The 144,179-nt window shown below is 43.5% G+C and overlaps 1 protein-coding gene across 2 annotated transcripts; it reads left to right on the top strand.

Moving 5' to 3' along the window:
* The first annotated feature begins 29,735 nt into the window (after nucleotides 1–29,735).
* Nucleotides 29,736–143,158, top strand: LOC140204762 (receptor-type tyrosine-protein phosphatase H-like). Of its 2 annotated transcripts, XM_072271524.1 has the most exons (23): nucleotides 29,738–30,119; nucleotides 53,662–53,689; nucleotides 69,948–70,178; nucleotides 76,237–76,503; nucleotides 78,168–78,446; nucleotides 80,139–80,417; nucleotides 82,110–82,388; nucleotides 84,081–84,359; nucleotides 86,047–86,325; nucleotides 88,013–88,291; nucleotides 89,983–90,261; nucleotides 91,958–92,236; nucleotides 97,299–97,571; nucleotides 99,175–99,268; nucleotides 104,871–104,924; nucleotides 108,335–108,416; nucleotides 109,821–109,911; nucleotides 113,432–113,508; nucleotides 126,496–126,630; nucleotides 127,851–127,973; nucleotides 132,268–132,425; nucleotides 134,644–134,779; nucleotides 140,292–143,158. In XM_072271524.1, exons 1-23 carry the CDS (start codon nucleotides 30,015–30,017, stop codon nucleotides 140,430–140,432), a joined length of 4,227 nt encoding a protein of 1,408 aa, XP_072127625.1. In that variant the 5' UTR covers nucleotides 29,738–30,014; the 3' UTR covers nucleotides 140,433–143,158. The 2 variants fall into 2 exon arrangements, with proteins under 2 accessions (XP_072127626.1, XP_072127625.1); XM_072271525.1 differs by lacking the exon at nucleotides 80,139–80,417 and having other exon boundaries at nucleotides 29,736–30,119.
* The last annotated feature ends 1,021 nt before the right edge of the window (nucleotides 143,159–144,179 follow it).

The raw sequence follows: 144,179 nt of genomic DNA, 5'->3' as shown, positions 1-144,179 counted from the left end.
AATTCTTTGAGGAGATTACAGATAGGATGGATAAAGGGGATGCAGTGGATGTTGTATATTTGGACTTTCAGAAAGCCTTTGACAAGATTCCACATGAGGCTGCTGACTAAATTAAGAGCCCATGGTATTATAGGAAAGTTACCGGGATGGTTAGAGCATGGGCTGATTGGTAGGAGGCAGTGGATGGGAATAAGATGATCCTTTTCTGGTTGGCTGCCAATGACTGAGATGCAAAGGGACCTGGGAGTTCTTGTGCAGACCCCCCTAAAGTTTAACTTGCAGGTAGAGTTGGCGGTGAAGAAGGCAAATGCAATATTAGCATTCATTTCAAGAGGTTTAGAGTACAAGATCAGGGTGTGATGCTGAGGCTTTAAAAAACACTGGTGAGGCCTCACCTTGAGTATTCTGAGCAGTTTTGGGCTCCTTACCCAAAAAAGATGCGTTGGCATTAGAAAAGGTTCACAGGAGATTCACAAGGATGATTCTGGGAGTGGGAGTTATCATATGAGAAACATTTGATAGCTCTGGGTTTGTACTTGCTGGAATTTAGGAGGATGGGGAGGGATCACATTGAAACCTTTCAAAAGTTGAAAGGCCGAGACAGAGTAGATGTGGAATGGATGTTTCCCGTGGTGGGCAGTGTAGGACAAGAGGGCACAGCCTCAGGATAGAGGCTGGGAGATGAGGAGAAATTTCTTTAGTCAGAGGGTGTTGAATTTGTGGAATTTGTTACCACAGGCAGCTGTGGAGGCCAGGTATTAAGGCAGAGCTTAATAGGTTCTTGATTGGACATGGCATCAATGGTTATGGGAGAAGGCCGGGAAGTGAGGCAAAGGAGGGGAAAAAGGGATCAGCCATGATTGTTAGCCAGAGCAGACTTGATGAACCAAATGGCCTAATTCTGCTCCTATGTCTTATGGTCTTATTGTCACCTTCCTGTCAGCTTGAACCAGTCTGGCCATTCTCCTCAGACCTCTCTCATTAACAAAGTATTTTCGCCCACAGAACTGCCACTCACTGGATGTTTTTTGTTTTTCATACCATTCTCTGTAAACTCTAGAGATTGTGGATATCTGCTATGTATGAAAACCCTAGGAGATCAGTAATTTCTGAGATACTCAAACCACCCCATCTGGCACCAACAATCACTCCACAGTCAAAGTCACTTAGATCAGATTTCTTCCCCATTCTGATATTTGGTCTGAACAACAACTGAATCTATTGACCATGTCTATATGCTGTTATGCAGTGAGAAGCTGCCACATAATTGACTAATTAGACATTTGCATTAACGAGCAGGTGAATAGGAGGTAACTGATAAAGTGGCCATTGAATATAGATATCACCCTGCAGCCTAAAACTGCCCTCCACTTCTATCAGCAACTCCACCGTGTCATCTGTGATTATGCCTCTGACATCCACATCCAAATTATTCAGATATCTGACAATCAGGAAATATACCAGCATCAAACTTTTTGGGACACAGGTGTCCAAACACAAAAACAACTCTCTGTCATCGTAAACACGAGGAATTCTGCAGATGCTGGAAATTCAAGCAACACACATCTGTCATCACTCTCTATTGCACTGGTTCTCCCACCACATTTTCTGCAACTTAAAATGCTTTTATCACCTCTCTTTCCCAGTTCTGACAAAAGGTCTTTGACCTAAAGCTTTAACTGTTTCTATTTACACACATAAAAGTTGCTGGTGAACGCAGCAGGCCAGGCAGCATCTGTAGGAAGAGGTGCAGTCGACGTTTCAGGCCGAGACCCTTCGTCAGGACTAACTGAAGGAAGAGTGAGTAAGGGATTTGAAAGTGGGAGGGGGAAGGGGAGATCCAAAATGATAGGAGAAGACAGGAGGGGGAGGGATGGAGCCAAGAGCTGGACAGGTGATTGGCAAAAGGGATATGAGAGGATCATGGAACAGGAAGCCCAGGGAGAAGGAAAAGGGGGAGGGGGGAAAAGCCCAGAGGATGGGCAAGGGGTATAGTCAGAGGGACAGAGGGAGAAAAAGGAGAGAGAGAAAAAGAATGTGTGTATATAAATAAATAAATAACGGATGAGGTGGGCATTAGCGGAAGTTTGAGAAGTCCTGACGAAGGGTCTCGGCCCGAAACATCGACTGTACCTCTTCCTACAGATGCTGCCTGGCCTGCTGCGTTCACCAGCAACTTTGATGTGTGTTGCTTGAATTTCCAGCATCTGCAGAATTCCTCGTGTAACTGTTTCTATTTGCTTCTCACCTCCTCTCATCACCTGCCCACATCTCTTCCCCCTCCCTTTCCCTCTCTCCCATGGTCCACTGTCCTCTCCTATCAGTTCCCTTCTTCTTAACTTTTTACCTCTTCACCCTATCACCTCCCAGCTTCCCCTCACCTAGTCTGTCTGATGGCACTCTTGCAAAGCACCTTGGGGGAATCTTACCACAATTTATCCAAATTTTTGTTGGGGTCCGGGGATTATTCTTTCTTGCCCCATTTCAGCCCATCCTCTTCTTCTATTTCCGGCTGTTTTTCACATCTAGGCATATCACAGCCCTCCACAGGATGTATAATTAATTACAGAACTTCAAGGAACTCAAATTCTCGAATACAACCTAGTCTCACGTATAAACTGAACAATAGACTCTTCAATCTGATGTTGATTCTCTTGATGGCCAGACAAAGATTGAATGGAAAACCAAAATAAATTTAAGCCAGATAGCCTCTTGGACAACATGCTTCTTTCAATTTTGTATCGATTACAGCTCAGCAAAACACAGACTGTCTCTGGACTACCACAGTCACATAATCCAGTAGGATGTTTTCCTATTATCTTTAAATAATAGCTTAGCCACAATGCCCCAACCTAAGTCTCGTAAATTTCTCCAGATCTCTACGATTTGAAAGGTAACAGTCTGAGACCTTTTTAACTAGTGGGTGACTAGAAAAATAATGCCTGCCCCTTAATTCATTTTTCCAATCCTACTGCCACTTCTTCTCTATACCTTTTTTAATCCTACTTCTCAATTCTGCTCTGTTTAGGGGAACTCTAATTTCTACTTGCCTGCTCTGTAAGGAAGACTTTGCAATGCCATCCACAATTTCATTTCCCTCCACCCCAGCATGCCCAGGTATCCATGAAAATCTAACTGCACAACCCACCTTCCCTACTCTAAACAACACTGAGAGAATCTCAATAACTATGTCAGGACGAGCTTTTGACTTACTCCCTTTTATAGACTCTGAGGCAGCAGCAGAATCCGAACAGATGATAACCCTACGTGGTCGAGAGTCTTCTATCCACCATAAGGCCCAGAGGATTGCTAGTAATTCTGTTGCAAAGACAGAAACACCTTCTGAAACCTGGTGACCAATCTTAACTCCAAGTTGAGACACATACATCCCAAATCCTGCCTACTGCTCTCTGGGTGCACTGAGCCATCAGTAAAAATCTTCAGATAAGATCCCCATTTATTATTTAAATATTCATTTGTGACCAACGCTGATGAAAATGCACTGCTTCCTTTAAGCTGAAAAAGGAGGAATAGGTCTACTTCTGGTTCTGGAAAGCGCCAAAAAGGGACGGGTGGCAAGCAAATTTGGTCAACTATGTCTTCCTCAGTCAGTTTCAATTTCACAGCCCAGTTATTAACCAAATCTAAAAATGGACATCTTTTATTTTTACTTTTGCGCTCCGACTTCCCCTGCAAAAGACACTTTGGCAGACAGCTGTGATTGAATCCATTTAGTTTTACCCAATACTGCAGGCCCAACTGAATTTGTCTTAAATGTAGAGGCACTTCTCCCATCTCCACACATAATGCTGGGACTGATGTTGTTCTAAAAGCTCCACAACAGAGTCTAAGTGCTTTGGACTGCACAGTGTCTAGTTTTCTAAGCACTGCCGTAGCAGCGGAACCATAAGCAATACAACCATATTCTATAACTGATCTAATCATAGCTAGATATATTAAGTACATAGTTTCCCACCCTGCTCCCCAGTCACATCCAGCAATACTTCTCATAACATTTAAAACTTTCTCACACTTTCCAATTGTTTTATCTATATGAACCCTCCAAGTAAGTCTTTCATCAAACCAGACACCTAAAAACTTGAATACCTTGACTCTTTCTAGTGGAGAATCATACAGACACAATTCACAATCAGGAATCTTTCTTCTAAAGCCAAAAATCATGTATTTGGACTTAGAAGCAGAAATCCTGAAACCCCATTTATTACTCGGCCAGCCACTCTTTGACCACTTTACACCAACAAATTGTGAACAAGGCCCACTTACTTTCATTTTGACTCCAAGTTGACAGAATCTGGAGCAACATGGAGGAGCTCAGCGGGTCAGATATCTACTTGAAGGGTCTCAAGCCAAACCTTTGACTGTTCCTTCCCCTCTATAGATGCCGCCTCGTGCATTTGAGTTCCTCCAGCATCTTGTTTGATGCGAGTTATTTCCTGCCTTACACGCTCTTGCCTCTAGATGGCGATGTGTGTCTGCCATTCCATTGGTTCTAGAACTAGGCTCAGGTGATTCTGCAGATGCTGGAAATTCACAGCAACACACACAGAATGCTGGAGGAACCCAGCAGGCCAGGAAGTATCTATGGAAAGGAATAAACAGTCGACGTTTCAGGTCAAGATCCCTCACCAAGACTGGTGAGGGGTCTCGGCCTGAAACGTCGGGTGTTTAGGCACTTCCACAGATGCTGCCTGCCTGCTGGGTTCCTCCAGCATTTTGTGCATGATTCTGCAGATGCTGGTAATCTTAAGCAATGCACCCACAACACTGAAGGAACTCATCAAGGATAAGAATTGGGTTTAATATCAACAGAATATGTTGTGAAATTTGTTAACTTTATGGCAGCAGTACAATGCAATACATAATAATAGGAAAAAAATAAATTACATTAAGCCCCTTGGTATGAACATTGAATTCTCCAACTTTTGGTAATTCCTTCCCCCTCCCTTCCCCTATCCCAGTTTCACTCTGCCCCCTCCCCCAGCTGCCTAGCCCCTCCCTCATTGTTCTGCCTCCTTCTACTACCCATTGTGTTTTCCCCTATTCCTTCTTCACCTTTCCTGCCTATCCCCTCCCTGCTTCCCCTCCCCCACCCCTTTATCTTTCCCCTTACTGGTTTTTCTCCTGGAACCTACCAGCCTTCTCCTTCCCACCCTCCCCCCACCTTCTTTATAGGGCCTCTGCCCCTTCCCTCTTCAGTCCTGACGAAGGGTTCCGGCCTGAAACGTTGACTGATCGTTTCCACGGATGCTGCCCAACCTGCTGAGTTCCTCCAGGGTGTTGTGAGTGTAAATTACATTAAGTGTGTGTATATATATATATATATATATATATATATACATAGAAACATAGAAACCCTACAGCACAATACAGGCTCTTCGGTCCATAATGCTGCGCTGAACATGTATTTACTTTATAAATTACCTAGGGTTACCTCTCGGCCCTCTATTTTTCTAAGCTCCTTATATATATTTTTTTACCGTGACCATGGTCTGTTCTTCATCAAATTATGGTATTGCTTGCACTGTTGTAACTATATGTTATTATTAAAGTTGCTGGTGAACGCAGCAGGCCAGGCAGCATCTCTAGGAAGAGGTACAGTCGACGTTTCAGGCCGAGACCCTTTGTCAGGACTAACTGAAGGAAGAGCTAGTAAGAGATTTGAAAGTGGCCTGAAACGTCGACTGTACCTCTTCCTAGAGATGCTGCCTGGCCTGCTGCGTTCACCAGCAACTTTGATGTGTGTTGCTTGAATTTCCAGCATCTGCAGAATTCCTGTTGTTATATGTTATAATTATGTGGTTTTTGTCAGTTTTTCAGTCTTGGTCTGTCCTGTGTTTTGTGATATCACACCGGAGGAACATTGTATCATTTCTTAATGCATGCATTACTAAATGACAATAAAAGAGGACTGCGTGTCCTCATAATCTAATCTAATCTAATCTAATATATATATGTGTATTAAATAGTTAAATTAAATAAGTAATGCAAAAATAGAAATAAAAAAGTAGTGAGGTAGTGTTCATAGACTTAATGTCCATTCAGAAATCGGATGGCAGAGGGGAGGCTGCTCCTGAATCACTGAGTGGGTGTCTTTGGGCTTCTCGCTCAAAGTCACTCTGGGAGGACTTTGCATGTTTTTTCCTGTGACCCCTTGCATTTCCTGCAGGTGCTCGAGTGTCCTCCCACATCTCAAAGACGTACCGGTTGGTGGATTATCTGGTTACTATACACTGCCCACGGTATGTATATATATAGGTGGTCAATAGAATCTGGGGGACAGTGAGAACAAACACGTTCCAAGCTGCAGGTGTACGTGCTGAGAGACTTGGTGGGGAAGGACCACAGTATAGGGTTCTCTGCTACTGGAGAGAGGGGGGCCAGGTTGGGTGAGGAAGCTGCTCAATTACAGTAAGCAAACAAGCAAGTTTATTTGTGTAGCACTTACCAAACATAAGGCAGTTCAAATTGCCTCACATGGAACAAGATATAAAAATCAAACATCAAATTTCAGGCAATATATAAGAGATTAAAATCACACAAAAACAGATATGATAAATAGAAGTTACAGTGTAGGAGATTCTAATTAAAAGCTACAGCAAGAAGAAAAGTTTTAAGTTTCGATTTAAAAGAGCTTAAAGTTGGGGCAGACTTCAGATCCCCTAGAAAGTTATTCCAGATATGTGGGGCATAGTAACTAAACGCTGCTTCACCATGTTTAGTTTTGACCCTGGGGACGGTAAGCAGACCCACCCCCGACAGCCTGAGAGCTCACGATGCAGTCGGAGATCAGAAAAGTACATGTCCCGAGACCATTCAGTGCTCTATGAACCAGTAGTAATATTTAAAAGTCAATCCACTGGACAGGAAGCCAGTGAAGAGAAGTGGACTGATATGGTCTACTTTCTTGGTCTTAGTGAGGACTCCAGCAGCAGTGTTCTGAATGAGCTGCAGTCATCTGAGGGATTTGTTACTGAGTCCTGTGAAACACCTACTAAAAATGAACGCATGGACGAGTTTTTCTAGATCTTGCTGCGACATAAGCCCCTAACTCTTGCTATATTTTTAAGATGGTTGTAGGCTGACTTTGAAATTGTCTTAATGTGGCAGTTAAAACTCAAGTCAGAGTCCATCGCAATGCCAAGATTTCTAGCTTAGTTTGTGATCTGTAATGACGGGGATTCTAAGTGACCACTGACTTATAGCTGTTCTTTTTTTTAACACCAAAAAAACAATTATTTCAGTTTTCTCTTCTGGAAGAGATTTTGACTCATTCAATCAGTGATTTGTTCAATACAGTTTTTTAGTCATTGTATGGAACCACAGTCACTTGATGACACAGTTACATAAATCTGAGTGTCATCCACATAATTAAGGAAAGTTATTTTATTGCTTACCATGATTTGAGCTAGAGGGCGCGTGCACATGACCCTTGAGTCACTCAGCATGTCATTTTCATTTGGTCGGATGCCAATCGATACAAAATAGGCCCTGCCCTGTAAATACGGTTTACACAACTTTAGAACTGCACCGGAAAGTTCCACCCAATTTTCCAGTCTGTCCAGTTGAAATAAGGATCTCACATGAGCAGGAACTGTGCTATTGATATATAGGAATGCAACAGAACAGGACTGAAAGTATTGACTATGAATGTAAAGAATGGAAAAGCATTGCAAGGTTCATTCTTTGTCACGAATGAAGTCTACTTTGATAATAAAAATAATACATTGAGAACATCTCCTCATGGGAGAGTTTGACAGGAAAGTGTAGAGGGAACTTTAATATCTGTCTCATGTTTTATTTTTGAATTCAGACCTAGTTCCTCATTTTGTATTAAAAATAACTTTATTTAGAACATTTAAATTAAAATGCTACCTTCGCTGAGTGGATACACTCTAGTCTGCACTGGATACATTCCAGCGATCTGATGGACTATGTGTCCTCCCTCCCTCTCCAGGAATATTAACGTTTTCCCAGGAGAGTGGCAGGCACTCGGCTTGTATAGACGGTCCAGTGGCCTGTCGACTGGAGTATGACCGGCACCCTGGCCAGGGCCAGGAACAGACTCTCTGATAAGACAGTGTGAGGGGCATTTCACAATCAGAATCAGGCTCAACATCAGCGGCTTATGTCGTGAAACTTGTTAACTGTGTGGCAGCAGTACAATGCAATACATGATACATATAGAAAAAAACTGAATTGCAGTCATTATATATATGTGTAACTTAAGTAGTTAAGTTAAAATAAACAGTGCTGTACCTTATAATAAGGGACTACTTTATGTTTTAGTAACACGTCATTGCATGCGCTATTAGGCGCGTATTGATCTGTGTGTGTGTGCCGAGTTCGGTTTCTGCCAGTAAAGAACCATGAACCTTAGCTCCTGTCTCCAGCGTTTTTATTAATAGCATTGTTGTGTAAGCAGGCCACATACACAACAAATTGGCGACAAGGTTAATGAACCTACATCGTATCGGAACACCGTGTTTTAATTGATAACGACACTCGGAGGAAGAGCACCAGGAACGAGCCAAGGAGCGGGAGAAGGAGGCACAGCGAGGCCGTGAGTCTGAAAGGAAGCGGGAGCACAGCCGGGGTCCGGAATGTCGGGAGACCAGGAGATGCAGTCGGAGCCGCAGCACATCCAGCCGAGACCACAGCCGACACTGAGCCCCAGGGGCTGAGGGTCTGCCTGCCCCAGAAGGAAGATAAAAAGGAGCGATACACACAAAGGACACGTGAGTCAAAAAGGGAAATAAGGGTAGAACAGGGCTTAATTAACATAATTAAAATGGCGATGATTGAAACCATTACAGCATTTGATAGTGGCGTTGAAGACTGGGCAGCTTACACTGAAAGAGTGGAGTTATATTGTGAGGCTAATGGTGATAAGGATGAAAAGAAAGCCAGCGTCTTACTCAGTATTATGGGAGCAAAAACATACGGCCTGCTACAGAGATTGTTAACCCCTGAAAAGCCAGCTGACAAAGCGTTCAAGCAAATAGCAGACACTCTCCAATAGCATTTAAACCCCAAACCACTGGTCATTGCTGAAACATTTAAATTTCACAATCCGAATCAGAGCAAAAATGAAAGCATTTCTGAATATTGAGCTGAATTGCGCAATTTATCAGAACATTGTCAATTTGGAGCTGGTCTATCGGATGCATTGAGGGACAGGTTCTGTGTGGCATGCACTGTGAAACCACACAGAAGAAGCTTCTGTGTGAAAAAGACCTTACGTTCGAGAAAGTGCTAAACATTGCAATATCAACAGAAACAGTGGCACAGGGTGCTTCCGAGATACAACAAAAATCTCTGGAATATGCCACAAATAAAATGTCACCGAACAGGATTGAAGGAAAGAAATGTTATCGTGATGGGAACAGGTCACATGACCCGGATGACTGCTGGTTTAAGGACAAAGAATGCAGAAACTGTGGCAAACAGGGCCACATTGGTAGAGTATGCAAAGCTAGTCAACAGCAGAAAAAGGGCAAAATAGAGAGAAACAAGAATCCCCAGAAAGGAAAATACAACGAGGTACACAAAATGAAAGAAGGAAGTTCTGATGAAAGCAGTTCTGATGAAAACAACTCCGATGAAAGTGAATTGTCTTGTCGGCAACTTCACAGCATGAAAGAGACAGATGATCGAAGAGTAATATCGATCACTCCACAAGTGGCGGGCGTGAGACTGAAAATGGAGTTGGACACAGGCTCAGCTTTAACAGTGATCCCTGTACACAACTACAAACAACTGTTTTCGCACATACCTCTGAAATGAACTAAACTTCTACTAAAGACTTACACAAGACAGAAAGTGCGTCCCAAAGGTAAAATTAAAGTGACAGTGACCTACGGAGATAAAACACAGCAGCTGAACCTCTATGGCACACCATCAAGGCACTAGATACGTCAACAAAGGAGGACAGGTCGGCGGGGAAGATGTCCACAGCTCTCCTGTCACCCATTGTCGACTATTACAATGACAAGGAGGAGCTAGACAGCGTTGACGATGAGGACGACGCTGTATCCGTGACCGCAACTTGGATGAAGATACAGAGGATGCAAGGGAGACAGGTATTGCCAATAAGCAGGATGATGAAGACTACCTGGAGGTAAAAGAGCCGATGTACCAGGAGAAATTGACATCTCTCAAAAGACAGCTACAGCAGTTACAGGAAGGCACTTTGCAGGAGTATCAGAAAAGGATGAAGAAACTAGATCAACAATACAAGGAAAGAATACGAAATGCAGAGCTTTTTCTGCAACTGGAGACAGAACAAGTGGAAAGGAATTATATTAAAGAGAAGAAAGCGGCAGTGAAGGAATTTGAAGATAAAAAGATTGAGTTGGAAGAAAAGAAAAAGATGATTGAGAATGAGAGGCCAACAATGGAACTCACAGGAGATTCTATGGAGGTAAAACCAATAATGACTAGGAAACTAAGGAGGAGACCTAATGACCTTGTTCCAATTACAGACAAAAGACAAAAACCTGCACCTGTGCAGTTAAATTACTTGTAACAGATGAACAGATAATGTAAGATCTGCGAACTCCCAATAAGCTTAGATCTTCGAAAAGACCAGCATCTCCGTCTTCTCCTGAGCATCTTCCCAACACTCCTGCTGAATCACCAGCACAAAGATATGAAGCACGAATAGATGATGAAAAGTTATATTATGATAAGAGATGGTATCATAAAGGTCAGGCTCTCTATTTGGAATCTAAGGAGAATACGAAGATTGGCTGTGTAATTAGCTCAGTTGGAACAAATGAGATATGGGTAAGGAAGACAAGTGATAGTACAAAGATGCATATATACTTAGGACAGCTGCACAGAGGAGTCTTCGTTATACGGAGGCGATCAGCTGCCTAGAAATCTTAGCCAGTTGGAGGCGCACATCTTAACTCCCTATGCTCACAGGTCAACTTTTCATGACTTTTATATGGAAATCTGTATTAAAACAATCAGCAAAAATGATGAAACTATGTACAGGGAGGAGGTCAAACACCTAGAGAGCTGGTGCAGGGATAACAACTTGATGCTTAATGTCACCAAAACCAAGGAGATGATCATCGATTTCAGAGGGTCTCAGCCGGAGCACACACCCCTCAGCATCAGCGGCTCCACAGTGGAGAGAATGGAAAACATCAAGTTCCTTGGGGTGCAGATCTTGGACAATCTCACCTGGTCCAGGAACACCACTGGGATTGTGAAACGGGCCCAGCAGAGATTGCACTTTCTGAGGAAATTTAAACAAGCATCACTCCCCACTAACATCTTAACTACATTCTACAGAGGCGTGGTTGAGAGTGTGCTGACCTTTAGCATCACAACCTGGTACTCCAGCTGCAGTGCTGTCAACAAAAAAGCCTTGCAGGGGGTGGTTAGGGGAGCAGAGAAGGTTATTGGGGTCTTCCTACCTTCTGTCCAAGACCTCTTTCAGAGTCGATGCCTCCAGAAGACACGGTACATCATTAAAGACCCCTCACACCCTCTCCATGAACTGTTTCTTCTTCTGCCATCAGGCAAACGTTACAGGAGCATCAAAACTAAAACCACAAGGCTACTAAACAGCTTCCTCCCACAGGCAGTCAGACTGCTAAATAGCTGCTCCACCTGACTCTGCTTTGGACACTTTTAACTTGCACTGGACACTTATAACTGATTATAATTGACATGTGGCTGTTGTGTTTTACTATTTATTGTTATGTTTATTATTTAGTGTTGCGTTTGTTATGTTATGATTGCACTGCCCCTGAGAAACGCTGTCTCATTCTGCCCTGCAGAGCTGATGTATGGTTACAATGACAACAAAGTTTATTGAATCTTTAGATCTTGAATCTTGAAGTTTATTGACAGACATTACCCGGAGAGGCAGAGAAGACCCCCCCACCCCCGCCAGAGACTTGAGTTATAAATGGGTCTTAGACCAAAAGTAAAAAAAAGACTTGTTATAATTTGATGTTGTTATGTTACTTTGTTATAATTTGATATTATTAAGTTACTAAGTAAACAAATGGTAGGCATTTGTATGTTAAGGGTAAACATATTTGTTTAGTGTAGTGACCCAGTTAAAACAAAATTATACACTATTAAAATACAAGGGGAGGAGTGTACCGTATAGCATACAGTATAATAAGGGACTACTTTATGTTTTATTAACACGTCATTGCATGCGCTATTAAGCGCGTATTGATCTGTACATGTGTGCCGAGTTCAGTTTCTACCAGTAAAGAACCATGAACCTTAGCTCCCGTCTCTAGCTTTTTTATTAAGAGCGTTGTTGTGTAATCAAGCCACATACACAACAAGTGCAAAAACAGAAATAAACAAAATACTGAGGTAGTGTTCATTAAACCACAAAACTTAATTGATATAGCTGTTGAAGAAAGTGTAAAAATGGGTCAATCGATCAATTGCAAAAAGACAGAATGTATGGTGATATCCAAAACGAAGGAGAATCCTATCTGCAGGCTGAGAATAAACAGGGAAGACATAAAACAAGTACAGAACTTTTGCTACCTAGGAAGCTGGGTGACATCAGATGGCAGGTGCAACATGGACATCAAAAGAAGAATAGAGATGGCAAAAAACACCTTCACGAGAATGAAGAGCATACTGACCAACACTAAACTAAGTATGACAAACCGCCTCAGAGCATTGAAATGTTACGTTTATCCAGTTATGTTATATGGCTCAGAATGTTGGACAATATCTAGTAACATGAAGAAACAAATTGAAGCAGCAGAGATGTGGTTTTTGCGGACAATGCAAAGAATATCATGGACGAAACGAATATCTAACGAGGATGTCATGAACAGACCAAACACAAAAAGAGAAATAATGTATGAGATCATGAAAAGGCAATGTGTCTTCATTGGACATGTGATTAGGAAAGAGGAGTTAGAATGCACAGTAACTATGGGAAAGATTGAAGGGAAGAAAGCAAGAGGAAGACAAAGACAAATGATGATGGAGACAGCAGCCAGAGAATTGGAAATGAATACCAATGTATTGATCCACTTGACCCGAAACAGGAGTGTGTGGGCCATGGCAGTTAACGCTCAAACTGGGCAGGGCACCTGATGATGATGATGATGAGTGTTTATGGGTTCAATGCCCATTCAGAAATCGGATGGCAGAGGGGAAAAATCTGTTCCTGAATCACTGAATGTGTATCTTCAGGGTACTGTACCTCCCTCTCAATGGTAACAATGAGAAGAGAACACATCCTGTGTGGTGGGGGTCCTTAATGATGGACGCTGCTCCTTGAAAGAGGTCTTGGATACTACAGAGGTTGGATGGAGCTGACTAATTTTATAACTCTCTGCAGCTTACTTTGATCCTGTGGAGAAGCACTGCTCCCCATTCCAGACGGTGATGCAGCCAGTCAGAATGCTCCCCATAGTACATTTGTAGAAGTTTCCGACTGTTTTAGGTGACAAATTAAATCTCCTCAAACTCCTAATGAAATATAGTCACTGTTTTGCCTTCTTTATAGCCACATCGACATGTTGGGACCAGGGTAGGTCCTCGGAGATGCTGACACCCAGGAACTTGAAGTTGCTCATTCTCCCCTCTTCTGATCCCTCCAGGAGTACGAATGGTACTAATGCATGGATTCCCTGTCCTGGAGGTGATTTGATGTGTTGGTGCACAAAGAGCTTTATTGTGAGTCTCACCCATTATAAGGCTTACCCGAGAAAATTTGAATGGGCCCTACAGAAGCTGCTTCATAATGAATTTAAGATGCAGTTTTCCTACTCTGGGGATTGCAAGTGAGTGAGCTTTCCGGTAAACATAATCAATGGTGGTCACGTCTGTCCCGGGACACTTAATCCTCTTAACTCTCCCCTGGTTCCTCCCTTTCTTATCGAACAGCTCACTGGCAATTCATAAAGCAAGAAATACCAACAAAATACTTTATGAATAACACTTTTTCTGTAAAAATATATGGTAAGCTTTAGACCTATCTCCTTTAAATTTCCACAACCACCAGCCTTACTAAATAAATAAATAGTGCAAGAAAGATGGGTAATGAGGTTGTGTTCATGAGTTCATGGACCATACAGAAATCTGATGCTGTTTCTGAATCATTGAGTGTGAGTCTTCAGGCTCCTGGACCTTCTCCCTGATGGTAGTGATGAGACGATGGCATGTCCTGGATGGTGATGGATGCCATCTTCTGAAGATGTCCTCAGTGGTGGAGAGGGTTGTGCCTGCTGATAGAACCGCCTGAGCCTCCGACTCTCCACCGACTCCTGCAGTCCCGTGCATTGGCGACTCCATACCAGGCTGTGATACAACCAGTCAGAGTGCTCCCTGCCATACATCTATAGAAATCTGCAAGAGTTTTTTGGTGACATACAAATCTCCTCAAGTTCCTGATGAAGTAGAGCTTCAGCTGGCACAGTAACACAGCAGTTGGCACAACGTTATCACAGTACCAGCCGAAAGGTCAGGGTTCAATACCAGCCACTTCTGACAGATGTTTTTATGACAGCCCAATCAAATTGGGAGCGGGAGAGGAAGCAACCCCTAGGTTTGTGAGTGGGATTTAAAAAAGAAGAATTTGCGGTCTTTTGGCATTTTCCAGCATTCCAATCAAATAGTGATTTGCAAAGGCAAATAAGGATAAGGTTGGGACAAACAGAGCAGCCATTGTTGGAGTGGACCAGTATTAGAGTAGGGACGCTTTGGCTCAACAGACTTGGGCAAGAAAAGGCTAGGTGGGGTACATATCTGGTAAGTTTCCTCTTCTTCATTCTTCATTGTCTTCTGTTCATACATAGTTAGAGCAGTGAGGATGGCTCCAGAGTCTGTGTTGCGTTCTTCACGTGAGATGTGGAAATCCTGGCCGACCTCCAGCCTCCTAGATAGCCATATCTGAACCAGGCGCACCGAATGACCTTCGATTCATATGGGAAACTGAGGAGATGATAGATAGGAGCTACAGGGAGGTAGTCACCCCTACGTTGCAGGAGGCAGGTACCTGAGTGAGTGTCAGGAGAGGGAAGGGAAATGGGCAGCAAGTTCAGAGTACCCCTGAGGCGGTTCCCCTCAATAATAAGTAAAACACTTTGGCAACTGTTGGGGGGTGCAGGGGGCAACCTACCTCTTGGCAAAGACTGGGTCTAAACTCTGAGTCTAGCACTGTGGCTCAGAAGGGAAGTGGAGAGAAGAGGACTACAGTAGTGATAGGGGATTCTATAGTTAGAGGAGTACATATGAGATTCTTGGATGCAGTAGAGACACCCGGATGGTGTGTTGCCTCCCGGGTACCAGGGTCAGGGACATCTCAGATTTTGTTCACACAACATTCTAAAGGAGAAGGTGAGCAGCCAAAAGTCCTGGTACATATTGGCACCAATAACATAGGTAGAAAAAGACAGGAGATCCTGAAGGGAGAATTTAGGGAGCTAGATAGAAAGCAGAAAAGCAGGACTTCCAGTCTGGTAATCTCTGGATTGCTGCCTGTGCCATATGCCAGTGAGGGTATGAATAAGGTGACTTGGCTGATGATTGTATGGCTGAGCAACTAGTGGAGGGGACAGAGTTTCGGATTTCTGGAACGTTGGGATCTCAGGTAGGACCTGAACAAAAGGGACAGGTTATACCTGAACCTGAGGAGAACCAATATCCTTGCAGGCAGGTTTGCTAGATGTGTTGAGTGTTTAAACTAAATTGGTAGGGGAATGGGAACCAGTATGACAGGACTGGGCATGGAGCAGTTGGTATGCAAGCAGAGGCAGTGTGTAGTGAGACTGTCGGGAAGGGCAAAATTGCAGTCAGTGGGATGAGTTGAAGTGTAACAGGGGGACAAAGTTGGAAGGGGTGATGAATACAGTGCTGAAGGTGTTATATTTGAATGCACACAGTAAACAGAATAAGGTAGATGATCTTGTGGCACAGTTAGAGATTGGCAGATATGATATTGTGGGCATCACTGAGTCACGGCTGAAAGAAGATTATGTTTGAGAGATTCACATCCAAAGGTACACACTGTATCAAAAGGACAGTCAATTAGGCAGAGGAGGTGGTGTGAATCTGTTGGTAAAAAATGAAATAAAATCCTTGGAAATAGGTGACATCGGATCAGATGATGTAGAATCCTTGTGGGAAGCGTTAAGGAACTGTAAGGGTAAAAAGATCCTGATGGGAGTTATATGCAAGCTTCTCAACAGTAGCCAGGATGTGGGCTACAAATTACAACAGGAGATAGAAAATACATGCCAAACAGGCAATGTTATGACAGTGATTCAGGATTTCAATATGCAGATAGATTGGGAAAATCAGGTTGGTGCTGATTTTGGATCCCAAGAGAGAGAATTTGTGGAATCCTTATGGGATAGCTTTTTAGAGCAGCTTGTGGTTGAGCCTACATAGGGGATCAGCTGTTCTGGATTGGGTGTTGTGTAATGAATCAGATTTAATTAGTGAGCTTAAGGTAAAGGAACCCTTAAGAGATAGGGACTATAATATGATAGACTTCACCCTGAAACATGAGAGGGAGAAGCTAAAGTCAAATGTATCAGTATTACAATGGAGGAAAGGCAATGACAGAGGCATGACAGGGGAGCTGGTCAAAGTTGATTGCAATGGGACACTAGCAGAACAGCAATGGTTGGACTTTTTGGGAGCAATTCTGAAGGCACAGGATAGATACATACCTGTGTACATACATTTTTGATGCTTCTGGACACGTCTTCAGTGATGTTCCTGGAATCATCGGGTGTTTCGGATCTTTCAAGGTCATACAATCTCCTCCAGGTGACCCAGCTGGGGCTGATCAGACCCCAGCTTGTGTCCAGATGGCTAGCTACTTATGACTCCATGGCTCCCCTCCTTTGAGCCACAGCCATCTTGAGGCCCTCTCTGCTGCATCGGTGGTACTACGGATGGCTCTCCTCTTCCTCTCTCCCTCTCTCCCTCAATGCCCAAAATGCTGAAGGCTGTAGCTAAGGAACGGGCTGCGAATCCCCTACAACCAACCTCCACTGGGAGACACCTCGCTCTCCATCCAGCCTGCTGACAGTTGCTGACCAGTCCTGCGTACTTGGAGAGCTTCCTTTCAAACGCCTCTTCCAAGCTATCTTCCCATAGGACTGTCAGCTCCAGCAGCACCACTTGCTTAGTCAACTCAGACACTAGGACAATGTCTGGTCGCAGGGTGGTGGCTGTGATATAGTTGGGGAACTTCAGCTGCCCTTCGAGGCCCACCAACAACTGCCAGTCCCTTGCAGAGGTCAGAATGCCTGCAGATGTTCTTTTGGCAGGTATTGGCTGTTCCCCAGCTCTGACAAAGGCAATGGTCTGCTTGGAGGGTCGGGACCACTTCGCCCACTCAACTCCTGCGCTGACAGCTTCAGCGATGGTCTCCAGGACCTGATCATGCCTCCACCTGTACCGTCCCTCACCAAGTGCCCTTGCGCAGCCGCTGAGGATGTGCTCCAGTGTTCCTCGCTTGGAGCACAGTGGGCACGCAGATGACTCTGCCTTGCCACATGTGTGCAGGTTTGATGGGCTTGGAAGCACATCATACACTGCCTGGATGAGAAATTGGATGCGGTGTGGTTCGGCTTTCCAAAGATCAGTACCAAAAAACATGAAGTATTCTAAAGACTAGTTGATACAACCATGGCAGACAATGGAAGTCAACGCCAATGTAAAAGCAAAAGAGGGGGCATATAACAGAGCAATAATTAGTGGGAAGCTTTTAAAAACTAATTGAAGGCAACTAAAAAAGTCATAAGGAGGAAAAAGATGAAATATGAAGGTAAGCTAGCCAATAATATCAAAGAGGATACCGGATGCTTTTCAGATATCTAAAAAGTAAAATAGAGACGAGAGTATCTATTGAACCACTGGAAAATTATGCTGGAGGGTTAGTAATGGGGGACAAGGAAATAGTGGATGAAATGGATAAATATTTTGCATCACTCGTCAGCGAAGAAGACACTAACATTATGTCAGGAGTTCAAGTTTGTATCTTCTCCCTGTGATCACGTGGGTTTCCATAAGACCATAAGATATAGGAGCAGAATTAGGCCATTTGGCCCATCGAGTCTGCTCCACCATTTCATCATGGCTGATCTATTATTTTTCTCAGCAGCAATCTCTTGCTTTCTCCCCGTATCCCTTTGTACCCTAACCAATCAAGGATTAACCTCTGCCTTAAATATACATAAAAACTTGACGTCCACAGCTGCCTGTACCAAAGAATTCCACCGATTCACCACTCTCTGGCTAAAGAAATTCCTCCTCATCTCTGTTCTAAAAGGATGGCCCTCTATTCTGAGGCTGTATCCTCTGGTCTTAGACTCTCCCATCATAGGATACATCCTCTCCACGTTCACTCTATCTAGGCCTTTCACCATTCAATAAGTTTCAATGAGGTCACCCCTCATTCTTCTGAATTCTAGTGAAAACAGGCCCAGAGCCATCAGATGGTCTTCATATGACAAGGCTGTTCAATCCTGGAATCATTTTCGTGAACCTCCTTTGAACCCTTTCCAGTTTCCTCCGGGTGCTCCAGTTTCCTCCCATATTCCAAAGACATACAGGTTAGTGTTAATGAGTTGTGGGAGTGCTATATTGGCACTGGAAGTGTGGCAACACTTGTGTGTTGCCAAGCACAGTCCGCGCTGATTTAACTTGATGTAACTGATGCATTTCACAGTATGCTTTGATATACCGATGTCAAAACTAATCTCTTGCCTTATTGCACGTGCATCTAGACAGGTCTGCTTCTTAACTGGGCACCTAAATCCTCATATTAACTATATAAAATTTTGTTTGCCCTGCCTACGTTATGACGAAATCAGGCAGGAAGTGGTCAGCCCGTGTAGCAGTTGATGAATCAGAGTCTAGATTGAAGCACAAGGAGACGGTTGGGGCTATCCAGCTAGGCCGACAGGAACTTGGATGGACAACCCACAAGTGGTAGTCATCTTCTACAGGTAAGGAGCGCCGTGAGCTTGTAACACAAGAAATACGAGAGGTAGAAGAGGAGAAGAGGTTAGCTAAAACAGCTGGCCTGGCCAAACAAGGGGCTTGGACCTGGTGGGAAAGTGTTGAACGACGACATCTATCTTGGAATGTTCTGTGGCAGATGGAACCGCTCCGCATTTCTTTTCTATGCAGAGCAGCGTACGATCTGCTCCCAACACCTGCCAACCTCAGCACCTGGTATGAAGATAAGACAGACAGGTGTGCTGCTTGTGGCGAGAAGGGAACACTTCAACATATTTTGAGTGTATGCAGAGTCAATCTTTCCAGCGGCATGTACACTTGGAGACATAACAATGTTCTCAAAGTTGTAACAGAAGCAGTTGAGCAGAGAGTACTGCAGCACAACTTATCTCATACCCCATGTTGCACAGAACATCACATGTCATTTGTGAAAGAAGGCTCCAAGTCAAGGGTGTACAGCGCAGGCTCACGATCAAGCATACTTTCTTCAGCCAGTGATTGGTGTGTCAAGGCCGACCTGGACGGGAAAGGCAGTTTCTCGGAGCAAATAGCTTTCACCACATTGCGTCCAGATATAATCGTATGGTCTGATACCAGTAGAGAAGTGGTTATTGGTGAACTCAGAGTCCCCTGGGAAGACAACATCGATGAAGCCCATGAGCGCAAGTTAACCAAGTATGCAGAGTTAAGATCAGAGTGCAGAGACAGAGGGTGGAAGGTCTCATGCTATCCATTCGAAGTAGGCTGTCGTGGGTTTATTGCGTTCACTCTCCAGAAGTGGTTGCGTGACCTTGGCTTCACTAGAAGAGAGATCAAGTCAACCAGCAGGGCTGTAGCTGAGGCAGCAGAGAAAGGATCAGCATGGGTGTGGACCAAGTATGTCCAGAGGGGCAGATAGTCAGACAGTGTATACATGTCTTGCAAACCCTTCAGTAGTTGTATAGACACCTGAAGAGTAGACTATCTGTTGGATGGAAGTGACCAACAACTCTGATAGAGGCAGATGCCAAGTTTTTAAGCTCACCAGTGGGAGGTGGTGCTTTAGCACTGCTGGCCCACCACCTCAAGGGAGTCTTGATCATAAGCAGCCGACTCTCCTGAAGACAGGTGGCAGATCAACTGATGATCCTACTGGTGATAGCACAGGACAGTTAACATCTTAGTCCACGTGTATTTTCAGTTCATTCTGGTACCTACATGTACCATGACCACTGCATCTTCTTGCCCCTAGCCCAGAGTAAATGTCAGAAGCTCTGGCATTGCTTGCCAGTCTCCTGTTCTTTAAGGCTGCTCCGTAGAGAGAGAATTAAGTGTGCCAGGATTCTGTGAGTTCACAGATGACATCACCTGGTCCCTTGCCCTGAACAAGAAGGCACAGCAGTGCTTCCACTTCCGAAGGAGATTGAGGTGAGCGAGGCTCCCTCCCAATCTTAACTGAATTCAATAGGTCCACCTTTGTATGTAATATAGAAAATAGGTGCAGGAGTAGGCCATTCGGCCCTTCGAGCCTGCTCCGCCATTTATTATGATCATGGCTGATCATCCAACTCAGAACCCCGCCCCAGCCTTCCCTCCATACCCCCTGACCCCCGTAGCCACAAGGGCCATATCTAACTCCCTCTTAAATATAGCCAATGAACTGGCCTCAACTGTTTCCTGTGGCAGAGAATTCCACAGATTCACCACTCTCTCTGTGAAGAAGTTTTTCCTAATCTTGGTCCTAAAAGGCTTCCCCTCTATCCTCAAACTGTGACCCCTCGTTCTGGACTTCCCCAACATCGGGAACAATCTTCCTGCATCTAGCCTGTCCAATCCCTTTAGGATCTTATACGTTTCAATCAGATCCCCCCTCAATCTTCTAAATTCCAACGAGTACAAGCCCAGTTCATCCAGTCTTTCTTCATATGAAAGTCCTGCCATCCCAGGAATCAATCTGGTGAACCTTCTTTGTACTCCCTCTATGGCAAGGATGTCTTTCCTCAGATTAGGGGACCAAAACTGCACACAATACTCCAGATGTGGTCTCACCAAGGCCTTGTACAACTGCAGTAGTACCTCCCTGCTCCTGTACTCGAATCCTCTCGCTATAAATGCCAGCATACCATTCGCCTTTTTCTCCGCCTGCTGTACCTGCATGCCCACTTTCAATGACTGGTGTGTTGGTTGCAGTCTACCATTACTGCAGGACTTGCATGCATCAGGAAAAGTAACTGGGCAGGATAAAACCGCTGTGGACACTACCCACCCTGCAAACTGTCTTTTCCAAAAGCTCCCTTCTGGAAAGTGCTACAGGGCTATTAAAACAAAAACTTTACACCATCTTAAAACTTTCTTCCCCCAGTCAGTTAATCTGATCAACCATTCTTTAGTTAGCCCCCCCACACCCCCCTCTATCTATTACCCCATCACTGCACAGCACTGTGAACACTTTAAACGACTTTTTTATAAAGCTGCTTACATTTTAAATACATGCTAGTATTTACGTATTTATGCACAATTCATTCCATGTCATATTCTAAATTTATTTTTACATAATTCTCTATTCTTTCGTCGTTGCTTTTCGTTACAGGTCGTTCCAACACACCACAGCAAATTCCCAATCCGCTTATCCTGCCATTTGTGCTCTGGGTATTATTTATTTACTTTTTAAAAATTATTTGCACATTTGTTCTTTGTCGCACGTTGGATGTTTATTTGTCTTTGTTGTATGTGGTTTTTCATGGATTCCAATGTGTTTTGTAGCTGTCTGTAAGAAGATGAATCTCAGGGCTGTATACGGTATACATACTTTGAAAATAAATTACTTTGAGCTTTGAAATGTACGGTATATAGCAAATAAAGTTGATCCTTGAAATTGGTACACAAGTGATATATCATGGCTGCAACACATGGGAGCCACTCCACACTGGCGTGATACTAACTGCTGTGTTTGTAGCTTAAGGAGCTTTGGCTCTGGGTAGCCGAGCTGGAGGCCAAGCGGTAGATACATCAGGGAGCAGAGAAGGTACATGGGTGACAAGAAACGTAGAACATAGGACATAGAAGAGTACAGCACAGGACAGGCCATTAGGCCCACAATGTTGTGCCAAACCAGCTAAAAAGCAAATCAAATATACCCAAACACTAATCTCTCTTACCTACACAAAGTCCATATCCTTACATTCATGTGCCTATCCAAACATCTCTCAAAAGCCTCTAATGCAGCACATTCAAATCAAGTCAAGTCAAGGCAAGTCAAGTCACTTTTTATTGTCATTTCAACCATAACTGCTGGTACAGTACCCAGTAAAAACGAAATAACATTTTTCAGGACCATGGTGCTACATGAACAATACAAAAACTACACTGAACTACGTAAAGAACAACACAAAACTACACTAGACTACAGACCTACCCAGGACTGCATAAGGTGCACAAAACAGTGCAGGCATTACAATAAATAATAAACAAGACAATAGGCACAGTAGAGGGCAGTAGGTTGGTGTCAGTCCAGGCTCTGGGTATTGAGGAGTCTGATGGCTTGGGGGAAGAAACTGTTACATAGTCTGGTCGTGAGAGCCCGAATACTTTGGTGCCTTTTGCCAGATGGCAGGAGGGAGAAGAGTTCGTATGAGTGGTACGTAGGGTCCTTCAAAATGCTGTTTGCTTCTAGGTATCCATGACTCAGGCAGTGCATTTCAGGCATCCATGACTCTCTGAGAGAAAAACTTACCCTTCTCATCCCCCTTGAACCTACCCCCTCTCACCTCCAATGCATGTCCCCTGGTATTAGACATTTTAATTCTGGGAAACTGATACTGGATTCGGCCCAGTAAATCACAAGTAAAACCCTTCCAACCATTGAGCACATCAACATGAAACATCATCGCAGGAAAGCAGCATCCACCATCAGAGATCGTCACCATCCAGGTCATGCTCTTTTCTCGCTGCTGCCATCAGGTAGAAGGTACAAGGGCCTCAGGACTCGCACCACCAGGTTCAGGAACAGTTACTACCCCACAACCATCAGGCTCTAGAATAAAGAGGGATAACTGCACTCATTCTATTTCTAGTGTTCCACAACCAAATGTGATAGGGAGAAACAAAAGTCTGACGTAGCAATATTTCAGTGGAGTAAGGGAAATTACGGTGGTATGAGGGAGGAGTTGGCCAAAGTAAATTGGAAGAAACTGCTGGCAGGGATGTCAGCAGAGCAGCAATGGCAGCGTTTCTGGGAAAAATGAGGAAGATGCAGGACTTGTGTATTCTAAAAATGAAGAAATACTCAAATGGCAAAATAGTTCAACCATGGCTGACAAGGGAAGTCAAAGCTAATGTAAAAACAAAAGAGAGGGCATACAACAAACCAAAAATTAGTGGGAAGATAGAGGATTGGGAGGTTTTTAAAAACCCACAAAAAGCAGCCAAAAGAATTATGAGAAGGGAAAAGATGAACTATGACAGCAAGCTAGCAAATAATATCAAAGTGGATAGTAAAAGCTTTTTCAAGTATGTAAAAAATAAAAGAGAGATGAGAATGGATATCAGACTGCTAGAAAATAAGAAATAATAACAGGGGATAAGGAAATGGCAGATGAAATAAATGAGTATTTTGCATCAGTCTTCACTGTGCAACACACTAGCAGTGTGCCAGATGTTGTAGTGTGTGAAGGAAGAGAAGTGGGTGCAGTTACTGTTACAAGGGAGAAGGTGCTCAAAAAGCTGAAAGACTTAAAAGTACAGAAGTCACCCAGACCAGATGATCTGCACCCTAGGGTTCTGAAAGAGGTAGCGTTAGAGATTGTGGCAGCATTGGAAATGATCTTTCAAAAATGATTGGACTTTGGCATGGTGCCAGAGGACTGGAAAATTGCAAATGTCACTGCAATGAAATTATAGACCGGTTAGCCTGACCTCAGTGGTTGGGAAGATGTTAGAGTCAATTGTTAAGAATGAGGTGATGGAGTACTTGGTGACACAGGACAAGATAGGACAAAGTTAGCATGGTTTCCTTAAAGGAAAATCCTGCCTGACGAGCCTGTTGGAATTCTTTGAGGAGATTACAAGTAGGATAGATAAAGGGGATACTGTGGATGTTGTATATTTGGACTTTCAGAAGGCCTTTGACAAGGTGCCACACATAAGGCTGCTTACCAAGTTAAGAGCCCGTGGTATTGCAGGAAAGTTACTAAGATGGTTGGCTGATTGGAAGAAGGCAAGTGAGTGGGATTAAAAGGATCCTTGTCTGGTTGGCTGCCAGTGACTAGTGGTGTTCCGCAGGGGTCGGTGTTGGGACCACTTCTTTTTATGCTGTATATAAATGATTTAGATGATGAAATAGATGGCAAGTTTGCAGATGATACAAACATTGGTGGAAGGGCTGGTAGAGTTGAGGAAACAGGTAGGATGCAGAAGGATTTAGACAGATTAGAAAATGGTAAATGAAATGCAATGTTGGAGAATGCACGATCACGCACTTTGGTAGTAGAAATAAATGTGCGGACTATTTTGTAAATGGGGAGAAAATCCAAAAATCTAAGGTGCAAAAGGACTGAGGAGTCCTTGTGCAGAACACCCTAAAGGTTAACTTGCGGGTCGACTCAGTGGTGAGGAAGGCAAATGCAATGTTAGCACTCATTTCAAGAGGTCCAGAATACAAAAGCAGGGATGTGATGCTGAGGCTTTATATGGCACTGGTGAGGCCTCACCTTGAGTATTGTGTATAGTTTTGGGCTCCTCATTTTAGAAGAAATGTGTTGGCATTGGAGAGGGTCTAGAGCAGTGGTCCCCAACCTCCGGGTCATGGATCGATATCGGGCCGCAAGGAATGCAGCGGTAGCCAGAGTACACCCAGCACATCTTTAAGAAAAAATCAGAAATACACAAGCTAATTAGGTGCCGCCTGGCTCATAACTGTTGGCCCAGATCTGGCTACCACTGCACTGCTGCATTCCTCGCAGCCCGGTATCGGTCCGTGGCCCAGAGGTTGAGGACCACTGGTCTAGAGGATGTTCATAAGAATGATTCCAGGAATGAAAAGGTTATCATACCAGGAATGTCAGATGACTCTTGGTCTGTACTCACTGGAATTTAGAAGGATGAGGGGGGATCTTATTGAAACCTTCCAAATGTTGAAAGGCCTAGACAGAGTAGATGTGGAAAGGATGTTTCCCATGGTGGGAGAATCTAGGACAAGAGGGCATAATCTCAGGATAGAGGGGCGTCTATTCAAAACAGAGATGCAGAGAAATTTCTTTAGAGGGTGGTGAATTTGTGGAATTTGTTGCCACGTGCAGTTGTGGAGACCAGGTCATTGGGTGTATTTAAGACAGAGATGGATAGGGTCTTGACTATGGGGAGAAGGCCAGGAAATGGGGTTGAGGAGGAGGAAAAAAAAGGATCAGCCATGATGGAATGGCGGAGCAAACTCGATGGGCCAAATAGCCTAATTCTGCTCCTATGTCTTATGGTCTAACCAATGGTCTCACATTCAGGGCTCTTTATCTTGTTGTTTCATGCTTGTTATTTATATTTTCCCTTGCACAGTTTGCTGTTCATTGATATTGTTTAACAGTGACTGTTCTATAGATTTGCTGAGTATTCCCGCAGGAAAAAGAATCTGAGTTGTATGTGGTGACATGTATGTACTCTGATAATAAATTTTACTTTGAACTTGGAGATACTCTCTATCCACTCCATCTATGCCTCTCATAACCTTGTAAACCGCCATCAGATCTGCCCTGAGAAAACAAGTTTATCCAGCCTCTCGTGACAGCACCAATCAAGTACCTTCCCTGCACAAACACCGCACTTCTAAACTAACCTCAGGATTAAGTTCCGCCTACTACCCTTTCTCACAAAATTCCACATCCTGGTGACCGCTGCATCACTTGACTTCAAATGACTGATAACTGATAGTTATCAGTCATTTCCCAACCGCACGGGGGAGGATCTTCCTAAGTCAGTGAGATCTGTGGAACGCTGACTTGCATTCCACAGCCCTTACACTTCTCTTTGCTTTCAAAGGTCAAAGTACTTTATTATCAAATCAACTTAGAGACACAGCAGGGACAACCCCTTCTGGCTCTTCGATCCACACCGCCCAGCAACCCCCAACAAGCCCCGATTTAACCCTTTCCTGATCACGGGACAATTTGCAATCACTAATTAACTTACTAACTGGTATATTTTTGGATTGAGGGAGGAGACTAGAGCATTAGGGGAAGACCCACCCATTCCATGGGGCAGGCTTTCTCCTTACAGCGGACGGCAGGATTAAGCTCTAAACACCGATGCCCTGAGCTGTAATACCACCACGTTAAATGCTACGTCCCTCTAAGAGAATCACAACCTTGTCATTGGGCTTGGAGGTTTGCGTGCCTCAGTGACCTGGAGAGCTACGTTGGCTGGAGTCAGGGCTTTAAACTTTGGCTCTAGGTAGGGTCACCCACGCCAAGCAGGTGAAAGGGTAGAGGCCCAACTAAGAGTGGTTCACCGGTCCTCCTGGTTCGGGCGGTTCAGCTCAGGGCTAACGACCCTGACTGGCCAAACAAAACTGTTACGGGAGCAGCAATGAAGAATCCTTCTACATCTGTGTGCAATTGTAACTGGCCAACGCCTGACCGAGATGGAAGACCTTCATTGCTGCCCTAGACGTCAGCGGTGTAACAGGCATTACCTAAATAACCGCTATGCTACCGTGGTTCCCAACGTCGAAATATTTCACTATATGTCCTGTATATGTCACTATATACTACCCTGAGATTCATTTTCTTGCGGGCACTCACAGTAGATACAAAGAAACACAGTAGAATCGTTTTATTTATTTATTTATTGAGATACGGCGCAGAACAGGCCCTCTGGGCCCTTTGAACCGCGGCGCCCAGCAACCCACAATTTAACCCTAGCCTAATCACAGAACATTTTACAATGACCAATTAACCACCAAGCGGTAGGTTTGTGGACTGTGGGAGGAAACCAGAGCATCCTGGAGAAATCCATGTTGTGTGTTCAGAGATGCTCTTCTGCACACCACTGTTGTGAAGCGTGGTTATTTGAGTTACTGTCACCTTCCTGGCAGCTTGAACCAGTCTGGCCATTCTCCTCTGACTTTTTTCTGAAGATTTCAGTGGACACAGGGTCTTGTCTATATATATATAGTGAGGTTGTATTTTACTGCTATTTTATATATGTTTGCTATCTTTCCCATGCAAGGACCAAGGACTAGGCCTCAAGCCGCGGTGTCGCCTGGTTACAGCCACCAGGAAAGAGGCATCGGAGCCGGTGTGCTCCACCGGGAACAGTGTGGTGCGACATTCAGGCTGGAGTCAGTGCTGCCCCTCCTAATGTTCACCGGGCAGAAGACGCGCCCTATTGAGGTTGTCTGCAGATTTCTGTGGCATCAGGTGACTCCCTCTTTTAGAACCTGACTGTATCTTTCCATTTTATACATGCTATCTGTGCTTTGTACTATGTGCGAATGGCTGAATGACAATTAAACTGGAATTGAATTGAATACATTAATAAGGCATTTTCACCCACAGAACTTCTGCTCAATGGATGCTTACAGTATTCTATGTATGTCTCAAGAGTTGATGTCTTTTGGGAATAGGATGTTCCATAAATCTAGATGGGGGTGAGATGAAGGAGTTAATACCTGCAGAGACTAGGCTGTTTAGTGTCTGCATTTGGAAAGAGATGAATGAATGGGTTAATCTGAGAGGGGTAACAGTCAGCACTTACGGCAGAACACAAGTAAGTGATTTAATCTACTGGAAACTGGCAACTGTCTGTAGCTGGGAAAAGCTGACAGAAGGGTTTGTCTGTTGCAAAACTCTGTGTAGGGGAAGATCTGAGTGAAGGCGTTGAATTGCCAGAAAACTTACAGTTCAGCATCTGTATATGGGAAGACATTTAAGGGTTAAATGTGGTGTAGCGTGGTGCAGTCTTCACATGAGGGAAAACATCAGTGAAATAGTTACATTGCTGGAAAACGGACCACGCATTGCCTGATTAAGGACATGGATGCGTGGGTCTGTTGTAAATTGAATACAGTGGATACTGGTTAGTTGGGACACATCAGCACTAGTACGTTATGGCCCAATTAAAAGGCTGCCCCAACTAGATGAAGTTTCATGGAAGTAGTTAAAAAGACAAACACCATTTAACTGAGTAACCAATTATGTATTTAAATGAAATACAGAACAAATTAGAATATTTTCAACACTATAAAACTGTGTATTAGTTCCTGATAGTTATTGATGGAAGAATTGATCGAGTGTATGCTGTTGCATGCTTTTGATTGATTGCAAATGAACAAAATCAATGCGGACAACTAGTGTAGATAATTGACTGCCTTCATACAATGTCTGCAACAATTGCATCCTCCATATCTTCATTTTCATTGTAACATTCAAGATGATTGTCAATACCGTCAAAGTCCTCATAGTTCCTAACTTGTTGAAGTAGTGAAATAGTTTCATTTTTGGTCGCAGACACTTCTGGCATTTTCAAGCCTGAATGCTTGAAACCGCATTGAGCAAAACAGTTCTGAGTTATCTTACTGCTTATTTCTTGCCTAGTATCATTAACAAAGATCATTGTTTTTGAACACAAGCACATATAACTGATGCTATTTAAAAAGTGTTCGCTCTAAGCACGGTTTAGTGTCTAACAGCCACACAAGTGAGCACGACTGACGTTAGTTAGAAACTGTTTGACAACAATCTCCTGTCCCAATTAAGCAGAATAGTGTCCCGAATAAATTAAGGGAATCCCAGCTATTTTCTCGATTTGTTTGTGTTCTTCAAGAGTTGTCCCAAATAAGCGGCTGCCCCGATTAACCAATGGCCCAATGAACTGGAATCCACTGCACTCACAACCTGGATGAGGAAGGAACCTGGATTAGCCCAGTCTCAGGGTTAACCAGCCGAGGGAACAGGCTGTTGATTGAGCATGGGAATAATGAGTGAATGTCTTAAACTATACCAACCAGTGGTGTAGTGGTACCCACACCGGACTTCAAGGTGATGGGTCCTGGGTTCGAATCCGACCGGCTCCATATGCGCTTTCCAAAGGAGTGGCAAGGTGGCCACCCGATGCGTGACAAGGCGCAGAGAGGAATAACATAACAACATTTAAACTGTAGGGAATAGACTATTCAGAATCTGTCCAGCTGAGTCTCAGGGAAAGAGTTAATGAAAATTTAAACAAATGGTGTAGACGATGAAAATCAAAACTAAAAGCACACGATGCCAGGACGGGCCCGATCTGTATGAAGAGAAACAGGACGAATGATTTGATTCGATGGCTTTTCCTCAGAACCAGGAGAGAGAATAAAGGAACTGATCAAACCGCAGGGAGAGCGGTCTCCAGGGTGACCAGAGTACAATAGTTAATTTATTGTGAAGGCAGTCATGGCTTGTTTCTGGGTAAAGTGTAGGAGGCTGAGTTGATAATGTAGGCTGCCCAGAGCCACCCTCCCAGTGGGAAGAGTTGTTTTTTTTATTTCATTCCCCTGATTGAAAGCAAGAGAGTATGCGCAGAGGAGACAATGCACTCTGGAAGTATACACCTGCACAGATTGAAACTAAATCCCCTGCAGCAGGCAATAGAATACCTGAAACTTCTTCAGATAAAGGGTTGCTTTTCCCTTGCCCGGAGCTGACATGAAAACAAAGCCCTGCCGGCAATCCACAGCTAGAAATGCACTGTGGGATTCAGCAGACGGTACCTGGGTCAATACCCCTGCCACCTCTTGTGCAGCGGGGTGGGGAGAAACACACACCTGGGACTGAACTGTGTTTCTGTACAGAGAGCGGCTGCTAATGGGCTGGTGATATACACACGTAGCAAAATCAAGCAGGTTCATAAACTGACTGCTACTTTCACTTCCTCATTGGGTTGGGCTGAATACACAGAGCAAAAGTCAAGATCACGCCATTGCAGCTCAGTCATTAATGGAGATTGTTTCACAATGACAAACAGCCTAACACCAACACAGGCAAGGAAATGATGGCATCTGCTGGCGGACGTAAATGAAAGGGAAGATTCTAAATAGGATGAGGTGGTCTTGGATGGAAAGAGGAATGAGACCCTTTAACTGCTGGCTGCTACTGCTGCTATCACTGCTCTCGACTTGGGTGAGTCAAACATTCTCTGCCACACTATTTAATAGACTATTTAGTTTCACTTGGGTATGATGGCACTTAGTTCTAGTCTTGGGAGTTAATTATTTTAGGGAAAGAAAACTTCCACGTTTTTCATGTAAAGTAAGTGGGGAGATATAAAAAAAGATCATATGTACAGTGTAACAGAAAGACAAGTTACATGAAAGGTCTGTTAAAGAACTGTGAGGGTAACAGAGAAGATTATTTAATTAATTAATTTAAAGGTACAGCACGGAATAGGCCCTTCCAACCCTTCCGACCCCTCAACTCAAGTTGTCCCAGCAACGCCTGACAACCCCGATTCACCTCTAACTCAGTCACGGGACAGTTTACAATGACCAATCAACTGGTACGTCTTTGGACTGTGGGAGGAAACCAGAGCACCCGGGGGGAAGCCACGCGTCCCACGGGGAGGACGTACAGAGAATGCCGGAATGAACTGTGAACTCCAACACCCTGAGCTGTAATAGTGTCGCGCCAAGCACTAGTCTGCCGTGTAGCCCCTCTTCACTCCAGGCAGAAGATACAGGTCCCCACTACCCTACAAGTGAAGGGAATCATTGGGGAGGACGTAAAGAGACCCCGTGCCGGAATTGAACTCCGAACTTTGAAGCCCTGAGCCATAATAGTGTCGTGCTGGGATGGTGTTACAGTGGTTGAGTTATTACAAGGAGTCAGGGTTAGGGTGAAGGTTGGTTTGCAAAATGATTACAGCCGTCTAAGAGACCCCTTCAGGAGGGGGTAATGGTGGCCTACAGTATGACGACAAGAAGGTGAGGACAAGAAACTTCTTCCCAGGCCAGAAATGGTTAATAAAAGGGGTCATAATTTTCAGATGGTTGGAGGAAAGAATAATTTTTTTTATATATATATTACATTGTACTGCTGATTCAAAGCAACACCTTTCATGGCACCCATCAGTGATATTAAACCTGATTCTGATTCTAATTCCAAATTTGATTCTGATTTAGATTCTATAAGAATTCTGATTCATGAAGGGAGATGTGAGAGTTAAGCTCTTTACACAGTGAGTGGTGGGTACATGCAACTCCCTGTCAGGGGTAGTGGTAGAGGCAGATACATTAGGGGCATTTAAAAAACTCTTAGATAGGTACATGGATGATTGGAAAATGGAGGGCTATGTAGGTTTGTTTAGTCTTAGAGTAGGTGAGAAGTTTGACACAACATTGTGGGCTGGAGAGCCTGTACTGTGCTGTAATGTTCTATACTCAATGTGCTACAGTAAGGGGAACGTTAAAACTGGGGTGGGCATGATGGCACAGTGAGGACCTGTTATAGTGGGGGGCTCTTATTCTAAGAGGAGCAATGGAAGTTGCGGTAAGGCGAGAGTAAAAGACAACATCCAGGCAAGGATGACTGTGGCAGTGAGTAGTCAAATCCAGACAAGGGAGAGCTTTGAACTGAGACTGCTAGAGTCAACTTGCCCATTGCGGGCAGACAGTTAGGGGGTGATTGCGGCAGTGTGCACTGACAGCAGATGAGTGAGATCTCTCCATTGAAACTTTTCTGGAAAGGTCTTTCAAAAACATTGCTTCTCTTCACACAATAGAAAGTGCTGGAGACAGATAAGACAGGATTAATGGAAGGATGTGAAACACACCCAACAACTAAGGGACAATTGCTTTACTAACTTCAAAGTTTTAGCTTGTAGTTTCAATTGACTTTTAACACCTTTTGTGACTTGTGTATGATCTTGCAAAGGAATTCAAAGGTATATAATTTGGCAAGTGGCCAATTCTGTCTGAAAATAACACATAAAAATGCTGGAGGAGCTCAGCAGGTCAGGCGGGTTCCATGGAAATGAATAACCAGTCGATCTTTTGGGATGAGACCCTTCATCAGGACAGGAAAGGAAGGGGGAAAGATATCAGCACAGAAAGGGTGGGTGAAGGGGAGGAAGGACAAGCTGGAGGTGATAGGTGAAGCCAGGAGGATGGGAAAGGTGAATGAGTGGAGAAGAAGAAATCTGATAGGAGAGGAGAGGACCAGAGGGAAAAGGGAAAGAGGAAGGGTCTCAAGGGGTAGGGATAAGCAGGGCAGAAGCTGTAAAAGGCCAGAGTGGGGAATAGAAGAAGATGGGAGGGGGAGGGAAAAGAACTTCTTTTACCAGAAAGAGAAATCAATATTCAGGTTTGTGGCTAATTAGACAGAATATAAAAATAGCGAGTTTTCTATCCTGGATCCAGAACAGTGTGAGTGACAGGGGCTGTGTTCCTTGTGAACAAGTAAAATAAAAGCATGTTTGACTCATAAGAGTGCGTGTGTTCTGGGCCCGGTTCTTCTAGTTATTTTATTACTGGTGACGACAGAGTGACGCAATCAGGGTGAAAGGAATGTAACATCAAGAGAATGCTGCAGAGAGAAATAATGTAAGATTGAGGGTGATATGATGAGGTAACAGCTTCTTACAGGAAGAGGAATGTTACAGGAAGGCCAAACTTTTCATGAGTTCAGGAGAATGAGGGTTATTCCACTTCATTGCAATACTTCTCAGTTCCTAGGGAAGACTGGATTGAGGAGGTGTTTGAACATAAGAAAGCCAAATACCAGCAGATGGTAGAGCAGTACCAGAGACAGGGGTAGAGGGCACAATGCGTGCCTACAGAGCTGGGGTGTAGAGGTTTTCCTGGCTGCTCGCTCTGTAGAACCTACTCTTTCCTTGGATGGTCAACCCCACTGTGGGGGTTGCAAAGAAAAGAGTCACCAGGATGGTCACAGAGGCAGCTGAGTGAGCCTCCACATGGACGTGGACTGACGCTGATGGGATACAAGCCGGGGACTGATCAACCCAGGCTGGGTCGCCTGGGTGAGGGTGTCTGATGTTGAAAGCACCGAAACACTCGGTGACCCCAGGTTACATCACTGATGATGTGTCCCAGCGCAACCTAGAACGTATCTCAGCATCTTTACTGAACCACTCCCTTACCGCTTACCATAATTGTCCCTCTCTATAGAAATCACCTCACGGTAATCTTGTCAGTAACACACTGTCTGTCTTGGTAAAACTCACCTCACTGTGATACTCTGTGTAACTCTCTGTCCCTCTCTGTAAATCTCACCTCACTGTGATACTCTGTGTAACTCTCTGTCCCTCTCTGTAAATCTCACCTCACTGAAATACTCTCTGTAACACTCTGTCCCCCTCTGTAACTCTCTATCTCTGTAAAACTCACCTCACTGTGATACTCTGTGTAACTCTCTGTCCCCCTCTGTAAAACTCACCTCACTGTGATACTTTCTGTAACACCCTGTCCCTCTCTGTAACTCTCTATCTCTGTAAAACTCACCTCACTGTGATACTCTGTGTAACTCTCTGTCCCTCTCTGTAAATCTCACCTCACTGTGATACTTTCTGTAACACCCTGTCCCTCTCTGTAACTCTCTATCTCTGTAAAACTCACCTCACTGTGATACTCTGTGTAACTCTCTGTCCCCCTCTGTAAAACTCACCTCACTGTGATACTCTGTGTAACTCTCTGTCCCTCTCTGTAAACCTCACCTCACTGAAATACTCTCTGTAACACTCTGTCCCTCTCTGTAACTCTCTGTCCATCTCTATAAAACTCTCCTCACTGTGATACCTTTTGTAACTGTCCCTCTCGGTAAAACTCATCTCACTGTGATACTCTGTGTAACTCTCTGTCCCTCTCTGTAAATCTCACCTCACTGAAATACTCTCTGTAACACTCTGTCCCTCTCTGTAACTCTCTGTCCATCTCTATAAAACTCTCCTCACTGTGATACCTTTTGTAACTGTCCCTCTCTGTAAAACTCACCTCACTGAAATACTCTGTGTAACTCTCTGTCCCCCTCTGTAAAACTCTCCTCACTGTGATACTCTCTGTATCTCTCCGTCCTTCCCTGTAAAACTCTCCTCACTGTGATACTCTCTGTAACTCTCTGTCCCTCTCTGTAAAACTCTCCTCACTGTGATACTCTCTGTAACTCTCTGTCCATCTCTGTAAAACTCTCCTCACTGTGATACTCTCTGTGACACTCTGTCCATCTCTGTAAAACTCTCCTCACTGTGATACTCTCTGTAACTCTCTGTCCATCTCTGTAAAACTCTCCTCACTGTGATACTCTCTGTAACTCTCTGTCCATCTCTGTAAAACTCTCCTCACTGTGATACTCTCTGTAACTCTCTGTCCATCTCTGTAAAACTCTCCTCACTGTGATACTCTCTGTAACTCTCTGTCCATCTCTGTAAAACTCTCCTCACTGTGATACTCTCTGTAACTCTCTGTCCATCTCTGTAAAACTCTCCTCACTGTGATACTCTGTGTAACTCTCTGTCCATCTCTGTAAAACTCTCCTCACTGTGATACTCTCTGTGACGCTCTGTCCCTTACTCTGGCATACACTTAGAGAACCGCGCCCCCCCCCCCCCCCCATCACTCTATCATTCTGTGCTGGTGATTTAACCCTGGCTGCACTTCCCTTGCACAATATTCTTTAACTTTAAGTAAAACTTTAAGTTATCTTCTGTCTCCATGCATGTCGACGGAGTTTGACTTGGGCCTCTTTCACCTCTTTCACCATTCAGTTTTTCACAAACCAATAATCACCCCTGCCCCCTTCCTGATTTAGACCGTAAAACCACAAACATGAAAAACTCTGCAGATGTTGGAAATCCAAAGCAACAAACACAAAATGCTGGAGAAACTCAGCAGGTCTGTCAGCATCTATGGGAAGGAGTAAACAGTCGATATTTTGGACTGAGACCCTTCTTTTGGACTTGAAAGGAGTCAGACCAAGAAGGTGGGGGGGGGGAGGGGAGGAAGAAGTGCGAGGTGATAGGTGAAAGGTGACACCTGGAGAGGGGGAGGGGTGAAGCAAAGAGCTGGGAAGTTGCTTGGTGAAAGAGATAAGGGGCTGGAGAAGAAGGAATCTAATATGAGAGGGCAGAAGACCATTGAAGAAAGGTGGGGGGAAGAGCGCCAGAGGGAGGTGATGGCCAGGTAAGGAGATAGGGAAACAAGAATGGGGAATGGTGAAGAAGAGGAGGTGGGCAATTACCGGAAATTCGAAGAATCCGTGTTCATGCAATCAGGTTGAAGGCTACTCAGACAGAATTTAGGCTGTTCCTCCTCCAACCTGAGCTTGGCCTCATCATGGCAGTAGAGGAGGCCGTGGACTGACATATCGAAATGGGAATGCGAAGTAGAATTGAAATGGGTGGCCGCCGGAAATCCCACTTTTTGTGGTGGCTGGAGCAAAGGTGCTTGATGAAGCAGTCTCCCAATCTACTGCGCGTCATGTCTGACAGGAGGCCACCCCAGGAGCACTGGTTACAGTAGATATGACACCGACAGACTGGTAGGTGAAGTGCTGCCTCACCTGGAAGCACTATTTTGGGGACCATAGGATCATGAGACATCGGAGCAGAGTTAGGCCATCGGCCCATCAAGTCTGCTCTACCATTCCATCATGGCTGATTCAATGCCCCTTCCGTCCTCATTCTCCTGCCTTCTTCCCATAACCTTTGACACGCTGATTACAGTTTCATCCACCCCCATCCTGCTTCGCATTTAATCGTGAGCACAATCAAAACATTAAAACAAAATGCTTGAACCTCTCGGCGTTCTAAAATATTTGTTGAATGGGCCTCACTCAAGTGACGTCTCCAATGTTTCCTATTTCTCAATAAGGTTGAGAGCTGGAAAGCAGAAGCAGTCCGACTGGTACGTGCCATAGTGTCAAAGTTCTACGTAGAAGCTTGTTTTTCAGAATTTCCTTTCATCGTACAGGTTGTTTGAAAATTTCAGCACTAATTCCCCTGGTTACTCACAAGAAATTACAATGAATTTTGACTTAAGGATTTCTTGGGCAACTCATGCAAAATGCCAGAGGAACTCAGCGGGGCAGGTGGCATCGATGGAAATGAATAAACAGTCGACGTCTCCGGTCAAGACCCTTCATCAGAACGGGAAAGAAAGTGAGAAGAAGCCGGAATAAAAAAGTGGGGGGGGGGGGGGGGAGCGGAAGGAGGCTGGCCGGAAGGTGACAGGTGAAGCCAGGTGGGTGGGAAAGATAAAGGGCCGGAGAGGAAAGAATCTGATAGGAGAGGAGAGTGGACCATGGTGAAAGGGAAGGAGGAGGGGACCCAAGGTGAAGTGATAGGTAGGTGAGAAGAGGTGAAAGGTCAGAGTGGGGAACAGAGAAAGGGAGGGGAGGGGGTGTTTTTTTAAACTGGAAGGAGAAATCAATATTCATGTTACTGGAGACTACCCAGGAGTAAGCATTTTTTACTTAACATGTCTATCTACGTTTCCTTCTTGGTGTGACACTTTCCTCATTGTAATGATTTTCCACTTTTACTCCCCCTGCTGTAACCTTCCCCTGTGTGAGACAGTACCTTGCTGTAACACCCTCCACATTGGGACAGCATTCACATTATAAGCTTCCCCTTGACGGAAATTCCCCTCACCGTAACATCTGTACAATCAAACACACTCCTTGCAGAGGTGTTATCTCTGTGGTATAATTTCCATTGCTGGGACACCCTCCTCACTGTAGTACCCTCCATGCAGTAGCACGCTCCTCCTTGTAACACCCTAATAGCCTCTCATACCACCCTCTTGCTGACATGGTGATCCAGCAAATAAGGTGATATATTACATAGGAACAGAAGAAACAGGATTCAAAGTTAATTTATTATCAAACTATGTAGGTGTCACCACGTACAGCCCTGAGATTCATTTTCTTGCGGGCATTCACAGTAAATACAAAGAAAGACCTTCGAATCGATGAAAACCTACACATAAGCAAAGGTGGGCCAGCAACCAAAGAAGACAGTGTCCAACTGCAAAAATGTAATAATAGCAATAAATAATATTCGGAACACGAGTTGTAGAGTCCTTGACACTTCAGAGTTCAGAGTTGAGGTGAGTGAAGTTATCCACGCTGGTTCAGGAGCCTGAAGGTTATAGGGTAATAATTGTTCCTGAACCTGGTGGTGAAGGAGCTGAGGCTCCTGTCACAAACAAGAGAAAATCTGCACGTACTGGAAATCCGAAGCAGCACACACAAAATGCTGGAGGAACTCAGCAGGTCAGGCAGCATCTACGGATAGGAATAAACAGTCGATGTTCCGGGCTGAGACCCTTCCTTTCCAGTCCTGATGAAGGGTCTCGGCCCAAAACTTCGACTGTTTACTCTTCTCCATAGATGTCACGTGGCCTGCTGAGTTCCTCCAGCATTTTGTGTGTTGCTAAGTCTCCTGTACCTCCTTTCTGATGACAGCAGTGAGCAGAGAGCTTGACCTGGATGGTGTGGATCCCTGTTGAAGATGCTGCTTTCTTGTGGCAAGAAATCACACTCCATTTTAAACGTACCCAGTGACTTGGCCTCAACAACCACCTGGCAATGAATACCACAGATTCACCACTCACTGACTAAATAAGTTCCACCTCATCTCTGTTCTAAGTGGACATCCTTCTGTTCTGAGGCTGTGCCCTCTGGTCCGAGACTCTCCCACTATTGGAAATGTCCTCTCTATATCCTCTCTTTCTAGGTCTTTCAATATTTGGGTAGACTTCAATGAGGTCCTCCCTCTGCCCATTCTTCAAAGGCCCAGCAAGCATAGGCCCAGAGCCAAAAAAAAACCTGCTCCTCAAATGTGAACCCTTTCATTCCTGGGATTGTTTTCTTATATTTCTGGAGAGAATCAGTCGAGCCTGTTTAATCTCATAGGGCAAGTACCTAGCCTTTGTTGGACTCTCCTGATTGCAACTATATCTTTCCTTACGTAAAAGACCAGACTTATACCTAATATTGTCTTACAGGACAGCACAGGAGCAGACACCTTGGGGTTTTCTGATTTACTTTTGAGCTGGTTCAGCACAACATTGTGGGCTGAAGGTCCTGTTCTGGTGCTGTACTGTTCTCTGTTCTATTACAAACAATGGCGGTCCCTGCACTGATCCCTGCGGAACACCAGTGCTCATGGGCCTCCAGCCATTCCAGCACTACCCTCTGTCTTCCATGGACAAGCCAGATTTGAATATAAACTACTATGTGATTGTAAATCCTATGCATTTTAATTGCCTGGTTCAACCTACCAGGAAGGATCTTCTCAAATGCGGAAGTTCATATAGGTGACAGTGCCCTACCCTCATCTTGCTTTTGAATGCATATTTTGCATTCTCTTTCTTACCTCAATGCTTACATTTTGTATTTTAAAGTATACATTTCTGACTGAGCAACATTGCAACAATAATTTCCTTCAGGATAAATAAAGTTTTATCTTATCTTATCAAGCAGTTTTTTCATCAACTCAAATATCTCAATCAAGTTTGTGTGACATAAGAAACCCAACACAAAGCAATGTTGACTAATCAGTCCATGTTTCCCCAAATGCAGGCAAACCCTATCAATGACTTCCCTACCACTAACGTGAGGCTCTCTGGTTTATAGTTTCCTGTCTTATCCCTATTTCCCTTCCTGAACAAAAGAACAACATTGGCTACTCTTCAGTCCTCAGGGACCTCCCCTGACCAATGGGATGGTGCAGGGTCACATCAAAGTTTTATATAATTTCAGTATGATCCCTTTACTCTTACACTCCGGTTTAAGATGGCGTTGGTGATGCCCAACGACTACTTACCTGCAGCAAAACACAGAACAAAGAAAACTACTAAACACTTTATTAATAACACTTCATTAACCACTTGGTGCGTGTGGCCAAGTGGTTAAGGCGTTGGTCTGGTGAGCTGAAGGTTGCTAGTTTGAGCTTCAGCTGAGGCAGCGTGTTGCATCCTTGAGCAAGGCATTTAACCACACACTGCTCTGCGACGACACAATGACACAAGCTGTATTGTCACCTAGTGCCCTTCCCTTGGATAACATTGGTGTCGTGGAGAGGGGAGACTTGCAGCATGGGCAACTGCTGGTCTTCCATACAACCTTACCCAGGCCTGTGCCTTGGAAACCTTCCAACGCGCAAATCCATGGTCTCACGAGACTAACTGCCGATAATAATGATCACCGTTAGCAATGGAGGGGTGTGCAGAGGCAAGTCTAGCCATGGGGAGGTGAGGGCGGTGTCACAGTGGGGGCACTGGGAGACCCAAATGCAAGACACAAAAACACTATATGAGGTAAACTAAACTGAGTTTATTGCTCATTACAAGGAGAAGCAGGAATAGCGTAATGGACAGGACAAGGACTCAGGCCTTGGACTAGGCTGGGACTAAGGGTCTGGGCTAGGACTCGGAATCACGGACCTCCAGGGCCAGGACCTGACACTTGGAGCCTCCGGAGCCAGGAGCTGATACTGGAAGCCTCCAATCACCAAGCCCGAGGGACACGGGAAAACAGGGAACCAAAGGGAAACAGGGAGTCAACGGTCCGGATCGTAACACAAGGTAAATTTAAAGGGAACCCGGTCCGGACCATGACAGGCGGAGGCAAAGGCGAGGCATGGTGGAGGCAGGAGTGAGGGCAGTCCCAATAACTGATTGATTTACGCGCTGGGCCGAATTGGAAAGATTGGGTACTGGTCGAATCCTGGTGTCGGGGTCCAGGCCCCAGTCCAAGAGCGAGGAACAACCCAACGTGAGTGCAATGGTCTGGGTGGCGGGATGGGCTGGTTCTGCCTGATGCTCCATGATGTTTACTCAGTTCTGCGCTGAACTGAAACTGTGGCCTGTTCTGGCCACACTGATGCCTGGCTTTTGCGTCTTTCGTAAATCTTCAGTTCTGAAACGCCACTGGCTTAATTTTATTGTTTGCACAATTTCTTTCTCTCTGTGCGCATTGACTGTTGTCGGCATTTTCTTTAATGGATTCTTTTGGGGGTTTCCTTGTTCTGTGGCTGCCTGTAAGGAGATGAATCTCAAGGTTGTATAATGCATACATCATTTGATAGTAAACGTACTTTGAATTTTGAAATCCTTTCGCAAAAAAGACCAAACTATTGTTTGACTACTCAGTGGCTTGCTGTGCTGCCATTAGCTTTCAGCGATTTGTGTGGAAGGATACCCAGGTCCCTCTGAACACCAACACCTTTTAGTTGAGCAGGAGATCATCTATTTCGTTGAAGTAAATACAGAACTGGAGGATTAACTCCACTTCCACATTATTTCACGAGAATGGATGACCTCAGGTATTTCCGCATTTTTATTCTATCTCCTCGCCCATTTGCTTTGCTGTCTATATCCCCCCCGGAGACGCCTCTACATCCCGTCTTCACCTCAACCCTGGGAACTCGCTTTCCACCATCTTAATACACTTGACCTTCATTCTCCACCTGACCTCCATAACACACTCGATCTTCTCATTCAAATCACGACTGCAGATTATGAATAGTGAGCTCTCTAGCTATGGCCCCTCCCTCCACTGGCTAATTAGTCAGGGCCTTCCAATGTGAGAGCAGTATTTTGATTTTTGGTCTCTATTCAGTGTTCAGTAACCGGTCCTTAATCCTAACCACCCCTCTCACTTACTTAATAGCCTCTTGTGTGACATCTCATCAAAGGTCTACTGAAAGCCCAAGCACACCGTAATGGTTTCCTCTTTATCTATTCTGCTAGTTACCACCTCAAAAACATTTAACAGATTCTGACATCCTTCCCCTTCCATCTCAGTCCCGAAGTAGGGTCTCGGCCCAAAACTGTTTATTCCTCTCCATAGCTGCCACTCGACCTGCTGAGTTCCTCCAGCTTTTTGCGTGTGTTGCTTTGGATTTCCAGCATCTGTAGAATCTCTGAGGTTTAAATAACATATTCGCCAAATGTACACTCGGTGGCCACTTTATTAGGTACATCTGCACACTTACTGATTAATACAAATTGTCATTTAAAGTTAAATTGGATAGCTATATGGACAGGAAAGGAACGGAGGGTTATAGGCTAAGTGCAGGTCGGTGGGACTAGGTGAGAGTAAGCGTTTGGCACGGATTAGAAGGGCCGAGATGGCCTGTTTCCGTGCTGTAATTGTTATATGGTTATATAATATCATGTGGCAGCAACTCAATGCACAAAAGCATGCAGACATGGTGAAGAGGTTCAGTCATTGTTCAGACCAAACATCAGAATGAGGAGGAAATGTGATTTAAGTGACTTTGACCATGGAATGATTGTTGGTGCCAGACAGGGTGGTTTGAGTATCTCAGAAACTGCTGATCTCCTGGGATTTTCACACACAATGGTCTCTAGAGTTTGCAGAGAATGGTGTGGAAAACAAAAAAAAAAATCCAGTGAGCGGCAGTTCTGTGGGCAAGAATTCCTTGCTAATGAGAGAGGTCACAGGAGAATGGCCAGACCGGTTCAAACTGACAGGAAGGTGACAGTAACTCAAATGACCATGTGTTACAACAGTGGTGTGCAGAAGAGCATCCCTGAATGCACAGCACGTGCAAAAATGGAAGTGGACGGGCTACAGCAGCAGAAGACTATGAGCACACACTCAGTGGCCACTTTATTAGGTACAGGAGGAAGCCAATAACGTGGCCACCGAGTGTATTTTCTATTTCATAAATACATGTAGGATGTGCTCATTAGTCTGGTGAAGTCCCAGAGGACTGGAGAGTAGCCAATGTTGTTACTTTGCTCAAGAAAGGGTATAAGAAAAATACTTGTGATATTCAGCAAAGTTAGGAAGCATCCATGGAGACAGAAAGAAAATTAACATTTCAGGCCAATGGACTGAAAAATTAAGAAAAAGAATATGTTTTAAGTTATGAAGGGAAGGAGGGGTGAAGCTAACAAAGGGAATTCCTCTGGTTTAGATAGACCATAAGACCATAATTTATAGAACCAAACTTGACTGCATTTGGTGCTGTGTGAGAGAGAGAACCACACTCTAGTTAGTGAATGAGATCAGTACAGGATTGAAAAAGAAAAATAAAACTACTAAACACAGCAGTTGCTGGTCACCTGACATGAAAGTATATGCTGAAAATATAAGACACAGGAGCAGAATTAGGCCATTCAGCTCATCGAATCTGCTCCACCATTCCATCATGGTTGATTTATTATCCCTCTCAACTCCATTCTCCTGCCTTCTCCCTGTAACTTTTGATGCTCTGGTTGACCAAGAACCTATCCACAACTGTTTTAAATATTTTCAATGACTCGCTGTCCGTGGCAATGAATTCCACGGATTCACCACCCTCTGGCTAAGGGGTGCCCTCATTGAAACCTATCAAATGCTGAAGGACCTTGACAGAGTGGATGTGGAGAGGATGTTTATTATGGTGGGGGAGCCTAAGACCAGAGGACACAGCCTCAGGATAGAGGGTTGTCCTTTTTAGAACGGAGATGAGGAGGAATTTCTTTAGCCAGAGAGTGGCGAATCTGTGGAATTCTTTGTCACAGGCGACAGTGGAAACCAAGCCTTTATGTATATTTAAGGCAGAAGTTGATAGATTCTTGATTGGTCAGGGCACGAAGGGGTATGGGGGGAAGGCTGAGTGGAAAATTGGAGCAGCCATGATGGAATGGCGGAGCAGACTCAATGGGCCAAATGGCCTAATTCTGCTCCTATACCTTATGGTCTTGTGGTCTTACGGTTTAAAGAAATTCCTCCTTGTCTCTGTTCTAAATCGACGTCCCTCTATTCTGAGGCTGTGCCCTCTGCTCCTAGACTCCCCCTGCCTATATAATATGCGGCAGAGAGTGCTGAACCTGGAATTCATTGTTACAGATGGCTGCAGGGGCCAAGTTATTGAGTATATTTAAAGCAGACTTTGATAGGTTCTTGGTTAGTCGGGACATCAAAGGTTGTGGGGAGGAGGCAGGAGAATGGGATTGAGAGCGGTAATATGTAGCTGATCAGCTAGTCTCTGTAAAGAAGACCAAGTCAACGGGACAAGTGGACGATACTACTTTAGAATAGGCCAGTTCTGATAAAGACAAGCTGAATTACTGAGTTCAGTTCTGACTTGTGAAGGCTCCATGACGAACAGTGTGGCAGGTTGAAGATGAAAGGTTAGCATGGGAGAGGGAAGAAGAATTCAAGTGGCGGGTAGTTCAGAAAGAGCTGTTTCTGCCCCCTGGGTCCCCTCCTCCTTCATTTTATCCCATGGCCCACTCTCCTCTCCTGTCAGATTCTTTCTTCTCCAGCCCTTGACCCTTCCCACCCACCGGCTTCCCCTCCCCACATCTTCCTGGCCTGTCTCCTCCCCGCACCTCCCAGTCCTGAAGAAGAGTCTCAACCCGAAAACATCGACTGTTTACTCTTTTCCATTGATGCAGCCTGGCCTGCTGAGTTCCCCCAGCATTTTGTGTGGGTCGCTTTGGATTTCCAGCATCTGCAGATTTTCTGGTGTTTGTCACCATTGTTGTTGTCTGACCTGCTAGGTCTTTTCAAAGTCAAGGTCAATGTAAATTTATTATCAGAGGTTGGGTGATCAGCAGAAGGAATTCTGCAGTGAGTGGGGGGAGGAGATTTACAGTGAGACCATGCCAAAATTACATTATTACAATGAAGATTACCACTCTATGAAGTTACAAGTGCTTTCAATGCTCAAAGTAAATTTATTATAAAAGTACATATATGTCGCCTTGTACTACCCTGAGAGTCATTTTCTTGTGGGTATATCCAGGAAATGTTTAAAAAGAACAATAGAATTTACGAAAAATTGTACATAAAGAAAAACTGACCAATGTACAAAAGCAGATATACTGTGCAAGTAATTTTAAAAATCAATAACCCTGTTCTTGAAACCTGACGAAAGGTTTTGGCCCAAAGTGTTGACTGTTTAATCTTTTCCATAGATGCTGCCTGGACTGCTGAGCTCGTCCAGCATTTTGTCAGTGTTTCACAGTTCTTACTTCATTTTCACAGCATTTAAACATTTTACATTTGATTGGCCCTATCTGACCATTTAGTGTCCTCTTGCCTTACGCCTATTTATAAGATCTGCCTATTCATCATGAATTATCCGCACTTCCCTGTTTTCGTTCCTTTCCCTTTCTTGAATGGTGGCATTACAGTCACTGCTTCTCACCCAAAATCCCGGCAACAGTGTATTACAGGGGAGGGGTTACAGTGACAGAGCGAGGAGTTCAGCAGAAGGCATGTGACAGGAGGGATTTACATAAAAACATGTCCTAGCAAGGGGATTGTGACAGATTTGTGATTATAACAAAAATTACATTACTACAATAAAGGTCGTCACTGCATGAGGTTACAAATGTGGTCTGCTTTCAAAGTTCAAAGTCAGTTTTTTCATCTTCTTCATCATTATGTGCCGTGTCGCATGATGTGGGTGATCGACTGCGATTGTTCTTATAGTTCTTGGCAGATTTTTCTGCGGAACTGGTTTGCCATTCCCTTCTTCTGGGCAGTGACTTTACAAAGATGGGCAACCCCAGCCATTATCAACACTCTTCAGAGCTTGTCTGCCCGGTGTCAGTGAATGCATAACCAGGACTTGTGGCCCTGGACAGCCGCTCACATAACCATCCACCACCTGCTCCCATAGCTTCTCGTGACCCTAATCGTTGTGAAATCTGTTAATATTGCAGCAGCAGTACAACGCAATATATTATAAATATAGACAAAAAGAATTAGAGTATATATATATATATAAAATAGAGTATATATATATAAATTAGAGTATATATATAAAATAGTTAAATTAAAAATAGTGCAAAAGCAGATATAAAAAAGGTGAAGTAGTGTTCATGGGTTCAATGTTCATTTAGGAATCAGATAGCAGAGGGGAAGAAGCTGTTCCTGAATCACTGAACCCATGCCTTCAGGCTTCTATACCTCCTTCCTGATGGTAACAATGTGTAGAGGACACATCCTGGGTGAATGGCGGAGCAGACTCGATGGGCCGAATGGCCGACTTCTGCTCCTTTGTCTTATGGTCTTTTCTGAGGCACCGCTCCTTGAATGTGTCTTGGATACTGTGGAGGCTAGTGGAGCTGATTTTACAACTTTCTGTAGCTTCTTGCGATCTTGTGCAGTAACCCCCCTCCCCATATCAGAATAATAATAATAATTATCAGTTTAACTCAGTCTGATTACTTACGTAGACACCATCAAGTGACAAACGTCATTCACCAAATTCTTGCTTTAAAATACAAAATCATAAAAGACTCCATACCTTACTGTAAATACAAGCCTGATTCAGTTTAGAGTCAGAGTCCCACAAATTATATTACGACTGATCCGTTATTACAGATAGGACAATCCATAACAACCGTCTGGATATAATAATACAGGATAAACAAGCAAGAACAACTTACCTAATAGATATAGCCATTCCAAACCCACATAACATACAGAAATCATTAGGTGAAAATGACCAGGAATATGCTGAATTGAAAGAGGAAGTTAAAAGACAATGGAACATGAACAGAGTATACATTGTCCTAATAGTTATCTTCCCAAAGTCACCACACAGTAGCATTAAGCAGTTAAGACCACACAGTAAAATCTACGTAAATCTCCAGAAAGCCACAATACCAGAATAGTCCCAAAGTTCCCGGCAATTCAGAATGAATGTGCTTAGCTATGTCCTTACCTCAGGTTTTACCAGCTTGAGGAGAGATATGATAAACAATAATAAAAATATTACTCTGGGTATTACAGCAGGGGAAATGTTTCTGCAAATTGATGCTGTATAGAGGAAAATATTCTATTATGGGCATGTTGCAGCAAGAATAGTTACTGTAGTTGGTTGTTACAAACAGCAGAGAGGAAAACATCAATTCAGTGTTATATTAAGGGGCTAGATATAATGGGTGGGGTTTTACCACATGAATATTGTGGATCCATGAGTAAACAAAGACAGACTGTTACAGGAAAGGCATTGCAGCAAAATGCCCTTTACAGAATGTTTTACAGCAATGGGAATCAAATAAAAATCAGGTTTAATATCACCAGCATATGAGATTTGTTAACTTTGCAGCAGCAGTCCAATGCAATACATGATAAGAGAGAGAAAAAGTAGTGAGGTAGAGTTTACGGGTTCAATGTCCATTCAGAGGTCGGATGGCAGAGGGGAAGAAGCTGTTCCTGAATCTCTAAGTGTATGCCCTTAGGCTCCTGGACCTCCTTCCTGATGGTAGCAATGAGAACAGGGCATGACCTGGGTGATGGGGGTCCTTAATGACGGATGCCAACTTTCTGCGGCGTCGCTCCTTGAAGATGTCCTGGATACTATGGAGGGTAGTGGCCATGACAGAGCCAAGTTTACATCTCTCTGCAGCTTATTTCCATCCTGTGCAGTAGCTCCCCCTCCCCACACAAGACAGTGATACAGCCAGTTAGAATGCTCTCACCAGCACATCTGTAGAAATTTGCGTGTTTTTGGTGACATACCAAATCTCCTCAAACTCCTAATGAAACATAGTAAATAAAGTAAAGTAAAGCCACAGACTTGCCTTCGTTGTAGCTGCATCTATACGTTGGGTCTAGGTTGGGTCCTCAGAGATATTGATACCCAGGAATTGAAAATATTACAGCAGAAGGATTGGTGCTGTGCCCCTGGAGTTATAACCAGGCTTGCTTCAGTAATGGAATGTTAAAACAGAACATACGTCGTACAAGCAGAATGTTATAGCAAGGGAGGCATGCTACATCAGAAATAACAAGGCTTGAAACAGGTCGGTGCAACAAATGACCTAAAGTTTATTTATTTATTGAGATACAACACAGAGTAGGCACTTTCAGCTCAAAGCAGCCCCCGACTTAACCCTTCTCTAATCATGAGACAATCTGCATTGACCAAAGTGTTAGGTCTTTGGACTGTGGGAGACAAAACCCACACATTCCACGGGGAGGGCATACAAGCTCCTTACAGATCAGAAGTGAACTCCGAACTCCAAAGCCCTGAGCTGTGATAACGCCGTGATAACTGCTACACCGCCGCGAATTATCACGCTGAAGGCTGCGGCATAACCAGGCAAAGGATGAGGTTGCGTTAGTCACCACTGCAACAGTGTCGGGGCCCACACTATTCTGTTTTCAGTCTCCATGCAATTTTTGTTTTTTTCCCGGGCCAGACTAATGGTCCTTTGGGTAAATCCTGGTTAACACATCGCATAGACAAGGATGCATCGTCATCCTCTAAAATAAATGTGAACCATTTGACCTACCCTCATCCTAAACACAAAAAAATCCCTTTGTCCTATCCACCTCTCCCAGTATCTTCTCTGCAACCTATAAATTACCTTCCTCTCAGTTCTGAGGAAGGGTCTCTGACATGAAGATTGTCAACAGCTCGAAACGTCAACTGCTTACTCCTGGTGAGTTCCTCCAGCATCTGCAGAATCTCTTGTTTGCGTGGAATATGACTTTTTCTTTTTCCTGACATGCTGCAGAGTATTGCTAGCTCTCTCTTAGATCTGCAGAATGTTTTCATTCAAGTTCAGTCCACCCTTTCTTTTCTACTTTCTTCCCATATTCCTTCATCTATTTTTTTAAGCGAGGGGAACTGTATTCAGCTCCTTCTTGAATAAATGTAACTATCAATTGCATTTGGAAGATCCTCTAGCTTCACAGTCCTAAACAGCCTGGCGCACACCAGATTGTGGCCTCTGGCTCTGAACTTCCTTAACATTTCTATTTTATGAGGAAGTGAGAGTTTGACACGAATGGTTTCATTAATATTTAACTTGGAAGGTTGCAGTGCAAGCACTACTCAGAGTGGACCGAGCAAAAAGCAAATATAATCACAATGCCCCAGAGTCATGCTTTTCCTTTCTCAAACACCTTTCAGAATGTTCTGGAAGCAGTAATGTCTCTGCATCTCTCTCTGGGACCCTGGAAAAGAGTTAGGGATTCAAACATTTAGGGTACATTAAGTGGAAGGGAAGCCCGCAGGGCTCATTTCCTGCTGTGGTTTTCTTCTGTAGATCCAGGCAGACTTACTGGAACTTTCCACTCACTACAACAAATTGCTTCACAGCTTTAGGGATCTGGTTTCACTCCTGCCTTCTGGTGTGGAACCATCAGTGTGCATTTTCCACTAAGTGTCATACCAAAGATCTGCCGATAAGTTAATTGGCTACTATAAATTACCTTTTATTTATTGATTTATTTGTTTGTTTTACTTAGAGATTTATTTATTTACTGAGATACAGCAAGGATTAGGTCCTCCTAGGCCTTGAAGCAACGCCACCCAGCAACCCCCGACTTAACCCCAGCATAATTACAGGAAAGTTTACAATGACCAATTAACCTACAGTCCAGTACATCCTTGGAATGTGGCAGGAAACCAGAAGAAACAGGAAGAACATACAAACACCTCACTGTAATGGGTACTGTTCCTTCTTAGCTGCGCAGGCGCGCTGCCACGTGGTAACTGAAATGCTCCCGCGCACGTAGCCTTTGTTGCCGCGCAGCTGGAGTTTTCTTTTATATAATGCGAATAAAAAAGTTCCATGCACTTTTCGGCTGCGTAAACGTTTTCAGCTCAGCGCAATGGAGGTACAAACAAAATTAGAGTTGGTGGTAGGAATTGTACCTGGGTCGCTGGCGCTGTGATAGTGTTGTGTGAACTGTTATAATGGCAATGAATAAAATGGGCAAAGGAGATTGGTTGAGTAGGCATGAGAGAGAAGTTTACATGAGTGTAGAGAAATAGTGGGAGGGAGTTGGAAATCTTGATCTTGCTCCTCTGGGATGTCATGGACCTAATGGGCCAAATGACCTTTACTTTTTTTAAATATAAGAGTCACCTCAGTAACAGTTAGCTGCGTGTGATAACATTCCTTAAAGCTGCGCAGTGTTAAGGCAGCAGTGATTGTTAACAACCGGTCTTAAGAATGGCACAAGTGTAGCCTGGCAACTCTGGAAATAGCAATGGAATAAGAAACAGATCATGTTTCAGTGGTTAATCAGGGATAACCTGCCCAAGGGCACAAGGAGATCTCCTCTACTGTTCCGCAACTAGACTGGAATAAAATGCTGCCATCCAGTGTTTTGATGGCGACCGTTCCCGATGCAGTGCTTTTGTCTACCCAGATCCACTTATACCCAGAGGCACTTTATTGGGTGCCTCCTACACACCTGCTCGTCAATGCAAATATCTAATCTGCCAGAAACTCCATGTATAAAAGCGTGCAGACATGACGTTCAGCTGTTGTTCAGACCAAACATCAGAATGGGGAAGGAATGCGATCTAAGTGACTTTGACTGACGAAGGGTCTCGGCCCGAAACGTCGATTGTACCTCTTCCTACAGATGCTGCCTGGCCTGCTGTGTTCACCAGCAACTTTGATATGTGTTGCTTGAATTTCCAGCATCTGCAGAATTCCTCGTGTTGACGGTGGAATGATTGTTGGTGCCAGACGGGGTGGTTTGAGTATCTCAGAAACTGCTGATCTCCGGGGATTTTCACGCACAGCTGTCTCTAGCGCAGGGGTTCCCAACCTGGGGTCCACACACCCCTCGGTTAATGGTAGGTGTCCATGGCATAAAAAAGTTTGGGAGCTCCTACTCTAGAGTTTACAGAGAACAGTGCAACAAACAAAGAGCATCCAGTGAGTGGCAGTTCTGTTGGTGAAAATGCCTTGCTAATGAGAGAGGTTAGAGGAGAATGGTTTAAGCAGAGAGGAAGACAACAGCAACTCAAATAACCACGTGTCAAAACAGTGGTATGCAGAAGTGCATCTCTGAATGTACAACACATCAAACCTCAAAGTGGATGGGCTTCAGAGGCAGAAGACCACAAGCGTACACTCATTGGCCACTTTACTATGATCAGGATGCACCCAGCAAAGTGGCCACTGAGTGTATTTGCTTGAATCAGCAAAGGGATGGGATTTGAACTCTTGTCTCCAGGCCTCTGTACGTTTCCGCCAACAATCACTGTGTGACCAAGCAGAAGGGAGTGGACAATCTACCCCAGGGATAAACAAATGCCTATGTGGTTCCACTATTACAGCTTGGTGGGCCAACTTTACAACTCTAAACTAGAAAATAACATCAACCCAACAGGAAACATCATGTCAATAATAAATGTTAACCTCATTTCTTGTTGGAATACGAATCAGGAAATAACTGCTTTAACTTACATCAGCCAAATTCCTCAGTGTTATTATTTCAGTGGAACTGTCCTGCAATTACAAAGTAAGCACAGCAGCGCCTCTACTTCCTTAGAAGTTTGCCAAGATTCGGCATGATAACTTAAAAGTTCGATAAACTTCTTTAGATGTGTGGTGGAGGGTATATTGACTGGCTGCATCACAGCCTGGTATGGAAACACAGAATATCAAAATAGAGTAGTGGACACAGCCCATTTCATCATGGGCAATGCCCTCCCCACTGTTGAGCATATTTACAGACTACTGCATTCATCATCAAGGACTCCCACCACCCAGGCCATGCTCTCTTCTCACTGCTGCCATCAGGTAGAAGATACAGGAGCCTCAGAACGATACTACCAGGTTCAGGAAAAGTGATTATCCCTCAGCCATCAGGCTATTGAACCAAAGGGGACAACTTCACTCAACTTTATTTGCCCCATCACTGAACTGTACCCATAACCAATGGACTCACGTTCAAGGACTCTTCATCTCACGTTCTCATTATTTATTGCTTTTATTTATTATTATTATTTTTCTTCTTTTGTATTTACAAAGTTAGTTACCTTTTGCGCATCGACAGTTTGTCCGTCCTGCTGAATGCGGTCTTTTCCTTGATTCTATTATGGTTCTTAGATTTACTGAGCATGCCCAGAAAAAGAAAACAAATTTCAGGGTTGTAGATGGTGACATAGCTGTACCTTGAAAATAAATTTACTTTGAACTTTGAACTTTAAAAAATATTCCAGAATCATAAAATCATAAACTTTTATTAAATCTGCGAGGGAATTGCAAAAGGCTAAACTTCCTTCTCAATGCTAATAATAATTAGATTTGTCCTGAAGGTACAAAGGTCATAAGATTTAGGATTCAATAAACTCCCGCTGTCCCCATCTTCCCCTATCTTAGGTTGTATTATTTATTGAGATACAGTGTAGAATAGGCCCTTCTAGCCCTTTGAGCCACACCTTCCAGCAATCCCTCGATTTAACCCTAGCCTAATTACAGGGCAATTTACAATGACCAATTGACCTACCGACCAGTACGTCTTTGAAATGAGGGAGGAAACCGGAGCACCCGGAGGAAACCCACATATTCCATGAGGAGGTGCACAGACTCCTTACAGCTGACGTCGGAACTGGGGGCAGCACGGCCGCGCAGTGGTTAGCACAACACTTTACCGTACCAGCGACCTAGGTTCAATTCCTGCCGCCGCCTGTAAGGAGTTTGTACGTCCTCCACGTGACCGCGTGGGTTTCCTCCGGGTGCTCCGGTTTCCGTCCACCATCCAAAGATGTAGTGGTTAATAGGTTAATTGGTCATTGTAAAGTTGTCCCGTGATTAGGCTAGGGTTAAATCGGGGGTTGCTGGGCGGTGCGACTCGAAGGGCTGGAAGGACTTACTCCACTCTGTATCTCGGTAAAAAAAAATTGAACTCTGAACCCTGTAACGACATCGCGTAACTGCTACGCTACCGTGACATCATAGTCTAATTGAGTCCACAAACTGGCCCTTCAGCCCACAATCTCCACTCCTATCATTCCAATCACCTGCACGTATGATAGATTGGTTCGATAATATCTATGCTGTCAATACAACACCAATTCTACTTCTCCCTGCGAGTGGCCAAAGTACTACACCTGCCCATTCGCCTCCTCCCCCACCTCTACCCAGGGGCCAAACAGTCCTTCCAGGTGAGGCAACACTTTACCCGCAAATTTGCTAAGGTCGTCTACTGTGTCCTGTGCTCCCAATGCGGCCTCTTCGACATTGGTGGGACCCATCGTAAATTGACCCGCTTGACCCATCGTCAGTTGATGGCTCTGATCTGTACCCAATGGAGCTTGGAAGAATGAGAGGGGATCTCATAGAAACCTATCGAAATGTTGAAAGGCCTTGATAGACTACATGTGGAGAAGATGTTTCCTATGGTGGGGGAGTCTAAGACCAGAGGACACAGCCTCAGAACAGAGGGATGTCCCTTTAGAACAGAGATAAGGAGAAATTTCTTCAGTCAAGGAGAGGCGAACCTGTGGAATTGGTTGCCACATGTGGCAGTGGAGGCCAAGTCATTGGGTACATCTAAGGCAGAGGTTGATAGGTTTTTGATTAGTCAGGGCAGGAAGGGATATGGGGAAAAGGCAGAAGATTGGAGCTGAGAGGAAAATGGATCAGTAATAATGAAATGGCAGAGCAGAACTGATGAGTCAAAAGACCTAGTTCTGCTCCTATATCACTGGACAATTTTTTTTTGATAGTTTTGTTTCCTCAGAAATTTTTTTCTTTATGATAAACCACTTGAAGCTGAACACAAGTAACTTCAGACTACTTGTAACATGTAGGAATAAGGAGAAACAAAAAAATAACTGTTAGTGAAAATAATGCATTTCATTGCATAACATTGCTGAAGCTTTGCAATAGTTCAACAAAGCTAAAAATGTTTTGTTAATGATTTTCATTTGAACTCAGTGTCTGAGGCTTCTCGCTTAAGTGTCCAACAATAATCAGCCAGCATTGGTGGATTCCAGTTGCCCTGATACCATTTCTCTGTGACTGCAATGTCCTGGTGAAACCTTTCACCATGCTCGTCACTGACAGCGTCAAAATTTGCAGGGAAGAAGTCTAAATGGGAATTTAGAAAATGAATCTTTAGGGACATGCCTCACTTCATGGTTTCAGCTTACCTTGTAGGCAACATTTTAATTACCTTGATTTATGAATAGAAATAAAAAATACAGGTGACTTTTAAAAAAAAGATGCAATAGTGAAATTCCATGGTGATTTTCATGATGAGCAGGCCAAAATCCATAAGATACACCCAAAAATATTCAGGAAACAAAATCTTTGTTGTCTTATAACTGTTAACATTCAGTAACATAATAAATGGTTGTAGTGGTGGGTTTGTCAGAATCAGAATCTGGTTTATTTTCACTGGCATACATCATGACATTTGTTGTTTTGTGACAACAGTACAATGCAATACATAAAATAATACGTTACAATAAAAAAAGGGAGAAGTTTCATAAATCTGATGGCCGAGGGGGGAAAGCTGTTCCCAAAACTCTGAGTGTCACCAAGCTCCTGTACCTCCTCTCTGATGGTGTAATGAGAAGAGGGCATGTCCTCGATGGTGATGGTCCTTAACGACAGAAGTCATCTTTTTGAGGAACCACCTTCTGAAGATGGTGTGGAGGCTTGTGTCCATGATGGGGTTGGCCGATTCTACAACCTGAAGCCTCCTTCAATTGTGTGCTGTGGCGTCTCCACACCAGGGGGTGATGCAGCCAGTCAGAATGCCCACCACCATGCATTTGTGGGAATTTGTTAGTCTTTGGTGACATAAGAAACCTTCTCAGACTCCCGATGAATATAGTAACTGGCGTTCTTTCTTTGTGATGACATCACAGGAACTTATGCAAAGGATTGCAGGAAGTAAAGTCATTACTGATATGAGATCAGTTATGATTATAGTTTCTTAATAATGTTCTCTCTTTTTTCATCAACAGGAAGGTGTTTGCAGTCAAAATTGTTCAGGTGAGTTCCATAGTTCTACTTAGTTTCGACGACCATTTCTAGTTGAGCACGCTGCCAAATTAAAAACAGCAATAGTAATGTTCAAAGTTCAAACCCATTTATTATCAAAGTATGTATAAATTAGACAGCCTTGAGATCCGTCTCCACACAGGCAGCCACAGAACAAGAAACCTGGAAGTACCCATTAAAAGAAAAGACCAACACAACACCCAAAGTTCACAGAGAGAGAGAAAAAAAAACACAAATTGTGCAAACAGTAAAAACAAGCAGCATTCGGAACTAAAGTGGGTCCAAAGGCACGGAGCCCGGAGAAGCCGGAGCAGGCCCACAAATGGAGCCCAAGGCAGGATCACAGCCGTACCTTAGTGCCGCGGAGAGCGGAGCAAATGTCGCGGAGCATCAAGTAGAACAGTCCAGACACCTGGCCTTTTCAATCCTGTGGGAAAGGAAAACTAAATCAGCAATTCAGGTGGCCCTTCCTCAGAACTGTCCAACATGTCTTAATTAGTAGAGAAGAAGGAGTGTGGAGAGGACAGGAGCGATGTCTGCGCTGAAATGATGGTATAATTGGCTAGCTGTAAATTTAAATTAGGTTAGTGACAAAATTCAAGTTCATGTTTCATTATCATTCAACCATACATGAATATAGCCAAACGAAACAGCTTTCTTCGAGGGCCAAGCTGCAAAACACATTACCAACAGCACACTGCACATAGTACACAGCCCCGAGAGCACATAGGGTTACAGTTTCAGAACTCCCTGTATGGCACGATGAGATTGTCGGTAAATTGTCCAGGTCCCGCTTGTTCTTCCACCGAGCGAGCACTGGAGTGTAGCACCAAGCGAAGAGCGGAGGGCAGTACCGAGCCAACGCTTGTGCGCAGCACCGAGCGAGCACTGGAGTGCAACATCAGGTGTACACAGGAGCTCAGCACTGAGCGAACACCAGTGAACAGTACCGCCTTGGCGTCTCCTCCCCTGAGCTTCTCAAATGAATCAAAGGGAATTGAAAGTCATGTGAGAGAGGATAATTTAATGGAATACAGGGAAATAAGGACAGGGGAAAATCCAACTGGTGTAATTATACTCTTCACCCGGGAGACAACAAGCAATTTGATGGGTCTATATCATCGTAAGACTAGAATCGTAGATAACGTGGTGGTTGTTGTAATGTATTATTATCTAGTTCTTCTCTGAGCCAGTGGCGACCTTTTTTGCTTGCAGATTATCTTGGATTACTGCATGATTGTTAGCAGATGCTCATGTGTTTACAGCAAAGAGTTTGGTTGGTAGACATGTGTTCTCTCAGCACATTCACAGGCAATAAAGAATAACAGCCAAAAGAGCAAAGATCAGCTTCCTCCATGTTAATATCTAACAGTGTTGGTGAAGTAAACACGGAGGAAGCTGGAAATAGTCAGCAGGAAGGAGAGCAGCTGTGCACTGTGCAGAGAAAAACAAGGTCAGCATTTCAGATCAATGACCTATTGTCAGGTCTGGCCAATTTTGATGCAAACTGGAAGGGCTGGTTATCTGGAATTGTTGATTTGGCAAGGTACAATCCTTGGGATTTAACAGTGAATTCAACATTTTAGCTCATGTGGTGAATCTGTGGAACTCATATAACCATATAACATATAACCATATAACAATTACAGCACGGAAACAGGCCATCTCAACCCTTCTAGTCCATGCCAAACTCTTACTCTCACCTAGTCCCATCGACCTGCACTCAGCCCATAACCCTCCATTCCTTTCCTGTCCATCTATCTATCCAATTTAACTTCAAATGACAACATCGAACCTGCCTCAACCACTTCTGCTGAAAGCTCGTTCCACACAGCTACCACCCTCTGAGTAAAGAAGTTCCCCCTCATGTTACCCCTAAACTTTTGCCCTTTAACTCTCAACTCATGTCCTCTTGTTTGAATATCCCTCACTCTCAATGGAAAAAGCCTATCCACGTCAACCCTATCTATCCTCCTCATAATTTTAAGTACCTCTATCAAGTCCCCCCTCAAACTTCTACGCTCCAAAGAATAAAGACCCAACTTGTTCAACCTTTCTCTGTAAAGGTCATTGCCACAGGCAGCTGGGGAGGCCAAGTCATTGGGTATATTTAAGGCAGAGGTTGATAGATTCTTGATTAGTCAGGGCATGAAGAGACATAAGGAGAAGGGAGGAGATTGGGGCTGAGAAGGAAAATGGATCAGCCATGATGAAATGGTGGAGTAGATTCGATGGGCCAAATGGCCCAATTCTTAAAAAAAGAACAGACCACCATGACATCTTAACATGAAGGAAGTTTGGATGCTGCTGAAACACTGTAAGATGCCAAAGATAGAGAGGAACAGAGTGAAAGTGGGATGGAGAATTAAAACGAGGGACAACTGGAAGTTCAGATGCCCCAACGCAAACTGAATGGAAATGTTCTACAAAGCAAAATCCAAGTCTCTATTTGGTAATTCCAAACTAAAGAAGGTCATTTCATGAGCATGTTGAAGGAGGAAAGGGATTAGTAAGAGATTAGGTGTTGTACCTGCTGCAGTTGGAAGAAAAACCGTACATGAGATGCAATGTGGTGTTGGTGGTAAGGACCAGAGTATTGGGAGGGAGTAAGCACTTTGGAGTGTCAAGGGGGAGGGGAAGATAACAAATTTTACAACCAATTTGAAGAGGAAGAATGAGTCCAAGGTTGGTATTTTAAGATTAAGGCAGTTTTGATGGAACTCAATCAGCACTGGCACTGAAAAACCTACAAACTGAAGTGTATGCATCCCAGCCCATCATGGGTAAAGTATTCCCCACCAGTGAGGACATAAGAACATAAGACAGTAGGATATAGGAACAGAATTAGGCCATCCAGGCCATTCCATCATGACTGATCCATTTCCCTCTCAACCCCATTCTCCTGCCTCCTCCCCGTATCCTTTCATGCCCTGATTAATCGAGATCCTATCAACCTTCACCTTAGATACACCCAATGACATGGCCTCAGCAGCAGCCTGTAGCAATGAATTCCAAAGATTCTCCACCCTCTGGCTAAAGAAAATTTTCCTCATCTACGTTCTAAATGGACATCCCTCAATTTTGAGGCTGCACCCTCAGGTCCGAGACTCCCCCATCACAGGAAACATCCTCTCCACATCCACTGTATCGAGGCCTTTCAACATTTGATAGGTTTCAATGAGATCTCAACCCCCATCCCCATTCTTCTAAACTCCATCAAGTACAGGCTCAAGGTCATCAATTGCCCCTTACATGATAAGTCTTTCATTCCCAGAATCATTCTCCTGAACCCTCTAGAACATCAGCACATCCTTTCTTAAATAAGGGATCAAAAACTGCTCACAATACTCCAAGTGAGGCCTCACCAGTGCTTTATAAAGCCTCAGCATTACATCCTTGCTTTTATATTCTTGTCCTTTTGAAACGAATGCTTACATTGTATTTACCTTCCTTATTACTAACGCAACCTACAAGTCTTGAACCAGAGGGGATAATTTCACTCAACTTTGTTGAACTGTACCGAATGAACTGGATTAACTTTTAGGAATTCTTCATCTCATGTTCTCCATATTTATTGCTTATTTATTTATCACAATTATTAGTTCTTTTTTTCTCTTTCTTTTAGTATTTGAAGTTTGCTGGGTTAATGATTTTTTTTTCCAAAGTACATATATGTCAACACATACAACCCTGAGATTCATTTTCTTGTGGGCAAACTCAGCAAATCTATAGAATAGTAACTATAACAGGATCAATGAAAGATCAACCAGAGTGCAGAAGACAACACACTGTGCAAATGTAAATATCAATAAATAGCAATAAGTATTGAGAACATGAGATGATGAGATAAAGAATCCTTAAAAGTGAGATCATCGATTGTGGGAACATCTCATAGGTTGAGCAAATAAATGTAGTTAACCACTTTGTTCAAGAGCCTGATGGGTGAGGGGTAGTAACTGTTCTTGAACTGGTGGTGCGAGTCCTGAGGCTCCTGTACCTTCTATTTGATGGCAGCAGCAAGAAGAGAGCATGGTCTGGGTGTGGGGATCTCTGATGATGGGTGTTGTTTTCCTATGACAGCGTTTCATGTAGACGTGCTCAATGGTTGGGAGGGCTTTACCCGTGATGTACTGGGCCAGGTCCACTACCTTTTGTAGGATTTTCCTTTCAAAACCATTGGTGTGTCCATACCAGGCTGTGATGCAGCCACTCAATACACTGTCCACTACACACCGATAGAAGTTTGTCAAAGTTTTAGAAGTAATGCCGAATCTCTGCAGACTCCTAAAGAAGTTGAGGTCCTGCTGGGCTTTCTTCGTAATTGCACTCACGTGCTGGGTTCAGGATGGGTCCTCTGAAATAGTAACACCTGGGAATTTAATGCTGCTAACACTCTCCACCTCTGTTCCTCTGAGTTCTTAAAATCGAGTGGATATTGAGGAAATTTATGCATAGATTTTGATTTCCTGAATTTCTCAGGTGCAGTGAAGGTTCCATTTAAATGGAGAATGACAAATTATTTAAAAAATAGAGAAGAGACAGAAAACAGGAAAGTACAGGGCAGTTAGCTCAGCATTCAATAACAGGAAAATGTCAGAAGCTATATCCAGTTGTGCCAGCTGGAAAAATGGGCAGAAAGAATGGGAGATGGAATTTAATTCAGTCAAGTGTGTGATGTTGCACTTGGGGGGGGGGGCGGGGGGTGGACAAACCAGGGTAGTACTTACACAGTGAACGGTAGGGCACTGTGGAGTGTGGTAGAGCGAAGAAATCTGGGAATTCAGATCCAGAGTGTCACAGATAGATAGGGTTGTAAAGAGAGCTTTTGGAACAGTGGCTTTCATAAATCAGATTATTAAGTACAGGAGTTGGGGTGTTATGTTGAAGCTGTAGAAGACGTTGCTGAGGCCAAATTTGGAGTATTGTGTACAGCTCTGGTCATCTGCCTACAGGAAAGATATCAATAAGATTGAAAGAGTGCAGAGCGAGTTTACAAAGATGTTGCTCAGACTTGAGGATCTGAGTTACAGGGAAAGCTGAACAGGTTAGGGTTTTTTCTCCCCCTGCATGGAGGAATGAGGGGAGATTTGATAGAGGTATACAAAATTATAAGGGTTATATATAGCGTAAATGCAAGCTGTTTTTTTCCACTGAGGTTGGCAGAGACTAGAACTATAGGTTATAGGATTGGGATGAAAGGTGAAATAATTAAGGAGGATCTGAGTGGGAAATTCTTCACTCAAGCGTGGAATGTGTTGCCAGCGGAAATGATGGATGCAGGTTTAATTGCAGCATTGAAAAGAAGTTTGGATAGGTACATGGATGGGAGAGACGTGGAGGGCTATGGTCTAAGTGCAGGTTGATAGAGGTAGGCAGTTCAAATGGCTCAGGTGGACTAGATGGGCCGAAGGGCCTGTTTCTGTGCTGTAGAGTTCTATGACTCTATCATTAAGACTATTATAGCAAAGCAATTCAGAAATATTCAAGGTCAGAAGACAGTCAACGTGTAAAATGGTTGTGTGATTTGGCAAATAAACTGCAAATGTAACGTTATGTGAAGAAATGTGATATCATCCACTCTAGTCGAATAAATAAAGAATAAAAGAATAAATATCTTCTGATTACAGCCATAGAAAAGTACGTACAGAAGCAGGCCCTTTGGTCCATCTAGTCCATGCTGAACCATTTAAACTGCCTACTCCCATTGACCTGCCCACCATCCATGTGTCTATCCAAACTTCTCTTGAACACATGCTCACATGCACCACACTCTCACCATCCTCTGAGTTTCTCCTCATGTTCCTCCTAAATATTTCACTTTTCACCCTTTACCCATGACCTCTCATTGTAGTCTCACCCAACCTCAGTGGAACAAGACTGCTTGCATTTACCTATCTATACCCCTCATAACTTAGTATACTTCTATCAGATCTCTCTCTAAGGAATAAAGTTCTAGCCCATCACAAACGAAAGAAAATCTGCAGAGACTGGAAATCCAAGCAGCACACACAAAATGCTGGAGGAACTCAGCAGGCCAGGCAGCATCTATGGAAAAGAGTACAGTCTCCGTTTTGAGTCGAGACTCTTCAGCAGGACTGGAGAAACAAAGAGTCAGAATTAGAAAGGAGTGGAGGAAGAAACACAAGGTGATAGGTGAAACTGGGAAGGGTGAAGTAAAGAGTTGGGAAATTGGTGAAAGAGATGCAGTGCTGGAGAAGGGGGAATCTAATAGGAGAGGACAATCATAATTTCTGGTAATGCCCCCCACTTCTCTATTTTCCATCCCCTTTTCCCTCTCTCACCTTATCTCCTTTCCTGCCATCACCTCCCTCTGGTGCTCCTCCCCATTTTTTCTTTCATCTGTGTCCTTCTGTCCTCTCCTATTAGGGTCTGGGTGAACATGGGCTCAGAATAATGAGAATGCATCTCAGCAGTTGAGGCCAGTACATTGGCTATATTTAAGAGGGAGTTAGATATGGCCCTTGTGGCTACAGGAATCAGGGGGTATGGAGGGAAGGCTGGGGCGGGGTTCTGAGTTGGATGATCAGCCATGATCATAATAAATGGCGGTGCAGGCTCGAAGGGCCGAATGGCCTACTCCTGCACCTATTTTCTATGTTTCTATGTTTCTATCTCAGTTCAAAGTAAATTTATTATCAAAGTATGTATGTATCACCTTATACTACCCTGGGATTTATTTTCTTGCAGGCATTCACAGTAGAACAAATAAAAAAACAATAGAATCAATGAAAAGCTATACACAAATACTAATTCAAAGGTACAAAATTCCGATAGGGTGATTAGTCTGGAAATAGTAAAGTTCATTACAGAAACAGGCTGTGGTCTCAAGATACAGAGTAGATGAAGAGAAAGTGGGCAATGACCCTATGGGATTCTCTATTGCAGAAGCCTGTGTAGACATGTTTGTTTAATGCATTTCAAAGTCCAAAGTGCATTTATTATCAACGTGTGTACAGTACGGTGCAAACGTCTTAGGTACATGTAAATAAACTCTGATGCTTTTAAAAATAATGAAATGAAAAGTTTCCAAATATCAAAAAAATTACTATAAAGAGCAGTAAGCAGTAACAATCTAAATCAAATTCAGTATTTGGTGAAAACAGCCCTTTGCCTTTGTCTTAACAATTCTCTTACATAAAACTGTCATGCAGTTTTATAAGAAAATCATCTAGTAGATTGTTTCAAGCACTTTGGAGAACTTGCCACAGTTCTTTAGACTTTGGCTGTCTCACTTGCTTCTGTCTCTCCAGGTAATCCCAGACAGTTTCGATGATGTTAAGATCAGGGCTCTGTGGAGGCCATACCATCTGAAACCATATAAAAAAATCTAGGCTTTTGCACCGTGCTGTATGTGTCACCTTGAGATTTATTTTCTTGCGGGAATTCACACTAGATACAAAGAAACACAATAGGATCAATGAAAAACTGCACACAGAACAATGACGGACAAACAACCAATGTGCAAGAGCATTTAAACATGAAGTAAATAGATTTACACAGGCTAAGGTTAACAAGAGGTCGGCCAGTGGTGTAATAGCATTCACACTGGACTTCGAGGCAAGTGGTCGCAGGTTCGAAACCGGCCGGCTGCTCGCACGCTTTCCATCAGTGCTGGGTTGAGTGCCGAGCTAGAAACTCAACCTCTGTTAAAAAACAGGCAATGCGCCAGTTAACAAGGGACATAAAGAGGGCAGGAATATACTAGGGAGACAGACTGTCTCGAGCAGTTGTCAAGCAACTAACGCCTACTCCAATTTGAGATTTTCTTCTGTCAAATATCACACTCACCAATCTCTGAAGTCAATGCAAAAATGATGTCATATCACTACACAATCATAAACAATACCATGCAAATAAGCATGTTTAGTTGTTAGCAGAAATGCCATTGGAAATGGCCAAACTGATGGCTCAAACCCGTAACCATATTTAATTTTAAAATGGTGGGTGGAACGAAATTCCTAAGCACTGAGTTATATCAACAGTGTAACCTGCAAAAAACACCTAGGTGATAGGGATAGGCTGCACGTGCCTTATACTAAGCCAAAAATAGATAAAATCAGGACGAATACCTTGTCTTGTATTTACCGACTAACTTTGACCTTCAATGGAGGGAAATTTTACACTTGATATAGGATGCTCTTCTAAGGTGATTGGATCATTCAAAGGCAAGACAAAAATAATTGCTGTTTACTTCAAGCATTTAACCTGGTAAAATGTTGTATGATTAACCCAATCACATCAGGTCCAGCTCAGCATGTTAACAGAACCAGACTGGCTTGTGTAATGTTCTCAGCATGCAAGTAACCCCTTCAAGGCCATTGCGTTCATGGCAATGATCAGGCGAGATCTGCACTCGGTATCCTCCCTAGTTGGTACCTCCTGTAACTAATAAAGTGGCCACTAAGTGTATGTTCATGGTCTTCTGCTGCTCCAGCCCATCCACTTCAAGGTTTGACATGTTGTGTGTTCAGCGATGCTTTTCTGCACACCACTGTTGTAATGTGTGGTTATTTGAGTTACTGGCCTTCCTGTCAGCTTGAACCAGTCTGGCCATTCTCCTCTGACCTCTCTCATTAACAAGGCATTTTCACCCACAGAGCTGCCACCTGCTGGATATTTTTTGTCTCTCGTACCATTCTCTGTGAGCTCTAATGAATGTTTTGCATGAAAATCCAGGAGATCAGCAGTTTCTGAGATACTCAAACCACCCCATCTGGCACCAGCAATCATTCCACAGTCAAAGTCACTTAGAGCACATTTCTTCCCCATTCCGAAGTTTGGTGTAAACAACAACAGAACCTCTTGACCATGTCTGCTTGCTTTTATTTATGAAGTTGCTGCCACATCATTGGCTGATTAATGAGAATGTGCATAGGTGTATCTAATAAAGTGGCCACTGAGTGTGAAACAATATGAACCTTCAGCTCCAAATGGGCCCAGATTGGCCAAGGCTAAGTCAGGTCTTGATTTGTCATAGCAAGGCCAGGTCTGGATTGGCTGAGGGCAGATGTTGAATAAAGATTGGCCAAATCAGTCAGATCTGGATTGGGGAACATCAATCCAGTCTGGCTCTGACCAGGTGTATAAGATGATGAGAGGCATTGATCTTGTGGATGGTCAGAGACTTTTTCCCAAGGCTGAAATGGCTAACACAAGAGGGCACAGTTTTAAGGTGCCTGGAAGTAGGTACAGAGGAGATGTCAGGGGTATGTTTTTTATGCAGAGAGTGGTGAGTGTGTGGAATGGGCTGCCGGCGACAGTGGTGGAGGCGGATACAATAGGGTATTTTAAGACACTCTTGGACAGGTACATGGAGCTTAGAAAAATAGAGGGCTATGGGTAACCCTAGGTAATTTCTAAAGTAAGTACATGTTCGGCACAGCATTGTGGGCCAAAGGGCCTGTATTGTGCTGTAGCTTTTCTATGTTTCTATGATCAGGTCAATTAATGTCAGGTTTTAATTTTGTGGCCAAGCCGATGAGAGTCCTTGTCACTTTATATTATCATAAACCACATGAGTAGATGTTAAGGAAACATTTCACTAAAGAAGTGAGAAATCTGTTGACTCCCTTTCTCAGTTCTGATAAAGCAGCTTCAACCTGAAACATTATCTTTGGTCTCTCCACAGACACTGCCTGACCTACTGTGTCTCTCCAGTATTTTCTGTTTTATTTCAGATTTCTGGCATCAGTTTATTTTAATGTTTAAGTAGTGATCTGCGCCTATTTTTAGATCAGCACCACAGGAAGGTTGCAATAGTGCAAGAGAGGACACAGAAGAGAGGTTGAGTGATATTGTCTGTGCTACTGGTTAGGGTTCGGAGGAACCTAGAGTAACTTCCTATGGAACAAAGATGGCCAAGGGGAAATTTAATTGAAATGAAATGGAAGTTTTAAGTGTCTATGGCATGGTGCACTGAAGCAGATACTTCCCTTAGCAGAGAGGTTGGTAACTGAGGACATAAATGTAATTTAATTGGTGGGACGATCAGAAGGGAGTTGAGGAAGGCCTTTTTTTACTCAAAGAGTGGAGGATCTAGAATTCATTGTCTGAAGGACTGATGGAGGCAGAAGGCCTCACAATCTGAAAAAAAGCCCTCAAAGAAGCATCTGAAGAATTGTAGCATACTGGGTGCTGAAAAGTAGGAATAACATAAATACCCATTTTAGACCATAAGACAGGAGCAGAATTAGGATATTTGGCCCATCAATTCTGCTCCGCTATTCCTTCATGGTTGATTTATTGATCCTCTCAACCTCATTCTCCTGCCTTTTCCCTGTAACCTTTGACACCCTGACTAATCAAGAACCTATCAACCTCCACTTCAAATGCATTCAATGGCTTGGCCCCTACAGCCATCTGTGGCAATGAAGTCTACAGATTCACTGTCCGCTGACTAAAGAAATTGCAGTCATCTCTATTCTAAATGGACAAACCTCTATTCTGATAATGTCCCCTTTGGTCTAGACTGCCCCACTATTGGAAACATCTTGTCCATATCTAGGTCATTCAATATTCAATAGGTTGAGAGGTGGACCTGACAGAGCTGTATAAGATGATGAGAGGCATTGATCATGTGGATAGTCAGAGGCTTTTTCCCGGGGCTGAAATAGTTAGCACGAGAGGGCACAGTCTTAGGGTGCTTGGAAGTGGGTACAGAGGAGATGTCAGTGGTAAGTTTTTTACACAGAGAGCGGTGAGTACGTGGAACGGGCTGCCAGCGACAGTGGTGGAGGCGGATATGATAGGGTATTTTAAGACACTCTTGGACGGGTAGAAGGGTATGGGCTATGGGTAATTTCTAAGGTAAAGACATGTTCAGCACAGCTTTGTGGGCTGAAGGGCCTGTAGGTTTTCTATGTTTCTATGTTTCAATGAGACCCCCCCCCCCATTCTTCTAGAACGCCTTCGACATTAACCACTTCATTCTCAGAATCATTTTCGTGAACCTCCTCTGGACCCTCTCCAATGCCAGCACATCTTTTCTTAGATAAAGAGAACAAAACTGCTCACAGTACACAAAAAGCAGTCTGCCCAATGCCTTATAAATCCTCAGCATTACATCCTTGAAGCTAGCATGAATATGATAGACTTTCAGATTTCTATAATGCATGGATCTGTGAAAGAGTAGATACTTCCTTTGGCAAGCAGGAAGAACAGTAACAACAAAAAAAAACACCTATTAGGACAGCTCAATTGAGCTGGCCTAAAGGAGGAACAGTTCTGAACAGTTGACTCAAGGCTGATAATTATGTAAATATGATTTTCAGGATAACCAATACTATTTGCTGATGTGTTAACCTTTGTTCCTTTACTGCATTCCTGCAGCTTTGTCTACTTTCTGTTGTGACATTCTGAAACATCCCTTATTTTTTTTCTTCTTCCCTTAACTACAATACAACACAGGAGGCCTTCGGACCCATTAAGGCAATGCTTCCTCTTGGCAGAGAATTTCTATTGTACATCTTCCTTGCAGTTCACTAATTTATGTTCCCTTAAATGGCCATCAACTTTCCCCTCGATAAACACCAGAGATTCTGTAGTTGCTGGAAATCTATAGCAACGCATACCAAATGCTGGAGTGTCATGCAGTATCTATAATAAACAGTTGATATTCCAGGCCAAGCCCTTCCTTCTGGACTGAGAAGGAAGGGGGAGGTGTCTAAATTAAAGGTGGGGGGAGGGGAAGGAGTCCAGCTGGAAGGTGATAGCTGAAGCCAGGAGGATCAAGGGCTGGAGAAGGAAGGATCTGATAGGAGAATGGACCATAGGAGAAAGGGAAGGAGGAGGGGAGCCAAGGTGAAGTGATAGGTAGGTGAGAAGAGATGAAAGGTCATAGTGGGGAGTAAAGGAAAGGGGGATTTGTTTACTGGAAGGAGAAATCGATATTCATGCCATCAGGTTGGAGGCTACCCAGATGGAATATTGCTCCTCCACCCTGACGGTAGCTCTTCTTGGCACAAGAGGAAGCCATGGACCAACACACTGGAATGGGAATTAAAATGTTTGGCTACCGAGAAGTCTCGCATATGGTGGATGGTGCAGAGGTGCTCGACAAAGCAGTCCCCAGCTTGCGATGGGTCTCACCAATGTAGAGGAGGCCATGCCAGGAGCACCAGACATAATTGACAACCCCAGCAGATTCGAAGGTGAAGTACTGCCTCTCCTGGAAGGACTGTTGGGGGTGAGGGAGGAGGCATTTGGATAGCTGCAACACTTGGGCTGTTTGCAGTGCTGTTTGCTGGGAGGGAGGTTAGTGGGGAGGGACAAATCGACCAGGGAATCATGAAGGAAGGGATCCCTGTGGAAAGCGGAAGGTGGTGGGGGGGGAGGTAAGGATATGTTTACTGGTAAGTAAACATAGTGGTTACAATAACTAGTTAAATTCTCAACATATACACTCAGTGGCCACTTTATAAGGTACATTTGTACACCTGTTCATTTATGCAAATATCAAATCAGCCAATCATTTGGCAGCAACTCAATGCATAAAAGCATGCAGGCATGGTTAAGAGGTTCAGTTGTTGTTCAGACCAAACATCAGAATGGGGAAGGAATGTGATCTAAGTGACTTTGACTGTGCAATGATTATTGGTGCCTTGGTGCCAGACAGGTTGGTTTGAGTATCTCAGAAGCTGCTGATCTCCTGGGATTTTCACACGCAATAATCTCTAGAATTTACAGGGAATGGTGTGAGAAACAAAAACACATCCAGTGAGTGGCAGTTCTATGGGCAAAAGCACCTTGTTAATGACAGAAGTCAAAGACAAATGGCCAGACCTGTTCAGGAGACATGAAGACGACAGTAACTCAAGTAACCATGCATTACAACAGTGGCGTGCAGAAGAGCATCTCTGAATGCACAAAACATTCAAACGTCAAGTGAATGGGCTATACCAGCAGAGGACCATGTATAAACCCTCAATGGTACAGGGGGTATCTAATAAAGTGGCCACTGGGTCAACATGCTCTGGCATGAGGAACTCAGAGAATAAGGTGCATACATTCAGCATCTGAAGTCAGGAATGAACTTGGGTCCCTAGAGCTGGTAGGTACTGCCATTAATTCCTGCATCGTTGTACCATCCTAGTCCAGGTTGACCACCACAAATCCAGAATGATCGGGTCCTGCCTGTGCAATGCTGGGTGAGTGATTTTGCTGAATCACAGGTGGCTTAGGTTAGGGTTAAATAAATAAACACCTCTAATCCTCTTAATGATCACCTCACCCTTCCTTTAAAATATTCCGCAAATAATATGTAGGATAATAAAGAAAAATGAAATAACAAATGAAAAGTGAGATTTATCGAAGTACAGTACAGTTACACACCTTTGCTGACATGAGTTTAAACCACTTTCTGAGAACTTTAGTTGCGAACATCTTCCACCTTTCATTGTTTTCCTTATGCACATGTTTTTTTTTCTCATTTGCTGTCAGCAAAGAACTGGAGCAACTTCCCTTTTTGGGTTTCTTTATATCACAAACTGTGGAAGAATGGTGTTATGCAAGTTGCAAACGCTTTTCACAGACACACCATTGTTGAATTTTTTCAGAACTTCCACCTTATCTTGTATATATAACATATGGTGTTTGCACTTTACACGACAAGAAGCACTTCTTTTATTCACTAAAGACACAATTGGAGCCCGATAAGCACAGGTTATAGAAATAAATATAGAATATCACAGAGGAACGAAGCTTCTTTTGTCCAAACCAGCGGTGGACTCGTATTGCTGATTGCCTGATTCGAAGTAGTTGACACACTTTTCCTGCAACCTCTGAACTCATAACATTAGTTCAGAGGTTGCAGGAAAAGTGTGTCAACTACTTCGAATCAGGCAATCAGCAATACGAGTCCACCGCTGGTTTGGACAAAAGAAGCTTCGTTCCTCTGTGATATTCTATATTTATTTCTATAACCTGTGCTTATCGGGCTCCAATTGTGTCTTTAGTGAAAAAAAGAAGTGCTTCTTGTCGTGTAAAGTGCAAACACCATATGTTATATATACAAGATATACAAGATATGAGTTGTTGAGACAAATCTCAAGATTATATAATGTACACTATTTCCTAAAGGTTCACAAAGTCAGGAAGCAAGTGTGGAAAGAAAAACAGAGGTAACAATTCAGGTCAAAGATTAATATTCTAATAAAGTCTATTCAACCGGAAACAGTTCTCTTTCCACAGATGTTCCCTGGGTGGCCCCAGCATTTTCTGGTATCATTTCAAATTTCTGTAGTTTTTGATTTTTATTTACAGTTCAGAGAGGCACTTGAGAAGAGGGGAATCGCTCCCTTACCCCGCTTCTCTCGCTTACTGAGTGGTGCGCAGAAGAGGCAATTGAATGTAGCAAAACCGAGGCAAGGCAAGGCAAGGCGGGCTGGTTGCCAAGAGTGAGGCAGACCCGAGGTTCGATCATTTTAAGTGTCATGCCGAATTGGAAAGATCGGTTACAGGCCAGATCGGGGTACAGACACCAGAGCAGATCAGGGCAACTGAAACTGATGTTCGGACAGGAATTTAAGCACAGAGCCGAATCGGAAAGGCCAAGTTCAGGCCAAGTTGAGGCGGTAGGGTCCTGGCCCCAGGGCATATCGAGGCGATTGAAGCCAATGGTTGAACGTCGATTTAGGTGCTGGGCTAGACGGAAAAGGTCAGGGTGTCAGGGCCTGAGGTGAGGGAAGGGTCAGCTCAGCCCTTTGCTCCATGACTCTGCTCTGCGCTGATCTATGGGACTCTCTTTGCAGACATCAGTTCAGAACACTATTTGCTTGTGGTTATTGTTTGCATGTTTGTGTTTTTCTCTGCACATTTTGAGTTTGAGTGTTTGCTTTTAAATGGGCTCTTTTGGGTTTCTTTGTTTCGGGGCTGCCTGTAAAGAGACGAATCTATATAACGAAGTTGTATAATGTATACATACTTAGATAATAAATGTGCTTTGAACTTTGAACTTTGGAGTTGCTAAGAGGCAGAGAGACTATTAAGATACTGGAAGTACTCCATGGCTCCAGCAGCATCCGTGGAGAGAAAAACAAATTTAATCTTTCAAATCAATGTCCTTTCATCCGAAAAAAAATAAAATTGTGTTTGGATGGAGAAAAAGTAAGGTGGGGTAAAGATAACCAATGGGAAGTTATGTGATAATATAGACATCAGGAGATACCCAATGATAAGAGAGCTGATGATGCAAATGGAAGCCTGTGTGGATTGGGTCTAGACCAGGAGTTCTGAACCTGGGGGTCCATGGACCCCTTCCTTAATTGTATTGGCCTTTGTCCAAAACTTAAATGATAATTTAAGTACTGGGCCAAATTGGAAAGGTCAGCTACAGGCCGGGCGAGGCGGCAGGCCCGGGCCCCAGAGCATATTGAAGCGACTGGACCCAATGTTTGGACGATGATTTAGGCACCGGGCCAGATTGAAAGCATCAGGGTGTTGGGGCCCGAAGTGAGGGATGGGCCGGCTTCACTCACCGCTTGCCTCTGCTCTGAACTAAGGGACTGTGGACAGACTCTCTATGTGGACTTTAGTTCAGAACACTATTTGCTTGCGTTTATTGTTTGCATGATTTGTTTTCTTTCCTCTCTGCGCATCGGGTGTTTGACGATCTTTTTTTATGAGCTCCTTTGTGTTCCTTCGCTTCGTGGCTGCCTGTTAGGAGACAGTCTCAATGTTGTATAATACATACTTTGATAATAAATGTACTTTGAACTTTCAAAAAAGGTTGTGAGCATTTGGTATAGAAGAACTTTCTCATTAGATATCTTAATCCAAGCATCTGTTGGCAGCTAGTTTTGGAGAGCACTATGTGACTCATGATGTCGGGTCAGCCATTTTCACAGCTACTTTTTTAAGGTCATTTACCTGACTACTTAACCAGACCTTTCACAGGGTCTGCTGAGTGAGCCTCTAGGTGGCTGTAGAACTAGAGGTGTGACCTGTGGACCACTGCTGCTGGGACACAAGCCGGGCCTGATCAACCCTGGCTGGGTCTCCTGGGCAAGAATGTCAAATGTTGAAAGACCCAAATCACCTGATGGCCCAAGTTACATTGCTGGTGATGTGACCCAGCACATCCTAGGATATACCTCAGCATCTTCACATTGAATTGCTTCATGGGCTGTAGGTTTCCCGTGGACATCCCATGATGTTTCACATAAAATAAAATGTATGAATGTTCTAACCATTTTCTTTCCAAAATTGTGTTTCCTCACTCTCAACAACCTAGATATTCAAGTCTCGCCTGTTAACACGACAGCTCTGAAAATTGCCTGGAGATCCATAGCTAAAGACTTAGAAGAGATCAATATCACCATCACCATTGATCAAGTTACAAGATCCATCAACAGCAGCGATGAAGAGATCATTGGTAAACTTAAACCTGGGACGAACTATAATATTTCCATCCATGTTGAATACACAAATGGATCATTCAACTGTAATCTATCAACAGCAACAAGTAAGTTCATTATAAATCACAAATTAAAGCAAGACATGGGAAGTCATCTGAGAATAACTCTCCAACCCCGCCCCTCGCTTCCGAAACCCAGTGGCCCTAAAGTCATTTGATTCTTTACTTCAGCCTAGCCAACAAATCGCAACGGAGGTTCCTTTGGGTGTTCTATAACTCAGGCCCCTGTGGGAAGCAAGATAGTGCAATATAGGAATCCTCAAACATGATGGTATTGAATAAGGGCAGGATTGGGCCGGAGCTATTTGTGTGATCTACCATTGTCCCCATCCCCTTCATGTGTATTTTCCTGTCAAAAGCCTTGGATGCCACTGAGGCCTTTGGAAAATGCAGACACCTATTCCTTTGGGGCAAGGGTGCATCAAGATTCCAAAAGTGATGATGAAGGCCTGTGAAAGAAAAAAAAATTCCTTTTGCCTTCCAGGACATTCAAAGCTCTTCACAGCAAAATAAATCCTCTTGAAGAGTAATCACTGCTATTCTTCTAGCAGTCTGCATAAAGGAATAGCAGGGGAGATCATTTGTTTCGGAAGTACTGAGTGAGGGATAAACATTGGCGATACATACCGGCAAAAATTCTCTTGTACTTCAGTGAATGAATGGTATCATTGAATCTTTGAAAGGCACAGCACTCCCTCAGTGCTGGACAGATAATGTCAGCTAGATTTTGGACTCTATTTGAAGGTATTTAAAGGTACAGCGCAGATCTCCTTCTTCTGGCCCAACGAGCAGCATGGTAAATTGTCCTGTGACTAGTCCAGGGTTGAACCCATGTATTTAAACCTGGCCTAATCACAGGACAATTTACAATGACCAATTAACCTACTAACTGGTCCATCTTTGGACTCTGGGAGGAAACCAGAGCACCTGGAGGAAACCAATTGCACTCAGCATATACAGAAAAGTATGAGAGAGAAATAGATCATTCAAGGCAGCCTTCAAATTCATATTCAGTTTACCATACCTTGCAACATGCCACAATACAGCTTCCAGCTCACAGTTGGCATATCTTACATCAGGCCAGAATGAGCACTCTACCCCACACTAAACCTTACTCCACTTCCACATCCTCAGCAGGAACCATACCAGAATCAAATTGTTCTCCACATTCCATTCTCCGGAAACATACCCCAGGCTATACCCACTATTTCAAAGAAAACTATAGAAACACTCAAGCGGATACAGTTAAAGTTTAAAGTTCTAAGCAGCAATGTCTTCTGTTACTGTAATTGAATGAAGCACTCTATGGAAAAACTTTCACTTGTTCTTCACTTGATCATGGAGTTACTAATAACCCACGTTCAACATAAGACCATCAGACACAGGCACAGAATTAAGCCATTCGGTCCACCCTCTGCTCCGCAATTCTATCATGGCTGATTTATTGTCCCGCTCAACCCCATTCTCCCGCCTTCTTCCCATAACCGTTGATGCCCTGACTGATAAAGAACCTATCAACCTCTGATTTAAATATAACCATTGGCTTGGCCTCCACAGCCATCTGTGGTAATGAATTCCACAGATTCACCAACCCTTGTCTAAAGAAATTCCTCCTCATCTCTCTTTTAAAGGGACGCCCTTCTATTCCAAGGTCGTGCCCTCTGGTCCACTGTAGGAAACATCCTTGCAATGTCCTCTCTACCTAGACCTTTCAATATTTGGTATGTTTTGATGAGATGCCCCCCTCAACAGTTAAACATTGCCACATAACTTGAGCCAGATAAACAGCCCATGGCCTATCTAACATGAATTTTATTTGCTGTTGCTATTAGTTGTTAGTCACCCTCAGCAGACATGGCAAACAGATTTTCCTTTGAGAACAAGTTTACTTGCTCCCCATTACATCACAGGCATTTAGGGCAGCAATGAAGGTCCTCCATCTCTGGTGGTGTTCAGGGCTTCCTTCATCCTGTCAGTAGCTTCCTCTCAGTTTTCACTACTGTCAGTCATGCAAGTCCTGGGTGGAGACTCAGGAATACTGTCACACTCAGATGTAGAAGGATTCTTCATTGATGTTTCCATAACAGTTTTGTTTGACCAGTCAGGGTTGTTAGCTCTGAATTGAACCCCTGACCATGGAGGAGCAGTGGACCACTCTCAGTCTAGCCTCTACCCTTTGACCTGGTTGGCATGGGTGACCCTACCAAGAGCCGAAACGTAAAGCCCTGACTCCAGCCAACATAGTTCTCCGGGCCATTGAGGCACGCAAGTCTCCAAACCCTCTGGCAAGGTTGTGGTCCTCTTGGAGGTTTGAGAACAAAACATGAGCAATAATGCCATGCTGAACAAATACAGGCCATTTGGCTCACTGTCCACACCAATAACCCAGCACCCAGCTACAGTAATCCCGTTCGATCCACCCCACCTTCCCAACAGCTCTCCCGAGATTCTACATACCAGGGGCAACTTACGGTGGCTGATTAAGCTATCAGCTCCACCCCCCCCCATTCTTTGTGATGTAGGAGGAAATCAGAGGGTCCAGAGGAAACCGGTGGGCACAAGGAGGAGACACAAACTCTGCACAGATAGCACCGGAGGTCAGGGTTGAAACCAGACCACTGGCCTTACTACCTTTGCCACATAGATTTGTACTTTCTCCAATATGATGGCACAAACATCGATTTCTCCTTCTGGTAATCTTTTGCTCTTTTTTTCTTTTCCCCTCCCCCTTCCCTCGTCTTCCATTCCCCACTCTGGCCTCTTATCCAATCTCCTCAGCTGTCCAGCCCTCTTTCTTCTTCCCTTTCTCCCACGGTCCACTCTTCTCTCCCATCAGATCCCTTCTTCTCCAGCCCTTTAGCTTTCCCACACACCTGGCTTCACCTATCACCTTCCAGTCTGTCTTCCTTCCCCCCCCCCCCACCGCCTTTTTATTCTGGCCTCTTCCCCCCTTCCATTCCAGTCCTGATGAAGGGTCTCAGCCCAAAACGTTAACTGTTTATTCATTTTCATAGCTACTGTCTGACCAGATGAAATCCCCCAGCATTTTGTGTGTGTTGCTTTGGACTTCCAGCATCTGCAGAATCTCTTGTGCCAATACCTCCCAGTTTGTTCTGCTTTGATCATGGTTTATGCTTTGCCTCCATAGCACTATCTGATCCAACGCTTTCTAATATCCTCACATCCAAATGACTCCCAGTCTTAGTAATGATTACACTCACTATGAATTGTCAGCTATCTCGGGGGAAAAAAAATTTCAGGATGTATATTGTATGCATTTCTCTGGCATTAAACGTACCTATTGAAAACAAAATTTCAAATACTTATAACCGATAAGCTACTGTGACACGGTGGTTCGTGTGACGCCACTAATACTCGGGGCATCAGAGTTTGGAGCTCAGCACCGGCATCCTCCGTCAGGACCCCGCACGTCCTCCCCGTGGAATGTGTGGGTTTTCTCTGGGACCTCCGGCTTCCGCCCACAGTCCAAACGCATACTGGTTAGTCAATTAATTGGTCATGGTAAGTTCTCCCATGATTAGGCTAGGGTTAAATCGGGTGCTGTCGGTGGTTGCTGGGCGGCGCGGTTGGGAAGGCTGTATGCGCTGTGTCTCTAAATAAAATAACCCAGTAAGGAAATGTCTATTTATCTCAGTTGTAAATGGGCAACTCCCCATCATGAAGGAAGGTTGGAAAACCTGTCAGTGGAGTTGTAAGGCAGTCGCACGGACCAACTGTATTGTTGCTCACTCAATCACCTTCCATTTTCCTAAGCTCCTGAGAAAATCAAATCCAACTGAATACATCCTCAAGCAATAACACACTCATTCCTGAAAGGCAAGGCAAGAAAAGCCTGCACTTGATATCGAAAATGTAATTATACGGGGTTTTTTTTATTTAGCGGTAATAATAACCGCTAAATATACCAACGAGCCCGCGCCACCCGATTACACCCATGTGACCAATTAACCTACTAACCCGTACGTTGTAGGAATGCAGGAGGAAAGCAGAGCACCCGGAGGAAACCAGCACAGCCATGGGGAGCAGGAACAAACTCCTTACAGACAGTGACGGGAATTGAACACTGGTTACTTGAGAGGACACACAGAGGACTTATGACCTGGCTGCTGACAATGGAAGCAAATAAGAGTCTTAGAAGAAACTACCAAAGATTCTTTGCCCTCTTTTCTCCCACTCCCCAATCCTACAGAGTTACCCTGAGAGTCTTTTGCAGCGTTAGAGTCTCTGCTACTTTGGAATGATGGCTGCCATGGTGGCCCCTTGTGGCATTGAGGTACTGCAGGGCAAATTAGGCCACAGGGAGCCCATCCACTGGCTCATGCCCTTGGACCTATGTTCTAGTGTCTGGAGAAGAACCTGCTCCAGAACAATGGCCTCACCAATCTCCTCCTTGGACTTCTGCTCTGGTAGAGACCCCGCAAGCGATGATATATCTCAGTGAGTGATTGTAGAGTACTGCAAAGGAAGCATTGGTGATAGCCAGCAGCACTTCCTTTAGATCAGGATAGTTGTATGACCTCTCTTCATCCATTGCAGTGTGGCATTTGAGAGCCTTACCCATCAGTAGTGGCACTAGCTGGTAGGCCCCCTCCTCCTCCGGACATTGCCATTTCTGGGCCATTTTCTCAAACCTGAGGAGATAGCTTCCAATATCATCACTTTGTTGATAAGCAGGCATCTTGAGGCCCTTCCGAAGGCTTTGCAGATCCCTCTTAAAAGCCTTGTCTCCCCTCTGCCTGGTAGGCAAACAGTCTCTGAACAGATCTTCCAGGAAGGTTTCAGAGGTGGTTCCATTTGAAGGCCCTTCTACTTCTGGCCTGAGTTTGGCCCCGGGCTGAAGTTCTTCCTCCTCTGAGGTCTCCACTGTTTCCCAGGCATCTGCTTCATTTTCAGCCTCTGCGGAGTTTCCTGACTCAGGACCACAACCCTACTCTTCTCCAAGTTAAACGCACCTCTTTGCGACTGACCATCCCACCACTGCCACCATGTGTTAGATCGGTTATGACCAGAGGAAAAAAAGTGGCTGGAGTCACCTGGCACTTTAGCACAAGGGTGTTTATTAGGTGCGTCAGAAATCAAACTTACAAAAATTAGTGAAAATAGTGAAAAGACAACTGCCCATATTTACAAGAAATTATTTAGCAGAAAACACAAAATAGCCCCATACCTATATTCTTGTCCAGTGGGAACTCCCGGCAGCCCCGATCTCTCTCCCACTGAGGGCGATGAGCTGCTTTTTATTCAGCCCGAGGACACACCATCTTTAATTCTCAACAAAGTTAACTTAAGACTACACATGAATTAAAATATGATGCACCTCAAAATTTAGTTACAGTCGTATTATAAAATAAACAGATGTATCTAACTGAAATACAGCATACAAACAATATATACACATTTACACATCCTCATGAAGAAATAGAACATTGTGGGAAAGGCACCATAAAGCCAACCCCAGCTCATCAGCTCAGTTTAGGGCCCATTATGAGAATACACCAGGGAACTGCACACACGCAGCACAACGACAGCAGAGTGACAAGGCAACGTTTGCGTATGTGTAAATGTGCGTGTGTAAGGAGTGTGTTTACCAAGTGCTCCCCATCACAACCTCTCCCATGGGAGGGATTCCAGGTAGCTTTTAATCGCCTTTATGCCAAATGATGTCAGATATTCGATAGCATGGTGGTTAGCACAACACTTTATGGTACAGGTGGCGTGGGTTCAATTCCTACCGCTGCCTGTAAGGAGTTTGTACTTTCCCTCCATGACCTCCTCCCACAGTCCAAAGATTTACTGGTTAGTAGGTTAAAATTGGTCATTGTAAATTGGCCCTGACTAGGCTAGGATTAAACCAGGGGATTGCTGGGCAGCGCAGTTCAAAGGGCCAAAAGAGCCTATTCCACACTGTATCTCTACAAGTAAGTAAATAAATAAATAACTATGTCTCTCTGACTGTGAGGTCACTGCTTAACTAACACAGAGCCAAAGAATACCACACACCTTGAAAAAGTCACACTATCCCAGAGCAATCACGATAGAGGGTGCCTCACATTAATTAACCATCCCTTGTATTTTCTCTTAACAGATCCATCACCAGTCCATGGACTGTCTGTGGTAAACAGGACAATAGATTCATTAACAATTCAATGGACAAAGCCAAATGATACAAGAGCCTCTGGCTATACCTACAGAGTTACAGTCACTAATAACAGTCGGATCGACAACACAGGTCCAGGCGAGACAATGTTCATAGTAACAGGCCTGGATCCTGGAGTTCAATACAAACTGTCGGTGCGGTCAGTAACTCCGGAGAACACACTGAGCTCTCCGCAGGAGGTGACGATCACCACAAGTAAGTAATTTTGTAAGGGTCAATCCCTGCTCCACTGTCTCAGTCAACAACAGTTTCATTATTATTATATTTTTAATATTCTTATTGTGTTCTTTATTTTACGGTTTTTTAATGCTGTGTTGGATCCAGACTAACAACTATTTAATTCTCCTTACTCTTGTGTCAAGTAGAATTACAACAGCCACTTCTTCTTCTTGTTCTTTTCTGCCCATTTGTGGCGCATCAGGAGACAACCTTGCCGTTTCTTTAGCATTTTTGTCTGTTTTTTACGAGGCCGAGTTGTTACACTGATACTCAACCCAGCACAGATGAAAAGTGTGCAAGGAGATGGCCGGATTTGGGCCTGGGACCACATGCCTCAAGACTGTTGAGGATGTCACTACCCCACTGACCGGCGATACAAGATAGTCACAGTTCGTAATATGTATTGGTTGAGGTACAGGTGACGGCAAGCAGAGCGTATCAGATTCACCCAGCTCAGAAAAGAGTCTCAGGTCTCAGGTCTTCACAACATGAATTTGGCAGTTCAAGTGCTGATTTAATACACTATGCATCCTTCTTAGCTGCTGTATACACTACAGCTTCATTTTCTTTCTCTTTAATTTTCTTTAAATACCAAAAAGAACTAGAGGCATGAAAAGATGACAACTATTTGTGGGGACCACTTTATCTGCCACAAACTGAACTTCCTGGTGGCCAAAAACTTTAATTCCCATTGGCATTCCAGTTCTGACATGCCAGTCCATGCCCATGCCCTCCTCTTGTGTCGTGAAGAGGCCACCCTCAGTGAGGAGGAGCAAACCGAATATTCCGTCTGGGTAGCCTCTAACCTGCTGGCATGAATATTGATTTCTCCTTCCCATAGAAAAACTACCCACCCCCACCACCCTCTTCCTCTATTCCCTACTCTGACCTTGCTCCTCTCTCACCTACCTATCACTTCACCCTACGTCCCCAACACTTTCCCTTTCTCCCATCGTCCACTCTCCACATTCCTACTTCTCCAGACCTTTACCTTTCCCATCCACCTGGCTTTAGCTATCACTTTCCAGCCAGCTCCTGTTCCTTCCCCTTCCCCAAATTTCTTTTCTGGCATTTTCCCCCTTCCTTCTCAGTCCTGAAGAAGGGTCTTGGCCCAAAATGTCGACTGCTTATTCCTCTCCACAGATGCTGCCTGACCTGCTGAGTTCCTCCAGCATTTTGTGTGCGTTGCTCTGGATTTCCAGCATCTGCAGATTTCTCCTGTTACTAGTTGTGGTGGTCTGTGATTGAACATTACGGAGTGATGAGTAATGCTTAGATTTTCAGAAATGAAGTTTGGCTGAACTTCAGCAAGCAGAGAATTAGAACAATTTGCAACTCACTTGCAAATTTGACAACAGAAATCTAGTTTCATTTTTGAGTACGAAATGTAGAATATTAGGAAAGGTGGATTAAGTCATAGAATAGCGATCACTCAGTTTAGCATCCACTAATATTAATGCAGATTTTAATCAAGTTTAAGCTAGATGATGTCAGATATTTGTCTGACTGTGAGATCACCGCATATCCATACACTGAGCCAAAGAATAGCACTCACCTTGAAAAGGTCACACTGTCCCAGAGCAATCATAATGGAGGGTGTCTCACACTAATTAACCATCCCTTGTCTTTTCTCTTAACAGATCCATCACCTGTCACCGGACTGTCTGTGGTAACCAGGACCACAAATTCATCAACAATTCAATGGACAAAGCCAAACGATACAGGAGCCTCTGACTATTCCTACAATGTCACAGTCACTACTCTTACGAATGCTCCCATTGATAACAGAATCGCAGAAAAAGGCAAGACAACATTCACAGCGACAGGCCTGAATCCTGGAGTTCAATACAAACTATCGGTGCGGTCAGTAACTCCGAATGACACACTGAGCTCTCCTGTGGAGCTGATAACCACCACAAGTAAGTAATTCTGTAAGGGTCAATACCTGCTCCACTGTCTCAGTCAAAACAGTGCCATTATTATTATGTTTTTAATATTCTTATTGTGTTCGTTATCTTACAGTTTTTTATTCTGCATTGGATCCAGAGTAACAACTATTTTGTTTTCCTTATACTTGTGTACAGGAAATGACATTATATTTCCTTGTGTCAAGTGGAGTTACAAGACAGTCACTTCTTCTTGTTCCATTCCGCGCCTTGTGGCGCATTAGGCGACAACCTCGCAATTTCTTCCGCATTTTTATCTGCTTTTTACGAGGCCGGGTTGTTAGTTTGATACTCAACCCAGCACAGACGGGAAGTGTGCAAGGAGATGGCCAGATTTGAGCCTGGAACCACTCGTCTCAAGACTGTTTCGGATGTCACTGCCCCACTGGCCGGCAATACAAGATAGTCACAGTCCGTAATAATATGTATTGACTGAGGTACAGGTGGTGGCAAGCAGAGGGCATCAGGTTCACCCAGCTCAGAGAAGAGTCTCAGGTCTCAGGTCTTCACAACATGAATTTGGCAGTTCAAGTGCTGATTTAGTACACTATGCATCCTTCTTAGCTGCTGTATACACTACAGCTTCATTTTCTTTCTCTTTAATTTTCTTTAAATACCAAAAAGAACTAGAGGCATGAAAAGATGACAATTATTTGTGGGGACCACTTTATCTGCCACAAACTGAACTTCCTGGTGGCCAAAAACTTTAATTCCCATTGGCATTCCAGTTCTGACATGCCAGTCCATGCCCATGACCTCCTCTTGTGTCGTGAAGAGGCCACCCTCAGTGAGGAGGAGCAAACCGAATATTCCGTCTGGGTAGCCTCTAACCTGCTGGCATGAATATTGATTTCTCCTTCCCATAGAAAAACTACCCACCCCCACCACCCTCTTCCTCTATTCCCTACTCTGACCTTGCTCCTCTCTCACCTACCTATCACTTCACCCTACGTCCCCAACACTTTCCCTTTCTCCCATCGTCCACTCTCCACATTCCTACTTCTCCAGACCTTTACCTTTCCCATCCACCTGGCTTTAGCTATCACCTTCCAGCCAGCTCCTGTTCCTTCCCCTTCCCCAAATTTCTTTTCTGGCATTTTCCCCCTTCCTTCTCAGTCCTGAAGAAGGGTCTTGGCCCAAAATGTCGACTGCTTATTCCTCTCCACAGATGCTGCCTGACCTGCTGAGTTCCTCCAGCATTTTGTGTGCGTTGCTCTGGATTTCCAGCATCTGCAGATTTCTCCTGTTACTAGTTGTGGTGGTCTGTGATTGAACATTACGGAGTGATGAGTAATGCTTAGATTTTCAGAAATGAAGTTTGGCTGAACTTCAGCAAGCAGAGTATTAGAACAATTTGCAACTCACTTGCAAATTTGACAACAGAAATCTAGTTTCATTTTTGAGTACGAAATGTAGAATATTAGGAAAGGTGGATTAAGTCATAGAATAGCGATCACTCAGTTTAGCATCCACTAATATTAATGCAGATTTTAATCAAGTTTAAGCTAGATGATGTCAGATATTTGTCTGACTGTGAGATCACCGCATATCCATACACAGAGCCAAAGAATAGCAGTCACCTTGAAAAGGTCACACTGTCCCAGAGCAATCATAATGGAGGGTGTCTCACACTAATTAACCATCCCTTGTCTTTTCTCTTAACAGATCCATCACCTGTCACCGGACTGTCTGTGGTAACCAGGACCACAAATTCATCAACAATTCAATGGACAAAGCCAAACGATACAGGAGCCTCTGACTATTCCTACAATATCACAGTCACTACTCTTACGAATGCTCCCATTGATAACGGAATCACAGAAAAAGGCAAGACAACATTCACAGCGACAGGCCTGAATCCTGGAGTTCAATACAAACTATCGGTGCAGTCAGTAACTCCGAATGACACACTGAGCTCTCCTGTGGAGGTGATAACCACCACAAGTAAGTAATTCTGTAAGGGTCAATACCTGCTCCACTGTCTCAGTCAAAACAGTGCCATTATTATTATGTTTTTAATATTCTTATTGTGTTCGTTATCTTACAGTTTTTTATTCTGCATTGGATCCAGAGTAACAACTATTTTGTTTTCCTTATACTTGTGTACAGGAAATGACATTATATTTCCTTGTGTCAAGTGGAGTTACAAGACAGTCACTTCTTCTTGTTCCATTCCGCGCCTTGTGGCGCATTAGGCGACAACCTCGCAATTTCTTCCGCATTTTTATCTGCTTTTCACGAGGCCGAGTTGTTAGTTTGATACTCAACCCAGCACAGACGGGAAGTGTGCAAGGAGATGGCCAGATTTGAGCCTGGAACCACTCGTCTCAAGACTGTTTCGGATGTCACTGCCCCACTGGCCGGCGATACAAGATAGTCACAGTCCGTAATAATATGTATTGACTGAGGTACAGGTGGTGGCAAGCAGAGGGCATCAGGTTCACCCAGCTCAGAGAAGAGTCTCAGGTCTCAGGTCTTCACAACATGAATTTGGCGGTTCAAGTGATGATTTGGTACACTATGTATCCTTCTTAGCTGCTGTATGGGCTACAGCTTCATTTTCTTTTTCTTTAATTTTCTTTAAATACCAAAAAGAACTAGAGGCATGAAAAGATGACAACTATTTGTGGGGACCACTTTATCTGCCACAAACTGAACTTCCTGGTGGCCAAAAACTTTAATTCCCATTGGCACTCCAGTTCTGACATGCCAGTCCATGCCCATGCCCTCGTCTTCTGTCGTGATGAGGCCACCATCAGTGGGGAGGAGCAAACCTTATATTCCGTCTGGGTAGCCTCTAACCTGCTGGCATGAATATTGATTTCTCCTTCCCATTGAAAAACTACCCACCCCCACCACCCTCTTCCTCTATTCCCTACTCTGACCTTGCTCCTCTCTCACCTACCTATCACTTCACCCTACGTCCCCAACACTTTCCCTCTCTCCCATCGTCCACTCTCCACATTCCTACTTCTCCAGACCTTTACCTTTCCCATCCACCTGGCTTTAGCTATCACCTTCCAGCCAGCTCCTGTTCCTTCTCCTTCCCCAAATTTCTTTTCCGGCATTTTCCCCCTTCCTTCTCAGTCCTGAAGAAGGGTCTTGGCCCGAAATGTCGACTGTTTATTCCTCCCCACAGATGCTGCCTGACCTGCAGAGTTCCTCCAGCATTTTGTGTGCGTTGCTCTGGATTTCCAGCATCTGCAGATTTCTCCTGTTACTAGTTGTGGTGGTCTGTGATTGAACATTACGGAGTGATGAGTAATGCTTAGATTTTCAGAAATGAAGTTTGGCTGAACTTCAGCAAGCAGAGTATTAGAACAATTTGCAACTCACTTGCAAATTTGACAACAGAAATTTAGTTTTATTTTTGAGTACGAAATGTAGAATATTAGGAAAGGTGGGTTAAGTCATAGAATAGCGATCACTCAGTTTAGCATCCACTAATATTAATGCAGATTTTAATCAAGTTTAAGCTAGATGAAGTCAGGTATTTATCTGAGTGTGAGATCACCACTTATCCATACACAGAGTCAAAGAATAGCACTCACTTTGAAGAGGTCACACTGTCCCAGAGCAATCATGATAGAGGATGTCTCACACTAATTAACCGTCCCTTGACTTTTCTCTTAACAGATCCATCACCAGTCACCGGACTGTCTGTGGTAACCAGGACAACAACTTCATTGACAATTCAATGGACAAAGCCAAACGATACAGGAGCCTCTGACTATTCCTACAATATCACAGTCACTGATCTTACGAATGCTCTCATTGATAACGGAATCACAGAAAAAGGCAACACAACATTCACAGCGACAGGCCTGAATCCTGGAGTTCAATACAAACTATCGGTGCAGTCAGTAACTCCGAATGACACACTCAGCTCTCCTGTGGAGCTGATAACCACCACAAGTAAGTAATTCTGTAAGGGTCAATACCTGCTCCACTGTCTCAGTCAAAACAGTGCCATTATTATTATGTTTTTAATATTCTTATTGTGTTCGTTATCTTACAGTTTTTTATTCTGCATTGGATCCAGAGTAACAACTATTTTGTTTTCCTTATACTTGTGTACAGGAAATGACATTATATTTCCTTGTGTCAAGTGGAGTTACAAGACAGTCACTTCTTCTTGTTCCATTCCGCGCCTTGTGGCGCATCGGGTGACAACCTCGCCATTTCTTCCGCATTTTTATCAGCTTTTTACGAGGCCGGGTTGTTAGTTTGATACTCAACCCAGCACAGACGGGAAGTGGGCAAGGAGATGGTTGGATTTGAGCCTGGAACCACTCGTCTCAAGACTGTTTCGGATGTCACTGCCCCACTGGCCGGCGATACAAGATAGTCACAGTCCGTAATAATATGTATTGACTGAGGTACAGGTGGTGGCAAGCAGAGGGCATCAGGTTCACCCAGCTCAGAGAAGAGTCTCAGGTCTCAGGTCTTCACAACATGAATTTGGCGGTTCAAGTGATGATTTGGTACACTATGCATCCTTCTTAGCTGCTGTATGGGCTACAGCTTCATTTTCTTTCTCTTTAATTTTCTTTAAATACCAAAAAGAACTAGAGGCATGAAAAGATGACAACTATTTGTGGGGACCACTTTATCTGCCACAAACTGAACTTCCTGGTGGCCAAAAACTTTAAATCCCATTGGCATTCCAGTTCTGACATGCCAGTCCATGCCCATGCCCTCGTCTTCTGTCGTGATGAGGCCACCATCAGTGGGGAGGAGCAAACCTTATATTCCGTCTGTGTAGCCTCTAACCTGCTGGCATGAATATTGATTTCTCCTTCCCATAGAAAAACTACCCACCCCCACCACGCTCGTCCTCTATTCCCTACTCTGACCTTGCTCCTCTCTCACCTACCTATCACTTCACCCTACGTTCCCAACACTTTCCCTTTCTCCCATCGTCCACTCTCCACATTCCTACTTCACCAGCCCTTTACCTTTCCCATCCACCTGGCTTTAGCTATCACCTTCCAGCCAGCTCCTGCTCCTTCCCCTTCCCCAAATTTCTTTTCTGGCATTTTCCCCCTTCCTTCTCAGTCCTGAAGAAGGGTCTTGGCCCGAAATATCGACTGCTTATTCCTCTCCACAGATGCTGCCTGACCTGCTGAGTTCCTCCAGAATTTTGTGTGCGTTGCTCTGGATTTCCAGCATCTGCAGATTTCTCCTGTTACTAGTTGTGGTGGTCTGTGATTGAACATTACGGAGTGATGAGTAATGCTTAGATTTTCAGAAATGAAGTTTGTCTGAACTTCAGCAAGCAGAGTATTAGAACAATTTGCAACTCACTTGCAAATTTGACAACAGAAATTTAGTTTCATTTTTGAGTACGAAATGTAGAATATTAGGAAAGGTGGGTTAAGTCATACAATAGCGATCACTCAGTTTAGCATCCACTAATATTAATGCAGATTTTAATCAAGTTTAAGCTAGATGATGTCAGATATTTGTCTGACTGTGAGATCACTGCTTATCCATACACAGAGCCAAAGAATAGCACTCACTTTGAAAAGGTCACACTGTCCCAGAGCAATCATGATGGAGGGTGTCTCACACTAATTAACCATCCCTTGTCTTTTCTCTTAACAGATCCATCACCTGTCACCGGACTGTCTGTGGTAACCAGGACAACAACTTCATTGACAATTCAATGGACAAAGCCAAACGATACAGGAGCCTCTGACTATTCCTACAATATCACAGTCACTGATCTTACGAATGCTCTCATTGATAACAGAATCACAGAAAAAGGCAACACAACATTCACAGCGACAGGCCTGAATCCTGGAGTTCAATACAAACTATCGGTGCGGTCAGTAACTCCGAATGACACACTGAGCTCTCCTGTGGAGCTGATAACCACCACAAGTAAGTAATTCTGTAAGGGTCAATACCTGCTCCACTGTCTCAGTCAAAACAGTGCCATTATTATCATGTTTTTAATATTCTTATTGTGTTCGTTATCTTACAGTTTTTTATTCTGCATTGGATCCAGAGTAACAACTATTTTATTTTCCTTATACTTGTGTACAGGAAATGACATTAAATTTCCTTGTGTCAAGTAGAGTTACAAGACGGTCACTTCTTCTTGTTCCTTTCCGCGCCTTGTGGCGCATCGGGTGACAACCTCGCCGTTTCTTCCGCATGTTTGTCTGCTTTTTACGAGGCCGGGTTGTTAGTTTGATACTCAACCCAGCACAGATGGAAAGTGTGCAAGGAGATGGCCGGATTTGAGCCTGGAACTACTCGTCTCAAGATTGTTTCGGATGTCACTGCCCCACTGGCCGGCGATACAAGATAGTCACAGTCCGTAATAATATGTATTGACTGAGGTACAGGTGGTGGCAAGCAGAGGGCATCAGGTTCACCCAGCTCAGAGAAGAGTCTCAGGTCTCAGGTCTTCACAACATGAATTTGGTAGTTCAAGTGATGATTTGGTACACTATGCATCCTTCTTAGCTGCTGTATGGGCTACAGCTTCATTTTCTTTCTCTTTAATTTTCTTTAAATACCAAAAAGAACTAGAGGCATGAAAAGATGACAACTGTTTGTGGGGACCACTTTATCTGCCACAAACTGAACTTCCTGGTGGCCAAAAACTTTAATTCCCATTGGCATTCCAGTTCTGACATGCCAGTCCATACCCATGCCCTCCTCTTGTGTCGTGATGAGGCCACCCTCAGTGAGGAGGAGCAAACCTTATATTCCGTCTGGGTAGCCTCTAACCTGCTGGCATGAATATTGATTTCTCCTTCCCATAGAAAAACTACCCACCCCCACCACCCTTTTCCTCAATTCCCTACTCTGACCTTGCTCCACCCTCACCTACCTATCACTTCACCCTACGTCCCCAACCCTTTCCCTTTCTCCCATCGTCCACTCTCCACATTCCTACTTCTCCAGACCTTTACCTTTCCCATCTACCTGGCTTTAGCTATCACCTTCCAGCCAGCTCCTGTTCCTTCCCCTTCCCCAAATTTCTTTTCTGGCATTTTCCCCCTTCCTTCTCAGTCCTGAAGAAGGGTCTTGGCCCGAAATGTCGACTGCTTATTCCTCTCCACAGATGCTGCCTGACCTGCAGAGTTCCTCCAGCATTTTGTGTGCGTTGCTCTGGATTTCCAGCATCTGCAGATTTCTCCTGTTACTAGTTGTGGTGGTCTGTGATTGAACATTACGGAGGATGAGTAATGCTTAGATTTTCAGAAATGAAGTTTGGCTGAACTTCAGCAAGCAGAGTATTAGAACAATTTGCAACTCACTTGCAAATTTGACAACAGAAATTTAGTTTTATTTTTGAGTACGAAATGTAGAATATTAGGAAAGGTGGGTTAAGTCATAGAATAGCGATCACTTAGTTTAGCATCCACTAATATTAATGCAGATTTTAATCAAGTTTAAGCTAGATGAAGTCAGGTATTTGTCTGACTGTGAGATCACCACTTATCCATACACAGAGTCAAAGAATCGCACTCACTTTGAAAAGGTCACACTGTCCCAGAGCAATCATGATGATGTCTCACACTAATTAACCGTCCCTTGACTTTTCTCTTAACAGATCCATCACCAGTCACCGGACTGTCTGTAGTAACCAGGACAACAACTTCATTGACAATTCAATGGACAAAGCCAAACGATACAGGAGCCTCTGACTATTCCTACAATATCACAGTCACTGATCTTACGAATGCTCTCATTGATAACGGAATCACAGAAAAAGGCAAGACAACATTCACAGCGACAGGCCTGAATCCTGGAGTTCAATACAAACTATCGGTGCAGTCAGTAACTCCGAATGACACACTGAGCTCTCCTGTGGAGCTGATAACCACCACAAGTAAGTAATTCTGTAAGGGTCAATACCTGCTCCACTGTCTCAGTCAAAACAGTGCCATTATTATTATGTTTTTAATATTCTTATTGTGTTCGTTATCTTACAGTTTTTTATTCTGCATTGGATCCAGAGTAACAACTATTTTGTTTTCCTTATACTTGTGTACAGGAAATGACATTAAATTTCCTTGTGTCAAGTAGAGTTACAAGACAGTCACTTCTTCTTGTTCCTTTCCGCGCCTTGTGGCGCATCGGGTGACAACCTCGCCGTTTCTTCCGCATGTTTGTCTGCTTTTTACGAGGCCGGGTTGTTAGTTTGATACTCAACCCAGCACAGATGGAAAGTGTGCAAGGAGATGGCCAGATTTGAGCCTGGAACCACTCGTCTCAAGACTGTTTCGGATGTCACTGCCCCACTGGCCGGCGATACAAGATAGTCACAGTCCGTAATAATATGTATTGACTGAGGTACAGGTGGTGGCAAGCAGAGGGCATCAGCTTCACCCAGCTCAGAGAAGAGTCTCAGGTCTCAGGTCTTCACAACATGAATTTGGTAGTTCAAGTGATGATTTGGTACACTATGCATCCTTCTTAGCTGCTGTATGGGCTACAGCTTCATTTTCTTTCTCTTTAATTTTCTTTAAATACCAAAAAGAACTAGAGGCATGAAAAGATGACAACTATTTGTGGGGACCACTTTATCTGCCACAAACTGAACTTCCTGGTGGCCAAAAACTTTAATTCCCATTGGCATTCCAGTTCTGACATGCCAGTCCATACCCATGCCCTCCTCTTGTGTCGTGATGAGGCCACCATCAGTGAGGAGGAGCAAACCTTATATTCCGTCTGGGTAGCCTCTAACCTGCTGGCATGAATATTGATTTCTCCTTCCCATAGAAAAACTACCCACCCCCACCACCCTTTTCCTCAATTCCCTACTCTGACCTTGCTCCACCCTCACCTACCTATCACTTCACCCTACGTCCCCAACCCTTTCCCTTTCTCCCATCGTCCACTCTCCACATTCCTACTTCTCCAGACCTTTACCTTTCCCATCCACCTGGCTTTAGCTATCACCTTCCAGCCAGCTCCTGTTCCTTCCCCTTCCCCAAATTTCTTTTCTGGCATTTTCCCCCTTCCTTCTCAGTCCTGAAGAAGGGTCTTGGCCCGAAATGTCGACTGCTTATTCCTCTCCACAGATGCTGCCTGACCTGCAGAGTTCCTCCAGCATTTTGTGTGCGTTGCTCTGGATTTCCAGCATCTGCAGATTTCTCCTGTTACTAGTTGTGGTGGTCTGTGATTGAACATTACGGAGGATGAGTAATGCTTAGATTTTCAGAAATGAAGTTTGGCTGAACTTCAGCAAGCAGAGTATTAGAACAATTTGCAACTCACTTGCAAATTTGACAACAGAAATTTAGTTTTATTTTTGAGTACGAAATGTAGAATATTAGGAAAGGTGGGTTAAGTCATAGAATAGCGATCACTTAGTTTAGCATCCACTAATATTAATGCAGATTTTAATCAAGTTTAAGCTAGATGAAGTCAGGTATTTGTCTGACTGTGAGATCACCACTTATCCATACACAGAGTCAAAGAATCGCACTCACTTTGAAAAGGTCACACTGTCCCAGAGCAATCATGATGATGTCTCACACTAATTAACCGTCCCTTGACTTTTCTCTTAACAGATCCATCACCAGTCACCGGACTGTCTGTGGTAACCAGGACAACAACTTCATTGACAATTCAATGGACAAAGCCAAACGATACAGGAGCCTCTGACTATTCCTACAATATCACAGTCACTGATCTTACGAATGCTCTCATTGATAACGGAATCACAGAAAAAGGCAAGACAACATTCACAGCGACAGGCCTGAATCCTGGAGTTCAATACAAACTATCGGTGCAGTCAGTAACTCCGAATGACACACTGAGCTCTCCTGTGGAGCTGATAACCACCACAAGTAAGTAATTCTGTAAGGGTCAATACCTGTTCCACTGTCTCAGTCAAAACAGTGCCATTATTATTATGTTTTTAATATTCTTATTGTGTTCGTTATCTTACAGTTTTTTATTCTGCATTGGATCCAGAGTAACAACTATTTTGTTTTCCTTATACTTGTGTACAGGAAATGACATTAAATTTCCTTGTGTCAAGTAGAGTTACAAGACAGTCACTTCTTCTTGTTCCTTTCCGTGCCTTGTGGCGCATCGGGTGACAACCTCGCCGTTTCTTCCGCATGTTTGTCTGCTTTTTACGAGGCCGGGTTGTTAGTTTGATACTCAACCCAGCACAGATGGAAAGTGTGCAAGGAGATGGCCAGATTTGAGCCTGGAACCACTCGTCTCAAGACTGTTTCGGATGTCACTGCCCCACTGGCCGGCGATACAAGATAGTCACAGTCCGTAATAATATGTATTGACTGAGGTACAGGTGGTGGCAAGCAGAGGGCATCAGCTTCACCCAGCTCAGAGAAGAGTCTCAGGTCTCAGGTCTTCACAACATGAATTTGGTAGTTCAAGTGATGATTTGGTACACTATGCATCCTTCTTAGCTGCTGTATGGGCTACAGCTTCATTTTCTTTCTCTTTAATTTTCTTTAAATACCAAAAAGAACTAGAGGCATGAAAAGATGACAACTATTTGTGGGGACCACTTTATCTGCCACAAACTGAACTTCCTGGTGGCCAAAAACTTTAATTCCCATTGGCATTCCAGTTCTGACATGCCAGTCCATACCCATGCCCTCCTCTTGTGTCGTGATGAGGCCACCATCAGTGAGGAGGAGCAAACCTTATATTCCGTCTGGGTAGCCTCTAACCTGCTGGCATGAATATTGATTTCTCCTTCCCATAGAAAAACTACCCACCCCCACCACCCTTTTCCTCAATTCCCTACTCTGACCTTGCTCCACCCTCACCTACCTATCACTTCACCCTACGTCCCCAACCCTTTCCCTTTCTCCCATCGTCCACTCTCCACATTCCTACTTCTCCAGACCTTTACCTTTCCCATCCACCTGGCTTTAGCTATCACCTTCCAGCCAGCTCCTGTTCCTTCCCCTTCCCCAAATTTCTTTTCTGGCATTTTCCCCCTTCCTTCTCAGTCCTGAAGAAGGGTCTTGGCCCAAAATGTCGACTGCTTATTCCTCTCCACAGATGCTGCCTGACCTGCAGAGTTCCTCCAGCATTTTGTGTGCGTTGCTCTGGATTTCCAGCATCTGCAGATTTCTCCTGTTACTAGTTGTGGTGGTCTGTGATTGAACATTACGGAGGATGAGTAATGCTTAGATTTTCAGAAATGAAGTTTGGCTGAACTTCAGCAAGCAGAGTATTAGAACAATTTGCAACTCACTTGCAAATTTGACAACAGAAATTTAGTTTTATTTTTGAGTACGAAATGTAGAATATTAGGAAAGGTGGGTTAAGTCATAGAATAGCGATCACTCAGTTTAGCATCCACTAATATTTATGCAGATTTTAATCAAGTTCAAGCTAGATGATGTCAGATATTTGTCTGACTGTGAGATCACCGCTTATCCATACACTGAGCCAAAGAATAGCACTCACTTTGAAAAGGTCACACTGTCCCAGAGCAATCATGATGGAGGGTGTCTCACACTAATTAACCATCCCTTGTCTTTTCTCTTAACAGATCCATCACCTGTCACCGGACTGTCTGTGGTAACCAGGACAACAACTTCATTGACAATTCAATGGACAAAGCCAAACGATACAGGAGCCTCTGACTATTCCTACAATATCACAGTCACTGATCTTACGAATGCTCTCATTGATAACGGAATCACAGAAAAAGGCAACACAACATTCACAGCGACAGGCCTGAATCTTGGAGTTCAATACAAACTATCGGTGCGGTCACTAACTCCGAATGACACACTGAGCTCTCCTGTGGAGCTGATAACCACCACAAGTAAGTAATTCTGTAAGGGTCAATACCTGCTCCACTGTCTCAGTCAAAACAGTGCCATTATTATTATGTTTTTAATATTCTTATTGTGTTCGTTATCTTACAGTTTTTTATTCTGCATTGAATCCAGAGTAACGACTATTTTGTTTTCCTTATACTTGTGTACGGGAAATGACATTAAATTTCCTTGTGTCAAGTAGAGTTACAAGACAGTCACTTCTTCTTGTTCCTTTCCGCGCCTTGTGGCGCATCGGGTGACAACCTCGCCGTTTCTTCCGCATGTTTATCTGCTTTTTACGAGGCTGGGTTTTTAGTTTGATACTCAACCCAGCACAGATGGAAAGTGTGCAAGGAGATGGCCGGATTTGAGCCTGAGACCACTCGTCTCAAGACTGTTTCGGATGTCACTACCCCACTGGCCGGCGATACAAGATAGTCACAGTTCGTAATAATATGTATTGACTGAGGTACAGGTGGTGGCAAGCAGAGGGTATCAGGTTCACCCAGCTCAGAGAAGAGTCTCAGGTCTCAGGTCTTCACAACATGAATTTGGCAGTTCAAGTGATGGTTTAGTACACTATGCATCCTTCTTAGCTGCTGTATGGGCTACAGCTTCATTTTCTTTCTCTTTAATTTTCTTTAAATACCAAAAAGAACTAGAGGCATGAAAAGATGACAACTATTTGTGGGGACCACTTTATCTGCCACAAACTGAACTTCCTGGTGGCCAAAAGTTTTAATTCCCATTCGCATTCCAGTTCTGACATGTCAGTCCATGCCCATGCCCTCCTCTTGTGTCGTGATGAGGCCGCCCTCAGTGAGGAGGAGCAAACCGTATATTCCGTCTGGGTAGCTTCTAACCTGCTGGCATGAATATTGATTTCTCCTTCCCGTAGAAAAACTAAACAACCCCACCACCCTTTTCCTCAATTCCCTACTCTGACCTTCCTCCACCCTCACCTACCTATTACTTCCCTCTACGTCCCCAACACTTTCCCTTTCTCCCATGGTCCACTCTCTACTCCTACCTCATTCCTTCTTCTCCAGTGCCTTACCTTTCCCAACTACCTGGCTTCAGGTATCACCTTCCAGCCAGCTCCTGCTCCTTCCCCTTCCCCAAATTTCTTTTTCGGCATTTTCCCCCTTTTCCTCTTCAAAATGGGTCTTGGCCCGAAATATCGACTGCTTATTCCTCTCCACAGATGCTGCCTGACCTGCAGAGTTCCTCCAGCATTTAGTGTGCGTTGCTTTGGACTTCCGGCATCTGCTGATTTCTCTTGTTACTAGTTGTGGTGGTCTGTGTTTGAACATTACGGTGTGATGAGTAATGCTTAGATTTTCAGAAATTAAGTTTAGCTGAACTTCAGCAAGCAGACTATTAGAACAATTTGCAACTCACTTGCACAGTTGACAACAGAAATTTAGTTTCATTTTTGAGAACGAAGTGACGAATATTGGGAAATGTGGGTTAAGTCATAGAATAGTGATCACTTAGTTTAACATCCACGAATATTAATGCAGATTTTAAGCAAGTTTAAGCTAGATGATGTCAGATATTTCTCTGACTGTGAGATCGCCGCTTATCCATACAAAGAGCCAAAGAATAGCATTCACCTTGAAAAGGTCACACTGTCCCAGAGCAATCATGATGGAGGGTGTCTCACACTAATTGACCATCCCTTGTCTTTTCTCTTAACAGATCCATCACCAGTCACCGGACTGACTGTGGTAAACAGGACCACAAATTCATCGACTATTCAATGGACAAAGCCAAATGATATAGGAGCCTCTGACTATTCCTACAATATCACAGTCACTAATCTTACGAATGATATCATTGATAACAGAATCACAGAAAAAGGCAAGACAACATTCACAGCGACAGGCCTGAATCCCGGGGATCAATACAAACTATTGGTGCGTTCAGTAACTCCGGAGAACACAACGAGCGATGCTGTGGAGGTTAAAATCACCACAAGTAAGTAATTCGGTAAGGGTCAATACCTGCTCCACTGTGTCAGTCAACAACAGTTCCAATATTATTATATTTTTAATATTCTTATTGTGATCGTTATCTTATGGTTTTTTATGCTGTGTTGGATCCAGAGTAACAACTATTTTGTTTTCCTTATACTTGTGTACAGGAAATGACATTAAACTTCCTTGTGTGAAGTAGAGTTACAAGATCCATAAATAAAAGTTGCTGGTGAACGCAGCAGGCCAGGCAGCATCCAAGCAGTTTCTACCTCCTACCCAAGATCCACAAGTTTCTACCTCCTACCCAAGATCCACAAAGTTTCTACCTCCTACCCAAGATCCACAAACCTCGCACTTCCCGTTTCTACCTCCTACCCAAGATCCACAAAATCTCCCATCCACTGCTACCAACCTTATAGTTCCCACAGCTCGCACTTCCCATTTCTACCTCCTACCCAAGATCCACAAACCTGCCTGTCCTGGCCGACATATTGTCTCAGCTTGCTCCTGCCCCACCGAACTCGTTTCTGCATACCTCGACACGGTTTTATCCCCCCTTGTTCAATCCCTTCCGACCTATGTTCGTGACACTTCTCACGCTATTAAACTTTTCGATGATTTTAAGTTCCCTGGCCCCCACTGCTTTATTTTCACCATGGATGTCCAGTCCCTATATACTTCCATCCCCCATCAGGAAGGTCTCAAAGTTCTACGCTTCTTTTTGGATTCCAGACCTAATCAGTTCCCCTCTACCACCACTCTGCTCCGTCTAGCGGAATTAGTCCTTACTCTTAATAATTTCTCCTTTGGCTCCTCCCACTTCCTCCAAACTAAAGGTGTAGCTATGGGCACCCGTGTGGGTCCTAGCTATGCCTGCCTTTTTGTTGGCTTTGTGGAACAATCTATGTTCCGTGCCTATTCTAGTATCTGTCCCCCACTTTTCCTTCACTACATCGACGACTGCATTGGCGCTGCTTCCTGCATGCATGCAGAGCTCGTTGACTTTATTATCTTTGCCTCCAACTTTCACCCTGCCCTCAAGTTTACCTGGTCCATTTCTGACACCTCCCTCTCCTTTCTAGATCTTTCTGTCTCTGTCTCTGGAGACAGCTTATCCACTGATGTCTACTATAAGCCTACTGACTCTCACAGCTATCTGGACTATTCCTCTTCTCACCCTGTCTCTTGCAAAAACGCCATCCCCTTCTCGCAATTCCTCCGTCTCCGCCCATCTGCTCTCAGGATGAGGCTTTTCATTCTAGGACGAGGGAGATGTCTTACTTTTTTAAAGAAAGGGGCTTCCCTTTCTCCACTATCAACTCTGCTCTTAAACGCATCTCCCCCATTTCACATACATCTGCTCTCACTCCATCCTCCCGCCACCCCACTAGGAATAGGGTTCCCCTGGTCCTCACCTACCACCCCACCAGCCTCCGGGTCCAACATATTATTCTCTGTAACTTCCGCCACCTCCAACGGGATCCCACCACTAAGCACATCTTTCCCTTCCCCCCCTTTCTCTGCATTCCGCAGGGATCGCTCCCTAAGCAACTACCTTGTCCATTCGTCCATCCCTCCCCACTGATCTCCCTTCTGGCACTTATCCGTGTAAGCAGAACAAGTGCTACACATGCCCTTACACTTCCTCCCTTACCACCATTCAGGGCCCCAAACAGTCCTTCCAGGTGAGGCAACACTTCACCTGTGAGTCGGCTGGGGTGATATACTGCGTCCGGTGCTCCCGATGTGGACTTTTATATATTGGCGAGACCCAACGCAGACTGGGAGACCGCTTTGCTGAACATCTATGCTCTGTCCGCCAGAGAAAGCAGGATCTCCCAGTGGTCACACATTTTAATACCACATCCCATTCCCATTCTGACATGTCTATCCACGGCTTCCTCTACTGTAAAGGTGAAGCCACACTCAGGTTGGAGGAACAACACCTTATATTCCCTCTGGGTAGCCTCCAACCTGATGGCATGAACATCGACTTCTCTAACTTCTGCTAATGCCGCACCTCCCCCTCGTACCCCATCTGTTACTTATTTTTATACACACATTCTTTCTCTCACTCTCCTTTTTCTCCCTCTGTCCCTCTGAATATACCCCTTGCTCATCCTCTGGGTCCCCTCCCCCCGTCTTTCTTCCCGGACCTCCTGTCCCATGATCCTCTCTTATCCCTTTTGCCTATCACCTGTCCAGCTCTTGGCTCCATCCCTCCCCGTCCTGTCTTCTCCTATCATTTTGGATCTCCCCCTCCCCCTCCAACTTTCAAATCCCTTACTCACTCTTCCTTCAGTTAGTCCTGACGAAGGGTCTCGGCCTGAAACGTTGACTGCACCTCTTCCTAGAGATGCTGCCTGGCCTGCTGCATTCACCAGCAACTTTTATGTGTGTTGCTTGAATTTCCAGCATCTGCAGAATTCCTGTTGTTAGAGTTACAAGATAGTCACTTCTTACTGTTCCTTTCCGCGCCCTGTGACGCATCGTGTGACAGCTTCGCCATTTCTTTAGCATTGTTGTCTGTTTTTTACAAGGCCGAGTTGTTAGTTTGATACTCAACCCAGCACAGATGGGAAGTGTGCAAGGAGATGGCCGGATTTGAGCCTGGGACTACTCGTGTTGGTGTTGATGTTTTTGTAATCAATGCATCTGTCTCCGCTGATGCAGAGACTGCTGTTGCATTTCCTGCAGCCATAGTTTGTTTTTTTTAAAAAATCAAGAGGAGCTAACAGGATGAAAAGAGGAAAACTGTTTTTGCTGTTCAAGGAATGTGTTTCTCAGTGTAAAAGTTGTCACCAAGCTTTTAAAGAAGCACATACAGAATGCTGAAGGAACTGAGCAGGCCAGGTAGCTTCTATGGAAAAGAGTAAGCATTCGATGTTTCAGGCCAAGACCCTTCATAAATCCGGTAGAAAGGCCTCAACCCAAAACGTCAACTGTTCACTCTTTTCCAAAGCAGCTGACTAACCTGCTGAGCTCCTCCAGCATTTTGTGTGTGTTGCTTTGGATTTCCAACACCTGCTGATTTTTTCCTGTTTTTGTAAAGCTTTTAAAGAAGGCAGCTGGCCACTGGTGTGCTGCCACCTGCACTGGACTTTGGGGTGAGTGGTCCTGGATTCAGATCTGACCGGCTCTTTGCACGCCTTCCATCCGTGCTGAGTTGAGCATCGAGCTACCAACTCGGCCTCATAAAACAGACAACTGCATACAAAATGACAAGGTTGCCACCTGATGCGCCAAACAAGATGCAGGAGGGAACTTTACCCTTTACCTTTTACCTTTTACCTAAGAAGCAGCTGGAAACTCTGCTTAAGCCACAAATGATATACCCTCTGTGGTCACTTTATTGGATATCTCCTGTGTCTAATAAAGTGGCCACTGAGTGTACGTTCATGGTCCCCTGTGCTGTAGCCCATCCACTTCAAGGTTTGATGTGTTGTGCATTCCGATGCTCTTCCGCACACCACTGTTGTAACGTGTGGTTATTTGAGTTACTGTCGCCTTCCTGTCAGCTTGAACCAGTCTGGCCATTCTCCTCTGACCTCTCTCATTAGCAGGCATTTTCACCCACAGAACTTGCGCTCACTGGAGACGACACACATGTTCAAGGCCACAAGAGAACTCTTTACTAGAACTAGCACAAATCCAATACACAAATAAATAAATAAATGTGTTATGTGGGAGCGGCAGAGAAATCAGAATAATAGGTATTCTTCACTAACCAAGCCGATCTGCAGAGGGCCACAGATATGACAATCTCACAAGCAGCTTTCTCCCTCTCCCTCCCCTCTCTCTCTCTCTCTTTCTCTGTGACTTGACATAGCCTGACTCTCCCTGTGTGATCCAACCTAAGACAAACCTTCTCCTTACACCAAGAAGATGCCCTTTCTTTTAACCCTTCAAAACCTCTTACACTGTACCTGCACTGGTACAATGACTTAGCCTTTCCCAGAAAACCACGTTTTTCACCATCTTGCACTGTTATGGCTGTAGACTTGTATTCGCTTAACTTTCTCAAAACATCACTGTGGACCTGTTCTCATGTACTTTCCAAAACAGGCCCCTCCAAGTTCAAAGCACGTTGTCCTCCCGACTTCCAGTTTATTTCAGAATATACCACGGAAGAATCAAAGTTACCTTTTCCCTTCCACCACCCAAGGGTGAAAATATGCAACATGTGCTGAACATTGGGATTTGGAGTTTGATGTGTCAATGAGACACTCTGCAATCTACTTTTTCCGGGTAATGTTACATGTGATAGTCTGTGTGATAATTATGCCCCTTATCAAAGCACATGAATTTAACTTCAAAACGAAGCTTCTCCAATATCTTCAGGAGCATCTAAGATTCTGGTTGAACACCTGCTCACTGAGGTACAATCATTGGAGTGGTCAGCCACTACCTAGAAAGTCCATAGTGCCTGTATGAATGTGGTGATCCCCACACAAGTAATTCTGTGCTTCTTAAAGTAGTTGTACAATTGGAAGCTCAGCACACATCAGGCACTCCCCCAGTTCCCCCGGTCTAATCATACTGTGATACACCATCCACAAAGCCATTCTGATGGTCTTTTCAGCCTCGGAGTTCAGCTTGTTCATGCCTGGTTGGAGTTCTGATTTCATATTTCAGATTCAGGTTTACTCATTAGATGTACAGTGAAAGGCGTCTTTTGCGTTAAAAACCAACCCACCTCAGGATGGGCTGGGGGCAGCCTATAATTATCACCACACATTCCAGTGCCAACGTAGCATGTCCATAATATTCAGCAGAACAAGGCAGAACACAACAAAACCACAAAGTGTTGTGGGTTTCTCAGTTCCTGGTAACTCTCATTCCACCAGACTTTCAAAGGGAAATAAGAGACAGATCTTTCTCCATCCTCATCACTCTACCTGTGTCTCTATCTTTCTGTTATTTTTTTTCCTCAGTTTTATTTTGTGTTTTATTTCAACTGCACCTGCCTTTGCGCCTCCCCCTGCTTTGCTGGGTGTAAGGTTCACTTCAGTTTGTGTCACCAGAGAGAGAACTGGACTCAGTCTGTTCCGTCCATTTTTCAGTTCCTGATACTATTTCCCACTTCCGCTGCGCTGGGAGGACAGGATACACGATCATGGTGGAGTGGAATGAACCAAAGGGCAGGTTCAGCAACTTCATAGCCACTGCATCTGACAGTGACCGACTATTGATTAATCGTACCATTGGAAAGGACGAGAATGCGCTGAGCGTTGCTAATCTTCAGCCTGGACGCAAGTACACCATCAAAATTGCCACGGTGAGCGGGCAGACATACAGCAAGCCTGAGGTCAAGGAATGCTGGACCAGCTCAGAGCGTGAGTATTCTGAATGTAAATATTTCCTCCTCCGCTGTTATAAAATCAAAAGCTCATCTTTCAAAGGGTCATGATGCCGTCCCCCAACCTGCATTTCTGCCATGGTTGTCCTTGTCCAGATGATGATGATGATGATGATGATGGAGTCGACTCTTGTCCAGGGCTGACACCTATTTGCATGCATCTCCTCGCAGCAGCCTGTTCCTGATCTCTTTGTTCACACATCTGGAATCGTGGTCCCCCACTTCATCTACCTAGCTGCTGAGGATTTGTTTTATATGTGGAGCTTTATGTATTCGGTGGAGCTTGCCGCATGCAAATTGTCTGTCAAATTTCATATTTTGGACACCTCTGAGAGATTGAGTCTAAGTTTTAGGCACAGAATGAAGAGACAATGAAATGGTATAGAGCCATAAAGAGATACAGTATGGAAGGAGACACTTTGACTCCCCAAGTTCGTGCCAGCTATCAACCATTCACACTCATCCTATTTTATCCTTCACTACATTCCAATCATTTCCCCCCCAGATTTTGCCACTCACTGCACTCTAGGGGTAGTTTACAGTGACCAATTAATATACCCATCTTTGTGCCACAATATGCGCCGGTAGTAATCTGTTCTTTGCCCTCAGAGGTCATTTTAAGCAATCTACGCTGGAGATTGAGATGCACTATGATGTGGGATAATGGGGTTTACTGCCAGAATCTCACGCACGGCTGGTAATCATGCAAATTTAACTTGCAAACCACAAATAAAATGAGCATGCTTACAATTCCACGGGGGAAAAAAAAACTGTTTTAACATTCACCGGTTGAGTTTGAAATCTCAACGTAATTAGATCTTTTAATTAGATCTCAAAATAGCATTAAATCTGGGATATAAATACCATGGTAGCATAGCGGTTAGGGCAACGCTATTACAGACCTGGGCGTTTTGGAGTTGAATTCCATCTGTACGGAGCTTGTACATTATCCCCGTGAACTCTGGATGCTCCAGTTTCCTCTCACAGTCCAAAGATGTACCAGTAAGTAGGTTAATTGGTCATCGTAAATTACCCTGTGTTAAATGGATGGGTCGCTGGGTGGTGGCTCGTTGGGCTCGAAAGGCCTGTTCCACACTGAATCAATAAGTAAGTAAATAATACAATTGAAAACACTGGCTCGGACTGCCCCTAGGTTTGTTTCGGGACACAGTGGCCAGTTGACAACAGCAGATATCATGGGATGACTGGGGTCTTAATGACAAACTGGACTGGCTGATGAGCAAGTACCTAACTCCTTTCTCTGGCATAGTGCAATGCTGCTACAGCTCGGAGCGTCAGAGTTCCGAACTCCGTAAGGAGTCTCAGTACATCCTCTCCGTGCAATGGGTGGGTTTTCTCTGGGTGCTCCCGTTTCCCCCCAGAGTCCAAAGATGTACTGGTTAGTAGGTTAATAAACCATTGTAAAGTGTCCCATGATTAGGTTAGGGTTAAATCAGGGTTTTCGGGGGTTGCTGGGCAGCGCAGCTCAAAGAGCCTTTTCCATGTTGTAACCCTAATAAATAGTCAGATAGATAGCTAACTAACTAACCAACCAACCATGCACTTTTTGTACTTTATAGCCATTATCATTGGAGCGATCGTGGGCTCCCTGCTGGGTCTGATCCTAATTGGCGTATTACTGTTCTTCATCTTCTACAGAGCCAGGCGTCAGAGGTAAGAGAGCTTGCGTGAAGAATGGTAATGATTATGTATGATGGGAATTCTAAAGAAACTGACAGTGCCCAGTCTGTCTCGCCACTGATAGCATCATTACCAGACAGATTAATAAGTGCACTGTGGCACTGTACCCTGCCTTCGCTGTGTGCCGTTGGTAATGCATTTTTCACCTTGGCCCCAGAGGAACACTGTTCCATTTGGTTATGTTTATGTATTTTGGGCAGATGGGGTTCATCAGCTGAGGTTGGCATCTCATTTAGGAGAAGGAAAACTCTGATTACAAACCTCCACTGCTTTGCGGCTAAACCCACCTATGGAGAGGGCTTCATAAATGAACCCCGAGGAAAAATCCAGAGATGGTGTCCTTAACTCAGTCTTACACTGAGTTAAATGCTGGCTGGTAACTCTTGCGATGCCGCTGGTGCCAAACTAGATCAGTCGCTGCTGTTCTTTTGGACTCATCAGCTGCGTGGAGAGGGGGAGCCTGGTGCATGGGCAACAGCTTGCTCTCCGTATCGTGCTGCCCTGCCTGCATACTAGATGCATAGTCATAGTCATAGTCATACTTTATTGATCCCAGGGGGAAATTGGTTTTCGTTACAGTTGCACCATAAATAATAAATAGTAATAGAACCATAAATAGTTAAATAGTAATATGTAAATTATGCCAGGAAATTATGAAAGAAGTCCAGGACCAGCCTATTGGCTCAGGGTGTCTGACTCTCCAAGGGAGGAGTTGTAAAGTTTGATGGCCACAGGCAGGAATGACTTCCTATGACGCTCTGTGCTGCATCTCGGAGGAATGAGTCTCTGGCTGAATGTACTCCTGTGCCCACCCAGTACATCATGTAGTGGATGGGAAACATTGACCAAGATGGCATGCAACTTAGACAGCATCATCTTTTCAGACACCACCGTGAGAGAGTCCAGTTCCATCCCCACAACATCACTGGCCTTACAGATGAGTTTGTTGATTCCGTTGGTGTCTGCTACCCTCAGCCTGCTGACCCAGCACACAGCAGCAAACATGATAGCACTGGCCACCACAGACTCGTAGAAAGCTAGTATACAACTGTCAAGTAGACAGCTAGGATACAACGCCCATGGTCAACACCGATCTCGCTCTATTCGTGTATGGTTGGATGATGATTAAACTTGAATGTTGAAATCAAGTTACTGCGTTCTCCCTACTCAGTCAATTATTCCACTGGGATACATCTTTTATTTACTTAGATTTTATTTAGGGATACAGCACATAACAGGCCCTTCCAGCCCTTCGAGCTGTGCTGCCCCATCAACCCCGACAGCCCCAATTTAGCGCTAAACTAATCGTGGGACAATTTACAATGACTAGTTAACCTACTTACGTCTGAGGAGTGTGGGAGGAAACTGGAACACCTAGAGAAAACCCACGCATTCCACAGGGAGGACGTACAGGCTCCTTACGGGTGATGCCAGGATTGAACTCCAAACCCTGATGTCCTGAGTTGTGACAGCATCGTGCTAAACAGTACACTATCATGGTGCCCATGACCCATGGTGAAACTATTTAAAATACTTCCCTTCCAGTTACTCTTGAGTGAACACAGAACCATAAAACAGAAGCAACACACGCAAAACGCTGGAGGAGCTCAGCAGGTCGGGCAGCATCAGTGGAAAACGACTTTTCAGGCCAAGACTCTTCTTCAGGACTGAGAAGGAAGGGAATGCCAGAATAGAAAGATGTGGGGGAGGGGCAGGGGGCTGGCTGGAAGGTGATGGGTGAAGCCATGTGTGTGGGAAAGGTCAAGGGCTGGAAAAGAAAGGATCTGATAGGAGAGGAGAGTGGACAATAGGTGAAAGGGAAGGTGGAGGGGACCCAGGAGGAAGTAATAGGCAGGCGAGAAGAAGTATAAGTCAGAGTGGGGGATAGAGGGGCCTGTGGTGGGGGGGGGGGGGAAGAGAAATTTGTTCACCAGATGCAGAAATCAATATTCATACCATCAAGTTGGAGGGTACCCGGACGGAATATAAGGTGTTGCTCCTCCACCCTGAGGGTGCCCTCATCTTGGTACAAGAAGAGGCTATGGCCTGACACGTTGGAACAGGAATAAAACGGAACCCTTTATAAATGATAATGTTCCGAGTAATGTAGCAAGGTAATATCCTGATCGTACAGTACGAGAACCTACTTTCTGAAGATCTATCATTAGCAAATGTAAAGTAGGCTTCAGTTTGTATGTGGTTCTTGTGCTTCCTGCACGAGGAAGCTGTGCAGGAAGTTGCTTATAATTCTTTTCTGTTTTTTCCTAAGTGAAGGAGCTTTACTCCAGATCTAGCCCATGACTTTTTCTGCTATCTATGGTCCTCCGTTAGATGGGGTCGACCATGGAGGTTGCATCCTAGCTGTTGAAGTCGATTTACGAACCAGGCCATTACGATATGGAGAGCAAGCTGTTGCCCAGGCAGCAGGCGGCCACTCTCCACACAGCTGATGAATCCGAAGGAACGGCAGAGACTGATACAGCTTGGCACTCTTCGGTGTCTCAGGAGTTGCCAGTCAAGATTGAACTCAACGTAGGACTGCCTAGGGGCTCCAACTCTGGATTTTTCCTCAGGGTTTACTCCCAGCCTTCCCCATGAATGGGTATAGCCACAAGGCAGCAGACAGTTGAGATCAGAGTTTTCTTCCTCTTGGATCAAGGATTCCCAACCTAGGGTCCAGAGACCCCACAGTTAATGGCAGGGGTCCACGGCATAACAAAGGTTGGGAACTCCAGTCCCAGATGAGCTGCAAGCTTATCCCCACCTACGACAACCTTAAGAAACTTTTTCTCTGGTACAAGTGAGCTTTATGTTAACCACTCTGTCGTTGATGGGGATTTACTCAGTGGCTATATATTCTTTTTCCAGTTTAGAGTTCAAGTTTATTGTCATTCCTCACTCAGATATATACAGCTAAATGAAACAATGTGCCTCTGGAACCAGGGTGCAAAGCACCTTATTTCACATACAAAAAATTTCTGTAGATGTACAAGTTGACATAAAATGCATATAAGTTTATTCTAAATCTAACCCCAAGTGATAAGATGATGCAAAGAGATTTCATATTTTTAAGCTGTTGTGTGAATGAAGTCACTGGAGAGAAGTTCTGGTAGGTATGAAGTTGTCTCGTTATTCGACAAAATATCATGGGGCGGGGAGATATATGTATATATAATAGAGAGAAAGCGAGAGAGAGGAGAGAGAGAGAGATGGAGGGGGAGGGAGAGGGAGAGATTATCTGTCTGGTCTGTATTTTAAATTTAATCTTCAATGCATATTCAAATCCGAAGGCGAATGGCTGACGTCAGTTAAAGTAATTTATTACATGTGTTAACCCCAAAAATCGCTCTAACAAACCAATCAGTTAATGATGCCAGGTCTGGAGATGGGGAGTCATAGGAGCTCTCAGTGGAAGGTATTAATGGCGAGACTGTGATCTGATGGCACACCATTCACATCATTCAGCAATCCTCCTATTTTAGAAGTGCACCAAATATTTTTCACTCACCTAAATTTTGGCTCAGCAACACCTTAATTTTAAGTTTTAGTTCTGTTTCCTCATTCTTTTTTTAAACTCTCCACCTTCTTATATTAATTCTGTATGACCTGTATTACGTGGATCATTTTTGTTTGATAAAGTTCCTGTTAAATTCGTTAAGACATTTTAATAAATTAAACTTTAACATATTGAAGTGCTTTTGTGCAGTGGCATTTACATCCTCTGTGATGAAATGCTTTAAGAAGTGGGTCATGAAGCATATCTTGTGTCAAGATGAGACCACCCTCAGAGTGGAGGAGCAACACCTTATATTCCACCTGGGTAGCCTCCAACCTGATGGCATGAATATCAATTTCTCCTTCCAGTAAAAAACTCCCCCCTTCCTCTATTCCCCACTCTGACCTTTCACCTCTTCTCACCTTACTATCTCTTCACCTTGGCTCCCCTCCTCCTCCCCTTTCACCATGGTCCACTCTCCTCTCTTATCAGATTCTTTCTTCTCCAGCCCTTGACCTTTCCCATCCACCTGGCTCCATCTATCAACTTCCAGCTAGCCTCCTTCCCCTCCCCCTTGCCTTTTTATTCTGCCATCTTTCCCCTTCCCTCTTTGTCCCCATGAAGGGTCTCAGCCCGAAACCTCAACTGTTTACTCATTTCCATTGATGCTGCCTGACCTGCTGAGTTCCTCCAGCATTTTGAGTGTGTGTGTGTTGCTCTGGATTAACAGCCTCTGCAGAATTTGCCGTGTTTCTGATTTGCATATCAACTCCATCCTGAGAAGTGAATTGGATCCATTCCAAGTTTCCCACTGTCACAACAAGTCAATAGCGGATGCCATTTCAATTGCTCTTCATTCATCTCTGGATCATCTGGACAGTAAAGATGCACAACCTATAGAATAACTTTCATAGATTCTGCAACTCACATTCTCAATATAATTTATTACTTATCTTATTATTTCTGTGATTTATCTTCTTTTTCAGATTGGTTGTTTGTCAGTCTTTGTTATGAATAGATTTCCGTAACTTCTATTGTATTTCTTTATTTTCCTATAAATACCTTCAAGAAAATGAATCTCAATATAGCGCATAGTGACATACACTCAGTGGCCACTTTATTAGGTACAGATATTACCTAGGAAAGCGACCGCTGAGTACATTTCTGTCTGTTCCTGGCCTTCTGCTGCTGTAACCCATCCACTTCAAGGTTCGACATGTTGTGCATTCAGAGATGCTCTTTTGCATACCACTGTTGTAATTTGTGATTATTTGATTTACTGTCGCATTCCCTCAGCTAGAACCAGTCTGACCATTCTCCTCTGACCTCCCCCACTAACAAGGCGTTTTCACCCACAGAACTGCCACTCACTGAATGATTTTTGTTTTTACACACCGTGCGTGAAAATCTCAGGAGATCAGTAGTTTCTGAGATACTTAAACCGCCCCGCCTGGCACCGATAATCATTGCACAATTAAAATCACTTAGAAATCATATTTCTTCCCCATTCTGATGTTTGGCCTGAACAACAACTGAACCTCTTGACCACATCTGCAAGCTTTTATGCATTGAGTTGCTGCCACATGATTGGCTGATTAGATATTTGCATTAATGAGCAGGTTTACAGGTAGAGCTAATACAGTATGTATTGCAAGGCTAGATTTATGCATTACAATGCCATGCATATATTTCAACTAATGCAGAAACTGGCATTGCATTTCCTGCAACTGCTGTCTTCTTTTTTAAATCAAGAGGAACTAGTGTTACAGGCATGAAGGGATACAGGGAGAAAGCAGGACACTGGGGTTGAGAGGAATAATAGATCAGCCATGATGAAATGGCAGAGTAGACTTGATGGGCCAAAAGGCCCAATTCTGCTCCTATATCTTATGGTCTTATAATGCGGTGAAAAGGGTGAAACAATTCTTGCTAGTCTTGATATTTGCATTATATTGCAGGTGTACAGTTGTACCAAATAACATGGCCAATGAGTGAATATGTACTTTGACAATAAATTTATTGTGATCTTTAAAGTTATAGAGATTGATATTAGTTACTTTTTTTTAAATAAAATTCCAGGAAGAAGCCTGATCCAGGATCTTCATCAATGGGCGTCCTTTTCCCAGAATACAAGTAGGTGGAACTTTTCTCTCATTGTTTCGATTACATCTCATCTTCCCCTTGAAAGCTGGCAGGTTGCAGCGTGAAACTGCAGCTGATATCCCTAAACCTGTGCAGGCTGCAATCTAAGTTGCCACAGCCTCTTTCTCCTAGAAGCAATAATTGCAGAGTCCTCTGGCTTATAAGCATCCGCACCTCACACACAGATAATAAATCCACGTGCACATGGCGTCAACCAGCAGTATAAGTCCCCAGTGATATTCCGTCTCTGCTGTTCCATATGTGAAGAGGGATGGATGGAACAACCAACAATGGAAAGCTTCAGGCTGCAGGATCTTAACCAAAGATTTATAGTCCCACTCATGGGCTGTTTCAGTATTCTCTCCCCACCCCAGTCCCATGTTTGCCAATATCAAAAGAAGTATGTTTCCTCAGCAGAAAGTCTTTGGTTTCTGTCCTGGTGTTGCCACCATGAAATTCATTGGTCTACTGAAGACTTAGAGAATGCGGCATTGGTACAACAGCCTAAGTGTGCCTTACCGCTGTAAGGTATTGAGTGTGTACCCTCCCTCAAAACAGATCTACCCACAAAGACTAATTTGGAGTATTGTGTGCAGTTTTGGTCACTTAAGGTGTAAGCAAGGTTGAAATTGTGCAAGGAAAATTTACAAGATGTTGCTGGGTCTGGGAGGACCAGAGTTATCAAGAAAGATTGAATAGGTTAGGACTGTACTCTTAGGAACATAGAATTCTGAGAGGAGATTTGATTGAGGTATTCAAAATTATGAGGGTTGTGGAGAGGGAAAACGCAAGCAGGTTTTTTCACTGAGGATAGGTGAGACTACAACTAGAGGTCATGGGTTAAGTATGAAAGGTGAGAGGTTTAGGGGGAACATGAGGAGAAACTTCTTCACTCAGAGGGTCGTGAGAGTGTGGAACGAGCTGCCAGCACAAGCCATGAATGTGGGCTCGATTTCAACATTTAAGAGAAGTTTGGATAGGTACATGGATGGTAGGGGTATAGAAGGCTATGGTCCCAGTTGCAGGTCAATGGGAATAGGCAATTTAAACGGTTTCAGCATGGGCTAAATGGGCCAAAGGGCCTGTTTCTGTGCTGTACTTCTCTATGACTCTATTAGTCTAAGCAAACTGGATTGATTATGCAATAATGAGCTCAACGATTATGTGCACACTGTAGGCATATATACTGTATATGTAATGGGAACTTTTTCTCTATTTTGTTCGTTTTAGTTTATTGAACTTGCATGGGTGTGTCAGTGTTCATACAAGTGATAATCTAATTTTCCATCAAAGGGAATTCAAATTTTTGTGTTTGTAGTTAACTGAACCATATTTACTGTAGTTATGTCTATTTATTGGAAGTAGCCTTTTTATCGTTACTCCCCATGCATTGTCAAGGTATGTTACTGTTGGTTTGTGTTCTCAGTGACAGCTAACTCATTAAGGCTGATTTATATTTGTGTGTCAAATCGACGCCATAGGTACAGCGTAGCCATGAACCCTATGCCGTGCCTACACGGATCCCTACGCCATAGCTTGACGCGCACCTCTCCCAAAATGTAACTACGCGTTGCGGCAACGCAGACCGCAACAACTGTGATTGGTCCACTTGGTAGCATCGCATTTCCTCCTATGCTGCAATAGCTTCCCATTGGGCGACTGAAGGGCAGAGAAAGAACTCTGGCTGCAATGCTTTCCATAAAGCTTTACGGACCTCCGAAATTATGGAGGACGCATTTCGCTTTTACCAAAAAAGACACTCGCTTTAAACTTGTTTACTCCCAGAAAGACTACCATGACCATGAAGCCTTGCGTGGGCAGGTGTGTGAGCATGTGTGCCGTGCGTAAATTGCAGAGCGACGCAGACACACTAACGCACAAGTATAAATGCTCACAACAGCATAGCCCACTTGAGTAGGCTACGGCGTAAGCTGGTACGCACAAGTATAAATCAGCCTTTAGGATGGCATGGTAGCATAGTGGTCAGCACAACGCTTTACAGTACAGGCAAGCCGGTTCGATTCCCGCTGCTGCCTATAAGGAGTTTTTACCTATGGGTTTCCTCAGAGGCTTCGGTCTCCTCCCACAGTACAGTAAGTTAATTGGTCATTGTAATTTAGATTAAATCGGGGGGATCGCTGGGCAGCACGGCTCGAAGGGCTGGAAGGGCCTATTCTGTGCTTTATCTCAATAAGTAAATAAATTATCAGCCTATGCTAAGAGTGTTATATTGGTTGAATAAATCATCACAGCAAGCCACCACAAGAAAGTGCTGGTGTAGCCCAGCAGGCCAAGCAACATCAACAGAGGCGAAAGGATGGTCCTTGTTTCAGGTTGAGACCCTGCATGTCCAATTTCAGCCCAACACATCGACCATCCCATTCTCTCTATAGACTGCTTGACCCACTGACTCTTCTCTGCTCTAGATCCCAGCATCTCAATTCTCTTGTGTCTCACCAAGAGCCATGATACAATGAGCTTTCTGGCTTTCTGTTTTGTTGATTAAGGGATAAGTCCCCACAGGACAGTTCTTCCGCTGTTTGAAATAATGCCAAGGTTACTTTGATGCCGCCAAAGAGAGAATGTACGGCCTTGCTTTAATGTCTCATCTAAAAGACGGCCCTTCTGACACCTGGCAATTACTTGATTTATTGAAATCCAATGTGGAGTAAGCCTTTCTGACCCTTTGAGCCGCTGCACCCAGCAACCCCCCAATTTAATCCAAGCCTAATAAGCAGGATCATTTACAATGACCAATTAACCTACCAACCGGTAATCAGAATCAAAATCAGAAGGAGGTACAGGAGTCTGAAGGCACATGCTCAACGATTCAGGAACAGCTTCTTCCCTTCTGCCATATGATTTCTGAATGAACATTGAACCCGTGAACATAACCTCACTACTTTTTAAAATAATTTCTGTTTTTGCACTACTTATCTGAATTTAACTATTTAATATACAATTTATATATTTAATTTAATATATATATTTAATTACTTGCTGTAATTAATTTTTTTCTATATTTATCATGTATTGCATTGTACTGCTGCCGCAAAGTCAACACATTTCAGGACATGTGCTGGTGATATTAAACCTGATTCTGATTTAACTGGTACATCTTTGGACTGTGGGAAGAAACCGGAGCACCCGGAGGAAACCCACGTGGCCACGGGGAGAACGTACACACTGCTTACAGGCAGTGGCGGGAATTGAACCTGGGTTGCTGGAACTGTAAAGCAATGTGCTAGCCACTACACTACCACGCTGCCCACTAGAGGATTAGCCCAGATTTCGGTGCGAGGTTTTCAACGCGCACCTGAGTCAGCAGCAAGAAATCACCAGCTGAGGTAGAGTTAACATTTGAAGTAAGTAAACCTACATCCTTATACTTTGTTCATTAGGCCCATTCCACTGAGTGACTACGAGAGGTACTTCCAGAAGAAGCATGCGGACACAGATATTGGATTTGCTGAGGAGTATCAGGTGTGTATGTTTGTTCAAATGTTCACTCTGAGCGCCTGAGCAAAGAAGGCATGACTGCGCCTCTCCTTTCTTAGAAGTTGGCGCAGATACAGAATGTCATCTAAAACTTTGACAAACTTTTATAGGTGTACAGTGAAGAGTATTGTAACTGTTTGCATCACAACCTAGTATGGAAACACCAATGGCCAAGAACAGAAAAATGCCTATAAAGCGTGGTGCATAGGCTTTATATCACAAGCAAGCCCTCCCCATCATTTGAGCACATCTACAAGGACTGCTGCCAGAAGAAGTAGCATCCATCATCAAGGAACCCCCACCATCCAGGCCATGCTCTCTTCTTGCTGCTGCAATCTGGAAGAAGGTACAGGAGCCTCAGGTCCCACCCCTATCAGATTCAGGAACAGTTATTACCCCTCAACCATCAGACTCCTGAACCAGCATGAATAACTTCACTCACCTCAATTGATTCCACAACACAGGAGTCCTATGGACTCACTTTCAAGGACTTTACAACTCATGTCCTCAGTATTATTTATACTTATTTAAAAATTTGCACAGTTTGTCTTCTTTTGCACATTGGCTATTTGTCAGTCTTTATATGTAGTTTTTCATTGATTCTATTGAAGTTCTACTGCAAATGCTGCAAGAAAATGAATCATAAGAGAGCATATGGTGACATATACAACTTTGAAAATAAATTTACTTTGAACTTTGAGAACTTACAGAGAATATGCAGTGTGCTGTTAAAAATAATGTCATGGCATAAACCAATAAACATAGTTTTGGTCACAGATCCTGCCCTGGGCCCATTGTGAAGAAAGCACAACAGGGTCTCTACTTCCTCAGGAGAATGCGTAGACTTGGAATGTCATCAAAAACTTGGCAAACTTCTAGAAACATATGGTGGAAAGTGTATTGACCAGCTGCATTACGGCCTCGTAGGAGAACACCAATACTTTTGAGCAGAAAATCCTACAAGAGATAGTGGATTCAGCCCAATACATCATGGGTAAAGCCCTCCCAACCACGGAGTACATCTACCTGAAACATTGTCGTAAAAGAGCAGCATCCATCATCAAAGATCCTCACCACCCAGGCCGTGCTGTTTCCTCGCTGCTGCTATTAGGTCCTTGATGCTGGATGCTGCTTTCTTGTGGCAGCACTCCTTGTAGATGTGTTTAATGCTGGGGAGGGCTTTTCCTGTGGTGGACTGGGCAGTAACCAATACTTTTCATAGGCTTTTCTGTACATAGGCATTGGTGTTTCCACACTATTGCATTGTGCCAAGGCACGTACAGTGCCACTGTAGCTATGGTACTGTGCAGCAGAGTGTATATTATGCAGTCCAATAGGTTTGAGTTCTCCTGACACGGCTGACAAACAATCCTCTTCAATTCATTGCAGAGTCTGGCAAACATCGGCACAGAACAGTCAAAGGAAGCTTCCCAACTCCCAGAGAACAGAACAAAGAATCGATACACTAACATTTTTCCTTGTAAGTACTCAGCTTGGCATTTACTAGGTAACTATGAAGACATTGGCAATGGTCTTTACTGCCTGTGTACCCACTTCTCCTTATCTCTCCCGATAGTGTTGCCCATGGATTACAAATGACCTATACCACAGAAGGAGGCGATTCGGCCCATTTATTGCATACTGATACCTATACTCCATTCAACCTCCTCCCATCTTCACCATGTAGATCTATTCTCTTCTCCCTTGTCCATACTCCCCTTAAATGCACCTATATTATTCACCTCAGCCACTCCATGTGGAAGCAAGTTCCTAGTACTCGTTAGGAAAATACCTTACCTCCGAACTCTTTGAGTCTGTTTTGATCTCCTTGGTGATTATTTGACTGGCATATACTTGCATGTTGGAGATGTGCAGATGTTAATCGATCTGTGCCCTTTGCCTAAGATGTTCATGCATGGTTGAATGACAAGGGGTGTTGGGAAACAGTTTAAACATTAGGGCTAGGACTTTGATTGCAACTTGACCTGCAGTGAGTGGTAACAATTTGACACTTTCCTTAGCAAATATTAGTTTCATACTTCTTGACAATAAAGGAGGCAGTTAACCCACTGAGTTCATAACAACTCACAGAGCAATCCCCTCATAGTTTTCCCCCACTTTCCCCTCAACGGGTCCCAGCGTCTGCCATTCACCCACACACTATAGGTATTATACAGTGGCCAATTAACCCAGTAACCCACATATCTTTGGGATTTTTAATTTTGAATTTATTTTTATTTAGAGATACAGCACAGAATAGGCAATTCTGACCCTTTGAGCCACACTGTCCATTAACAACCCTCAGTTTAATACTAACCTAATCACAGGACAATTTATTGTTGTTCTTTTATATACCTCATAGCGCATCGCATAGCAACCTTTGCCATTCCTTTAGCATTTTTGTCTTGTTTTTTCACAAGGCTGAGTTGCTAGCTCGATGCTCAACCCAGCACAGATGGAAAGCATGCAAGGAGCCGGCCAGGTTTGAACCCGGGAACACTTGCCTCAAAATCTGGTGCAGATGACACTATACCACCAGCCAGCTTGCAGGACAACTTATAATGACCAATTAACCTACTAACTGGTGCGTCTTTGGATTGTGGGAGGAAACTAGAGCACTCGGAGTGTAATGAGCTGGGTTGATCAGACCCGAAAGACGCAAACCAATCCGAGTGTCCAGGAGATGTGGCAATAAGCATACAAGCTCAACAAAGTAACCTGAGCCTAATTTATTATCATAAAACAGAAAGCACAAATAAACCACACTCAATACTATGTAGTAAGTTACAAAGATTTCCACAAAGATTTCAGGGCTCATGATTCTTAGTCACCTCTCGATTGTTGCCGTCATCAGGGGATTTGATTGTCGCTGTTGTCGGAGGAACCCTGTATTCCAACTAGTGAAACCACCCCAGGTCTGGGTCCTAGGCACTGACCGATCGCGATTCTTCGGTCTAGATGAGGTCCCAAAAACTGAGCGAAAGGTGCCTCAATAAACAGGGGTTCAATCCACAAGCATAGCGAGACACACAGAGCCAGGCAAACTATTTGATGTTTTGTTCTCATGCCACTAACCCAGCATGGTTTCTTTCATTCAAACAACTCATGTTCATCAACAGACATCCTGATGTCACTGTGCCTGAGGCCAAGGAAGACTCCAGCTGCTATCAGCAAACAGTTAACAAACTTGCACAGACACCTTACACACTGCGAGCTCCCAAAGAGTTAAAGTGTGATTTGGAGCAGTTCAGAACTTCATCCAATATTTTACAAAAATGTAATACACCACAATACACAGAGAAAACCCATGCATTCCATGCGGAGAAGGTACAAACTCCTTACAGAGGATGCCGGGATTACCCTCCAAACTCCGATGCCCGAGCTGCAATAGCATTGCTTTAACTGCCACATTGCTGTGTGATGTGGGAGAAAACCAGAGGACCTGGTAGAAACCAGTTTGTTCACAAACAGAATGTGAACATTCCACGCAGACAGCACTGGAGGTCAGGTTTTGAACCCACAATGCTGGAGCCATTAGACAACCACTTTACTGGCTATGCTCTTGTGCTATCCATAGTTGATACAAAATAAGCTTAGATCTGAAATTTATAGATGTGTACCATCGATGGCAAGACCAGCACTTACTGTCCATTTTAATTTTTCACAAACTGAATGAGTTGCTGAGTCAGTTTCTGAGATCAGTAAAGCTTGAACCAATTCTGTGAGGCGAAAACACTAGATCAGAAAGGCAAATTTCCTTCCTTGAAGCACCATTGTAAGCCAGGTGGGCTTTTAAAACAATGCAATAATTTCATGGTCACATTATTGCTTTTTCATTTATTCCCAATCCATGCTCTGAAATAGTGAAATAATTCTCTAGTGAGACTGCACCTGGAGGGGAGTGACCATTCCTGTGGAAGAATCTGTAGGCCTACCTGGGAGGTCACCTTAGATTCACCAGAAGTAAGTCCTGAACTCCTCTAGAGATTAAACTTTTAAAAAAAGCTGGCTTTATAGTGTTATTTAAATGAAGATTTTAAAAATTAACAGCAAACATTGACAAACGTCTATAGTTGTGTGGTGGAGAGTGTATTGACTGGCTGCATCACAGCCTGGTATGGAATCACCAATGCCTTTGAGTGGAAAATCCTACAAAAGGTAGTGGATTCGGCCCAGTACATCATGGGTAAAGCCCTCCCAACCATTGAGCACATCTACATTAAACGCTGTCGTAGGAAAGCGGCATCCATCATCAGAGATCCCCACACCCAGGCCACGCTTTTTTCTCGCTGCTGCCTTCAGGTAGAAGGTACAAGAGCCTCAGGACTCAAAGCACAAGGTTCAAGAACAGTTACTACCCACAACCATTAGGTTCTTGAACAAAAGAGATAACTACACTCACTTGCCCACCTATTGAGATAGTCCCACAACCAATGATCTCACTTTAAGGACTCTTTATCACATTACCTTATGTTCTCATTATTTATTGCTATTTATTTATATTTGCATTTGCACAGTTTGTTGTCTTCTGCACTCTGGTTGATCTTTCATTGATCGTATTACAGTTGCTATTTTATAGATTGGTTGAGTATGCCCACAGGAAAATGAATCTCAGGGTTGTATATGGTGACACATATGTACTTTGATAGTAAAATTTACTTTGAACTTTGAGCAAACAGATCAAAGTAGACAGTGAGAAACATTCTTCTCTGGTGTTCAAGCTCTCGCTTCTGTTTGGATGGTAGTTGGGTAAAAATGTTACTGTACCACACCAAAGATTTTAAGTGACATAAGGAGAAGGTGGGTAAATGAACAGGTGTAAGGGACCAAATGTTCTACTACTGTTTGTCAGTACCAATGTATCTGTCAAAGGTGTTACCATCAGGAGGTTACAAAGGACAGTTCATCACTTGTTGATGCATAAAATGGCTTCTTATTCCATTGAGGAGACTGCATTTACTGTGTGTTGCTCATTCCAATGACATGGTTTTCTCTTTCAGACGATGCCGCCAGGGTTAAACTTAGCCAGCAGCCCGATAGCAGCTCTTCCAATTACATCAATGCAAGTTACATGCCTGTGAGTTTTGCACACTTGTATCTATAATTATGGACCCCACCCCACCACCACCACCCAAAACATTCAAAACAAATGATTCTGAGAAACTGTGAGTATCTCTATCAGCACTCCAAACTGTGAATTGAAAGAACTGAGGAGACAAGGTTTCAACCCGTTCAGCTCCCTTGTTCTTGAAAGATTATCTAAGTCTGGGATTACTTCCTTATTTTGATGATAATCCAAAAATCTTGATTACCTTGATAATTATCTCAGATAATCCCAAAATCTGAGATGCAAAGAGACTTGGGAGTCCTTGGGTAGAACGCCCTAAAGGTTAACTTGCAGGTTGAGTCAGTGGTGACAAAGGCAAAAGCAATGTTAGCATTCATTTCCAGAGGGCTAGAATATAAGAGCAGGGATGTGATGCTGAGGCTTTATACGGCACTGCTGAGGCCTCACCTTAAGTATTGTGAACAGTTTTGGGCTCCTTATCTAAGAAAAGATGTGCTAGCATTGGAGAGGGCTCAGAGAAGGTTCACAAGGATGATTCTGGTAATGAAAGGGTTATCATATGTGGAACATTTGATGGCTCTGGGCCTGTTCTCGCTGGAATTTAGAAGGATGTGGGGGGAATCTCAATGAAGCCTTTCAAATGTTGAAAGGCCTAGACAGAGTAGATGGGGAAAGTATACTTCCCATAGTAGTGAAGTCGAGGACAAGAGGGCACAGCCTCAGGATAGAGGGGCGTCCATTTAAAGCAGAGATGAGGAGAAAATTCTTTAGCCAGACAGTGGTGAATTTGTTTTTTTTTGTAATATAATTTTTATTGAATTTTCAAAAGGAATACATGAAAAAATAGAATCTACCCTCCCCCCTCCCCTTAACCCTCCCCCCCCCATATATAGTCCTACCTAAAAAGAAAGAAAGAAAAAAAAGAAAGAAAGGAAGAAAAGAGCTGCCTGGGTATTGGAAGGTTTCCACATGCTCCATGGGATTCAAAATAAATTTGGTATAATTATTCGTTACTTTCCCCAAGTGATCAAAGTCTTTATCGGAGCACTTAAATATGCCATCCTATCTTTTGTAAATAAGGGCGCCAAATATTCAAAAATGTTACATATTTGTCTCTTAAATTATAAGTAATTTTTTCGAGTGGAATAGAACTAGCCATTTCATTATTCCAACGATCCATACTTAAATACGAATCAGATTTCCAAGTAACTGCTATAGTCTTCTTAGCTACTGCCAATGCAATTTTTATAAATTCTTTCTGATATTTATTCAATTTAAGTTTCGGTTTTATCCCTTCAATATCACCTAATAGAAATAATACAGGGTTATGTGGAAGCTGAGTTCCAGTAATTTGTTCCAATAAGATTCTTAAATTTATCCAAAAGGGTTGAATTTTAAAACAAGACCAAGTAGAATGTAAAAAAGTACCAATTTCTTGATTACACCATTTATCAGATAGATTTGAATTTAATCTATTTATTTTTTGCGGTGTAATATATAATTGGTGTAAAAATTATATTGTACTAATCTAAGTCGAACATTTATTGTATTTGTCATACTGTCAAGACAAAGTCTTGACCAATTTGTTTCATCAATATTAATATTCAGATCTGATTCCCATTTTTGCTTTGACTTATGGGTTCCTTGTTTAATTATCTGCTCTTGAATCAAATTATACATACAAGAAATAAATTTTTTAATTTTCCCTTTTTGTATTAAAATTTCAATTTCATTAGGTTTTGGCAAAAACATTGTTTGACCCAGCTTACCTTTTAAGTAAGCCCTTAATTGAAAGTAACAAAAGAAAGTATTATTAGATATTTTATATTTATCCTTTAATTGTTCAAATGACATCAATATACCTCGTTCAAAACAATCTCCTATAAATTTAATCCCTTTTTGGTACCAATTATATAAAAGTTGATTGTCCATTGTAAAAGGAATATGTCTGTTTTGGAACAAAGGCCTCCTTGCTAATAGAGATTTCTGTGTTTCATTATCAACATTTATTTTATTCCATAGATCAATCAAATGTGTTAATATAGGAGATTCTTTCTTTTCCTGTATCAATTTAGATTCCCATTTATATATAAAATCTTCAGGTCTATTTTCTCCTATCTTGTCTAGTTCTATTTTAATCCATGCTGGTTTTCGATCATCGAAGAAAGATGCAATAAATCTAAGTTGATTTGCTTTATAATAGTTTTTAAAGTTTGGAAGTTGTAACCCTCCTAACCCAAATTTACATGTCAATTTTTCCAATGACATTCTTGACATTTTACCTTTCCAAAGAAATTTTCTCACACATTTATTTAACTCTTGAAAAAATTTCTGTGGCAATTGTATTGGTAATGTTTGAAACAAATACTGTAATCTAGGAAATATATTCATTTTTACAACATTGACTCTACCTACTAATGTTATTGGTAATATCATCTATTTGTCAAGATCTTCTTGAATTTTTTTCAATAGTAGTAAATAATTAAATTTATATAAATTCTTTACATCATTATCAAGTCTTATACCTAAATACTTTATACCATTTACTGGCCATCTAAATTGGGCTACTAATCGACATTGACTATAGTCTCCTTTAGTAAGAGGTAAAATTTCACTTTTATCCCAATTTATTTTGTAACCTGATACCTTCCCATATTCATCCAATCTAGAAGATAACATTATGTAACGAATGTTGTGGGTTTGTTAAATAGATCAAAACATCATTGGCAAAAAGATTAATTTTATATTCCTCCTGATTAACTCTAAAACCCATAATATCTGGATCAATTCTAATTAGTTCTGCTAATGGTTCTATCGCCAATACAAATAAAGCAGGTGATAGTGGACAACCTTGTCTAGTTGACCTTTTTAACTGGAATGGTGTTGAAATTTGAGAGTTTGTCACTACTTTAGCTTTAGGGTTAGAATTTAAAGTTTTAATCCAATTTATAAAAGATGTTCCTAACCCATATTTTTCTAGTACTTTAAATAAAAAATCCCATTCTAATCTATCAAATGCTTTTTCTGCATCCAAAGCTACTACTACACTCTTCTCATCCCTTTTTTGTGCCAAATGAATTATACTGAGTAGCCAGGTTACATTATCTGCCAATTGTCTATTTTTAATAAATCCTGTTTGATCCATATGTATTAATTTTGGTAAATATTTAGATAATCTATTCGATAAAATTTTTGCTATTATTTTATAATCCGGATTCAATAAAGAAATAAGCCTGTATGATGCTGGTTTCATAGGATCTCTGTCTTTTTTTGGCAATACTATTACAATTGCTGTTGAAAAAGATTCTGGAAGTTTATGTATTTTTTCTGCTTGACGTATTAGTTCCATAAAAAGAGGAAATAATAAATCTTTAAATTTTTTATAAAATTCAGGTGGAAAACCATCTTCTCCTGGAGATTTACTACTTTGGAGTGATCCTAAAGCCTCTTCAACTTCTTTTAATGTAAAAGGCATATCTAATCCCTTCTGTTCATCCAAATTCAATTTTGGAAGAGAAACTTGTGATAAAAACCTTTCTATCTCGTTAACATCATTTTGTGATTCTGATTGATATAATTCAGAATAGAAATTTTTAAAGGTTTCATTTATTTCAAGAGGTTTATAAGATATTTTATTTGCCCTTGTTCTAATTGCATTTATTGTTTTGGAAGCTTGTTCTGTTTTCAACTGCCAGGCAAGAATTTTATGTGCTCTCTCACCTAACTCATAATACCTTCGTTTAGTTCTTATAATTGCTTTTTCCGTTCTATATGTCTGAAGCGTATTATATTGTAACTTCTTATTGATAAGTTGTTTTCGTTTTTCTTCTGACATATATCTTTGAGATTCTTTTTCTAATTTTGTAATCTCTTTTTCCAATTGATCTAGTTCTGCCATATATTCTTTCTTAATTTTAGACGTATAACTTATTATCTGGCCCCTAAGATATGCTTTCATCGCATCCCATAATATAAATTTACCCTCCACTGAATGAAAATTTGTATCCAAAAAAAATTGAATCTGTTTTTTCATAAAATCACAAAAATCTTGACGTTTTAATAATGTTGAATAAAACCTCCATCTATAAGCCACTTCTTCCTTATCAGCCATTATTATTGTCATTAATAAAGGGGAATGATCTGATAATATTCTTGCTTTATATTCCATATTTTTCACTCTGTGTTGAATATGCATTGATAATAGAAACAAATCTATCCTTGAAAAAGTTTTATTTCTATGGGAGTAGAACGAATAGTCTCTTTCTTTAGGATTGATTCTTCTCCATATATCAATCAGATTTAAATCCTTCATCAATGATAAAGTTAAATTTACTACCTTCGATTTTATAACAGCCTTGGTTGATCTATCTAAGACTGGGTCTAAGCAAAAATTAAAATCTCCTCCAATTAATATTTTTTCATGCGCATCCGCCAAATTCAGAAAAGCTTCTTGTATGAAATTTGCATCATTTTCGTTTGGTGCATAGATATTCATAAAAGTCCATAGTTCAGAAAAAAGTTGACAATGTATAATCACATATCTCCCTGCAGAATCAGTTATTACATTTTGTATTCTAATTGGTAACGTTTTATTGATCAAAATTGCTACTCCCCTCGCTTTTGAATTAAATGAAGCCGCAACAACACTACCCACCCAATCTCTCTTTAGCTTCTGATGTTCTGTTTCCGTTAGGTGCGTTTCCTGTAAAAAAGCTATATCTATCTTCATTTTTTTAATATGTGTTAAAAATTTTTTTCTTTTCACTGGTCCATTAAGCCAGTTAACATTAAAACTCAAAAAATTCAATAAATTAGTCATTATTCTTAACAAAGTTACTCCAATCTAAAACATTATTTATCTTCTCAACTCTCATAGTTCCTTGGGGAATCTCTTTAAACTTCACCATGTTGCTATGTGTCTCCTTCCCAACCTTCCAGGCAGAAAGAAAAAAGAAGATAGAAAAAAAACAAAAAAAGAAAAAACAAAATACCCCCCCACTAATGTTGTGTATGAAAGGATACACAACACTACCCCCCTCCGTTTTACGGGCCGTGGCAAAAGCCACGCTTGCACACATGACTAGCATAGCAATCGATCAGTGCTTCTTCCAGCTCCCCCGCAACAAAAAAAAATTATATATATATAGACAAAATTAGTATTACTATTCCCAACTAATATTCCTCCAGTTTTAATCTTTCTTACCCCCCTCGTATAATTAATAATATATTTATACATTCATCCAGCTTCAAAAATCCATCAAGTCCATTCTTTAACCCAATCTTCATCTTCAATCTATCTCGCTCTCCTGGGTTTGTTCTTGTATCTGGTGAATATTCAGAGAATCTCGCACAAACTGCTCTGCTTTCTGGTAGTCATCAAAAAATCTTTTTTCTCCACCAGGCAAAAAAATCTTCAAGGTTGCAGGATAACGCAGTGTAAATTGATAATCATGATCCCATAGGGTTTTTTTCACTGGGTTAAATTTCTTCCTTCTCTTCAAAAGTTCGTAACTTATATCAGGGTAGAAAAAAACTTTGTTCCCTTTAATTATCAATGGCCCTTTTCTATCTTTGGCAGCTCGAGCAGCTGCCTGTAGAATCCTTTCCTTGTCTTGAAATCTTAAGAATTTTATTAAAATCGATCGTGGATATTGGTCATCTTTTGGTTTTGGTCTTAAAGCTCTATGTGCCCACTCAATTTCAATTGGTCGAACCTCCTCTTCCATTTGCAAAACATCCGGGATCCATCTTTGAAAAATTTCTATTGGTTTATCTCCCTCCGTACCTTCTTTAAGACCAACAATTTTAATATTATTACGTCTACTAAAATTTTCCAACATGTCCACTTTCTCCAAGAGTCGGTTTCTTTCCGAATTCCAGACAAGCAGATCATTTTCTGTTTTTTCCACTCTATCATTCATATGCCCCATTGCTCTTTCCATCTTCTGAAGCTTCTTATCCATTTTGTCCTGTCTTGCCATAACTTTATCATAGCACATCTTCGTATCTCTAAGCTCTTCTCTTACTTTTCTTAATTCAGCTGTTAACTGCAATATAGCCTCTCTCATATCTCTATCATCTCCTTTACTTCCAATCGCTTCCAATTCTTCCTCCTCTTCTTCATCTGTGTTCTCTGCAGAATCCAATTCTGACTCTGAGTCATTTTCAATTGCAGTGGCTGTCGGTTCTTGTAGTTTACATTGTGTCAATTTGCGCATGCGCATTTCCGGTGTCTTCTTCGAAGAAGCCGTTACCGCCGCCATTGCTCCCTGTCCTACCAAAGGAGATCCAACCTGAGTCCGAGGCTCCATCGTTGCAGTAGGCCCTTTTTTCTTCCCGTCTCGCGGCTGCTTCGCAACAGCAGACTTCTTTTGTTGCGGTTTAGGAGGCATATCGTAACGTAGTCTTACAAAGTTTATAAATAGTTTTCAGAAAATATTTACTAACTTTGTTTTGTTTAAACGGTACTTTACTGATTTGTTGCGGGAGAGCTGGATTTACACGTCTCAGTCCCACGTCATCACGTGACGCCCCCATGAATTTGTGAAATTTGTTACCACAGGCAGCTGTGGAGGCCAGGTTGGTGTATTTAAGGCGGATGTCAGGATTAGAGGCAAATTGAATAGGAATAAGGAACCTTGGTTCTCAAGGGATATTGCAACTCTGATAAAGAAGAAGAGGGAGTTGTATGAAATGTATAGAAAACAAGGGGTAAATCAGGTGCTTGAGGAGTATAAGAAGTGCAAGAAAATACTTATGAAAGAAATCAGGAGGGCAAAAAGAAGACATGAGGTTGCCTTGACAGTCAAAGTGAAGGATAATCCAAAGTGCTTTTACAAGTATATTAAGAGCAAAAGGATTGTAAGGGATAAAATTGGTCCTCTTGAAGATCAGAGTGGTCGGCTTTGTGCGAAACCAAAGGAAATGGGGGAGATCTTAAATAGGTTTTTTGCGTCTGTATTTACTAAGGAAGCTGGCATGAAATCTATGGAATTGAGGGAATCAAGTAGTGAGACCATGGAAACTGTACAGATTGAAAAGGAGGAGGTGCTTGCTGTCTTGAGGAAAATTAAAGTGGATAAATCCCCGGGACCTGACAGAGTGTTCCCTCAGACCTTGAAGGAGACTAGTGTTGAAATTGCGGGGGCCCTGGCAGAAATATTTAAAATGTCGCTGTCTATGGGTGAAGTGCCGGAGGATTGGAGAGTGGTTCATGTTGTTCCGTTGTTTAAAAAAGGATTGAAAAGTAATCTGGGAGATTATAGGCCGGTGAGTTTAACGTCAGTAGTAGGTAAGTAATTGGAGGGAGTACTAAGAGACAGAATCTACAAGCATTTGGATAGACAGGGGCTTATTAGGGAGAGTCAACATGGCTTTGTGCGTGGTAGGTCATGTTTGACCAATCTGTTGGAGTTTTTCGAGGAAGTTACCAGGAAAGTGGATGAAGGGAAGGCAGTGGATATTGTCTACATGGACTTCAGTAACGCCTTTGACAAGGTCCCGCATGGGAGGTTAGTTAGGAAAATTCAGTTGCTAGGTATACATGGAGAGGTGGTAAATTGGATTAGACATTGGCTCGATGGAAGAAGCCAGAGAGTGGTGGTAGAGAATTGCTTCTCTGAGTGGAGGCCTGTGACTAGTGGTGTGCCACAGGGATCAGTGCTGGGTCCATTGTTATTTGTCATCTATATCAATGATCTGGATGATAATGTGGTAAATTGGATCAGCAAGTTTGCTGATGATACAAAGATTGGAGGTGTAGTAGACAGTGAGGAAGGTTTTCAGAGCCTGCAGAGGGACTTGGACCAGCTGGAAAAATGGGCTGAAAAATGGCAGATGGAGTTTAATACTGACAAGTGTGAGGTATTGCACATTGGAAGGACAAACCAACGTAGAACATACAGGGTTAATGGTAAGGCACTGAGGAGTGCAGTGGAACAGAGGGATCTGGGAATACAGATACAAAAGTCCCTAAAAGTGTCGTCACAGGTAGATAGGGTCATAAAGAGAGCTTTTGGTACATCGGCCTTTATTAATCAAAGTATTGAGTACAAGAGCTGGAATGTTATGATGAGGTTGTATAAGGCATTGGTGAGGCCGAATCTGGAGTATTGTGTTCAGTTTTGGTCACCAAATTACAGGAAGGATATAAATAAGGTTGAAAGAATGCAGAGAAGGTTTACAAGGATGTTGCCGGGACTTGAGAAACTCAGTTACAGAGAAAGGTTGAATAGGTTAGGACTTTATTCCCTGGAGCGTAGAAGAATGAGGGGAGATTTGATAGAGGTATATAAAATTATGATGGGTATAGATAGAGTGAATGCAAGCAGGCTTTTTCCACTGAGGCAAGGGGAGAAAAAAACCAGAGGACATGGGTTAAGGGTGAGGGGGGAAAAGTTTAAAGGGAACATAAGGGGGGCTTCTTCACACAGAGAGTGGTGGGAGTATGGAATGAGCTGCCAGACGAGGTGGTAAATGCGGGTTCTTTTTTAACATTTAAGAATAAATTGGACAGATACATGGATGGGAGGTGTATGGAGGGATATGGTCCGTGTGCAGGTCAGTGGGACTAGGCAGAAAATGGTTCGGCACAGCCAAGAAGGGCCAAAGGGCCTGTTTCCCTGCTGTAGTTTCTATGGTTCTAGATTGGCCACTGCATTAAAGATTATGGGGAGAAGGCCAGGGAGTGGGGCAGAGGGGGAAAGGAAAGATCAGCCATGATTGAATGGCGGAGCAGGCTCGATGGGCCAAATAGCCTAATTCTGCTCCTATGTCTTATGGTCTTATAATCTTACTCAATTAGAGAGTGAGTTTAACATTTATTACCTTTTTTTATTTCCCATGAGAAGGGAGTACAGTGCATAAGTAATCCTCTCACCATAGGCTCATAATGATTCAGCTATTACTGAGAATACAAGACAACAGCAACATAACTCTATAATGCATGGGGAATAACAATGAAAAGGACACTTCCAATAAATATCCATGTCTCGGGAAAATATGATTTGGGTAAACAAAACCATAAAAGTTTGAAAGTCCCTTTCAAACATATCTTCCTCCTCTCTAACTTCTTTAAGTAACTCAGTAAAAGATGCTGGATCTTGTGGGTCTTTCGAATATGTAGAGCAACCATGTCTGTGACAGTGGGCCCTTCCCAACTTGTTCCACTCCACTCTCAAGCAATTGAATTATCTCAGACAACTGAATGCCCCCTTTGTGGCACAAACAATGCAGCAGTTAGTCTAACCTGAAAAGGTAGGCAGAGAGCTTCTCTCCTTCCTCTTGGAATGCGTGTCTGAACTTCACCATGAGATCAGCTGAATTTTTTTTAGTGCCAAAGGTGTTTTCCAGGGCCTGCATGTAGTTAGCTGACGTGGCTCAAGGATTTTCTACTCAACATCAGCAAGATAAGGGGATTGAATGCGGACTTCAGGAAGGGGAAGTTGAGGGAACACACACCAGTTCTTGTCGAGGGGCCAGTGGTGGAAAGAGTGAGCAGCTTCAAGTTCCTGAGCGTCAACATCTCAGAGGATCTATCCTGAACCCAATACATTGAAGCAATCATCAAGAAGGCATGCTAGTAGCTCTATTATTTTTAGAAGTTTGAGGAGATTTGGTATGTCACCATGGACTCTTAACAGATTTCTACAGTGGAGAGCATCAGTTGCATCACTGATTGGTGTAGAATAGGTGTCTCCAACCTTTCTCATACCATGGACCAATACCATTAAGCAAGGGGTCCATGAGGCTCCAATGTGCAGGTTCAGAAGAAGGTATCTTCAAAAGGTGGTAACTCAAGAAGGGGGCATCTATCATTAAGAACCCTTACCATCCAGGACATGCCCACCTCTCATTACCACTATCGGAGAGGAAATGCAGGAAACTAAAGGCCCATACTCAGTGACTTAGGAACAGTCTTATCCCCTCTGCCAGGTTTTTGACTAGTCCATGACACATGAACACTACCTTGCTATTCATGCTTTGTTGTTAAGTTACTACAATTTTTATGCCTTGCACTGTACTGCTGCCATAAAACAACAAGCTTCATGACCTATGTCCAAAACCTGGGCCTCTGTACCTCCCTCTACAACTGGATCCTTAACTTCCTCACCAGAAGACCACAGTCCGTGCAGGTCGGAAATAACATCTCCACCTCGCTGACTATCAAACCTGGCACACTTCAAGGATGCGTGCCTAGCCCACTGTTCTTCTTGCTCCACATCCATGACTGTGTGGCCAGGCACAGCTCAAATGCTATCTATAAATCTGCCAGGACAGAACTATTGCTGGCAGAATTTCACATCGTCATGAGAAGGCATACAGGAGCGAGATACATCAGCTTGTTGAGTGGTGTCGCAGCAACAACCTTGCACTCAGCATCAGTAAGACCAAAGAACTGATTATGGACTTCAGAAAGGGTTAGACAAGTGAACACAGACCAGTCCTCATAGAGGGATCAGAAGTGGAAAGAGTGAGCCATTTTAACTTCCTGGGTGGCAACATCTTTGAGGATCTATCCTGGGCCCAATATATTGACGGAGTTACAAAGAAGGCAGTGGCTACATTGCACTCAGAATTTGAGAAGATTTGGTATGTCTCCAAAGACACTTGCAAATTTCTACAGATGTACCATGGAGAGTATTGTAACTGGCTGTATCACTTATCTGGTATTGGCAGGGGGGGGGGGGGGATAGAAATAAGCTGCAGAAAGATGTGAACTCTGCCATCTCCATCACGAGCACTAGTTACTGTAGCATCCAGGACATCATCAAGGAGCGAAGCCTCAAAATGGCGGCACCAATCATCAAGAACCCCCGTCACCCAGGACATGCCCTCTTCTCATTGTTACCATCAGGATGGAGGTACAGGAGCCTGAAGACACACATTCAAAGATCCAGGAACAGCTTCTTCCCCTCTGCCATCCAATTTCTGAATGGACATTCTCATCAGCAACTCCTTCTAGATTCTACGACTCCTCTACAGGCTAGATGACATTTACAGCAATTAATCAGCAAGTCCATTTCTAACGAAGGTTCTTCCCTTGAAACATTAACTCTGTTTCCCTTCCCACCGATGCAGCCTGACCTGCTGAGTATTTCACCTTTTCCCATTTAACTCTTCCCTTTTCCTAATTTTGGGATATGGGAAGAAACTGGAGCACACCGGTGGAAACCCATGCATTAACAGGGAGACCATGCAAACTCCAGTCAGAATTCTTCACTGAAATGAATCCTTAGTTCAATTAAATTAATTAAATTGTCCAGTATAGTAATATGTTCCTCGGGTTGCTTGGACTTTTTCCTCACAATAATTACAAGGATCTATTGCTTTATAGCCATTTTTGTTACCCTATCCAGCAAATCGATTTCCGTTTTTGTTCATTTTTATGTTGTACAAGAGAGGGGGATTTGGAATTTGATGTTCCTGTTCCATTTTTGTTTATTTTTTGTGTCGGGGTGAGGGGGATTTGGGGATTGATGATTGTCTTGCCATTCTTTTCTTTCTTGGTTTCATGACTATCTGGAGAAGATGAATTTCAGAGTTGCATACTTTGAAAATAAATGAACCTTTGAAACTCTGAAATACAACCTATCAAAAGCATAAAAAAATAAGTTGCAAACATTTATAGAGCACTTGTATATAAACTGTGCCTCGATAATGTTAGGAGAAGGCACCAGATGCATGGTTACAAAGGCAAAGATACACAGAGGTCGAAGACAACTATAGCTCATTAAAAATCAGTAACCTTGCCAATGTACGAGGTAATACTGAACAAGGTAGTGAGGTGGAAAATATTTGAACACTGTGTGAAAACTTACTGGAGCGATTTTGAGGAATCCTGTGATATATTTCTAACTCTGTGACCTCTGCCGCCAAGGGCAACATGGAAGCACCACTCATGCTAGGTTCCCATTTCAACCAGCCAGCACCCTGGTGTCAGAGTATATCTGCCTTTTCTTCTTTATTATTGGGTCTGAATGCTGTACGACCATTCCAGGTAGCCAAAGATGGGTTACTAGTGCTAGTCTTCCCAGCAACACATTCCAAGTCTGAAATATCATGGAAAAAATCATCAAGATTCAAAGTACATTTATTATCAAAGCATGTATAAATTATAGAACCTTGAGATTTGTCTGCTGATGTCATACGCATGACACATGATGGTGATGATGATGATGAGTGTACAATCTCTGACACATCCACGACATTCGCTCCTCTCTCCGCGGCACTGAGGCCAAGGCTGTGGGCCTGCTCCGGGCTTCGTGTCTGTGAGCTCTGCGACATTTCGCTCTGCTGTGTGGTGAACTGAGGCTGAAGTTGTGGCCTGCTCTGGCCTTTCTGACTATGGACTTACCTTCATTCCGAATGCTGTAGCTTGCTTTTATTCTTTGCTCGATGTGTGTGTGTTTCTCTCTCTGTGCATTGAGTGTTTGCTGGTCTTTTTTAAATGGGTTATTTTGGATTTCTTGTTCTGTGGCTGCCTGTAAGGAGATGAATCTCAAGGTTGTATAATTTATATGTACTTTAATCATGAATATGCTTTGAACTTTTGAACTTTGAACATTGTCTGGACTCTCAGACGTTGAACACACATACTGAACGGTGCCAGAGAGGTGTTGTGTCCATGAGTTTTTTCATGTAGGTGCAAGCACATGGCCGAAGATCAAGCAACAAATAGAGCTCGCAGCTGTAAGTAGCAGTGCCTGGTAGAAGAACACATTGAGGCCACACCAGATTAACATTTGACCCTTAAAGTTAGCCTTCACCCCAAGGAGTATATCATCTTCGCTTGGTGTCCCATGGGGTAAATGACTGTTTTGGGTGTTAGCTGAGTTGCCTTACTAAACGTCATCTTTTGCACCCCCACCCCTACTCTTTCCTCTCCCATTCAAAGCATGTAGCCTCACATAGTCCATCCAGGAGGGTATTCCACCCATCAGTTTTCTCTTACTCCTGTTGGCTTTTCTTCAGGCCTTTCCTTCTGTTTTCTCATAGGGTTACAATCTCGAAAAGGCGTTCATCGCTGCCCAGGGACCCCTGCCTCATACAGTGGCGGACTTCTGGCGAATGATTTGGGAGCAGAATTCAACTGTCATTGTGATGCTGACCAACTGTATTGAGCTAAATCGGGTGAGTCCCTAATCCTTAACGACTAGAGATTAGTTTTATTTGTCATGTGTACATCGAAACATACTGTACAGTGAAATTCACTGTTGGAGCCAAATGAAATCACTGAGGTTTGTGCCGGGGGCAGCCTGCAAGTGTTGCCACACTTCCAGCTCCAACATAGCGTGCCCACAACTCACGAACCCTAACCGTACGACTTTGGAATGTCAGTAGCAGATCCCAAACTAAACCTCTCAGTCTATGAGGATGCCAGGACAGAAGTCAGAGTTCTACCCTCAACTGTTCACTGGCTGCAGAGAAATTAAATATTTAAAGAGTGATCTCTCCAGGTTAGTTTTGGTTTTTCAAGCCCTGTAAGCTGGGAAGAATAATGTTTTCAGCCAACATGAACATCTTGTGATGATTAGGCCTTCTTCATGTCTTAGGTATTCATTTATTTTAGTGAGATACAGCACTCAACAGGCCCTGCCGGCCCTTCGAGCACCACCCAGCAAGCCCTCAATTTAACCCAATGACAATTTAACCTACCAACTGATACGTCTTTGGGAGGAAACAGCAGCACATGGAGAAAACCCCCACACTTCAGGGGGAGGACATTTCAACTCCTTACTGATGACATTGGAACTGAACGCTGAACTGTAGGAGCACCCTGCTAACTGCTACACTATCGCAGTTCAGTCAAAATTTGGAAAACTGTATAATTGTGGTAGTGTACACATTAAAAATTTGAGAGACAAGAAAATCTGCAGATGCTGGAAATCCAGAGCAACACACACAAAATGCTGGAGGAATCTATGGAGAAGAGTAAACAGTCGACGTTTCGGGCCAAGACCCCTCATCAGGACTGGGAAAAAAGAACAAGCTGAGAGACTACTTGAAAGATTATAAAGTTAAGGCTGTGGCTGTCTTGCCACCAATCAAAAGCCATAGGCAAAAGAGCTGTTATCCCTGTATGGTGAGATCTCGCCAAAGTGACCAGACAGTGACTGTCCTTTTAGGCGTAAACCAGTGTTTGGAGCTGGACCAACCATAAGGCTTACTGTGTGAAAATTGATCTTGGAATTTTCGAGCTTGTATGCTAGAATCGCAGTTGGTACTAATACTCATTGTGCAGAGGATTGCATAGCCAACTTCTTTCCCTGGCAGAACCCTGACCAGCTGCTCAACTTGCTTTCACTTACCTTGTGTGAATCCTGCCTTAAACTTGTTTTAATTGTTTCCAGGTTAAATGTGAACAGTATTGGCCAATGGACAACAGAACATCTGTTTACGGGGATATTGCAGTGAAAATCATTTCAGAAGAGATTTTGCCTGAATGGACAATCAGGAATCTCCACGTCGAGAAGGTGGAGTGTCACTTGTAAAGGGACAAAGAGAGAACTAGCTGATCGCTGACTGATCAAAAGGGATAGCTGATCAATGACTGATCAAGAGGAAGAGCTAGCTGATCAATGATTGATTAAAAGGGAGAGCTAGCTGATCAATGATTGATCAAAAGGGAGAGCTCGCTGATCACTGACTGATCAAAAGGGATAGCTGAACAATGACAGATCAAAAAGGGAGAGCTAGCTGATCAATGATTGATCAAAAGGGAGAGCTAGCTGATCACTGACTGATCAAAAGGGATAGCTGAACAATGACAGATCAAAAAGGAAGAGCTAGCTGATCAATGATTGATCAAAAGGGAGAGCTAGCTGATCACTGACTGATCAAAAGCAGACATCCCACCTCTCCCGGAAGTTCCAGGAGTCTCCCGCATATTAATAGTGGCTCCCTGATGCCCGCAAATTATATACAATGTCCTGGAAATTGATTTTTTTGAGAGCGAGCGTGAGAGAACGTGCGAGAAAGAGCGAGAGAGCGAGCGCAAGAGCAAGAAGGCAAACGCGAGACAGCGAGTGCAAGTGAGTGAGCGAGAGCAAGAAAGCAAGCGCGAGTGAGAGCGACCACGAGAGAGCGCGAGAGCGAGAGCAAGAGCGAGAAAGCAAGCGCGAGAGAGCAAGCGCGAGTGAGCGACCACGAGAGAGAGCGCGAGAGCGAGAGCAAGAGCGAGAAAGCAAGCGCGAGAGAGCGAGCGCGAGCAAGAACGACCACAAGTGAGAGAGCGCGCGCGCGAGAGAGAGCAAGAGTGTTCCAAAAAAAGAAAATATGAAACGTACGTCACCCCAGACTACACCAAAGTGTACCCCTGCCTAACAGGGGTCAAAAATGATGACAGTGTTGCTCGCTGCACTGTTTGCAACAGTGACTTTTCCATTGCCCGTGGTGAGTTAAGACTGTAAAAGACATGTTGAGGTGAGTTTAACAGGTGTCATTCGTTCATTAGCATAGCTAACGTTATTTAAACTAGCTGGCTAGCTGCTCAGGAGCTACTCTATTGCAGACATCCCACCTCTCCTGGAAGTTCCGGGAATCTCCCGCAAACTGATGGTGCTACTTCCCCGAAATGAGTTTTTGCAGGGTGGGATGTCTGCAAAAGGGATAGCTGATCAATATCTGATCAAAAAGGAACAGCTAGCTGATCAATGATTGATCAAAAGGGAGAGCTAGCTGATCAATGATTGATCACAACCATACGTCTTTTATCCTTCAGAAGTCTTTAAAAAGCATTTAGACAGATTAAGAGCATGGGCAAAGAAATGGCAGGTGGAATACAATGTTCGGAAGTATATGATCATGCACTTTGGTATAAGAAATAAAAGGGTTGACTATTTTCTAAATGGAGAGAAAATTCAAAAATCTGAGGTGCAAAGGGACTTGGGAGTCCTTGTGCACAAATCCCGAAAGGTTAATTTGCAGGTTGAGCCAGTGGTGAGGAAGGCAAATGCATTCATTTCGAGGGGACTGGAATATAAAAACAAGGATGCAATTTTGAGCCTTTATAAAGCACTGGTGAGGCTTCACTTGGGAGTATTGTGAGCAGTTTTGGGTCTCGTATCTAAGAAAGGATGTGTTGACATTAAGAGAGTTCAAAGGAGATTCACAAAAATGATTCTGGGATTGAAAGGCCTGTCATATGAGGAGCATTTGATGGCTCTGGGCCCCTGCTCACTGGAATTCAGAAGAAAGTGGGGTGACCTAATTGAAACCTATCAAATGTTGAAGGTTCTTGATAGAGTGGACGTGGACAGGATGTTTCCTATGGTGGGGGAGTCTAAGGACGGAGGACCAGCATCCATAAAAATGAACAAACATTCGGCGTCTCAGAATTAGAGAGGTGTTCTTTTAGAATGGAGTTGAGGAGGAATTTCTTTGGCCAGAGAGTGATGAATCTGTGGAATTCATTGGCATAAGAGGCTGTGGAGGCCAAGTCATTAGATATATTTAAGGCAGAGGCTGATACATTCTTGATTAGTCAGGGCATGAAGGGATACGGGGAGAAGGCAGGAGATCAGAGCTGGGAGGGAAAATGGATAGCCATGATGAAATGGCAGAGCAGACTCGATGGGCCAAATGGCCTAATTCTACTCCTATATCTTACGGTCTTATCACTGAATCAAACATAGCTTAGATGGAACTACAAGACAATGCCCTAATGTAGAGATATGAGTTAAGATAATTGCAAATCCTTTACACTTGTCTCAAAATACTCAAGACCCTGTTACTAAACTATGACTTGTAAGGATTTATGTTTATTATTTTCTCAGGAACCCTGTTCATCCAACTCCTCATTCACTGAAATATGGTCTCTGTAGATACTTATTTTTCAGCATATTCTATATCTAACCCACCTACCCCACACCATCCACCATCCATGCTTCAGGCACAGTTGTTCCAAAGCTTTCACTGTCCACATCCCCCATAATTTACAGTGCTCATTACATGCACCATCAGCCTTTCAGTCTGCTTATCCGTGTTGTTTCCCAGAACCCCTACACACCCTATTTAAAACACTGGTCCTTCCTGTCTATATAACCGGCAACCCTCTGTGAATGTCGCAATATTCCAAAGCTGGCTCCCCCTTTCTCTTTGCTGTATCAATTGCTTTTTATTTCAAAAATATATATTTATCCATCTGATATACCGCAACTACAGCTTGTACATACCTTTAACACACGAGATTCTGCAGATGCTGGAAATCCATTGCAATAGACACAAAACGCTAGAGGAACACAGCAGGTCAGGCAGCATCCATAGAAATGAATAAACAGTCAGCGTTTCAGGCCAAGACCCTTCTTCAGGACTGGAGAGGAAGGGGGAAGATGGCAGAATATTACTGTGGGAGGGGGAGGGCGACAAGCGAGAAAGTGATTTGTGAAGCCAGGTAGGTTGGGGGGGGGAGGTGAAATAAGAAGCTGGGGGGTGTTGGGTGGAAAAAGCAAAGGGGTGGAGAAGAAGGAGTCTGATAGGAGAGGAGTGTGGACCATGGAAGAAAGAGGAGGGGCACCAGGGAGAGGCGATAGGAAGGTGAGAAGGAGCTTGTGAAAAATGCTACAGCAATATAAGCCTCAACTACAAATTTAATTTCATAAAAATATCTCTAGCGCTCTTCAGGCATGCTCAGTGTGGTTATATGGAACAAGCTGCCAGAGGAAGTGGTAGAGACGGGTATGATTACAATGCTTAAAAAGACTTTTGGCTAGGTTAGTAGATATGAAAGGCTTAGAGGGTACAGCTTCGTCAAAACAACAAACTTCACAACATATTGGACAGGTGGCCAGAGAAAATGGTAGAGGCACGTACAATTACATTTAAAAGATTTTTGGACACATTCGTGCTCAGAAAAGGTTTTTACGTCTTGCACTGTATCACTGCCTGAAAATGACAAATTTCAAGACATACATTTTATTAGGTACACCTGTACACCTGCTTGTTAGTGCAAATATCTAATCAGCCAATCACGTGGCAGCAACTCAATGCATAAAAGCATGCATACATGGTCAAGAGGTTCAGTTATTGTTTGGACCAAACATCACAATGGGGAAGAAATGAGATCTATGTGACTTTGGAAAAATTGTTGGTGCCAGATGGGGTGGTTTGGGTATCTCAGAAGCTGCTGATCTCCTGGGATTTCAAGCACAACAGTCTCTGGAGTTTACAGAGAATTGTGCAAAAAACAAAAAAAAACAACATCCAGGGAACATCAATACTGTGGGCGAAAATGGATTGTTAAGGAGTGAGCTCAGAGAAGAATGGCCGAACTGGTTCAAGCTAACAGGGTGGTGACAGTAACTCAAATAACCACATGTTATAACAGTGGTGTGCAGAAGAGCATCTCTGAATGCACAATACATTGAGATGGGCTACAGAAGCAGAAGGCCATGAACGTACACTCAGTGGCTACTTCATTGGATAGAGGAGGTGCCTAATGAAATGGGCATTAAGTGTAGGTCATGATGATAAACCTGATTCTGAGATTCTGAATGATAAGGGGATGAAAATTTGAACAGTAGTAAAGAGTTAAGAATTGAAATCAGATTTTTTGATCATCAAAACAGGCTGAAGGAACCAGCAGATCAGTTCATATACTCCTAGTGCACTACCTGTAAGGTAATTGGACAAGTAAAGGAACAGATGATTGTACAGGTGCAATATAGGTACTTGAGGTAACAGAGGGTGATGATTATCTGTGCACCTGCTTGCTCGGGAGGTCTGGAAGGAGAAACAGATTGGGACTAACACTTTGCCTTCTTCAAACAGGCCGGATGCTCACAGCCCCGTACAGTCACCCAGATGCATTTCACCTCGTGGCCAGATCACGGCGTTCCTAACACCACAGACAAACTGCTGCAGTTCCAAAAGTTTGTCCGGGATCACATGATCAAGAATCAGGGAGGACTTCCTGTTGTACATTGTAGGTAAGATGCTCAAAGGTTCTGGCTTGTTCATTTTTGTACACAAGTTGAGGTTATATCTTAAAAGCAATCCAAGCCTTTCACTACTGCTTTTTTATAAGCTAGAATTCCTTTTCATCCAGTCCCTGTCTTGTGAATTCTTCATTTATGTGTTCTCTGGGGATTAGATCGTTAATTTCTCATCCTTATGGACATTGTCCAATTAAATTTCCAAGCAATAACAAGGCGCTCTGATATCTGGAATAACACTGGTTGAGATATACACTCAGTGGCCACTTTATTAGGTACAGGAGTGGAACCTGGTGTGGGCTTCTGCTGCTGTAGCCCATTCACTTCAAGGCTCGACATGTCGTACGTTCAGAGATGCTTTTCTGCACACCACTGTTGTAACATGTGGTTATTTGAGTTACTGTCACCTTCCTGTCAAGTTGAACCAGTCTGACTTCTCAGATTAACAAGGTGTTTTCACCTCAGAACTGCCGCTCATTTGATGTTTTCTTTTGTTTCTCGCACCATTCTCTGTGAAATCTAGAGGCTGTTGTGTGTGAAAATACCAGGTGGTCAGCAGTTTCTGAGATACTCAAACCACCCCATCTGGCACCAACAATCATTCCACAGTCAAAGTCACTTAGATCACATTCCTTCCCCATTCTGATGTTTCGGTCTGAAAAACAACTGGAGCTCTTGACCATGTCTGCATGCTTTTATGCCTTGAGTTGCTGCCACATGATTGGCTGATGAGATATTTGCATTAACGAGCAAATCACTAATGAGCATCAGTCAGTAGCACAGACTCAAATTCTCAACAGACTGCTCCTGAAGCACAAATGTCTGATGTCAAGTTAGAAGAAAAACAAGGAGAGGAAGAAGCTGATTCAGAAATTTGGAACTAAAACAAGAAATTAAACAAGAGGTTTAATTAATAATAGGTACAGGTAACCTAATGAAGTGGCCACTGAGTGTAACCATTACCAGGTGCTGAGGAAACTTGATTTAATGGGCATTGTGTCAGTAACACAGCACTGAAGGATAGGGTTACTGAACATCAGTGAGGCGGCTGGAGTTTTTTGACTTTAAGGATACAGTAACAGGCCCTTCAGGTCCCACCGACCCACACCTAATTCCACCCATGCGGCCAATTAACCTAATAACCCGTAAGTCTTTGGAATGTGGGAGGAAACTAGAGCACCTGGAGGTCACGGGGAGAATGTACAAACTCCTTACAGACAGCGGCGGAAAGTGAGTTCAGGTCAATGGTGTTAAAGTGCATTATGCTAACTGGTACACTACCATGATTAACATCAGGAGAGATACAGCTAGTCAGGCAAAGTGCTGGGGGAGAGAGGTTACTGAGTAACTGAGGGAAATGGATTATTATTAGGGTGAATAAAAAATTCGTAAGGAACACCTGATTTAATCAGAATTTTTTATGACTGATGATATTGCCATAAGATATATGAGCAGAATTAGGCCATTTGGCCCATCGAATCTTCTCCACCATTTCATCATGGCTGATCCATTTTCCCTCTCAGCCCCAATCTCCTGCCTTCTCCCGTAACCTTTCATGCCCTGACCAATCAAGAATCTATCAACCTCTGCCTTAAATATACTCAATGACTTGGCCTCCACAGCTACCTATGGCAATGAATTCCACAGATTCACCACACTCCGGCTAAAGAAATTCCTCATCTCCGCTCTAAAAGGACACCACTCTATTCTGAGGCTGTGTCCTCTATCTTAGACTCTCCCACTATAGGAAACATCCTCCCTACATCCACTCCATCAAGGCTATCAAAACTAAGATAAGAAGATCAATATATCAACTGTGCTTAATTACTTACTGCCCATTAAGAGTGAAGGTCCTCCATCTCTGGAGGTGCTCAAGGCTTCCTTCATCATGTCAGTAACTTCCTCTCAGTTTTCACTGCTGTCAGTCATGTAAGTCCCAGATGGAAACTCAGGAATAGCATTACACTCAGCTGTTTCTGTAATAATTTTGTTAGACCAGTCAGGGTTGTTAGCCCTCAGCTGAACCCTCAAACCTGGAGGACCAGTGGACCACTCTTGGTTTGACCTGTACTCCTTGACCAATTTGGCATGGGTGACCCTACCAAGAGCTAAATCAAAGTTCTCTGGATTATTGAGATACACAAGCCTCCAAAGCTTATGACAAGGGATTCCTCTTGGAGGAAATGTGTTTAATGTTCCTGTTTAATTTTAGTGCAGGTGTCGGGCGGACTGGCACTTTCATTGGCCTTGACTACCTAATGCAACGTGTGGAGAAGGAGTCATTGGTTGATGTTTATGGAATTGTCCGTAAAATGAGGATGAATCGGACGTGCATGGTGCAGACCGAGGTGAGGAATTTCTACATTTTTATTCTTTGCCATTAATCATGATCAATTTGAGTGAATTTCTCTCCATTGACATATTCCTGACTGTTACATAGGTGCAGAGCAAGACTGACAATGGAGTAGTACGATTAGATGCATTTAATTATTTATTATCTATTGCGATACAAAGTAGAATAAACTATTCTGGCCCTTTGAGCCATGCTACCCAGCAACTGCCGATTTAACCTTAGCTTAATCACAGGACAGTTTAAGATGACAAATTCACCTACCAGCTGGTATGTTGTTGGACCATGGGAGGAAACCGGAGCACCCGAAGGAAACCCATGCGGTCATGGGGAGAACATACGGACTCGTTAGAGGCAGCGGCAGGAATTGAATCCGGGTCACTTGCACTGTAAAGCATTGCACAAACCGCTACGCTACTGTGGCGCACTGAGTCATGTCGGTAACATGCTGGGTAACTTACAATGTGGGAACAACGAGCCGAGACCCCTGAGACAATAAAAACATGTACACTTGAAAGCACGCATGAAAGAGTGGGGGGGGGGGGAGGTGGGCAAGCCCAATCACTGAGCAATCGATCAGCCACATGCAATTGAAATCGGATTCTTGCTATCGATCCACTGAAATCGGGTCACCTTCCAACTCTCAAACCAGAGGGAGCATTCGATGGGACAGTGTGGAGGGAACTTCACTGTATTTTTAAAATGTGTTTTGGGATGTGGGCATTATTGGTAAGACTCAATATTCACTGCTCATTCATAATTGCCCTCAAGAAGACAGTGATCATAACAGGGACAATACCTGCTGTCTCACTTTTCGATGCTAGCATCAGTTCGAGGGCTGAGGTCAGAGACCACACTGTCCTGTTGAGTCTCGAGAAGATCAATCTGCTTCATGTCATTTCCTATCAAGGCCAACTCCTTTATACAGCTGATGTAGAACGGGTCACAGGAAAAGCCTTCCCTGTCTAGAGCACAGAGGCTGTCGACCCTTCAGCCAACACCAAAGCCTCGGCAATTATGGGAAGGTTGCAATTTTTTTGTTGAGGACTGAGCATGTGCAATCCCTGCAGGCAAATGTTGGATGGCAGAGGCCCATCGTCAGCAAAGATTAAAGTAAATGTATTATTGAAGTATGTATATATCACCATACACAACCCTGAGATATGTTTTCTTGGCGGGCATTCACAAAACATAGAAGAAACTCAATAGAATCAATGAAAGTCCGCACCCAACAGGATGGACAAACAGCCAGTGTGCAAAAAGCAACAAACTGTGCAAACACAAAAAGGAAAAAAGTTAATAATAAATAACTGATCAATAAGTGCCACGTGCCAGTGAGGGTAAGAATAGGATGCTCTGGAGGATGAACAAGTGCTGAGGAACTGGTGTAGGGGGGCAGGGTTTCAGATTTCAGGATCATTGGGACCTTTTCTGGGGCAGGTGGGACCTGTACAAGAGAGACAGGTTACACTTGAACTACAAGGGGACCAATATCCTTTCAGGGAGGTTTGTTAGTGCTATTGGGGAGGCTTTAAACTAGATTTGCAGGGGGATGGGAACCAGAGTGCCAGAGCTGACAGTGGGGCTAGGGTGAAAATAAATGATCTTAAAAGTTCAAGCAAAGCCCCAAATAGAAAGGTTGTGAGTGGTGGTAAAAATCTTCTGAGGTGTACATATTTCAATGCTAGGAGTATTGCGGGAAAGGCAGGCGAGTTGAGGGCATGGATTGACACGTGGAATTATGACGTTATAGCAATTAGTGAAACTTGGCTACAGGAGAGGCAGGACTGGCAGCTTAATATTCCAGGGTTCTGATGTTTCAGATGTGATAGAGGCAGAGGAATGAAAGGTGGGGGGGGGGGGGGGTAGCATTGCTTGTCAGGGAAAATGTTACACCAGTGCTCAGGCAGGACAGATTAGAGGGCTTGTCTATTGAGTCCTTATGGGTGGAGTTGAGAAACAGGAAAGGTATGGCCACATTAGTGGGGTTGTATTATAGACCACCCAATAGTCAGCGAGAATTGGAGGAGCAAATCTGCAGAGAGATAGCAGGCAACTGCAGGAAACATAAAGTTGTGGTGGTAGGGGATTTTAATTTTCCACATATTGACTGGGACTCCCATACTGTTAGGGGTCTAGATGGGTTAGAGTTTGTAAAATGTGTTCAGGAAAGTTTTCTAAATCAATATATAGAGGTACCAACTAGAGAGGATGCAATATTAGTTCTCCTATTAGGAAACGAGTTAGGACAAGTGACGGAAGTGTGTGTTGGGGAACACTTCGGTTCCAGTGATCATAACACCATTAGTTTCAACTTGATCATGGATAAAGATAGATCTTGTCCTAGGGTTGAGGTTCTAAACTGGAAGAAGGCCAAATTTGAAGAAATGAGAAAGGATCTAAAAAGTGTGGATTGGGACAGGTTGTTCTCTGGCAAGGATGTGATCGGTAAGTGGGAAGCCTTCAAAGGAGAAATTTTGAGAGTGCAGAGCTTGTATGTTCCTGTCAGGATTAAAGGCAAAGTGAATAGGAGTAAGGAACCTTGGTTCTCAAGGGATATTGCAATTCTGATGAAGAAGGAGAGAGTTGTATGAGATGCATAGGAAACAGGGAGTAAATAAGGTGCTTGAGGAGTATAAAAAGTGCAAGAAAATACTTAAGAAGGAAATCAGGAGGGCTGAAAGAAGACATGAGGTTGCCTTGGCAGTCAAAGTGAAGGATAATCCAAAGAGCTTTTACAGGTATATTAAGAGTAAAAGGATTGTAAGGGATAAAATTGATCCTCTTGAAGATCAGAGTGGTCGGCTATGTGCGGAACCAAAAGAAATGGGGGAGATCTTAAATGGGTTCTTTGCGTTTGTATTTACTAAGGAAACTGGCATGAAGTCTATGGAATTAAGGGAAACAAGTAGTGAGATCATGGAAACTGTACGGATTGAAAAGGAAGAGGTGCTTGCTATCTTGAGGAAAATTAAAGTGGATAAATCCCCAGGACCTGACAGGGTATTCCTTCGGACCTTGAAGGAGACTAGTGTTGAAATTGCAGGGGCCCTGGCAGATATATTTAAAATGTCAGTATCTACGGGTGACGTGCCGGAGGATTGGAGAATGGCTCATGTTGTTCCATTGTTTAAAAAAGGATCGAAAAGTAATCCAGGAAATTATAGTCTGGTAAATTTGAGGTCGGTAGTGCATAAGTTATTGGAGGGACTACTAAGAGACAGAATCTACAAGCATTTGGATAGACAGGGACTTATTAAGGGGAGTCAACATGGCTTTGTGCGTGGTAGGTCGTGTTTGACCAATCTATTGGAGTTTTTCAAGGAGGTTACCAGGAAAGTGGATGAAGGGAAGACAGTGGATGTTGTCTACATGGACTTCAGTAAGGCCTTTGACAAGGTCCCGCATGGGAGGTTAGTTAGGAAAATTCAGTCACTAGGTATACATGGAGAGGTGGTAAATTGGATTAGACATTGGCTCAATGGAAGAAGCCAAAGAGTGGTAGTAGAGGATTGCTTCTCAGAGTGGAGGCCTGTGACTAGTGGTGTGCCACAGGGATCAGTGCTGGGTCTATTGTTATTTGTCATCTATATCAATGATCTGGATGATAATGTGGTAAATTGGATCAGCAAATTTGCTGATGATACCAAGATTGGAAACACGAGGAAATCTGCAGATGCTGGAAATTCAAGCAACACACATCAAAGTTGCTGGTGAATGCAGCAGGCCAGGCAGCATCTCTCGGAAGAGGTACAGTCGACGTTTCGGGTCGAGACCCTTCATCAGGACCAACTGAAGGAAGAGCTAGTAAGAGATTTGAAAGTGGGAGGGGGAGGGGGAGGGGGAGATCCAAAATGATAGGAGAAGACAGGAGGGGAGGGATGGAGCCAAGAGCTGGACATGTGATTGGCAAAAGTGATGAGGGGATCATGGGACAGGAGGCCCAGGGAGAAGCAAAAGGGGGGAGGGGAGAAAACCCAGAGGATGGGCAATGGGTATAGTCAGAGGGACAGAGGGAGAAAAAGGAGAGAGAGAGAAAGAATGTGTGTATATAAATAAATAACAGATGGGGTATGAGGGGGAGGTGGGGCATTAGAGGAATTTAGAGAAGTCAATATTCATGCCATCAGGTTGGAGGCTACCCAGACGGAATATAAGGTGTTGTTCCTCCAACCTGAGTGTGGCTTCATCTTTACAGTAGAGGAGGCCGTGGATAGACATATCAGAATGGGAATGGGATGTGGAATTAAAATGTGTGGCCACCGGGAGATCCCGCTTTCTCTGGCGGACAGAGCGCAGGTGTTCAGCAAAACGATCTCCCAGTCTGCGTCGGGTCTCGCCAATATATGGAAGGTCACATCGGGAGCACCGGACGCAGTATATCACCCCAGCCGACTCACAGATGACGTGTCGCCTCACCTGGAAGGACTGTCTAGGGCCCTGACTGGTGGTAAGGGAGGAAGTGGGACCCTCCCTTATTGCACTTTGGAAGGACAAACCAAGGTAGAACATACAGGGTTAATGGTAGGGCACTGAGAAATACAGTAGAACAGAGGGATCTGGGAATACAGATACAAAATTCTCTAAAAGTGGCGTCACAGGTAGATAGGGTCGTAAAGAGAGCTTTTGGTACGTTGGCCTTTATTAATCAAAGTATTGAGTATAAGAGCTGGAATGTTTTGATGAGGTATAAGGCATTGCTGAGGAATAATCTGGAGTATTGTGTTCAGTTTTGGTCACCAAATTACAGGAAGAATATTAATAAGGTTGAAAGAGTGCAGAGAAGGTTTACAAGGATGTTGCTGGGACTTGAGAAACTCAGTTACAGAGAAAGGTTGACTAGGTTAGGACTTTATTCCCTGGAACATAGAAGAAAGAGGGGAGATTTGATAGAGGTATATAAAATTATGATGGGTATAGATAGAGTGAATGCAAGCAGGGTTTTTCCACTGAGGCAAGGGGAGAAAAAAAACAGAGGATATGGGTTAAGGGTGAGGGGGGAAAAGCTTAAAGGGAACAATAGTGGGGGCTTCTTCACACAGAGGGTGGTGGGAGTGTGGAATGAGCTGCCAGACGAGGTGGTAAATACGCGTTCTTTTTTAACATTTAAGAATAAATTGGACAGATACATGGATGGGAGGTGTATGGAGGGATATGGTCCGTGTGCAGGTCAGTGGGACTAGGCAGAAAATGGTTCGGCACAGCCAAGAAGGGCCAAAAGGCCTGTTTCTGCACTGTCATTTTTCTATGGTTTCTAAGTAGAGAGAACATGAGATGAAGGGTCCCTGAAAGTGAGTCCAGAGGTTGTAGGAATAGTTCAGTGATGGGATGAGTGAAGTTGAGTGAAGTTATCCCCACTGGTTCAAGACTCTGATGGTTGAGGGGTAATAACTGTTCTCCCTTCATCTTCTCTGATTAATAACTGTATGCTTTACTTTCAATATTAATGTCTGTATCATCTCATCGTGAGTAACACTTGTGTCTCATCTTCCGTTTTTTTGTTTTTTCAGTCTCAGTATATCTTCCTGCACCAGTGCATTCTGGACTCGATACAACAGAAAGACATCAGTGAACCCATCTATGAGAATCAAACAGACCTCATCTACGAGAACGCCAGTGCCATCAAAGCTGCGTATAATCACAACCATTAGTCAGAGCTACAGCACTATTGCCTGCAGTTTTGTTGCTGTAGATACAGGGTGCACTCTGTCTGTGACCGTGGGTGTGGCTGTGCCTTTTTCAATATTCTACCATCCCTGATCATATGAAGACTGGACTGATGTCAGCAGAGTACTGTCTCCTTTCTGACCTTTTATAGTCACTGGTGCACTTTAACTGCACAGAGTCCAGCTCACCATCTATCTTTGGTCTGCTGTCGGCTCCAGTGCATCCATGTCCGTCGTAGTGTTTGCATGTTTCCTTGCATATATCAAACTGCTCCATTCTCTCTATATATTACACTGTTTCTGTCTCTCTCACACTATTTTCACCAACATCTCTACATCTGTCTTGCTTCCTCCAATCGTCACTCAATATTCACATTGATCCCCCGTCCGTCGTACTGATAGTTCCCACCCATCTCTACCACCATTTCTGTGTTCTTCTGGGTCCACAGGGAGAAAAAAAAACACAGGCCGGGGACTAATCAGCCCTGACTGGGTCGCCTGGGCGAGAGCGTCTGATGTTGAAAGACCCGATGACCCCAGGTTACATCACTGAAGATGTGTCCCAGCGCGTTCTAGGATGTACAGTATCTCAGCATCAAACCGTTTACCTCCACCCCCCCCCCCCCCGCCCCGCACTGTCTCAGACTCTGTTTCATGGTCTGCAACATTGGCTGAGCAATTGTCTGCAGCTCACCTCCAGTCCATTGTCTCCATTTCTGACCCGCTGTCTGTGACTCCATCTCTGACCTACTTTCTGTCTGAGTCTTTGCTGCTGTCTCCAGGCACGCTTTTGAGAAGCACCTTGCTTCCTCTCGCTACCTGCTTGTCCTTAGATCCTATAGACTCCAGGTTTGTGCAAAGTTTCTCCAGGAGTGGCCGAGAATTATTTCCCTCTGAGGAACAGCCTCCTGATTTCCAGGTGAGGGAATGTCCAGATAATCTGCAGCTTACGACAGGGACATCAGGCACACACTTGCCCACAGACTACTGCCCCCACCTTAAATGAGGCTGGACACAGCAAGGCCACAGCTGGGCACTGTGGTTGGCCGGACAGAAGAGAGTGCAGCAGGACTATTTAATTGCTTGATACTACAATGCACTGAAGAAAGGCTGATGGCGTTCTGAAGTCAAGTAATGGGGGCTATGACACACAGAGGGATCCTCCAAAAGGAAGCAATACCCTTCAAATCAAAACTGGAATAAGTACTATCACTAGAATTTAGTGATGGTGGGAGAGCTGTGCATCATGAGTTATACACACAGCCCATCATGAATGAGAAAAAGAGTGGCAGATAATTAAACAGCCTAGCAATAAGACCAAAAGACCATAAGATATAGGAGCAGAATTCAGCCTTGTTGCCCATTGACTTTCCTCTGCCATTTCATCATGGCTGATTCATTTTCCCTCTCAGCCCCAATCTCCTGCCTTCTCCCTGTTTCAAGAATCTATTAACCTCTTTAATCTTTTAAAGACTTGGCCTCTACAGCTGCCTGTGCCAAAAATTCCGCAGATTCACCACTCTCTGGTTAAAGAAATTCCTCCTCATCTCAGTTCTAAAAGGACACCCTCTATCCTGAGGCAGTGTCCCCTGGTCCTAGACTCCTCTCTACTCCCACTCTGTCAATACGATATGTGTGTTCGCAATAACTGGTCTAAAATACCCTAGCCCCTCGTTGCCCTGGATTCTAAATCCATGCCCAGGGTTCTGCTATTTATCAGCACACGAGGTCTCATATTTCTGGTGTGGCAAGTGGGAAAGTCACTCACAGGAGAGTGTGTGAGTATGCACACATGTAACGCAGTAATATTGTTCACACTGCAGTCAACTGTGGGGCTTTGTGGGGCTTAATACTATGACTTCTTTTGACTAACTATTTCCAATAAGAATGTAACAGGAGCAAGAAAAGGCTTGCGCTGTCATTCAATACCATTAGAACCAATCTGACCTTGGTCTCACTCTACTTTCTTACCTGCTCTCTGTTATCTTTGACCCTCCAAGTCCGTCCCAACCTTGAATATACACTTAGCCTCCAAAACTCTCGAGAGTACAGAATTTCACAACGCACAACTCGCTGAGAGACGAATTCCTTCCTCATCCCTATCTCCAATAATCAGCCCCATATTCTGAAACGCTGCACCGGTTCTAAACTGCCCCATCCCATGAAGACAGAATATCTCAGCGCGTACCCTGTCAACCTCTTCCGAATATTATATACCTCAGGGGTCACCTCTTATTTGGATAACCTTTAATACTCCATTCAATAATTGTACATAAAACAATTCATTTTCCATGGAATACATTGTCCTATCGAAAGTTCTTGGTCACATCTATACTGACCATTCTCACTCAAACCAACAAGTGCCAATAATCAATTAGCATTTAAATGTAGTGGTTATATAATTTTTGTATGATACTGATTAAAGCACTGTTTCTAATTTACTAAGGGAGTCTGCATTTAGGACTAAGATCTGTGGTTTCACACTGCTGTGGCCACTGACTCGCTGCGTGTGGCCCAGACATGCACTCCATCTTGTTCTGTCTCGGATCACCTCTTGTACAAGAGCCACTTCTTGCAAAGGCTGGAGGTCACAGAAAACGCTGGAACTGGGAGAGAAACAGGGATTAACTTTCAGGTTGATGGACCTTGATCCGAATTCTATTCAGATTTATAATTATTCAAAGCAATAAAGATTAAATTTATTTGTTGTATATCAAGCTCTTGCTGTTGATGAGAGAATTTGGGTGAAAAAAATACAAGAGTTGGGAGCCTCTTCGAGAGGGTGTGTGTACGAAGAACATCTCCATAGCCCGTTATGCCACAGTGTTCAGGGCAACAATGAAAGTCCTCCATCTCTGATGGTGTTCAGGGCTTCCTTCATCATGTCAGTAGCTCGGTTTTCACTACTATCAGTCATGCAAGTCCTGGGTGGAGATTCAGACGTGGAAGGAATACTCATTGCTGTTTCCTTAACAGTTTTTTATTTGGACCAGTCAGGGTTGTTAGTCCTGAGCTGAACCCCCGAACCTGGAGGACCGGCGGACAACTCTTGGTCTGGCCTCTGCCCTTTGACCTGTTTGTCATAGGTGACCCTACCAAGAGCCAAAGCATTAAAGCTCTGACTCCAGCCAACATAGTTCTCCAGGCCAATGAGGCACGAAAGCCTCCAAACCGCGATAAGGCTGTGGTCCTGTTTGTGGGGGGGGGGGGGGGGGGGGAGAAGGAGTTCAAAGAACATACAGCACAGTAACAGGCCCTTTGGCCCACAAAATCTGTGCCATCGATGCTGCTAATTTAATCTGCACATGGTCAATATGCCTCCATTCGCTGCCATGTAAAAGTGAGTAATTGAGACAAGGTATTGGTGCATGTTAGTGAGCGTGTGTGCATACGCGTGCGCACACCTTGCGCAAGAAATCTGAGGATCAGTCTCCACATCCTGTCCAGCTACCTGTCCTGTGCAGCTGAGGTAATCTCAGAGCCGGTCAGTTTGATGTCCTATTCCTCTGCCTGCACAGTAGCCTCTTTGATACCTTCCCCATCCCATTAAAGTTCACACTCTCTTCAAAGGCTTCCCAATCAATGCCCCTCTCAACTCCAGCCTCCTTCCCCAGCACTGCTCCTCAAAGCCCCACTCCCTACTCCGTGGACTATCCCTCTCACTCAAATACCCTTATGCCCCATTCTGCCAAACAGCTCCCTCTTCGACACCACTCACTACCATGAACTTAA

The sequence above is a fragment of the Mobula birostris genome, chromosome 11, assembly GCF_030028105.1.
Source record: "Mobula birostris isolate sMobBir1 chromosome 11, sMobBir1.hap1, whole genome shotgun sequence".
Classification (NCBI taxonomy): Eukaryota; Metazoa; Chordata; class Chondrichthyes; order Myliobatiformes; family Myliobatidae; genus Mobula; species Mobula birostris.
The sequence above is the reverse complement of the archived record's forward strand: the minus strand, read 5'-3'. Positions and strand labels throughout refer to the sequence as shown.

What these genes read in the sequence shown, in the direction of transcription:
- LOC140204762 (XM_072271524.1), top strand. Translation starts at nt 30,015, where the DNA reads ATGAAAGGGAAGATTCTAAATAGGATGAGGTGGTCTTGGATGGAAAGA. An exon ending in GGAGGTGACGATCACCACAA is followed by an intron (nt 76,504 to 78,167) that starts GTAAGTAATTTT and finishes TTCTCTTAACAG; the next exon opens with ATCCATCACCTGTCACCGGA. An exon ending in GGAGCTGATAACCACCACAA is followed by an intron (nt 82,389 to 84,080) that starts GTAAGTAATTCT and finishes TTCTCTTAACAG; the next exon opens with ATCCATCACCTGTCACCGGA.